The 120,746-nt window shown below is 36.5% G+C and overlaps 4 protein-coding genes and 1 long non-coding RNA gene across 5 annotated transcripts; all 5 read left to right on the forward strand.

Annotated features, from left to right (window-relative positions):
• Window positions 1-7,671: 7,671 nt before the first annotated feature.
• Window positions 7,672-16,978, forward strand: LOC129267630 (solute carrier organic anion transporter family member 5A1-like). Its single transcript, XM_054905279.2, has 6 exons — window positions 7,672-7,886; window positions 9,582-9,726; window positions 11,474-11,676; window positions 12,381-12,445; window positions 13,126-13,334; window positions 14,140-16,978. Exons 1-6 carry the CDS (start codon window positions 7,804-7,806, stop codon window positions 14,257-14,259), a joined length of 825 nt encoding a protein of 274 aa, XP_054761254.2. The 5' UTR covers window positions 7,672-7,803; the 3' UTR covers window positions 14,260-16,978.
• Window positions 16,979-20,141: 3,163 nt separating this feature from the next.
• Window positions 20,142-36,900, forward strand: LOC129267619 (dipeptidyl peptidase 1-like). Its single transcript, XM_054905270.2, has 6 exons — window positions 20,142-20,908; window positions 23,016-23,115; window positions 25,682-25,981; window positions 26,838-26,987; window positions 35,180-35,422; window positions 36,330-36,900. Exons 1-6 carry the CDS (start codon window positions 20,744-20,746, stop codon window positions 36,800-36,802), a joined length of 1,431 nt encoding a protein of 476 aa, XP_054761245.2. The 5' UTR covers window positions 20,142-20,743; the 3' UTR covers window positions 36,803-36,900.
• A 17,787-nt stretch (window positions 36,901-54,687) lies between these two features.
• On the forward strand, window positions 54,688-59,318 carry LOC135155057 (uncharacterized). Its single transcript, XR_010294410.1, has 3 exons — window positions 54,688-54,769; window positions 58,019-58,088; window positions 59,164-59,318. It is a non-coding gene; the product is annotated as an uncharacterized LOC135155057 (long non-coding RNA).
• Window positions 59,319-59,377: 59 nt separating this feature from the next.
• Window positions 59,378-71,330, forward strand: LOC129283671 (uncharacterized). The gene is made up of 9 exons (XM_064103571.1): window positions 59,378-59,491; window positions 64,773-64,862; window positions 66,158-66,256; window positions 67,153-67,292; window positions 67,741-67,825; window positions 68,508-68,688; window positions 69,585-69,772; window positions 70,354-70,495; window positions 71,127-71,330. The coding sequence occupies exons 2-9, from the start codon at window positions 64,785-64,787 to the stop codon at window positions 71,327-71,329; spliced, it is 1,116 nt and encodes a 371-aa protein (XP_063959641.1). The 5' UTR covers window positions 59,378-59,491; window positions 64,773-64,784; the 3' UTR covers window position 71,330.
• A 6,218-nt stretch (window positions 71,331-77,548) lies between these two features.
• Window positions 77,549-85,897, forward strand: LOC135155060 (uncharacterized). Its single transcript, XM_064103585.1, has 2 exons — window positions 77,549-77,661; window positions 79,239-85,897. Exon 2 carries the CDS (start codon window positions 80,168-80,170, stop codon window positions 82,166-82,168), a length of 2,001 nt encoding a protein of 666 aa, XP_063959655.1. The 5' UTR covers window positions 77,549-77,661; window positions 79,239-80,167; the 3' UTR covers window positions 82,169-85,897.
• The last annotated feature ends 34,849 nt before the right edge of the window (window positions 85,898-120,746 follow it).

The following is a 120,746-nucleotide window of genomic DNA, read 5'->3' on the forward strand; positions in this document are numbered from 1 at the left end:
TTGGCTGATCAATGATTTGAACTGAGATAATATCGATAGTATCATTTAAAATAATGATAATATATTATAGATTTGGTATACATGATCAAGGCGGCAAATAAAATAATAAATAATGATGATGAGCTTATAATTATGAGCTAATTTCTTGAAGGCATTCAGTAGAAATTGATGTAGTCGATTGACATGGGCCTGTGTTGCATGGGCCTGTGTTGGAAAGTGTCTGAAATCTTGTACCATACTGTAATTTCCCCTTTGTTGCTTCGGGGGACACAATATACGGATGCCTTAATAATGCAATAAGCCATATAGGTATACTGGCCAATCAAACGAAATTTACCGATTGCTCAATCAGAAACCAGGTTCCAAAAAGTATATCTTCTTCTTGGAATTGGACAGCGTGTGAAATATTCGTGCTGGTGGCCCGTTGATTATGAAAATGTATCTAATGGGCTGGATGCAGTAATTTGGCTTGATTATTTCTGCAGTGGTGTAGAGGTAAAACCGAATACTGAAATAAGAATAATAAATAATAAAAACGATAAGAGAAGTTATAGTCTAAAATGGAACAGATTATTTGAAGCTTATTGAATCTGGTTTTTAAATATTGTCGAAGTTGCAACACGCACATATATGCAGATGATATTGCATCGCTGGTTGGGGTTATACTGTAAGGAATTTGAAAATAGCAGTTATAAATGAAACATAAGGAGCAGGACTAATGATTACTCTGTGAAGGCGGTTTCAGATGTTTCGGGAAGCTGCTCGTTTCGTATAAAGCTAAAAATTTAAGTACGCGTATATTGTAAGCTATGATAAAGAGGGCGAAGGATATACATGTATATATTTTATTTGTTATTTCTGAATAAATGGTACAACTCCATAGGCATTTAGGGGGTTCAATTGAGCCCCCCCCCCCAATACTGGTGAGGATTGTAATCTTCCAAATTGTTTAATATGCTTTTCACTAGTGCTTGTGTGTTTGCAGTAGATGAAGAAATGTTCATAACCTCTGTTATATACGTCCTTCGGTTTTCGGGCCTACAAGAGTGATAAATCGAAAAGGATAGCAGAGGGACAGACCCGTTTTGGTACTAGATATAGAATTTGGTGTTCTGCCCAGGCTTTTTTCTTCTTTTCTTTTGCAGTGCCGGATCTTTGGATGAAAGGGATTCAAGTGGGCTACTGCGAGGCAAGGTAGGCTGGCAGGAAAGTCTGATGACAATTAGACGGTAGACCTACTATAGTATGATCTAGAACGCTCCAAGTCTGGCTGCCAAAGAGTTCCCCTTTGGTTGGATCTATTTCCTGACCAGTTAGCTTAGAGTCCATAGTAAAGGATGTCATTTTGGGGCGTTAATATGCTCTTATAATAAATAGAACTGAACTGGGTATTGTTGCCAGCAATGACTCTAATTGGAGCAGTGGTCAACGTCTTCATCTTCATAGAACTAATTTACCGACAAGGTGGTTTTGATACGTATTCCAAGGAATAGAGGTTTTTCTTCAGTCAAAAAACTGGTGAACAAACATTTTAGCCTTCAAGCAACAGGGAAAGATCATATTTGAAACATCATGATACAGTGGGCTGTCTTGAAGGATATAATATGAGGATGAATTCGTCATGATTTCAGTTTCAGACTTTTTATGAGGTCCCCCATATTGTTCAACTTGAACATGTTGAACATATGAAGAAAGCCCTTTGTACGTATGCTTTTGCCAACAAGAATGGAACATATTGTTCAGGATAAGCATATATGAATGTATCAATGTATAAGCCACTTCAAATTTTATTCATTATCGTTTGAAGGACTTCTTGTTCGGATGTTATTTAATTTTTGAAATAAATAATTATTTCATGGATGTGGTGAGGATGATAAAACAATAAAAAGGCAGTCATGCTTTACGTTGATATGTGAAAACATTATCGAAATGATTCATCCCGGGTAAAGTTCCAGTTTATGTTAACTGGTTCTTAGTTTAACAGCATATTTAATTGAGGAGTGTTGCTCTAACCGAGTAGTCCTGATCGGGAAGGTTTCATATTCAAATTAGTTTTAGTGCCTTCAATTATCATGATTATACTCCATGTTTTATATGGGGTTATTCTGTGGATGTTACGCAAGCTTTCAGTTTTTATTTTATCTCATTTCAACAGAACAATTTACAAAATCCATTATAACTCAGGAATGGTATAATTATGTATTTGTTGGAATTAAGTGTGAGGTGACTAACTAAATGCTGTGGTTGGATTTTAATTGATCGATTGTCTACAATTGAATTATATTTGTGCATAGGGTTAAATCATGCACTGTTATAAATGGCAAATGGGGCAACAAGAAAATGGCAGTACCTCAGTGCGGCATGCATTGCCGGTTTAGCAATGTTGGGATGCTTCTATGTGTTAACTATATGGTCAAACTGATGGCGGTCGGCCATCAAATTAGTTTTAGTGCCTTCAGTTATCATGGTTATACCCCATTATTCAATGGGGTTATTTTGTGGATGTTACTCAAGTTTTCAGTTTTAGATTTTATTTTATCTCATTTCCAACAGAACAGTATACAAAATCCATAAAAATACAATTATAACTCAGGAATGGTATGATATGTATTTGTTGGAATTAAGTGTGAGGTGACTACGATAGCTAAATGCTACCTAAATGCTAAATGCTAAATGTTGGATTTTATTGATCGATTGTCCACAATTGAATTATTTGTGTGCATAGGGTTAAATCATGCACTGTTATAAATGTATGGCAAATTGGGCAACAAGAAAGAGGCAGTACCTCAGTGCGGCATGCATTGCTAGTTTAGCAATGTTGGGATGCTAGTATTTGTTAATTATATTAAGGTCAAACCGATGGCGTTCAGCCACCATTGATAACTTATCAAAATTAGTGATGCAATGAATTTCAATTTTGAAGCTTGCAATATGTTTGTATCAAAACCATGATACTTAAAATTGCATATTATCTTGTCTTCCTTCATATGTTTTGTTTAGTTTTGTGCATGGTAATCAGATCTTAATTGTGAAGGAAGTTCTGACACGGTTTATGTTTAATGTATTTCTATTGGGAGATTGTTTCCAACAATTGAATACATAGAAGTGTTTTCCATGCTCTCATTAAACTTGAGATGGATATTTGTTCATATACTTGTATTGAATATTTCTATCTGGTTTTTAAATGTCATTTCATGCTGGTTTAAAAGGGGGCTGGTATGTTGGTCAAGGATAGAAAGCAGGTATTCTTAAAAAAAAAAAAAATAATAATAATAATAATAATAATAATATCTAGAGGCAAAGAATGCAAGCCTTCAGGTAATTGTGTCATGAAAGACAGCGACGTCAAAGGTTGTACAAAGATGTATATTTTTGATTCATTTAAATTTATTGATGGAGGGCTTGGAGGCCTTCTTGATTATGCATGATAACTGATTTAGCTTGGCCAGCTAACACAAAACTGGAGTAAATTATGAACGAAGGCTTAAAAATGAATGAAGTGTTTTGGCGGCCGATCATATATATAAAATATATTCTCGTTTGGCGGTAATTTGTCAAATTATGCCGCCTAAACACTGTTGTCATAAGATATATTGGCATGGAATATGTTCTTTAATCCACAATGGTCACTTTTGCAAGGTGTGTAAAGCAGTGAATGATATTTTAGCCTCTAGTTATTAGATTTTCCACTTTGATGCCATGTACGTTGATTAATATTTCATATTGAATCGGGTCCTCATTCGGTACCTAGACGAAGGGGATTTATTTATAACTTTACATAGTACTTTAGGAACGCAATTGTAATTTGAATGTAAGGGTGTCACGCTCGAACTTTCAGTTTAGGCCTCACCTGATCTCATAGGCGGGGAGGCTGGTATTCTGTATACATTTATATTTTTCGTGAAATTTTGGCCTCACCCAAGTTCTCATGCGGGAAGGCTGGTATATATATGTATATTATATGATATAAGTATGCCATCTGTAATCCACCGATTTGCCGATAGCTCATACATGTAGTTAATAGCTGTGCTGGTATTCCTGTCCGGCTAGCAGAGAACCAGTGGGAAAGCAGCCGTGAAATTTAACGTTGAATTTTCTGGGAGGGGGGCCTTCTAGCCGGGGGTTTAACCCCCCTTCGGGGAGCTAAACAAAGGCTATCGGTTGGTTCCAGACATACATGAATGTAAGTCTATAATCAGATTCAGAGGTATTCATATCCATGTTTTATACTTATGTGATTGTGACACCAGATTCGGAAAAGTGTTCATCTCTATTGAATAAAGCCACGACATAATCGCATATTATTTTGTTTTGTCATTTTGTTTGCCGAGTATAATGTATTTTAAAGACGACTCGGCGATTTAAAATGATTTATAGGTCGGCGAACAAAGCCAGGTCATGAAGGTGTTTGTAATTTGGAATGGCGCGGTTGACGAGGTGATACGTCACAATGGTGCGCCAGACGGTATTGTTTATGCGCACAATGACAATAATTTATACTGGGCGCAAGGAGCGCTCATATTTTGGCGCGCGCGCCTAGGCGAAGGCGCGAAAAATCCTTCATTTTAGTCTTGGCTTTCAACGGAGATGAACGTCCAAAATATTCGCTTGTAATTTTCCCACCTCCTCCCCAACAACCATCCATGTAAATGTTACGTTTGGGTCAAACAATGTTGGAATGTTTAAACACATGCAATGGGGAAGGTCGAGAATAAAGATACTCTAGGTATCATTCAGAGTTGATTTGTGTTTTATTGGAGTGTATAGCTCGTTATGAATGGAATAACGGATGTAGAATTGTTATATAATAATTTGGACATTTGAATTATTTTACTTACATGAATTTAATGTTGATTTATATAACGAAACACGAAGTCAAATCCGGGGGCAGTTTGCCTGGTCGCACATCAAAACAATATAAAGATCGTCGTGTATTTAGAAATGTGGGCCGTAAGGGAATTTTATCCTTCTGATCTATTTTGGTCTGTGGTCAGGTGGGTTTTCGCCCTTACCCGTTTTTGGGACTGGGTGTTCGTTATATGTTGGTAATTCACTTAAATAGAGTTCTCATATTATTGGCATGGAATATGTTCTTTAATCCACAATGGTCACTTTTGCAAGGTGTGTAAAGCAGTGAATGATATTTTAGCCTCTAGTTATTAGATTTTCCACTTTGATGCCATGTACGTTGATTAATATTTCATATTGAATCGGGTCCTCATTCGGTACCTAGACGAAGGGGATTTATTTATAACTTTACATAGTACTTTAGGAACGCAATTGTAATTTGAATGTAAGGGTGTCACGCTCGAACTTTCAGTTTAGGCCTCACCTGATCTCATAGGCGGGGAGGCTGGTATTCTGTATACATTTATATTTTTCGTGAAATTTTGGCCTCACCCAAGTTCTCATGCGGGAAGGCTGGTATATATATGTATATTATATGATATAAGTATGCCATCTGTAATCCACCGATTTGCCGATAGCTCATACATGTAGTTAATAGCTGTGCTGGTATTCCTGTCCGGCTAGCAGAGAACCAGTGGGAAAGCAGCCGTGAAATTTAACGTTGAATTTTCTGGGAGGGGGGCCTTCTAGCCGGGGGTTTAACCCCCCTTCGGGGAGCTAAACAAAGGCTATCGGTTGGTTCCAGACATACATGAATGTAAGTCTATAATCAGATTCAGAGGTATTCATATCCATGTTTTATACTTATGTGATTGTGACACCAGATTCGGAAAAGTGTTCATCTCTATTGAATAAAGCCACGACATAATCGCATATTATTTTGTTTTGTCATTTTGTTTGCCGAGTATAAACATTAATAAATGTACATGATACAAAAGTACAAGGACCGAACTGAACATGTATACGATAAGTACAACTTAAAAAGAAAAACTGAACATAAAAAAAAGAAAGATATAAATGCATTCAACGAGAAAACTACTATCAACTTATTACTAACGAAAACCAGTGTAAGAGCAGCAGAATTATCATTATAGAAGTTATCAAATCAAATATCGATAGGGGTGTGTTGATGAATTTTGATATTGTTTTGTCAAAGTTCAAATGTGTACTAAAAGACCCTCTTGATTAAATGTTTACCACATAAAAAAAAAACGCTTTGCGCGGGGGGGGGGGGGGGGCGGGGGTGATTGTTTGGACCAGAATAGGGGTGATTCGACCCCTTTTATGGCTGGGGCGGGGCAAAAAAAGCCATCCGTAACCATCGTAGCCAGCTTTCCGGAAATGGGAGGGGGGCACACTTATGTCACATTAAATTTATATGAGTATGCATATTTACAGTTGTGGATCGAGCTTTCGCCAATAAGGTTGAGGGGGATTTCATTCATATTTTCCCCGATTGGCTGCTAAGAGCTAACTTTTCTTTCTTTGAAGGGGTAGTCCGATCAGTGACCTCTTGGCTTTATTCTTATAAACAAGATAATTGTATCTCATAATCCCTGATTGAATTTGAATAATGCTAACGCGAGCTAAATTTTATAGATATTTTAGGAATTTTGTCTTAAAAATTGAACATTCTGAGCAATGTTTGTACTTATGAACAAGACGCGTATGGAACTAATTTCTTCGAGCGCAAAGTGCGAGCTGATTTTTTTTTTAAGTTTATAAACTGTCATAAAGAGGAATTTTAAGTAGTTTGTTAAAAAAAATATAGAAGTGAGCTTATACATACTAATGAAAATGCGAGCACGCAGAGCCAGCTGATAAATTTTGACGATAAGACCTGAAAAGTAATATTTTGAGAACTTCATGGAATACATGAATGGAATCAGTACTTCAAACTAACCTTATTTCATTTTCGGATTAACGAACCTCATTTCGTTTTTCGACTAACAAACCTTCGGAATTACGAACCTTATTTCGTTTTCAGACTGACGACCCTTCGGTTAAACGAACCTCATTTCGTTTTTGGACTAACAAACCTTCGGTTAAACGAACCTATATAGTTTCGTCTTCGGACTTACAACCTTCGGAATTACGAACCTCATTTCGTTTTCGAATTAACGAGCCTTCGAAATTACGAACCTTCGCAATTACGAACCTTCGGAATAACGAAGCGTCGGAATTACGAATGTATGCGGATTTCCTGGGGGAAAGGGACATGCAACCGAATTCTCAAAAAAGCGAGCGAGCAACAAAAAAGGACATCTTTTTTCATGAAAAAAATCTCAGAATGACACAGGCCTACAATGAAATAAAAAATCAAATTTTGTCTTTCTCTAATAGTTTACTTTTTCGAGATTATTTTAGTAACGGTCTGACGAATATCACCAAGTGACAACAGTGGGCATGTGGTTTAGACAAAGTACAATCGAAGTAATAGTACATATTCAAAATATTACAGACAGAACAATGACATTTGAAAACAAATATAGAAGATAAATTAACTGAACGGAGGGACCTACCAGAAAAGCAATGATTGTATAAATGCAAGTCCCTTTGTTCTGAAGAATATCGATCACGACTATGTGCGACACAAAGAGTAACGAATTTAAGAAATCCTCTCGAATGTTTTATTCGGATCCTGCATTGCCCGTTATTATCCATTGTTTTTGTTGTTGTTGTCATGTTAACATGTTTTTTTTGTCAAACGTAATAGCTCCTTATTTTTCGTACCTTGGCTGTATTCCACGGGAATACCTAGGTCTTGCAATCACACCCGCCGGCGTCGTTGGGAACTTCTTCGGTGGTCTCTTTTTCAGACGACTCAAACTCTCTCTGAAAGGTATTGCGGGGGCCATCATTATCTCTGCCGGTATCTCCCTCGTCATATTAGCCATGATGTTCGTCGTAAGCTGCGATACCTCATCGATCGCTGGCCTCAATGTCCCTTACCCCGATGGCACCGAAACGCTTGCAAGGTTTGTAATTCAATCTAGGCAAGATCTTAAGATACAATGAAAGTCGACATGTTCGAGATGCAAACCTCCTAGCCGCCTGTTCGCCCTGTTTCGCCCCATTTTCCCCATTTTGAGTCGCATGAATGTACGCAGTGGCAGCTGTCTATAGGCGGGGGGGGGGGGGGTATGGGAGAGAGTCGTCTCACCCCATCCCCTCCATGATGGACCGCAAATCTGACAAAAATACTGCTTATATCCGAATAAAAACATGTATTATTTATAAGTTTGATTCATTATACCCACCAGTGGCGTACCGTTGGTCACGGCATGGGGGGCACCAACAAAATTTTGAGTCACGTAGTGAGCGCGCGAAGGGCGCTGTTGCCAGGTATACTGACCTATTAGAAACGTTTTAAGGACAGTGCCATTAAACAAATATGTATCTCACTGATCAAATAATGCGAGCGCTGAAAATTTTTGATATACAGACCTAAAAAGGGACATTATAAGCAAATTTTTGTAATCATGATACGTACCTGTCTCACTTAACAAACAATGGGAGCGCGAAGCGCGAGCTGATTTTTTTTTTATATATTGACCCCAACAGGGTTATTTTAAGGACTATATTTTAGGAATCCATTAAGAGTATACATATCTCACCATAGTTATCTAATGCAAGTGCCAAGTGCTTGCTGATTTTGTTAGAATTACATCTAAACACATGAAGCATTTGTAGTCATTGAAATCATGATTAACATACGCATCTCACTAATCAAATATTGCGAGCTCGAAGCGCGAGCTGAAAATTTAGGAAATTCTGACCTGAAGAGGAGCATTTTAAGGCTTGTTTGTAGGAATTCACATAGACCATAGGTATTTCACTAACCAAATGATGAGAGCGCGAAGCGCTAGCTGAAATTTTTTATATTCAGAAAAAGGGACATTTTAAGGACTGATTGTAGGAATTCATGAAGAGCAGACATATCTCACCAATCCACTAATGCGAACGTAAGCACGGACAGGAAATGTTCTATATTAAGACCTTAATATGGGGCACTCACTTTAAGTAGTCATGAAAAAGAAGCATAAAACAATAACTCAAAGTGCGAGGAAATATATTTGGTGTATATTGACTTGAAAACGGGAGGTTTGATAGTACAACAGGATTATATACACGTATCTCGTTAAAAAGACAATGCGAGCACCAGGAACAATAAAGACGTAGGCGCTGAGCAAATAATGTTTCATAAAGTTATAAAAAATGGTTCTTATGTGATATAATATAACATAATTATACTATAATATAACATTATAATGAAATTTTTTTATTTCTTTCCAACTACGTTTCTCTTCCTTTCTCCCTCTTTTTCTCCTTTCCCCGTTTTTTTTTGCCCGCCGATGGCGGGGGGGGGGGGGGGGGGTGGGGGGGGGGGGCACGTGCCCTTCATGCCCCCCGTAGTTACGCCACTGATACCCACCATTGTTTTCCAGCATGGAACAATTCTCTTTGATTTATTATCCTGAAAGCGATCCTTACAATTAAATTCGTCTTGATTTGATTTTAATGTTTATTCTTCCTTTTTATTTTCTCCTGATCTTTCTTTCTTCTTCCGTGTTATTTATTTTCACTCGCTTGCTCTAACTAATATTACACTAGATGGGGGATCCATAACATCACCAACCTTTTTTTTTCTTCTCCTGCTCTTATATCTTCAGCAATGTGGCAACTGCCACTTGTATGAGCAATTGCTCTTGCCAAGTTGGTGTGTATACTCCCGTGTGTGGGTCGAACGGGCTATCGTACGTTACACCATGTCACGCTGGCTGCACCAATCAGAGGCTTGATGAGGATAGCGGCAAGGTTCGTATCCAGATGAATGATGTTTTTCGAGCCTCACTTTGGCATGATTTGCAGTATTCAAAGCTCATAAATAAATAAATAAATCTATAAGTATAAAAACGTAGAAACCTATAATAATGAAAATACATACCTATTAATTTTTCATTGTTTTCCTGTCAATTTCCAATACTGCTTCCTTTTTCAAGAACTCAAATCATTTTTTTCTTTTCGTATTGCAGTGTAACAATGTCGACTTTTAATGTGTTGTATAAAATGTGTTCTTTTGATTGTTTTATGTATTGTGCAGGGCCCTGGTTGACAACAGTGTCTAAACCACTGAACAGGCTACCCTGGGTAAAGAAGACAAATAAAATAAATAAAATAATGTCTGCAACGTTTAAACCCCCTCACACCTGACCGAATGTAGGCGGACGAAGGGAGACGAATGGGAAAAATGCACGCGAATTCAACGAATTCAAATAAAATTCCGTCAAATCATGGACCTATGGAAAGATGGAAAATTAACGCGAGCATTTCTTTGATCAAATGATAGTCACCGTCACCTGGTTATGCGCATCATAATGAGAACATATACATGTAGGTGTTATACCAATAGCAATTACCATGACTACCAAGGGTATCTGATCACTCAAAGACGGAACAGTTTCCCGGTCTTGATTTTTGTTGGCTGATACCATTGATAGATACACGATCTATACATGTTATGTGTCACTTATATTTGGAATTTTATGGAGAAACTTGGGAAAATTGAATTTTAAATGGTAAACAATAAATCACAAAATTGTCTCAATATTAAAATATGCGGACATTTCCCCAAATAAAACACACGGAACTAAGATACACAAAGGTAAACAAAAATTGCATATCGATTTTCCAATATTTCATTGATTTGTTATCAACTGCGAATATAATAATTTGTGAAATATAAATGTCCAATCACGAACTGCTTGATTCCCTTCTTACGGTGACGATCATAGGACCAAAGAAGACTTGTATGAAGAGAATGTTATTCAGATGACAATTACAGTCACCTGTTAGTGAATTCATTATCTAAGCGATGAATGTCCATCTCTTCATAGGTCCATGGTCAAATCATGCGATCAGTAACTATTGTCAAATTTTATCAACAACCGATAAGCGAAGGATAATATATCATGCGAAGGATATCGATTTTTCGGTTCACCTCTTTGAGTAAATTGCAGCCGAAGGCGAGAGAAGGTTTGATATAACCCAATAAGACGAACGAACAGTGAGCAGTGGTTTGATATGGCGTTCGATTAGATACGAAGACGAGGGAATAGATCGGGCGTTCTTGTACGTTTGTGTCATCGTGTTGCTTCGTTAAGGATTCTTTCGAGATCGGTCCACTTTGAAAAAAGCGCGATGAGGGACTATGCGCGACAATAACACACGAACAATAAACGAACGGGAAAAATCGTGCAATACTGAGTTTCCAGTTGAAATGCCATGCATCCCCCTTCATTAACAACATATGAAATAAGACTCCAACCATCTCCCCCTATTGACTTACAAGTAATATGATACAGAGATATTGTTTTGATAAAGTAAAACAAACTTTTGAGGAAGTGGACCATCTAGGCTATACATGTACTTCGGAATACGAAATAATGTGTTAAAGCTTTGCTGCATGAAATTCAACTGAAAGGTGTCAGTCTTATGGAATTGAATTTAACTGTATTAAAAGTCAAATATTGTAACCCTTTCCATTTGTGTTCATTTACTCCAGATGATTTTCTCAAACTGTTCATGCATTGGTTCAAATGTGTCTCCCACCACGTATGCATACGATGATAACCATGGTAATACGGCTGTACTTGAAAAATGTTCGGCAGACTGCGATTCTAAAAAATACGCCTTCATCGTCTTACTTGCTGTCCTGTTCCTCTCTATGACTTTCTTAAATGTTCCTGAATTCTTTCTGTTCATGAGGTTAGTAAAAAATGAGGAACTTTTCTTTGGCTTCGCTTGTGTCGGTTAATTAATTCTACCCAAATCTAAACTTTTGATGAATAACTCACTGTTGCTTGTATCATTTGATTTACATGATATAAAATCAATATGTCTTGTACGTTCAGGTTTTTAGTTGAGCCGTTCAGGTTTTGATTAAGCCCACTTGAAGAGAACCATCTTAAAGACAGCACTTAGGCGTACAACCTATAGTACCGATAGTACTGGTAGTACCGTGACTTTTGCGAAATATAAAATAAAGAGGTCGCTTATATTGGCCGTCTGTCTAGTAAAGTGTGAGAACAATTGTAATGATACAACTTGTCGAATCACCATAGGACCACATAGGTATACTCTGATCAGGGAACAATCCCGTTGATAACTCCGAACCAACAATATTAGGCACCCGTCATCCACTTGCAGACCAGACTGATCCAATAATAATAATAATGATAATAATAATTATTCAAATAGTTGTTGTAATAATTGTAATTTCATAGCGCCATGTCTTGATAAGACCCAAAGCCGTTTAACTGGAGGAAAAATCAAAAAGATTTGTCAAGGAGCCGTGCTCCTCCAATGCAAAGTCTCGAACGTTTTGGGGAGAAAAAAATTCGCAATTATTTGTTTTTATATTATGTGCTCGTATTTAAATATATTCATCCTTATCCATATCTCTTTTACAGAGTAGTAGAAAATAAGGACAGAGCGGTTGGTATAGCTTTCTCTAGCTTACTTCAGAGAGTCTTAGGTAATTACTAGAGTATTTTTCTCATCATATTTTATAATCACTGTGTGCTGCGTATTGTTATTACTTAGAAATAGGGACAGTAGACCTCACACATAGGCCTATTGGTAAGCTTGTTTCGCTTACTGAGCAAAGCAAATACTTATCTCTACAAGATTTAGAGAATATTTTCTTTCATGAATACGAACACTTCGGTGTTCATTTTATTGAATTGTGTTCATAATCTATGATCTTTAATAAAATGAATTGCGTTTAAATTACCTGATGTCATCTCGTCAAATTTAAGATTGGAATTTTGTAAATAACCAGGGGAGCGTTTCATCAACATTTGTATCTCTGACAAGTTGTAAGATCTGACAAGTGTCCTTGATGTTGATTAACTGACAAGCCTTATTATATAATGGTAGCTGTCGGATAAAATGGGACAGGTCGGATAAAACAAGTCCTTTCATGAAAAGCTACCCTGGTGCTATTGATGATGCATGTGATGATGCACACGCGTTTCAATTAGCGCGGCCGACGACCGTGAACTCGAGAGAGAGTGGACGTAGAATCCATCCATCTCAAGTTTAGAGCATACTTACCTAAAAACGCACTTCTCAAGTAGATATGAATTTGGCGCTACTTTCCAGATCATCTAATGTCGCCAACCTGTAATATGTTTGTTTTCTTTCTCCACATAGCATTCATACCTGCTCCGATATTTTTCGGGGCAGCTATTCAGACAACCTGCATCATGTTCCAGGAATCGTGTGGCATCACAGGGAACTGCCTCGTCTATGACAACATTCGCCTATCACGCGTTATTATCGGACTGGTGTGCATCTTCAAAGTGCTATCTCTGGTCATGTCCACCCTCTGTTACTTTACGATACGACGGAATGAAGCAGGGGTATGTTTTTTTTTATTAAAGAAAATGAGATAGGCAATGGCGTATCATTAGTGACGTCGTAGGGATGAACCAGGTAAAACTAAATATTTTTTTCCTGTCCAGCACCAGTTTAAAGATGTTTGTTTTTATTCATCATGAATGGCAATTTCAAAAGAAAATGACAAGCGAAGGATTTTGACATTTCTTAACCTCTCCCAATACCTAACTTAATTGCTTGAAAGTGTATAAGAAATATCAAACTTTGCACTCTGAAAAGAATTCACTTAGCAAACTTCCGATTTAGTTTCAATAAAAAATTCACCCAAATTTTTGACCAATGTTTTGAAAATAAAATCGCTGTCAAATTTTACCTTTTGTTGGAAGAATAAAGAAAACTTAGGTATTGATTTCAATTCAATTCAATTCAATTTATTCAAATTCCATTCAATAAAAATACAAGATACAATATCAGAGAAATACATAGTAACAAAACAATTAAACATACATAAATATAAAATGAAATTTGGGAGACTGCAAAAGACCGAAAGGTCTTGACGAGGCAGACCCCGAGTGCCATCATGGCAATACATATATTGGCATAGGTTAAAATGATGACATGAACAGGATGAAAAAAATATAAATACAAATGTCCTAACCCCCCCCCCATCCCCCATCGGGAACTGGAAGCCAGTGTAACAATATATAAATTATCAAAATACACTTTAAGAATATTTATGAGTCATATGATGATATAATGTGTTTTTTTAGCTTACGTTTAAAAGAATTTCCTTTCCTTAGCAAAGTAATTTATTTTGTATTTCACCAGGAGTACCAATACCTACAAATATGCAAGCAAGAAAGTCTGGAGGACAGTGAGTCGAAGTTAGACGCCCTCACCCTGGAGGAAGTCAATGTTCCGTTTTATCCATATGAGACCAGAGTTTAGCTGTTAAGCAAAGCCGCTGCTCACGTTACCAAGACGTAAGAGAACAATAAATCATTAGGAAATAAACCCGGAAACAGTATTTAAGTGCTGATGACAAGTTCATTTTTACATCATCGTTTTACTTACAGTTCAACACAGTGTTTTCAAAGGGGTACTCCAGACTGGAATTAATACGATTCGAACAGATGAAAAAGATCAGATGAATAAAACACTGAAAATGTGATCAAAATCGGACAAGAATAACAAAATTAAGGCATTTTAAAGAATTGCGTTATTCCGGTGAAACATTTCAACATATGTATTCATGAATATTCAATAAGCAAACTGATGATGTCATGTTCTCACTTGTTCTATTGTATTTCATTTTATGAAATAAGGTTTATTATTTTTTTTTCCTTTAAGAACCCCCCCCCCCAAAAAAAAAAATGGAATGACAACTGATTTAGTTAATTAGATATCCACCGCTGTAACTTCTTTCATTAAAAGGGAGATCATTCACACATGTATACAGAACAAATTAAACAATAATGATTTCATGTAATAACATAAGAAACAGGAAAGTGGGAATTTGACATCATCAGCCCACCTTATGACTATTCATGACGACGTGCATATATCTGTTTTCGCAATATATTGCTAAAAATAAAATGCAATAACTTTGCTATATGTTCTCAGATTTTGATAAAATGTTCATCATTTTGCTCTGTGAATTTTACACTATTTATTTAGACATAAATACTTTCATCCCGGAATACCCCTTTAAGGTCTATTTGCGGCCATGATAAAAATTCAATATTGAGAATTATATTGGATTATCACCAATCATTCCAATTTTACAAAGTGTATACACCGTTATTTTGTTTATTCGTAGAATCCCTGTGAAATTTCAACATGACATTTGATATTAAACTCCCAAATGATTTGACTGGTATAAAAACGACAATTTTAACGCTTATCTTACGCAATTATATCAAGAAACTACAAATATGTTCTGGAATTATCAGCCCATTCGACATCTCATTCATGTAAAATTGCTAAATACACCCCAAAGAAAAAACCCGTTTCATTTCATATCACCAATCATTTTCATCAACTCATTTGTTTTAATTTTATATTAGTTATTATTAGTAGGGGTGGGCAAATTACAATTTTATTTCAAAAACGGGTGGATTCTATGGCAATTTTTGCTGCTGAGAACAAGTCTGACAACCATTTTGACCTACGAAGTAGTTTTATATTGGTTCCAAGCGATTTTTCAGAATGGCTGCCGAATTCCTTCCACATCAGTGTTTTAACAGGTAAATCCTTAAATATTTATACAAAAAAAGGCTTGCAATATGTCTAAATATATGTTTTCATGGTCACTGAGCACAAAATATATGAATCAGATAAGTTGAGTCATTAAAAATGACGATTTTTAGTGAAAAACGATATTTTGGGGTCATTTTTGGTAAAAATTGCCTCCAAATCACAATTTATGTACATAAAACCTCAATTATTTATTCATCTGTAGTTTGTTATATGTCTAAATATTTTTTTCATGGCCACTGAGTCCAACAATAGATAAAACAGACAGGTTTGGTCTTTTGTTCTGTCCTTTTTAATAAATAAAATCTCATTTTCTGTAATTGTTGGTAAAAATTACTGAATACAGACTGCAAATATGCAACTACAGCTTGTAATCTGTCTATAACCTTGTTTTTCTTGCTATTTGTTAGAGGTGTGCAATTCATAATTTTCAAATATTTTCTAGAGTGCTGAGTTCAAATATTAGCATACTAAGAGATTAGAAGCATCATCATGGTGACAAAAAAAAAACAAGAAAAACAAGAATTTAAAAAAATGTACAGAATACATACTTTGAGCCTATAGCATCCGGGGGAACGTTTTATTAACATTTTCCATCCGACAATTTGTCAAGTCTGATAACTTTCCTTGACAATAATTGACTGAGACTCACTGTTACCATGGTAACTATGGGATAAAACAGCACTTGTCTGATAAACTTCTGACAAGTTCTTTCATGAAACCCTGGGTTGCAGAAGATATAATTCAGTACCAACGTTTAAAGGATTCATAGCCAATAGATTCAGTACTTGCTTGGGATTGTCTGTTATGGCATGATATTTAATCAAAATATTTCATCAATTTAGTTTATATCAACAAATTCACAGTCTTTATAATCATTCAGAATGAATGTTTCACATGCTTCTTTATACGTATCTACATAATAATGGGTTATCTTGTTATAGTCCCCATGATAATGATGATGATGGAACTGGTGGGCATCAATAAAAATGGGTGATAAGGATACTGTAGACAAAACATGAATAAGAGTGAAAATTTCCCTTTATCCTTCATATAAGTTGAGTTTAAGAAGATATAGATATAATGTATGCAGGCTAATTATATGTAAGACATAGACTTGCTAAGAGTCAGATTAACAAGTCTGACTACTTGTGAAAATCAGGCAATAATCATGATAATGGCAACAATGCCGGTCTGTGTATTATAACTTGGGGTACGATTTGTAACTTTTTAAAAGCTGGACTAACATAGTTATTGATGGAACTCTTTCCAGGAAGAATATACTTATAAGTGGTGAATTTAAAAAGCAAGGATATAAGGGATCTACATGAATAAATGCTTGGCTCACTGTTCTGTCGAGGACAATACAGTCGAATCACTCTTTCTTGCAACTGTATTGTTAGCACTGTACAAGAAGAAGGAAAATCTAACTATGGTCCACTGAAAAAAATATTAGCAATTTTTACAAAAAATCTGTATATCGCTGATGACATCAGCACTCTGCTACCACATGTAGTGTAAATAATGCACTTTAAATTATGAGTAAGGCTACATGTAGATTGCATGGCAAAACATAAATTTTATGAAAACCCTAATTTCTAAAGCAATTTGACAATTTTTGTGAAAATGTAAATTGTTTTCCCTTATGTTTGACAACATAAAGTATGTACATAAGTCTGGTATTTGATATTATTTTTTAATTTTGTTATAAATAATGTGGAGATATTCTCAGTAAGACTGAAAATATTCATATATATATATATATATATATATATATATATATATATATATATATATATATTCCATAAAATGATAAACCTTTTGGTTCGTCCGACCCCATTTTTCTCAAGCCTTACTTCACTTCATAAATTGACCAAGTTATGGTCCTTTGAGAACATTACAGCCTGTAAAAAGAACAAGAAATCAGAGACAACAAAATTAATGAAGGTTCCACATATAGGGGTTGGACGTACATATTTTACGAAATTGCCCATATATATATATATACACACACACAGACACACTGCAATAGTTGCATGACTTGTATGTATCTGAAATCCTGCATTGAAGCTATTTTTTTTTAGGGGGGGGGGGCGGGTAATATTTGATAAAAATCCACTAATTAAAAATAGAGATTGTTTTAATTCATACAATACAATTGATATTTGTAACTGTCTACCAAATCACAATAAAAAACGAGGTGATAAACAAATTACGAGTTGTAGTTACATGAATATTTGCAATCTATATTCAGTCATTTTTACCCCAAAAATACAGAAAATGTGATTTTTGACTGAAAATAATTGTACAAAAGATCAAAACATGTATGTTCTATCTACTGTTGGACTCAGTGGCCATGAAAACATGTATTCAGACATATAACAAACTACAGATGAATATATAATCAAGGTTCTATATACAAACATTGTCATTAGGGAGCAAATTTTACCAAAAATGACCCCCAAAACGCTGTTTTTCACCAAAAATCATCATTTTAAATGGCTCAACTTATCTGATTCATGTATTTTTGTGCTCAGTGACCAAAGAACATATAGTTGGATACATTGCAAGCCTTATTTGTATATATATTTAAGGATTTGCCTGTTAAATCACTGATGTGGAAGGAATTTGGCGGCCATTTTGAAAAATCGCTTGGAACCAATATAAAACTACTTCGTAGGTCAAAATGGTTGTCGGATTTGTGCTCAGCAGCATAAATTGCCATAGAATCCACCCGTTTGAAATTGAATTTCCCCCAAAAAAGTTTTTATTTGCCCACACCCCTATTATTACTTCTTGTGTTATTATTTCTTTTTACTGTTTTAAGGCACGAACACTGAAAAACTTAGTTGGCAGCCGCATCAATTTCTTGAGGGATTTACCAAAATTTTTATTTTACTGTTTTTTACTGCGCAATGTGTAAAAAATTCGGTGTTTGGTCTCGAATCATAATCAGTCGTAAGATATTACATTCTTACGACTGATGTTAGTTTCATGATCGAAATATGATTATTGAGATATCTTACTCTAAAGCCAGGTTTCCTTTTTGTGGGCGCACTGTACATATGTATCAACTTCGCTTGCATGTGGGCATAATTTCATACACATCCTACAATTTGTTGTAGTGCACAAGTCTAAGGTTAGATTCTTCACCACATGTATGCTTGTTTTAATTGAATCGACACTGTTAAAAAAAAAAATGATTTTACAGAAAAAAAGAAGATTTTGCAGAAAGCAATTACAGAATCATTCTGTAAATTCATAAAACATGAATTTTTCTGCAATTTAACAGAACAGGTCTGTTTAAAAAGGGGAAAAGGGTGTTTTATTTAAGGAAATTTGTAAGGTTACATACACCACATACCGATTTCCTGTAATTTTACGCAATCTGGTAAGATTACAGGTGTTCTCGAGACTTTGCTGCAGGAACTTCTTTTATTTTAAGGATAAATTTTCTAACTCTGTAAACGAAAGTATATGCCGGTTTTTTTTTGTTGGAAATACAAGTATATGATACTAGACATCTGAATAAGAAAACTGCCAAAAAATTTACTGCATACACTAACCATGCTAACTAAATATGATATATTTAATGTTATAGAAAAAGCCAAGAATAGTAATTTCTCCCCTGCTCCTTCTTTTGCAATGAAATTACAATGCTATAGTCTTTCAAACGCTTTATCTCACTTAAATGAGGATAATGGTAATCATGATGAGGAGGATGATTATAATAATAATTTTGATATAGTTGTATTTGCTAACTTTTATATTCTTGCAATACCAATATGTTAATGCAATCAGTAGTGCAATTATGTTGAAAATGTGAACAAATTAAGTTAAACAACGAGGTAGCATATCTCCTCCTTCACCTTCTCATTACTTTTCTATAAATGATGTTATGAATCAGTTCGACTCGTTTGATATGTGTATATCTCTTGCTTTTTTTTTAGTATATATGTAAACAACCTTACTCTATTCATTTTATATTGCCCTGTATCATGTTCGTTTACAACAGGTAACAAGAGCGTATTCGTATTGTTATATTTTTCTATTTTTTTATCAATAACAGGGGATTTATAACAAAAAAGTTATGATGGTGATGATGATCATGATGATAATAATGAAGATAATTACAGTGGGTTCAAACTGCTTTAGAGTCCACCTGCAGAAGGAACACATGTCTATAAAGAACACAAGTTTGGTTTCTCTTGAATTATTTCCCCCCTTAAAACGTGCAAGACAGACATGATAACAGCAATGACAAAAGCATCAATAAAATACTGACAATAATGACAATGCGATTTATTTAATGCTGGTAACCATGCAGAGTGTTTAGGCGTTTTTTTTTATTGTATTATTATTAATTTCATTTTGGCTTTAGTCTTGCAACCATCGTGGTGCATAAGTATTCAAAGGAATCAGTGGCGTAGATATGTCTTCATACTGGTTGGTGAGAGGGGGTAATTCCATATCGGCCAACTATAAACATGATACAAAAAAAAAGATACATGATGAATTCATGTATACGTTATGTGGGTGTGTGTGAGGGTGTCTGTATGTATTTATACATGTAAAGATGAGCGAGCGAGAAAAAAAAAACACTTTTCTAAATTAATTTTATTGTATATTGTGCACATAATGGGGATACATCCCCTCATTCCCTACGTTTACGTGCCTTAAATGAAATTATAGGGTCAATTATAGGGTACACAGTTATTATTTCTGGGTCAATTAACGCCAGGGTAGGAGTTTGAACCAACGACCCTCTGAATGCCGACAGTCGAAACGAACAACTAGATTACGACGCGACGCTCTCCCGTAACACCGCTTTGTCTTGTCCTTTCCAACCTTACCTACATGTATATTGTGATATAATGAACAATTATGAGAGAAATGTATAGGGGGACATCACGTGGAGATGATTATGAGTGTTACGCATGCGCAAATCTTCATTGAGGAATAAAACTGCATCAGACGATCATAATGTAGCTCATTTCCCTCCCTGCCAGTCCAGTTCAGCAACGTTGACGGCGACCGAAGTCACATTACCATATGGTTGATTCCTGGTCCATCGTCGAAACATTGGCTAAAAGAAACTTTCTTGAAGATTAATTCTTTTCATCAAAGTTCCCACTTTTAACAACCATCTCGGAAATATTTTGCGGTTCTGCCAAAGATGGAGGCAATCTCGTTTCGAATCTATCTTTGGGCTTTTCAACTCCTATTTACTTTTCTGATATGGGAAGAAGGACCAAGAGGAGTGGCCCTGGTGGGAGCAGATACTCCTGCAAACTGCTCATTCGAGGAAATTGAAGGAACGTGGAAATTTCTCATGGGCCCGGTAAGCATCACCCTAATTCATTCTTCGAATGCACTAAATGTATTTGTACACTTACCTCAAAATGCAAGTACACTTATGATATAAACAAAGAATGAACATACAGTAGTGCTAAAAAGTGAACCCCACCAGAAAAGGAACATTGTTCAAAGTGTTCAAGTTCTGCCATGTTTTTGATATTTAATGGTGAAGTCAGATGATAAAATATTACATTCAATGAAGTTAGTTTCTCTGGGCTCACCGAACATTGTTATCTACATTCAGCACGAAGGATTGCATTTTGCGGTGGGGTCCACTAAATGTTAAGCGCAACTGTACTTGTGCAATTTAACCGACGATAACGTAGTAACGAACGAAGGACTTCAACGTGTTAGAGGTTCGATTATAAAACATACACTCTAAAAAGAAAGAAAAATGTTTACCCAATATTGGGTAAGATGGGAACATGCATGTTGGTTGGGTAAAAAAATAATATTTTGTAAATTTTACGCATCGTTGCGTTGAAATAGCCCAATTTGGGGTAAAAAAATATCAGTTAAACATGCACGTTTCCTTTCTACTCAATATTGGGTAAAATTCTACTCACTGTTTTTAGAGTGTATCAAAAGATCCATTATTGAGTAATGTATTTTATAAAGAAGAAAGAAACAAAGGAATAACAGAACTAAATACATAAATAAATAAATATATAAATAAATGAATAAATAAATCAGCAATCCGTATTAAGGTGAGACACAAACATTTCCTTGCAATTGTTTCGAATAAAATGGATTCCCCATATTATAATAAATGGTTTTAAACCAGATTTAAAGGAGTGCTCACTGAAGCCGTCCATTCATTTGACACTTTCGTGGTTCTATTCTCGTTTTAAAATTAAGTTTTGACTTGAAGTAGATATTCACTACACTCTAAAAACACTGAGTAAAATTTTACTCAATATTGCGTAGAAAGGATACATGCATGTTTGCTGGGTATTTGTTTTGTGTGCCCCATATTGGGAAAATGCATGTTTAAAGGGTAAATTTCAACGCAACATTGTGTAAAATTTACAAAATATTTGGTATATTTTCACCCAACCAACATACATGTTCCCATTTTACCCAATATTGGGTTAACCATTTTAAGAGTGTAACGCAATGTGCCCCAAAAATACCATACGTGTGTATTCCTTTATTCATGTTTCCCCCCGAAATATTCCCACCCCCTACATTTTATGATATTTATGGGCTTTCATCATGGATGTCTACAATAGTTTCAATCAATCCTTTGACCATGTTGGGAATATATGTTGAATTACCATAACTCTGAAAGTGTATTGTTCTAGTTCCCAAAACATGGACATAAGAGTAATGAAGTATCACCGAACATCCTGTGCGAGAGTCAGGTCACATGGCCAAAGTCAAAGGTCATTAATAAGGACAATGACCTTTGGCCATGTTGGAGGAAATTGTTGTCATAACTTTCAACGTTTATGAATAAAGTTTATGAAATGTGGACATAGGGGTAATCAAGTATCACTGACAAGTCTTAGGTCACGTGATCAAGGTCAAATATCATTTAGGGCCAATGAACGTAGTATTGTATCATTATATGAATTTGTGTTTTTTTGTGAATAATTATTCTACAGTAGTTTTCAAAGTCAGCACTGCTGCTATATTGAATCGCGTAATGCTGGTGAGACTGCCAGAGGCGCTACACTTGTTATACTATATTTTGGTAGAGCATGATGAAAAAAACCCAGAACCAAAATTTGGTGAGACTCGGTCCATGGGGCCCCAAGATATGAACTCATGAATACATAATTAGCCCCATCGAAGTCAATATATTATTGGTCTGGTTATAAAAGTTAGGAACCAGACCAATAATACTTTGACTTCAATCATGTCAATGGGGCTAATTATGTATTCATGAGGTCATATCTCAGGCCCCCATGGACCGATTCTTAACAAATTTCGATAGTGGGGGGTTTCATCATGCGCTACCAAAATATGGTATCAAAAGCGCTGAAATGCAAAAAAAAATGTGACATCATCATTTCGGTACTCTATTCTCCATATCGGAAAATGATAAGAGAACCTCCTTCTTTAAACTGTGTTTGATTGTTTGACAGACTACCCAAAACAACAGAGTCAACTGTTCGAAGCCGTGGAACCCCGTTAGGACGTGGATTGTGAGTCTTCGATTCCCTGACCTTGCTATTGATGAAAACGGTTAGTTCTGATAGTTTGAAAACAATTTATCATCTATTTTTCATCATGGTTTTATCATATTCTATTTCAAAATAAACATCCATACCAATACATTAAATATAGGAAGGGATGAAACCTCTTATAATCATAATGAGTTATGAACATTTTAATGTTAAGAGCACTAATGCTATGGAGACTTCCATTGGCAGTGCAGACAAGTTCTGTGATGTCAAAGTATTTATTACTCTCCCCTTTGGACACTGAAGTGAAAACATATCCCGGAACATGTTATTTTGTTTATAACTCAATCATGATATAATCTTTCAAGACCTATATTACACATACTGTAATAAAAAAGAACACCTGATCCTGCGTTAGACTAATTAAGATAAAAGAAAAAGAACTGATTATACAATAAAGTGATTGTGGAAGTTGGCCATGTGTGACTTTGCAGATCTTGGCTGCATTGCCAATGGGATTGATGTCAACATTCAAAGCTCACAGCTTTCTTACTTTTTGTTCCATATTATTCTTTAATTCATCTGGTTTCACGAGTTCATTTTCCTTTAACCCTTTTACTACCGGAACCAGGTGATCCCTTTACAAAGAGTATTCGACGAACATATTTCAATAATCAACGGGTTAAAAACCTGTCTTTGAAATCACCTCATGCACAAATAACAGCAAATATTGGTTATATGTAATTACATGGCATTTAGAGGGGAATCATGAAAGTTTTGAACACTTATCTGACAAATTGAGTGATTGTATTTTTAAAATCTACAATGAAATATAAAATCCTGATTTCTCGCACTTCTCGTCAACCATTATGAATGTGCAAGTATATACCAAGAATTTACAAAATTCTTAATTGTTATATCACACCCTCCATTCAATTCCGTCCCACCCCTCCCACACCTCCAATATTCTATTCTGTTCCCACCTTGTAACTCTTATAATCATCTTTTGTAATATTCGCCACATCTCCGTGACGACCAGAGTAGTGGCAGGCAGAGCGTTAAGTTGGGTGGAGGTCGCTTGGAACCGTTCGTCTACAGAGAACGCCATATGCTACGCAAAAAAGCATTACTTACAGTGTCGCTGTATACTGATTCGTCTAATGCCCATACACGATAATCATTTCATGACCCAAATTCACGACAATTTTTTGTATTATTATTAACACTATAAAAAGTTACGAGTTACTTGTTACCAATTCTACTACTACAAACATTTCAAAAATGTAATAATCTATAAAAATTGTGCAACAAAAACTTTTTACGAAAACGTACACCCCTTTCAGGAATATATAACAGATATGGAAAATGTCGGTAGCGACCAGTAAACCTTGCAGCTCATGACGCCAATGGCAGGGGGTAGACGCAGCATTGCGAATTAATTGCCAGGTAGTCTTATCATGCGTAAAATGACAAGTCAATCTCAATTACTTTGTACCAGGTCCTTCCAAGACAGCCTTGCATCTTGACAGGTTTTAAGGAGGTATAAAGATGTCAAAACCGTCTGCGAAATATATGAAATTTGATTTATCTCGACTGCTTTAAAATGTTCGTAATCATTCCACATTCATGCACTAATTTCAAAGTATATTCATTACAATAATTAATATATCCTTCTTTTCCTCCTGCGAAGAAGACAGTGCTCCATAGTGTGTGTGTCACAGTGTATTCAACAGTGTGCAACACAATGTGAAATCACCTTCACACTGTTTAATTTAAGCATTTCAACAGTGGGAATCACATATTCGCATACTAGTAGTCGACTGTGTGAACAAGCTATGAAGAGTCGCTCTGTGGAGGTGTCCATGGTGTGAAAATATCTTCACATTGTTGAATTCTAGCATTTTAACAGTGGGAATAATATTTTCTAATAGTCCACTATGTGAAAACTGTGTGACACTGTGCTGTCTCTAGCAGGTTCATTTCCTTGGTGATTGCATAGTTAGTTAGCTTCATAATGATTTTTGTTTTCAGGAGAGAAATTGCGACATTGCTCCTCGCCTAAAAATATAAACCCTTTCGACATTTTTTGGCTATACTTGTCAAAATAGTGACATATTTTCAGTTAGAAATAGGCATAGAATCTATTGTTGCGTTGGATATGAAATTAGTGAAAAAAGGTTATCAAATTGATTTGAAAAAGAGGGCAACGAAATGTTCACAAATTAAATTAAATGAGATGCTATTGTGACTTGAAATGATTGCGTATTTCATTTTAATCTAAATTATCAAATTCAAACGATCACAAAGGATCAAATTATTAATAAGAGTTTATAAAATACCCCAACGTCACTAGGTGTGTTCTTTATATCACAATAAATATTCTAATTTGAAAAAAAAAATAATCCATTCATATTCAAATATAATACGCTTACCACACGCACTTGCTTTGAGTAAATGTTTAAAATCGTTAGATTTATGTGCGAGGTTGGCAAATTAAAATGAAAAAAAAAAATAACTATATATTTATATATTTCCTTAAAAAACAAACTAACCTTGATGAGATTTTTTAACAAACATATCCGGTTCTTCTTTTATATTTACAATTCATAATCTTGCTGCGAGTATAGGAAGAATTGGATTCTGGACGCTCATATACAATCAGGGCTACGAGGCGGTGATTCGTAACCGAAAATTCTTTGGCTTCTCTGATTTCGAAAAGATCTCGAAGAAGAAAGTTATTAGTTACTGCAACGTCTCCATCGGTTGGTCTCATAATGACGATCAAACAGACTGGGCCTGTTACAGGGGTGAACAGATAAAACGCTTCCGTGACACCGGGTCTCCAGTCAAGGTTACCAACCTGGACGAGTCTTCAACGCAGTTTGATGAACACGCCATTCACAGAAGGAACGACAAGTTCATCGAAGGTAATGACAATTAATGATCAGGGGCATGTGCCATAAAAACTTACAATTAATTATTGTAGTAATTTTGCCGTCAATGTAACTACATGGATATGTTTATTTTGATTGGCATTGGAGCCTTGTTACCATCGTGGTTGCCATCATGAAAAAGTTTCAATAGTTGCAACTCTTAATGAAACGGGCTCCAGAAAGGGAAATAAGTATTCTTGCAAACATTCTTGTCAAGTTTTCACATTTTAAAGAACATTTGGTCGTAAACATTATGAAAGCCATTACCATATTTACAGGATGTTTGAAATGAACTATCGCCATTGATTTATATTGCTCTATACCATAATTTATATACCGTCTACTGATAAATATAGTTTGAAATTTCATATAAATGCTTACTCTCCAATCAGATCTGTTGAAAAAATTGAATGAAAAGCTTTTTTTTATATAATTATCTAAATTGTTTTATGTTATTAAATTATAACGAATGTATTTTGAATCAACTATTTATATGATTTATGTTTTATTTCCTTGACAAGAAATGTGATTATTATAGAACAAATGGCCCAGATTTCAATATAAGAAATAAACCCTTGGTTTACTGCATTTTCGGGTGATATTTCTAGAATTAATCTGTCAAAGCAGTCTGTGCATTTGGCGAATTTTGATATTAATTTTCATTAATTCTAGAATTCTTATGTATTTTAAGAGAAAAATACAAGAAAATCATGCGAGCTGCTGGCTTAAATGCTTTCCTAATGGCCCTTTCCTAGTTCGAAAAGGAGTCTTACAACACATTACTAGGCATAAAAGGTTATTTGCTGCATACAATTACTGAAGTACTTTATGCATTATTTCAATTATCAAGCCATCAATAAACACCAAGATTCTTGGACCGCCACCTACTACGACCGTTACAAAAACTTGACTCTCGGTGATCTCAGACGAAGGGCAGGTGGCAAGCTTTGGAAGCGTATATGGCCTGATGTTGCTCCAACAGATGAACGCACCCGACAAGGTATGTCAAGGCAGGGGAAGTGGCAGGCGAAATTATTTTTCCAACAGTAGTTACGGACCCCAATATGAATATTCATGACTTGTGTCTTCGAAATAAGAGTACGCATGCGCGTGGACGAAATTGTGTTCGTTCGCGTTGCATGCCATGAATAAATCAGCACCCTCAAATTGCCGTTACCCTTAGGCCTTAAGGCCCCCTCACACTTAACCGAATTGCCTGAAATATGCCTTGCGATGGCTGGCGAAAGGCATTTTTTAAGAAATCTCTTTCAATGGTATCTGATATTAAAATCATATTTACCCTTCGTGTTTGGGTTCGTACACCTTCTGAACTAACAGCTGCAATTATTCAAATTCGCGCGGAAATTTTGAACATGTTTAAAATTTCCCGACGAATTGAGAAATCGTTTGAATTCGCATCTCCTATTTAGTCTGCGGTAATTGTTTATCGTTCGTGTTTTATTGTCGCGCATAGTCCCTCAACGTGCTTTTGCCAAAGTGGACCGATCTCGAAAGAACCCGTAACGAAGCAACACGATGACACAACGAATAAGATTGCCCGATCTATTCCCTCGTCTTCGTTTCTAATAGCACGCCATATCAAACCATTGCTCACTGTTCGTTCGTCTTATTGGGTTATATCAACCCTTCGCTCGCCTTCGGCCGCAATTTTCTCAAAGAGGTGAACCGAACAATCGATATCCTTCGCATGTCATAGTTGTCCTTCGCTTACCGTTCGTTGATACAATTTGACAATAGTTACTGATCGCATGATCTGACTGAAATTTTTATTTGAATTCGTTGAATTCGCGTGCATTTCGTTCATTTTTCTCATTCGTCACCATTCGGTCATGTGTGAGGGGGCTTTAAGGCTTAGATCTAATTCTTAAACACTTATCAAATTGTCATTAGTGACAAGACAAAATGCTAGGTTATGACTTGCCGAGGCTAGGGCATTTACTTTATCTGAAATCTTGGTTTGTCTGGCGATGCCTGCAGCCTAAGCCCACGGTAAATTAGAACTGGTTGGTAAAAGACAGTAGAAGGTTCTAGATCTAGTTGCAGCAAACAATTAGACTTTCTATTTCATGAGAAAGTCTTTTAAATCAAGGCTAATTGTCAAAATATTATCCTCAATCTAGATCTGGTACATTAATGTAAGCTTATCTTTGTAGAGTCATGAAATCTGATAAAAATCAATATTTCTGATGATGACTAACACAGAAAAGCATATGTGACACAGTGTATTAATGATTAAATGCGAATGTGTTTGATCATCATCTTACAATGATAACTAGAACATTAGTTCTCAAGGGATAAACCTTGAATTCATCCATCTAGCCATTGTCTGGAAATGTAATCTCTACCATTTCTTCCATTGGCGATTACAAGTGACAGTTCCCCACCTCTGTTTAATACTACAGGGTCACAAATATTGGAAAGATCAATAACTCGTATTCCTCCATATTGTGACATAACCGTTGATTACTTCAGTTGTAAAGGCCTCATCACGAGTCAGCATGGGAAGTTTTGGCAGATCACTTTGCTGTATTATTAGCATTGTTAGATTGGTATGTTTCGATGCACTTGTAACCTATATTTCAAAAGACATTTCATGATTATTTTCTTTAACTTAATTCGGTATAGAACGGCGTGTGGTAATATGAAGCACCAGCCATGCCAGCCACGTTGTCTTTACAAAATGTGTGTAAATTTTTTTTGTCAGATCAGTTCTGTCACATAGGCGGATCCAGGGGGGCCCGAGGGGCCCGGCCCCCCCCCCCCCCTATTGGCGGAGCAAAAAAAAGGAAAAAAGAAGGGGAAGAAAGGAGGGAAAAAAAGAAGAGCAAAATAGGAGGAGGGAGACGAGTGAAATAAATTAGGTCAGGGGAAGACTTGGAAAATGATTTTAAGAAATATATATATTTCATGTCACTTTATTAGATTTTCGCTCGCGCTACGCACATATCATGTTCGATGACATACATAATCTTGCTCAATAGGCTGATATGTAGCTTAAAATATCAAGTTTCGAAGTCAATATACAAAACATATTTCAACTCGGACATCGAGCTCTTATTATTTTGTTTGATTTACAAATTGATTTTTTTTGTGCTCTGTAAAATGTCCGTGTTATGGTGTGAATACCATTTGCAGCTTTTTGCGCTGTGCGCTCGCATTATTTGATTTGCCAAGTAGGCCTACATATTGTCTTTGTTTTATTCCATAAGATTCTTTATACATTAATTATATAACTACTTAAAACCCCCTTTTATGACAGTTTATCAATAATTTCGTCTCGCGATTTGCGCTCGCATTTATAGTTAAAAATATATCAACTCATAAATCCTATTCATGATTACAAAATTGCTTAAAATATGGAGGTTTTAGGCATTAAATGTCAACAACTTTCACTCACTCATTAGGCTTATTACATTAAATATGATGATAAAATTTCCATGAATTCTTATTAACTATCTTATCCCTTTTTCAGAAAGGTATATCGACAAGTTTTATATCGCGCTTAGGAATAGGAATATGAAGATAGTCATCATTTTCATATGATGACAAAATTTAATTAAGCCTAGACTGTCTAGGTCCTAGGTCAAAATAATAATAAAAATATCAGTTCGCGCTTCGCACTTGTATCATGTATTAAGTGCTATCCACATACACTTCACAATTTCCCTACACAGTCCTTTGGATAGTGCTTAAATTCACCCTTTTCATACCGGAATATCAAATATTTCTCGCTCGCGCTTCGCGCTCATATTGATTTTCATGAAAAAAAAAATGTATTCAGAATGCCCAGATTCTGTCTAACTCTAAAATACGCGCAAACATGTTTATTGAGATACGCAGCTTGATCTTTATTCAAAACGTGCTTAAAGTACCAAGTCTGCGCTCTCATTATTAATAAAGGAACTTCCTTTTTCATGATTTACAAAACATAAATAGGTCGATCTGAAATCTCAAATTTTTTCCTTGCTCGCATAAGTTGTTTAGTTTTATACCTATACCGTATATTTCAAAAAGTGCTTAGAATGTCATTTTTAAGGTCGGAATGTCAAAAAAGTTTTCAGCACGCGCTTCGCGCTCGCATTATCTAAAAGTTGAAATATGTATTGTCTTAAAATGGCTAACTGCAAATCGTCCTTAACAGGTACCTTTTTCGATCAAGCCAGAACCCATATTACAAATTTCTGCTCGCGCTTCGCGCTTTTACATATGCATCTTGTTCAGGTTCACAAACATTGCCCAGAATATTCAATTTTCAGGACAAAATACATGAAATTCCAAATAAATTCAGCTCGCGCTTCGCGCTCGCACTATTCTAATAGGGCTTATATGAGATTAATACGTTTTTTATATTGTTTTATTATAATGAAGCTGAGAATTGACTGATAGGACATCGGCGTTCCCCCCCCCCCCCCAATATTTCACGACCAAGAAAATGGGAGAAAAGTAAAGGGATAAGTGTAAAATAGGCCTATAATTTTTCAAATATTATGTGAAAATCTATCACAAACTTTGATTTTTCTAATTAAAATGTCACCATTTTTGCTCGCTCGCTTCACTCGCAACTTCTTATTAACTTTACGCGATATGCCGTATCAAGCCCCCTCAAATTGTTGGCTCATTACCCCACTGAGACAACCCCTTCAAAGAAACAAACAAAAATCAACTTTGAGCGGCCGATCGGGGAAAATATGGGTGAAATTATTCGCCCCCCCCCCTATTGGCGGGAGCTGGATCCGCCCCTGCTGTCATATGATACAAGTTCAGCTTTACTGCACAAAAGTTTGTATCTGCACATGATTACCCTTGATCCATGAAGTAACATAACTTAGAAGAAAATAAGAGGACAATGGCGGTTGCTGGAGGTTTTAGTACACCCTGGCTGAAGTACGTTTAATAGGTAAAAGTGTCATAATCAACTCTTATAAAAATCGCAATAACGGAAGTGTTTCATAACCTTTTAAGGCGCATTGGCGAGACATTAAAGTTGAGTCTTAATTTCCAACGCCTAGTGCACTGGCAACCATGGGCGGTAGGGCGTGATGGGGAATTACAATTCGTATTAATCGCCACCCATCAAATTCCCCACAAGATGGGTTTACCAGATAGAGGTATAATGATTTTGATAGGCGTGACTTCATATCTACTAGAGATTTCCAAGGTTACTAAAACACAGATAACTGAATCTTTCATTTGAAAAGCCAAAGTACGAAACAATTAAGACTGAACTTCGGGCAGTTCATGATCCCGCGTCACGACAGCTTAAAACCAGTATAACATTTGAAATAACAATACTCATTTCTAGGAGCATATATGCGATCTTTAAAACAAAATTCACAAGCATGGGACAGTGATTTAGATTAGCTATTGTATCATTTTTCGGAATAAGTATTATATAACCATTTACACGAGTAGATAGTAACTTGGCATATAAACAATGTTATTAATGGCTAACGACCCCTCTCAATTTCGAAATAATTCAGGGACAAATATATATATATTATGCGTATATATAAAAAAATGTACATGTTACAGCGAAAGAAGCGAATGAATTTCAAATACTTTTCGGTTGGGAGTCGGTAAAACGTTTCCTGAACTCAGTGGTTTGATAAACAACTGATGCGCATAGGAACATAAGAATATATAAATCAGTACTTAATAAACAATGCAACTTTGGCAGAAAAACTTTGAGAAAATGTTTCTATGTTGAGTAAAAGTCTCGGTTATGATATCACCCCATGTAAATGCTCACACATAACATACTATAAATAGTTTCGAATATGTATCGTCATTAATAATATGTGTGTTATGTATATTATACAGTCCGTAGCAATAAAAAGGTTTGCACTTTGGGAAAAGGCTGGTTTTTAGTTGATAAATTTACAACATGGGGAAAATTTCTTCCAAATATAGTCTTTTGCTTTGGTCTTTTCCATGAGATGGTAGCATCATTTTTTTTTACATTATTCAAAATAACATTTGGGAGAGCACTGTCCACGTTCGTAAAGCACATAGAAAGGGGAGCTGGGTATATAGTATAAAATAAATGTAAAAAAAAACTTTATTTCAGCAATATTCTGATTAAGGTTTGTTCTTTGAAAGGGGGTTTGCATTTTTGCACTTCATTTAATTCTTGTTTCTCTCCCCACCAAGTGAATGTGTATTCATATCATAAAAATAGTAATCTACCCGTATTTACTTCAATTATATGGTTAACTTGGGTATCAAACGAATGATTCATGTAATATTATAAGTCTCGATATGGGTGAGGCAAGACGTTTCATTCCTGAAAAGGCCTGGTTATTTGACTTTTAGTTGGCTTGATAGGCATCTAAACTTATGTTCATTGAGATGGCAAGAAAGATAATGTAGTTGTTTTCTCTCTCACCTTGCAATCTTTGTGTTCGAATCTTACCGCGGCCTAGCGCCCTTTGGCAAGGGGTTAATCAACACTTTGAAACTGGTATGGACGATTTTAATACTACAGCATTGGATCTGAATTATCATTCATGTATGGCAATCAGCACAATAAACACTGAAACGTAACTGTATCGGAAGAAGTGAAATCAGAAAAAGGGTGAACCTTTGCAGTCTGTCTGACTGACTGGGGCGGAAGGGGCAGTGGACATGTCACGGTTGGGCTATCATTTTCATTGGTGTGCCCCTGATGCATGGCGAAGGAGCGTACGTTTTAATATTGGAACCTGCGATGCGCGGCAAAAGGGGAATTATGGGCTCATAGAGGAGAAAGGTTCAGGTGACAGCTTTGCGAGGGTATTCGCTCTAATCATGCCCGGATCCCGACATGGTTCATGTTGTCTCTCCTTCTCTCTCACTTGACAAGAGACAATTGCTTCAAACATCTTGTCCTTTTCTCACCGACAGGCCTATTTTTTGTTCAGTTGATCCTGAACTATTGCAATTCTCTTTCTTACAATACCTAAGCATTCGCTTGAAATATCCTTTTTTTAACTTGGGTCATGTTTGCGCTAGTGAGTGATGATCTGATTAGATTTGGGGTCATAACATCTAAGAGGTCATTGTTGATTCTCTGCTTAATCTGCCTTCATCTCCACAACGCAGTTGACGATTCCCTTCCTCTCTGACACAGTTACCTATTGGATCAAACTCACAAGGCAAAGTGTCAATTCGAAAAGCACTGACATCTTCATAACAACATTACAAAGGCCCTTCCAATCATACCCCAAACTCAATAATTATACCACCATTCTCGTCAGCACTGAGGATTAAATACTTCCGAGGGACGGCAGTTACTTTGAGAAAATGTTTCTATGTTGAGTAAAAGTCTCGGTTATGATATCACCCTATGTAAAATGCTTATACATAACATATTCATAACATACTTTATTTAAGTCACTTGCCGGCTAGGCTTGAAACGAAACAAAAATTTCAATTTCATTTTATTTTCCCAGAGTGTCCCATTGAAGACACCTGAAAAAATCGCAAAAAATCGTATCCGAAATCCACAACCCGAGTGATTACGAACGCGCACGCGACCCGAGTTAATAGTAACTGCCCGACGGACAGGGCCCTGGGAACGATTTTTTTTTCGGTGGGGGTGCAGACATGGGCTGAAATCTCTCCTTGAAGGTGGAAGATGGGGGACACAATTAAGGTTTCCATTGTTCTTGTATATATATACACACACACACACACACACAAACACGCTAGGGCACCCCACAAACACCCCCCCAAAAAAAACATACTCCTATATATAAATTTATATATGACAGTGACTTCTTACCTTTATTCTTATAAAAGAACATAGATATATAATCAAAAAGTGCGAACGCGAAGCGCGAGCTATTTTTTTTATATTTTCATGTATTTTGTCCTGAAAATTGAACATTTTGAGCAATGTTTGTGATCCTGAACAAGATGCGTATCTAACAAATTATTACGGCGAGCGCAATCAGCACGAGCAGATATTTTTAAATATACGTTCTGGCTTGATAGAAAAGGGCTTGTTATAAGCTTGACTGTTGGCAATTATCCATGAAGACGATACATATTTCATCAAATAATTCGAGCGCGAAGCGCGAGCTAAAAGTTATGACATTCCGACCTAAAACGGGACATTTTAAGCACTTTTAAAATCATGAACAGGATAGGTATATAACTACAATTGATGCGAGCGCAAAGTGCGAGCGGAAACAAATTTAGATTTTTGTAAATCAGAAAAAGGGTGGGTAACTGGATGTCTTTCTACATCAATAATGTGAACGCGAAGCACGAGCTGAAAAAATATTTGATATTCCAATCTGAAAAAGGGTTAAATTAAGCACTATTTCAAGCAATGCGTAGGAAAATTCTGAAGGGGGGGGGGGGGGGGAGGGGGCAGTCCTAAAAACGTTGTTTATTTTCAGTAATAATAATAGGTATTTGTAGAGCGCTATCTATCTAGAAACAATCTATTCCGAGTCGCATTTTTATTATTATTATTATTATTACCCCGGCTTTAGCTCGAGCTGCCTTTCAGCGCTCGTGCATTCAAGGAATTAATCCTGCCGGGTACCCATTCACCTCACCTGGGTCGAGTTCAGCACAGGATAAATTTATTGCTGAAGGAAAACACGCAATGGCTAGGATTGGAACCCACGACCCTCTGTTTGAAAGGCAAGAGTCAGAACCACTAGACCACGGCGCGCCCACATTACAGCTCTGTCATCTATCATATACCTACCAGATTTCCAGTGGGTACTGCCTTTGGAAAATAACACACGCAGCATCCCCCCCCAAAGAAAAAAATTGGGGGTGCTTCAGCACCGCCAGCACCCTCGCTTCCCAGGGCCATTTCGACACAACGTATTGGAAAATTGTAGAAGTTGCGCAACTTCTACAGTCTTTCCATCTTCTTTGTCCCTGGGGGCCGTTTCATAAAGTTGTTCGTAAGTTAAGAACAACTTTAAGAACGACTGGTGAACCTTTCTTACGCGCTTAACCATTGCCAATGAACATTTTTGTGTATACCATTTACCACAAGAAAGGATCACCAGTCGTTCTTAAAGTCGCTCTTAACTTACGAACAGCTTTATGAAACACTCATCAGGTATGTTTGATTTTTTTTTTAGTCTGGCAATGGCGAAGAAATAATTTTTGACTATGCGCAGTCCAATCCACCTAGATAAACATAGTTTTATTCTCGTTTTTCAGTGGCATCCAATCTCCCAGACAAGTTCGATTGGCGTGACGTGGGCGGCATCGACTACGTGTCTCCTGTCCGTGATCAAGGAATTTGTGGAAGCTGCTATGCCTTTGCTTCGACAGCAACACAGGAGTCCAGGCTGAGGGTGATGACCAACAATACCGTGAAGGTGGTGATGTCTCCGCAGGAAGTGGTCAGTTGCTCGGAGTACGCCCAAGGGTGCGAAGGCGGGTTTCCATATCTCATCGCAGGTGAGATACATGTCGTGGTTGTTGTATAGAGGTAGTGCATTATAGACAGAATGCGACTGAGAAGTAAGCTAGCTGACTGAAATAATATAATGTTGAGTAGCCTGGGTGTACACTGTTAGAAAATTTATCCTTAAAATAAAAGAAATTCTTGCAGCAGAGTCTCGAGAACACCTGTCATCTTACCAGATTGCGTTATCTTACAGGAAATTGGTATTTGGTGTAAGGAACCTTACAGATGTTCTTTGATAAAACACCCTTTTCCCCTTATTAAACTGACCTGTTCTGTTAAATTGCAGAAAAATTCCTGTTTTATGAATTTACAGAATGATTCTGTTATTGCTTTCTGCAAAATCTTTTTTTTTACTGTAAAATCAGGGTTTTTTAAGCAGTGTATACTAATGTATCGTATGGTTGCGAGGTCGGTGACCTCTCTTACCATTCCCCTGTTTGAATGGCTTGACACCCGCGGGAAAAATTGGTGTGCGAATGAAAATTTAACCTACATTCCCAATCGCGTAACAAGTCATTCATGATATAAATATCACTAACAGTTCCGGGGGGAGTGTCCAAATTTATACTTATCAATATTCATTACTCGTTAAATTTGAGCATGTTGGCACTCAAACATGATTTCCTTCAGACTTTATCGCCACTTCCGATAAATATCACTCTCATCTTGCAGTGGTGAAAGATCACACGTCTTTATCGCAAGTGGTGATCTATCATAACTCGCGATGGGCGGTTAGAGTAAGTTATCGATGAATGATGTTAAAGATCACCGTTGGTTAAAGTTGCTAAAAAGGCATGATCACCATGGGCAATGTACATAGTGACACGTACTCCTCCAATATGGGCTAGACACGTGGTAAACCCGTTTAATGAATTCTAATAATTGTATAACTCACAGGGAAGTACGGTCAGGACTTTGGCCTTGTGGACGAAACTTGCTATCCGTACCGGGAAAGAGACGCACCTTGCAGGCGGGTATCCTGCAGAAGATTCCGTACCAGTGAATACCACTACATCGGGGGCTTTTACGGCGCTTGCAATGAAGATCTAATGCGCCTGGAGCTCCTCCGCAGCGGTCCATTGGCAATCAGTTTTGAGGTGTACGATGATTTCCTTTTCTATCGTGGAGGCATCTACCATCACGTCCCGATGTATGACCGATTCAATCCTTGGGAGACTACGAACCATGTTGTAACCATCGTAGGATATGGTCACAAGGGAAACAATCCGAAGAAAGGGGAAAAGTACTGGATTGTCCAAAATACATGGGGGTCGGAGTGGGGAGAGAGGGGCTACTTTAGAATCAGGAGGGGTGATAACGAGTGTAATATCGAAACCCTGGCAGTTGCCACTACACCCCTCACAAATTAGACCAAAATAGGCGTTGCACGTTCCCGAAGATAAAGGGCAAGTTTGGATGACTATGTAAATCTATATCTGGGGGTGTTTTGAAGAAAAAATATTCGTGACATTGGTAAATTTATTAGGAGGGTGACTCCCCTTCCTGAAACCTTAGTGTACTAACCATCTAATATTACAGCAATGTTTGGGAATAAAGTATTTATATTGATGTAATGTGGAGATGGATTTCTTATTTGAATGTTTGGGTTCAATGAATTTGGATTAACATTTTATATTACGTTTTCTATATATATATATATATATATATGTATATATATATGTATATATATATATATATAAAGAAAACTCTTATGGAAGATAGTTGTTAGATAATTCACACTTTGATTGAAGCTCATTTTTAAATTCAAATATACTATAGTATCACTGAAGGTGAATTAGTAAATTGATATGAAAGAACCTACATGTAGTGTAGTAGTCTCGATTTATTTGAAATGTTTAATTCGTGGGTATGGTTTAAACAAAGAACAAAATGTAGCTTTCGAAAGAAGGTGAAGGTGTGTGACAACACTTCAGTGATGGTTGAATGTGTATTTTGTGTGATAAAGAGTTATTCTTTGTAAATAATAGTCAAATATATTATTTGTAATACTGGCATGAAAATTCGTAAACTTTTGTTGACTTACTGTACCTGTAACTGTAATACTGCGCGATTTATAATATTTTCTTTAAAAATTAACTGGTGACGTACACACTATGACATGAAAACATACATGTATTTCTACATCACGTTTTCACTTTTGAGCTGGGACTATATGAAACACAATTTATGCTAAACCCTTGTCTGCTTTATATTAAATGTGATATGCAATACATTATTAGATCTCCGTTTTTGATCGGTTTAATTTTTTGTAATAACCTGTTGTACCAGTCGCATTTCCAGTTATGTTCTATAAAGCAACAATTCACACGTCTTCCTGATTTATGTCATGTTTTATTTTTATTACATAGCTTTATATTCTCTACATTTAATTTGACCTTAGTATTTGGTTCAAACTATGTAGAATGATGTTACCAGCATTAGATGAATCAATCTAGATCTTGGAATCTGTTGCACAATAACCTTCAAACATGTTTATGTAAATTCGTAGTCAGTCATTATTCATTGTATGTAAATACTCCATGCTGTCGTTTTCTTTAATAATGGATACTGAATTTGCTGGAATCACCACGGGAACACAATATAAACATTGCTATAATTATTTTATGTATTATTGAGTTATGATTGTATTTTGAACGCATGAAATCACTTTGGTCAAAAGTGCGAAAATGGTATGTTTAAAGAACCGCTCTCACGTTCATCAGCATCAACTAGCTACGTTACAAAGTTTCGAATCAAATGTCCTCTCCGTAGACAGACAATTAATTTCTGTCTCGAGAGTTCATCATTTTTAAATGACCGACCAAGCGATTGATGCTTAATCCCGTTGTGACGTCATGTAACGTTTGAAGAAGCACAGCATATTAATTTTGTGCTCAAGACACGCATGCCAACGTTTTATACTGGGCACATCAAAATTACAAAGATTCTCAACAGATTAGCATGTCCATTTTCATATTGTACATTACGAGTTCGTTTGTAAAACAAAAAATCGTAAAAATATTTATCAAATTATATTCACAGTATAAAGGGAATTGTATATTGTATAAGATATTCGTATTTTGATAATGAATCTGTTCAATTTAATGCATTTACTCTATATTGTAAACATTGATAGCTATATTCCATGTAATTTGCAATTTCACTCTAAGACACGATTATGGTGTGGAAAAAAGTGTATATAAAGTAATGTTATCTTTGGTAAAGAGATTTATACTGGTTTTCCTCTCCTTTCCTGGATCGACAATTCTCTATTTTGGTTTTTGGTTGGATTAGTAATCTAATTTTATCAACATACATGTATTAGTATTTTGCACGAAAAGGGAAAAAGAAGGGGAGAAAAGTAGTCTAAAGTAATACAATGTGAAATGTCTATTGATCTTTCTCACCGTTTTATGTAAGTTTTATTATTTGTATTTGTTTAAAAAAAGATAGGTCTGGATATCGATTTAATAAACTCCTTTTCTTTACTGTTGAGAACATGTGAACATGCATTATTTATTTATCCATGTCTGAAAACTATTGGTTCAGTACACTCACACAAATCAACGTGAGTACAAACGTACAAGCACACAATCACCCACAAACACGCCCACACTCGAACACGCTAACGTGCTCATCCATCTTCATGTAGATATATTTATTGTGAAATTAAACGAACCGTAAGATGTCATTACTATCTTATCGTACATACTGTACGATTTGGATGAAATTTTTAGTGTAATGCTCATTTGATTTGTCTCTTTTTGTTCAAATCAACTTTGTTTTGGGATGGACTTGCCCTTTCAACTTGATCCGGGCAGATATGGCGTAGGGGTATTTTGATAACTGGGGATATTTCGATAGGTGACATTCCTATATTCTTTTCTGAATTGAAATTTAGGGGTATTACATGGACCAAACTTGTCAATTTCATGAGTTGTCTACCTCCTTTCCTACCTCTTTCCCCTTTGTCCTCCTACTCCTACACCCGACACCCTTTGTTCCCCTACCCCGGCTCCTTTTAGTTCACGACTTCAAAAATAAATAGGGAACTAGGGGAAAGACAGACGGACAGACGAGAGGAGGAATTGATAGAGAGGGAGCAGGAGGGGGGATGTGTCCGTTTCCGACTCCTCGAAAAAGGAAATACACACACACTTTCACACGCATCCACGATCAGCCTGTCTCAGAAGCATTGTTATGCATCTGCTTTGTATGTAACTCATTATATAAAGGCATCGAACCTTGTGTACTCCTTTGATGAATAATACACTTTAAGGAAAAGTTGTTTTAGAATTATTACATTTCCTTGTTTTATACACCCATCCTAGACGGGACGTATATTATAGTCCAGGATAGAAGAGGCATAACCTTGTTTTTTCATATATACAATATTTTTTTATGGTTTCTTGTCAATTCGATGGTGCTGATTACGAATCTGAATGATGCCACTTATGTAACCTTGCCGAGCGTTTTCCGCAAATTGGCAAAATCGAATATGGCCGCCAAAATATGCATATTACCCATGAAAATCATAAAATTGCCAGCAAATTGGCTATAAAATGTATGCATTTGTGTTGCAGGGGTGAAATACTCTCTGAAATAAACAATTTTTTGACAAAATATTTATTTCTTGATATTCAAAATGGCCACCACAGATCTCTGTAGGCCTATACCCTATTATGTACAATATGAATAGGGAAAATTAATTTTTCACAAAAATTATCACTAAACTGCAAGTAATTGTGATCTATGGACGAAGTAAAATATGAAAATCATCAATACTAACAACATATATCATATATTATGTCATGTATGGGGAAATTGTTGTATTTGATATTCAAAATAGCAGCCACTGGCCAAAAACGTATTATTTTCTACAGCAAAGGGGCCAACAAAAATGGCAAGAGTGAGCAATAAAATGCATATTAATATTATTAAGAGAAACGAGTGGAATACTGACTAAAATCACAATTGCTAACGAAATATATTATTTAATATGCCATGTATGTGATAAATGCTGTATTTTGATATTTAAAATGGCCGCCAAAGGCCATAACAGTATTATGTACAATGATAAAGAGGACCAAAGAAATCACGAGAGTGAGCACTGACATGCATTTATTTGTGATGAATAAATGGGATACTGTCTTAAAACAAGTGGAACGCCTCTGGCAGTCTTGCCTGCATTACGCGATTTAATATAGCAGCAGTCCTAACTTTGAAAACTACTATAAAATAATCATTCACAAAAACACCATTCATATAATGACATAATACCACGTTCATTGACCATAAATGACATTTGAACGGTGACTTAAGAGTTGTCAACTACACCCATGTCCACATTTCATTCACTCTATCCATAAACTTTCAAAGTTATGATGGCAATTCAACAATTACCCCAACATGGCCTAATTTTATTGACCTTAACTGACCTTTGACCTTGGTTTTGTGACCTGAAACTCACAGAGGATGTTTAGTGATACTTGATTATTCTTATATCCCAAGTTTTAGGAACTAGATCCATAAACTTTCAGAGTTAAGATGTTAATTCAACAAATACCCCCAACATGGACAAAGTTCATTGACCTTAAATGACCTTTGACTATGGTCATGTGACCTGACACTCGTACAGGATGTTCAGTGATACTTGATTACTCTTATGTCCCAATTTTTATGAACTAGATCCATAAACTTTCAGAGTTAGGAGAGTAATTTTACAAAACCCCCATCACGGCCAAAGTTCATTGACCTTAAATGACCATTGACCATGGTCATGTGACCTAAAACTCGCACAGGATATTCAGTGGTACTTGATTAACCTTATGTCCAAGTTTCATGAACTAGATCCATGCATTTTGAAAGTTATGACAGTAATTCAACAAATACCCCCAACTTGGCCAAAGTTCATTGACCCTAAATGACCTTTGACCTTGGTCATGTGACCTGAAACTCAGGCAGGATGTTCACTAACACTTGATTAACCTTATGTCCAAGTTTCATGAACTAGATCCATGCATTTTCAAAGTTATGACAGTAATTCAACAAATACCCCCAACTTGACCAAAGTTCATTGACCCTAAATGACCTTTGACCTTAGTCATGTGACCTGAAACTTGAGCAGAATGTTCACTTATACTTGATTAACCTTATGCTTAAGTTTCATGAACTAGGTCCATATACTTTCTAAGTTATGATGTCATTTCAAAAACTTAACCTTCGGTTAGAAATCATGTTTAAGACAATATTTTTAGTCATACATTACAGTTACATGCATATTTTATGATTCCCACTGAAAATAAGTTTCCCTAAACGCATGTAACATAATTTAGTTAGGGCTTGAAGCGGCTATTTTGAATGTCAAAATACAGTATTTATCACTTACATGGCAGAAGAAATGCTATATTTCATAAAAATCATGTTTTCAAATAATGTCTTATCATACAACAGGATCTTATGGATTTCATAGTCAAGTAAATCCAAATTCTTACAAAATTACATGTCTCCGATTACATTGTAGATAATACTGTAAGGGCCTACAGGGGCCATTTTGAATTTCACAATACAGCATTTATCTCATGCATGACAAAATAAATGATATGTTTCGCTAGAAAACATGTCTTCAGGCATTATTTTACTCGGTGATCACAAATACATGCATTTTATAGTTCTTACTCTTGTGAAAATTAATTTCTCCAATCGCATTGTACATTTATAATGGGCCTATGGCGGCCATTTTGAATTTTAAATACAGCAATTATCACATAAATTGCATTTACATTTCGTTAAAAATGATGTTTTTGGCCAGTATTCCACTCGCTTATCTTAATACTAGTAATATGCATTTTAGTACTCACTCTTGTGATTTTCTTTTGTCCCCATTAACATTGTACATAATACTGTCAGGACATTTGGTGGCTTTTTGAATATTAAAATGCTTCATTTATTAAATACATGACATAACAAATGATACATTTTGTTAGCAATCATGTTTTCATCCATCATTTAACTAAAAATCACAATTACTTGAATTTAGTGCTCATTTTTGTGAAGTTTGGTTTTCCCCATTCATATTGTACATAATATAGAATACAGAGGTCTATTTTTTCGTCAAAAAACTTTTTTTTTTCAGAGAGTATTTCACTCCTGCAACACAAATACATACATTTTATAACCAATTTGCGGGCATTTTTATGATTTTCATGGGTAATTTGCACATTTTGGCGGCCATTTTGGATATTGCCAATTTGCAGAAAATGCTCAAGGTTACACGAGTGGCATCATTCAGATTCGTAATCAGCACCCTCGAATTGACAAGAAACCATCAAAAAATATTGTATATATGAAAAAACAAGGTTTGGTCATTTTTTATGGGGCCTACCCTGGACTATTATGGTATCACGCTCGGTGTCCGTCTGTCCGTCCGTCCGTTAACTTTTCCTTGTAAACGCGATAACTTCAGTTTAACTTAGCCTAGCCTCATATAATTTGTTGTGTATGATACTAGCATGAATCCCAGGAAGCCTATCGATTTTGAGGTCAATAGGTCAAATATCAAGGTCACAGTGACATGTTTCATCTTACCCTTCTTTAGTCCTTGTAAACACGATAACTTCAGTTTAACTTAACCTAGGCTCACATAATTTGGTGTGTATGTAACTAGTATGGATCCCAGGAAACCTATTGATTTTAAGGTCAAAGGTCAAGGTCACAGTGACATGTTTTCATCTTACCCTTCTGAAGTCTTTGTAAACACGATAATTTCAGTTTAACCGAACCTCGGCTCATACAATTTGGTGTATATTATAATAGCATGGATCCCAGGAAGCCTATTGATTTTGAGGTCAAAAGGTCAAAGTCACAGTGCCATGTTTTCATCTTACCCTTCTGAAGTTCTTGTTAACGAGATTTTCTAAGCTCATATAATTTGGTGTGTATGATACTAGCATGGATCCCAGGAATTCTATTGATTTTGCAGTCAGAAGGTCAAAGGTGAATTCGCCATATTCCAATTTTCTTGCTTGACCAATAACTCCGTTTTCCGCGTTACAGGCGGGCATATTACGTGCTCGCCTTAGCGACACTCTCGTTCGTCATTATTTCAAGTTTTCTTCAAACTTTGTTATTTAAGATGTTGTTCCTATATTGTATATTATTGCTATCATTGCCCTTATATGTTCCTACTATTATTATCAGCATTAATATAGCATCAATCATCGTTATTGATACCATCCATTTAACCCTATGTTAACTGGGCCTTTTCAGACCAGGATATACTGGGGGTGTCAATTTGACCCAAATTTTTTTTTTGTTTTTTTTTTGTCAATTATGCAAATTAGCTTATGAAATTTGGGTTTTTGTGTATATTTTTGCCTTTAACTCAATTTATATAGCTAGTAGAATGCTTATATTCGGTGAAAGTATACATTTTTAGATTTCGGACAAATATCCACAAACAAATTGCAAACATATAATAAATTTCTTTTCTTCCTTTATTTTATTGATTTTTTTAATTCTTATGTATTTCCTTCTTTTTTTAACAATTGTTATCAGTCACCGTTTGCGGTTATAAAAAGGCTTAGAATGTCCAGTTTTTAGGCTGGAATATATTTTTAGCTTACGCTTCGCATTCGCATTATTCGATGTATCTTAATCATGAGTCACTAAACGCAGTCCTTAACAGGTTCCTTTTCTTGTCAGTATATTTCAGCTCGCACTTCGCACTCGTGTTAATTTTTCAGTTATTTGCACATCTTTTTAATGGTTGCAAAAACTGCTCAAAATGTTTAATTGTCATTTCTTATTGAAATGTCAAAAAGTTTGAGCTTGCGGTTCATGCTCGCAACACCTTCCAAGGATGCCATATTGACAGTTGACAAAAAAAAACGAAACTAGTTTTAAAACATCAGCTTTGACAATTGTTCCAAACCGCTCGCTCGTTACACTCTCTCGTGAAAAATAAAGCCTATATATATATCTTACCATAATCATAAATCACTTAAAAAAGGCTTTGCTTTACTCAATTACTCTACTTTGCTCCGCCGCTCTTCTTTTTGCCCCCCTTCCTCATAACAACTGAACAGCAACGGTATCCCCCCCTCCACCACGATGACCCTTCCGGTTTTCCCGGCTTCGCCACCGATTATTTCATTTTTCGGATTAACGAACCATCGGAATAAAGAACCTTATTTTGTTTTCGGATTATCGAACCTTCGGAACAACGAACCCTATTTCGTTTTCGGATTAACGAACCTTATTTCGTATGCGGATTATCGAACCTTCGGAACAACAAATCCTATTTCGTTTTTGGATTATCGAACCTTCGGAATAACGAACCTTATTTCGTTTTCGGACTAACGAACCTTAGGAATAACGAATCTTCGGAATAACGCCACAAATGTTCGGTGTAACGAACCCTTTTTCGTTTTCAGATTAACGAACATCGAGGTATAGGCAATTTACGTGTTTCGGAATTACGAACCTTCGGAATAACGAACCTTCGGTATAACGAATCTTCGGAATTACGAAGTGTAACCCTAGATAGAACTATAAGCAGATAATTGTAAGGAATAGAGTAACAAAACATAGAATTGATGTGGAAGGTTCATGCTTTTAATCGTGTATTTTTTCTATTCTTCTCTATCTCCTCCCGAATATTTCACCTTCCCTCTCCCTAGCATACACCCGCTTTGCTCTATCCACATACACACTCTAAAAATATTGGGTGAAAATGCTCCATGGGGGTAATTATGAGTCCAACCAACATATAGGGCATATCTTATGGGCATTTTTATGTATCCAATGTGATGAAAGTTTTGCCCATTCTAAAGTTAATTGCTGCTTTTTTTTAACCTTACAGGACAATATGCTTCCGCTTTGGGTAAAACACTGCCCCAAATTGGTTGGACACATAATTACCTTCGTGCTGGTAACAATTTTACCTATTTTATTTTTTGTACAGTGCACTCTCCCTTCGAAGCATAGATGTTCGTACACAAACATCCCAATCTCACCACTCTCTGTTTATCTATCTCGATACAAATACACACACACACCCACACATACAGAGCAAAAAATACCCATGACAAACTTCCGGTAATTGGAACAAAAATTACAATTTTACCACAAAAAATGGAAATCACATGACACATTTTCCCTTCAAAATGGCATTTTATTTTTATAGCATTCATAGTATATATCATCGTAATTTCAAACTCCCTTTCCCACTCTCGAAATACATAATGTACATATTGAATATGGTACGCAAGCACAGACCCTGATTTAGAGTGAAAGTGGGTCTTGACTCTACGAATGTCAATACCCGTGTTTTGGTTTGAAGATCTACAATGCTCGAGCTTCAGTCTATAAAGGCAAAAACTGTGGGTGGTTTTATTATAGCCCTGGTTTAATTGCGCACATGGAACACGTCGAACGGAATCCCTGCACCAAGTAAAGTTTAAATGTCATGAATCTTTCAGCGAAAAATTGTCCAAAACGTGTGTCATGAAGTGGCATGAATGTGAATATGTGATGACACGAATATATAATCATTTTTATTACAAATTGGTATTTATTTTACTCATGAATATGGAGAATAACATGTTATGAGAATAACATTTCGTTTTAATTATCAGAATACCACCCGATGAGTTTCATCGGTACAATTGGTATAATTCACATTAAAAGCCTTGTTTGCAGATGCAAACAGTGATTTTTGGACAGGCTCAAGAGGTCTAATATCACTGCTGGCATTTCACAATATTACAATTGACATTAATGCAAAATTACCAAGCACCAAATATACAAATGACAAGGTAATATTTACAGAGAACATGATTCTAATTGTAATAAACTAAAAATGAATACTCATACTAGTTAAAAATATGAAAAAGAATAATGGCACTGTAATGAATATATTATTAGATGAAATAGTGGATTCTAATGATATTAAGGAGTTTCCACAACCACTATGCAGACACTTTCTGGAGCATAGAGAATCTATTATCAAAAGCACTTCATGACAAGCAGTCTTTGTCGAAAATTTGTTAATCTAAACATCACTATTGTCCGTGACTCTGGACAAACGACATTCCATTTTCTCATCAGCTGCGATACTTTGGACAAGCTGTCGGTTCACCAATTTTCGACAAAGTCCTCTCACATGTTAATTGTGATTTGACAGACATTTTCAATAAATTTACTGTTGTAGAATCCGTCCCTGTTTCAATTGCAAAAACTCGCTATTAGTGCTTGCAAAAGCACACATGACCAGTCATTCATTTGCCCTGATGCGAAGATTGCAATCAGGAGAAATAAGGACCAGTAGTGGTTTTGAAATCTTGATAGATTGTTGAATAACAATGATCCATATAACTGTCTTGTGAAACATCTTATAATGCACCTCATTTTCCTAAAACAATTACTACCCCCACTTGTTGCATTTGAAACTGTCCAAAACGCCCTCGGTTATGCATCGGGTGTGTTAGAACTGTTCCAAATGCACTGTGTATATGGCCTGCATGGTGTGGATTATAATTATGTATAATAGCATCGCTTATATTATGAATTTAACAATAGTATCCCAATTTGAAAGGGATAAAACGTCTGATCCATATAGATATAGACATACATTCTACATGTACAGTTTGAAACGACTATTCATTCCCCCCCCCCTTTTTTTTGTGAACAATAACTCACATATATGATATTACACATATAGAGTAACTACCCAGATGTTGAACATTACATTTCTCTGACAGAGTATACTTCAATAGATTACAATTTGCCCGAAGCGCAAAGCGCGGGAGGGGGGGGGGGACATTGTCAACAAGCTCCGGGGGAGGGGTGTTATCAACACAAAAGACCCAGGGCATGTTGTTTAATTTTTTTGCCAAGAAAAAACACTGACAAATTAACAAACACTTGGAAACAAATTATGACAGTCTGGTAAAAAAAATGACAAGGTTTTTCTATATGCAACAAGCCCCTGGTGGGTGTTTCAGAAAGCTGTTCATAAGTTACGAGCGACTGGTATCCTATCTTGTGGTTATTAAGTGCACCAAATTTCCATTGGTGTTGAATACGTTAGTAAGAAAAGATCTTAATTTGTTCGTATAGTCTCCCGTAACTTACGAATAATCTCTATTTAACACCCACAATATATCTGTATCTGTAAATGTATAGTATATGCAGATTCGCCATCAGAGTTGGTCTAGATTGTACGTTGAAAGAGGGAAGCGTTTTTTCCCAAAGCCACCGTAGAGGGATAAGGATAACCTGGGGGATTGGCAATTGGTTAGGGAAATCGGGAGTCAGTTCATCTACGCTAGCTTTGAGAAAAAGAGGGATTCCCTCTTTCAATGTTGGATCCTGACTTCATCATAATTCAGAGTGTGCACTGGCTTTATGATGAACTCGCAGTGCTTGCTACAGCTCTGGTGGGTGTTTCATGAAGCTCTTCGTAAGTTAAGAACGATTGGTGAACCTTTCTTATGCGCTAAAGTAATCACCAATGAACATATAGTGAACATCATTTACCACAAGAAAGGATCACCAGTCGTTCGTAAATTACGAGCAGCTTTGTGAAAGGGGTTTGTTTATGTCACAATATAAATACAAAGCTAGCATCACCCCTATGAATAAAATGCAATTAGTCGCTGAAGTGACGTCAGAACTTTTTTTTACCTACCACTGATCCGAATCTACACAATTTATGTGATATATGAATATACAAATATTTGAAAATGCAGCTTATATATATCTGATTTTCTCGATTCTCTCAAATCAATTAGTTGTTGGAGTGGACATGACTTTTAAAAGTACACTTTCAAAGAACAAAAATATATATAGTTTGTCTTTTACATTGAAATTGCTAGGCCCTACAGGCAAACATGTAATCTACATAGACGGAATAAAGCAAGTGAATAATTTACTAGTATATATTTGCTTTTAATATATGTGTTATGAGCCGCTCTCTTGGGATCACAGTCATACATACACGCACACACACACACACACCTTAATACACACATACCACCTATAAAGGTTTGATGGATCAAAAATATAAAATTTCTGCATTATATTTTTTACATGGAGAATTGTTTTAGAGTTTCCCATGTATGAAATGAGGATTGTATCTTGCACTTCATCTGATATTGGCTTCAGAAATAGTTGATTCCTCCTTTTTTGGTGAGCAGATCCACCAATTTCAGAAGAAAGAGCTGCTGAAATGTGCAGGCGGTTGCAGCACAACGTTGAACCGCAGAAAACTGTTCAGGAATGCATGGCTGCCACTTCCCAGATACAACTGAACATAATCCATTCCGAGAACACTTTACTTGGGACCCTCTTGCAGACATGCCCACGACTGCTTGACAGTCCTGGAATGGTATGTATTTTGTCTGAATGTTGCAATAATTGAAATGAGCAGCGCTATTCCCTCTAAAATGAAATAAGATTATGTATTTTTGTCGAGATCACTGGAGGTAAGGGGAGACGTATGGATCATCTGCGGCAGCTGTAGATCCACCCGTCTGTCCATAACGCTACAAAAACTTGGGTTTTATAACTTTGTACTTGGGGCTTCAATTTCAAAACAAACTTGGAGGGGAGAGTGTTTATGCAAAATTTCACATTTTACCAAACATGGAGGTCGCTTAAAGGTCAAAGCTCACAGGCAGGGTTCAAAGCTTTTTTACAGTATGTTTCTTTTATTGCCCATAACTTTTGATTTATATGTCTGATTGTGTCCAAACTGGGATGGATAATGCCGCTATTGGACTTGAGGTCACCACCAGGTCAAAGGTCACAGGCAAGGGTCAACCAACTTTTAGGGGCAAACTAACTTAGGGGCCAATGTCAAGTTTTTAGGGCGCATTTTGATTATGGCTCAAAACTTTTGATCCATATGTATGCTTGTGATCAAACTTGGATGGTAATGTCCCTTGGGGAGTTGAAGGTCACCACAGGGTCAAATGTCATAGGCATTGTCAAGGAACTTTTGAGAATTTAAAAAAATATTTGTCCTGCGCTAATGGGCGAGACACATATTGGCAATTACCTTGTCTTACAATAGAACAAGCAAACATACAGAAGGAATTCTTTTCTAGAGGTAAGGTAGGTTTCCCCACAGTGGCGCAGTTAGCAAAATATTTGGAAATGCCTGGTGGGAGAATGGATCGATTGATTGGTAAGGTTTCGGTTTTACAACTTTTACTGCTTTATATATTATCAAGGCTAGGGTGAAGCAATGAACTGTCATTCGCCAAGACAAATTTGGGGCCACTTTTATGCCCATGCAACAAGGCAAGGCGAGGCAACTGAAGGTAGCGGACCCATGCAAAAGGTGGCCATGGCAATGATAGTTTGTCCCCAATAATTATTATAAGCTGTCTTCCAATTTGACAAGACTAAGAGCAATAAAATTTGATATCTCACTGAGCTTGCTTTCCAATGAATCAGTCAATCGCTTATTAAAGTGATGTAGTTCAGTGCTACATGTCAAACTACTGCTCCATGCATGAATATGTTGGTGTCAGTAGAATACTGTCATTAATGAAGGAAGAAGTGTTGTTCAAAAAGCAGTATCTCTAAGCTCCACCAACCTGAATTGAAAATCTATCTTTGTCCTATACTAGAATTTAGTATGTGGGCTATCTGTACATCTTATGATTTTATTTCTCTGCATTCAATGTTTGGTTTTTCATCAACGACTTGCTAATCTTGTATTCCACCAGATATTTTGCTTTATTAGGAATATTCGCTAATACTGCTTTCCCTTTATTGTATGTATAGATTGATGCGGATTTTCGGAGAATGTATGGAGAGGAAAGTGCAGAGGCACTGACAAAAAAATGGACCCCAGAATTATCACTGATGATAATGGAGTATGTTAAGATGCAAAGACGTAATGCCCAACAGGAGGAGCTTTGCAGCAGCCTTCAAAAAGGGAAAAAAGCGCATATACAGTCTTACCTCAGTCTCTTGTCCGGAAACGTTAGGACTGCGGCTTATCCGAACAAAGGATTTGGCCGGATATGAGAAACCAAGTATAGTAGCTCAAGACCCAATGGTAGCTGCATGTGCAGGAAGCATGCAAAACAAGTGCAACATGTGCATACATGTGCAAAAAATCATGTCTGGGTAATAGAGAGATCTGGATAAAGGGAGGTCGGATAAGAGAGGTCAGACTGTATAAACGTATTCTTGCACTTTGAAATGTAGTCAATGAGAAAATGAATGAAAACCCGACAGGGTTAGGCGTCCCCCTGAAGTGACTAGATATCAGCCATTTGAAGGCCAAGGAAACACAATTCTCATGCTTAGATTAATTTATTGAAGGCTGCAAAAATCTTTATGTTTGTATAATTTTTTTTTTCATCCAAATGGTCAGATGACATGAGCAGTTAATTGCATATAAGTTTACAATGTTGCTCATTTTTTATGTGTGTGGCTACACCTACGTATTTTTCTACCATGACACTTGCGTTATCAGTGTTATAACCTATACCCCTTTCATATTGCGCTTTTCACCGGCGAACTTCGCCAGCGAAGGGGAAAGTGTCCAGTATGAAAGGTACACAGGAGAACGGTTACACTTCGTAATTCCGAAGGTTCGTATATAATTCGTAATTCCGAAACACGTAAATTGCCTATACATGTACCTCGATGTTCGTTAATCCGAAAACGTTAAAGGGTTCGTTCATCCGAACATTTGTGGCGTTATTCCGAAGGTTCGATATTCCGAAGGATCGATAATCCGAAAACGAAATAAGGTTCGTTATTCCGAAGGTTCGTTAGTCCAAAAATGAAATAAGGTTCGTTAATCATTTCGTTTTCGGACTAACGAACGTTCGGAATTTCGAACCTCATTTCGTTTTCGGATAAACGAACCTTCGGAATTACGAACCTCACTTCGTTTTCGGACTAACGAACCTTCGGAAATACGAACCTTCGGAATAACGAACCTTCGGAATATCCAAAGCTTCGGAATAACGAAGCTTCGGAATTACGAATGTATGCGAGGAGAACTTCACCGGTGAAGTTCGCCGGCGAACTTGTCCACCTCTACACTCTAAAAAAGGATTGGTCAAAAAACGACCAATCCTGTTGGTCAACACCATATTGGTTATTTTCAACCAATATGTTTTGGTCAAATTGTACCAATATCATTGGTTATCTATTAACAATTTGAAATGGTCAAGAAATATTGGTTATTAACAACCAATGTATTGGTCAGACCACGTGTAGCTTCAACATGAGTGAGAGTCACGTGACATCATAGGCTAGCTACGTTCAGATCGGGTTCGGTTTGCAATGGACGACTTCGTCGAAGAAAAACTCTTGGAATGGGGACTTGAAAATTATCTTGAAACTTTTAAAGGTAAGATTATACTAGTATTAATTGGATCTGGTGAACTGTGAATGATGACTAACTACAACAATTAGGCCTACAGTAAACTAACAAAAAACAGTAACACTACAGCTAGGCTAGCGTGAGACTGTTTCTGAGTGATTGAGACCTGACGAGTTAACTGTACCGTACGCGGTATGTAGGCACAGCCAGCTAGCGCTGTCACAAGATTGACGTTACTAAGTTAGACCGTAAGCTGATTGATTTTATTCGCCAAGCCTCAAACATGCAACAAAAAGAATTAGGTGTCTAGACTCTAGGCCTAGATCTATATCTATCCCGGAGTTAGACCTGGCCCTAGGCATACTGTCCTTGAATTAGATCTAACGTTAGAGACTAGATCTAGAATAAGTTAGATTCTACTGCACTGTGCAAGGATACATGCAAGTCTACAGAACAGTAACTACACTGTAAAAAATAGCTGTAAAACTACAGGTTTTTTGGCCCTTAAAATTACAACTTATTGCCGTTATTTAAAGTTTACTGTCCTTTTCCTGTAAAACAACAGCAAGTTTGTTGATTTACAGGAAATCAGCATATATTTACAATCGCCCTACATAAAATACTGTTAAAAAAACATTTTCGCATTTTTAACACGTTATCCTGTTAATGACAAATTGTTTACATTGTTCCGTTTTAATTTACATAGATTTTCCTGTAATAAATTGAATTTTCTTCTATTTAACAAAATTATTTCGGTAAGTTAACAGTTTCCTTCTTTTTACTACCCAAGTCTGTAAGAATACACAATATCTGTTAAACTACCACAGTTTCTCGGAGTTAACAAATGCAATTATGCCGTTAAAATACTGCAAGTTTAGTAATTTGAGAAAAGTTCCTGTAAGATGACAATTTTGGAACTGGTTTTTCGTTTTTACATCCCAGGTCTGTGAAAAAGTCACAACGTATGTTAAAATACGGCAGATTCTTGTAATTCAACAAAAACAGTATAGGCCGTAAAAATACACCCTTTTAGTCATTTCAGAAAATTTCCTGTAAGATGACAATTTTTTAACCGGTTTTTCATTTTTACATCCCAAGTCTGTTAAAAAGTCACAATGTCTGTTAAAATAGGACAGATTCTTGTAATTCAACAAAAACAGTATAGGCCGTAAAAATACACCCTTTTAGTCATTTCAGAAAATTTCCTGTAAGATGACAAGTTTTAAACTGGTTTTTCGTTTTTACAACCCGGGTCTGTTTAAAAGTCATAATGTATGTTAAAATACATGTACGACCGTATTCTTGTAATTTAACAAAAACAGTAGGCTTACAGGCCGTAAAAATACATCCTTTCAGTTATTTGAAAAAAGTTCCTGTGAGATGACAAGTTTTGAACTGGTTTTTCGTTTTTACAACCCAAGTCTGTGAAAAAACACAAAATCTGTTAAAATACGACATATCATTGAAATTCAACAAAAGCAGTATATGCCGTTAAAATACACCCCTTCAGTAATTTGAGAAAAATTCCTGTAAAGATGACAAGTTTTGAACTGGTTTTTCGTTTTTACATCCCAGGTCTGTGAAAAAGTCACAACGTATGTTAAAATACGGCAGATTCTTGTAATTCAACAAAAACAGTATAGGCCGTAAAAATACACCCTTTTAGTCATTTCAGAAAATTTCCTGTAAGATGACAATTTTTTAACCGGTTTTTCATTTTTACATCCCAAGTCTGTTAAAAAGTCACAATGTCTGTTAAAATAGGACAGATTCTTGTAATTCAACAAAAACAGTATAGGCCGTAAAAATACACCCTTTTAGTCATTTCAGAAAATTTCCTGTAAGATGACAAGTTTTAAACTGGTTTTTCGTTTTTACAACCCGGGTCTGTTTAAAAGTCATAATGTATGTTAAAATACATGTACGACCGTATTCTTGTAATTTAACAAAAACAGTAGGCTTACAGGCCGTAAAAATACATCCTTTCAGTTATTTGAAAAAAGTTCCTGTGAGATGACAAGTTTTGAACTGGTTTTTCGTTTTTACAACCCAAGTCTGTGAAAAAACACAAAATCTGTTAAAATACGACATATCATTGAAATTCAACAAAAGCAGTATATGCCGTTAAAATACACCCCTTCAGTAATTTGAGAAAAATTCCTGTAAAGATGACAAGTTTTGAACTGGTTTTTCGTTTTTACAACCCAAGTCTGTGAAAAAAATCACAATGTCTGTTAAAATACGACATATTGAAATTTAACAAAAGCAGTATATGCCGTTATAATGATAATAATGATGATAAATCCATAATTTATTGTTCGAAATAGACATGAAATGAAATACTCCGAAAATTTGCTTTGCCCAATTGATCGTGGGCCCGGCAGCCGCTGTGCAGCGCCAGATCGACGAGGCTCTATCCCTTTAATCGTTGAACGCCAAACAGGGTAGCAGCAACTCCCATCTTTTAACGTCTTTTGGTCTGACGCGGCCGGGGTTTGAACCCCCGACCTCCCGGTTGTGAGACGGACGCTCTACCAACTGAGCCAACACACCCTTTCAGTTATTTGAGAAAAGTTCCTGTAAGATGACAAGTTTTGAACTGGTTTTTCGTTTTTACAAACCAAGTCTGTGAAAAAGTCACAACGTCTGTTAAAAATACGAAAGATTCTTGTAATTAACAAAAAACAATAGTCCTACACTCTCATGACAGCCGATTCATTTTTATGAATAGAACAGCTATTCAATATTTTCTTAATCCGAAACTCGTCATTTTTAATAGATTACAAGTCATCTTAAAGAGATTATATTCACGCTGACATACAAAGTTCCAAGGATTTTGAATAGATCGGGGAATCAAATGACGTCACAAATTATCGTCAGTTTCATTGGTGGAAAGTAGTGGTGACGTACGAAGCTAGCGGCGTCTCTCAAATTCTGGACTAAGATACGCGGCCGGCCGGGCGGAGGTCAACATTTTCTGGTAAGAAATCGAATTTAATCTTCTTTGTTTTTTAAGATCCGTTTACAGTTTTCAACAAAATTGGATGCTTAACTAATTTAGCATTTGTGCAGTGTAAATACCCCTCTAATTTCACCGCAATTGTATGCCCCAAAATCAAATCAATTAGATGTACCCGATCACAGTGTCAGTGAGTCCAAACTTCGCGTGTGTCCATACTTCGCGGACGGTCATTATCTAAAAAACTAGCCAATATTCTTAAAATCTGACATCATAAACGTGAAAAGCGACCTAAAATTACCCTTTGGTGTAAGTTTCTTTAGGATGAGTTCAGTATTCGTGAAAATATTGACAAAAGATCGGCAAAATTGTCACCGTTAGCGCCCGTTTTGATTTGAAAAAAAAATCTGATATTCTCAACAAGCATCACGATATTATCACCATTTTGCAAGCAGAATTCATCAAGAATGTGAGTTAAATGTGGTACTAACATATTCTATAACATTTTGCCGTCAATCTGATACAAATATTTCACCTTTTGAGCTTGAGTTTTTATTTAAATCTCCAAAACAACTTTGGTCCGCGAAGTTAGGTCACACTTATTCAGAACGGTTTTCCAGCACAGCGCGCATTCGCCATAGCCGGGCCTAGCTTATAATATTATACAAATAATGCATGCAGCCGAGTGCGTTAGTGGAAATGCAGAGCACGCGAGGTTTCTTTAGATAGGAGTCGCACTGTGCACGAGCCGCTTGCGGCGAGTGCCCAGTGTGCTCCATCTGAAGAAACCGAGCTTTCTCTGCATTTACTTTTACGCACGACAGATCAAGTGCATTATTTGTTTTATAAAATAGCAACACAGAAACAATTTTTTAAAAAGTTACAGTACAGTTTTGTTGGACTTCTACCGCACTGGTTTGCTCGAGCGTGCAATGTCAATTTTCGTTGCACACCTTTTGCACTACCGTGCAGTGCACAAAAAAAGTTGGATGTCATGTGACGCGTATTGACCAATCGCGATGCTTGAAATAATACAGCTATTTTATAAAGCTAGCTAGCCTAGGTCCTAGGATTTTGAGATCGCGATACCGGCGAAACCCCTAAGTTGACCTAGGCCTACTTTACATTTTCGTCCATGATTTTATAGTTTACGATCTTGCCGTCAATTTGGTAACTATTTATTGAATTGGTTTTGTATGAATTGTGAATATTTTGTGAACAAATTTAAGCCTGATGAATATTTTTGAAAAGTCCGCGAAGTTTGGACACCCCATCATGTCTTGTTAGGCCTACCCTAGCTAGGCCTAGCCTAACTTACTTAGCCTAGGCTAGGCCTAACTTAGTCGACTAGTCTTAGGCAGAATCCGGGGGCAGAATATGCATTATTGTACTCATTGCGTGGCTATCGTGGCTGATGACAATTGACATGACGTGGTCGTGGAGACTTACAGTTACAACTACAAGTGATTTTGAGGTAGATCTAAGACTAAGATAGGCCTAACGTTAGATGTGAAATTATTAGCTCTGAGCCTCTGAGCTAGTGAGTCTGACTCTGAGTGGTCCTTGTAATCGTGCTAAGCAGTTTCGTGACTTCAGTCCCACCTGTGGTAATTGGTGTAATGTTGATCATGGTGGAGCATCGACAAGCAAAACTCGGCGCTAGTGCGGTTTCGCACCGCATGTGAGCTAACTAAATAAGCCGCGCTGCTATATGCTGCTAGTGCTAATCTAGGCCTAGGGTGGTGGTGTGCGTGTGTGACTGTGAGGTTTATTCTGTCAGGCCCGGTGCAAAACCGCACTAGCGCCCAAAACTCGTCAAAAAATCAAACTAAACGGTGAATTTATTGTTCCAACTACATTTCTTTGTATCATTGTAATATAAGGGTTTTAGGGGTCTAAATTATTTAATGTTTCTAACTTCAGCTGTTCATTCTGCGGCATCAACGACTAACGTAACATTCTGTGTTACGGAAGAACTGCGCACTGAAGTTAGCAAAATAGCAACTAAAGTCTTGGGTTGAGTAATGTGCCTCACTCGAACACGGTTTTCTGAAAAACTGAGGAAAATTTGAGAGTAAGTAGTTATAAGATATCATACAGGCACGAACATTTTATCTTCTATGATCCAAGAATTACACTTTACAGGAAGAGTGCTCTTTTTAATTTGACCATATCGTTTTTTCTCGTAGTTGCAATGCACTAGTGCAGAGTACATTGCAACTCAAGAAAAATTTCAAGAATGAGCGATATGGTCGCATAAAATGAGCTTTCTTCAGCTTCCCGTAACTCTTGGATCATAGAAGATAAAATACTTTTGTGCCTGGTGAGGTACAAAATCTTTTAACTACATGTACTTGCTTAATTTTACTGTCAAATTTTCCTAAGTTTTTCAGAAAACTCTGTTCGGGTGAGGCACATTATTCGACCCAAGAGTAGACTATTTACTGCGCCGAGTCTCCACAGCCCGAACACGTAGCGTTCGGGCTGGCGCAGTTAGATAACAACCTATAATTTAGAACATGAGCTGGGATTATTGAGGTGAGGAGGAGGGGTTTATTAATTTTTTTTAGTTATGCGATTTTCTACGATTTGATCATTTGTACACCCTATAGATCTAGTTGTGTCTGTGAGTGTAAGACATCAAAAACAAACATTGGTATATAGTGAATAGTGATACCGGTATTTGAAGTTTATAAATTAAAATGATCTGAAATTTTTTTGATTGTATAGTACACTTAAAAAAAACCCTAGCACAGGGGTCTGCCAGGACAGGCTTACAATAAACCCCACCGGCCGCCCTGAAGACTTGCATGGCAGTTTGTTGTGTACAACATGTAGGAAAGTGCGATGGCTGCTGAATTGCCTAGCAAGAAAATGTCATTTTTTGCTCTTTGATTCTGAAATCTGGAAACTGATTTATCCGTGAAAAATTGTAAGCATATCTCATCTACTACCACCATGACCACAGCATCTTTTTTTTTTTTTGGGGGGGGGGGGTGTGTCTAGAGACCTTCCGAATAAAGACTTATTTCAACTTCGTCCATTTGCTAATGCTACGCGTTCGGGCCAGTGCGGTTAGGTTTACGCCAGAAATATTATGTAGAATTTCTGTGAGAAACTAGCCTACCTTCTGTACAGTTTTTTTTCTTTTAACTTTGTCATGATCTCAGACTACTGTACTGTACTCAGAATGTCTGTAAATCCTAGATTGTTGTACTTTTTTTTTTATAGTAAATCTAGATTAATTTTTTCTTTCTTATTCTATTGCAGATCATGGACGATTTTGTAACAGAAAAACTGAAAGAATGGGACCTTGAAAGGTTCAGTCAGAACTTTGAAGGTAACTATACGTCTTTTGTAGCATATGTAAAATCCATACATGTGTATGAATCAAGGACCCAAGGCTTGTTATGAATACTATTGCGTGTGCCACATCTTCAGGTCATATGACATAGGTACATGTACATGGGCATTTCCACAGTAAAAGGGTACTTTTCAGGAATCAGGTAAGGTTATTAATTCATGTTTCCAATGTGCAATACCCCCCCCCCCCCCAATACAATACAATCTTTAAGAACACTTCAATGAGAGATAACTTGGCTCAAAAAATACTTCAAACAGGCAATCAATTATAATTTTTGACAAGATGATATTTTTTTTTTTTTTGGGGGGGGGCGTATGTAGTAACGCTGGACAAAAGTCTGTGTACAAACATATGGAGGTCAAATTATAAATGTTCAATAAAAACTTGCCTTTTTTCAACTGAATGGCCTGATATTGATTAGAAGAGATAACATTAGCCCTAAATTCTATTGAATATTGTGTTTTATGCCATTTATAGACATAGTGGTGAACGTACGTAACGTGGACAGAAAATGCAACATTTGTGGATCGAATCATCCAACTACTTCCTCAGTTTTTGACCAGTGTGCATGAGAATTGGCACACACATTGATCTTTGGGTGAAGATGTACAAGACACATTTTTTTAATGTGTTCGAAACTCGCTGTCGGCATATCATTGCAATAAATTGGGTAAAAATCTTGCGGATTGAACTATACTTCCTCAGGTTTTCACCATATTCTCATGAGATTTGGCACACTTATTGGTCTTGGGGTGAAGATATATAGGCAAAACAGAGTTTTCGAATGGGTCGGAAACTGTGTTGCCATGGTTATGGCATATTATGACAATAAGTAAGGGACGTGACGGGCAGGGGTATTAATCACATTCAGTGATGTCTAGTTTATTATGTTGTAACAGCTCTTGCATTGGAAAATCAAAAAGTGGAAATTACCTATGAAACAGTTATTAGATAAGCCTTCTCTGCAAAACGATTGATAATTAGAGCTGTACTGTGTCATTTTCTAAAGATTGTGTCATACAAATGTGTATTTCCACCACTTAATTTGCAGATAATGAAATAGACCAACTTGGTCTATGTCTTGTGAATGAAACAACTGCTAAAGAGCTCATCCCCCCGTCATTGGAAAATCAAAAAGTGGAAATTACCTATGAAACAGTTATTAGATAAGCCTTCTCTGCAAAACAATTGATAATTAGAGCTGTACTGTGTCATTTTCTAAAGATTGTGTCATACAAATGTGTATTTCCACCCCTTAATTTGCAGATAATGAAATAGACCAACTTGGTCTATGTCTTGTGAATGAAACAACTGCTAAAGAGCTCATCCCCCCGGTGGGACCAAGGCTCAAGTTCTTATTGAAATTGAAAGAGCTTCAGGTATGTATGGGTATATAATTTTAGATAAATTAGATGATCAGTCATTCAGCTGGCTTTGGTACAGTTACATTCTGAAGGAAGGCTTGTTATAAATGATATAGTCTTGTGCTCATTGTGTTTGCATTAGAACATATTGGGCAGATTTTTCCAGAACCAACCCTACAATGGCTTTCAGAAAATAATCTTGAACAGCTGTTTGCTTGCTATCAGTTTATGTCCAACATTCTACAAAGTAAGACTTGCAATATGATTTCAAGATGGTAAAAAATATTTCCACATCAGTTGAGGTGACCTACATCTAAAAAAATTGTGACATTTTCAGCATAGAATTTACGAAAATAACAAACTGACAATTTCATGGGCCCAGCCGACGCTGCTTGTACCGGAGAGCAGGTAAACGTCTTATGTTGCGGCTGAGAGCCTCTACCATTTCCCTCTTTCCCTGTGCATCTTTTGCTTGTTGTCGGCTCTTAAGACCCCCTAAAATTACATTTCAAGGCTTTTGTAGCACCAAAGACCTTATATTTTGTGCTTGTATTCAGCTCTAAAGACCCCATTTCAGGGCGCCGTTAGGCACACCACCCATCAAAATATAATTTGAGTGCCCCCCCCCCCCTGGATTACTATAGCCACAATACTCAACAACCACACATTTTTAGCAGAGATCTGTCATTTGCAGCAGACAACAGAGCTATTTCTTAATAATTCAATGAAAAAAATAGGACAGACTTAGGATCAATCGTAAGTTGATCTTGAAAGGTAAAAAGCCCAGAGTCCAAAGATAAACTTCAAGAGGAAAATTATGTACTCATAAATTCTTGAACATACATCTTGCTTTAGGTTGAAATTAAATCAGGATAAAGATTTACATTAATACTTAACTCGGTTTGAGGAAACAATTTTGGATGATTTGTGGAATTATATAAGAAATGGGAGTTTCACCCTGGAGTTGAAATATAGGTACTACATGTAGATCTGTGTGTGTAGCACTAAATATTTAAAGGGAAATGAAACCCAGACATCTTTGTGCATTAAATAAATGCGGAAATTAAATTAGAGAAGGAAAATGGTGAAAGTTTGAGCAAAATCGGATGGTCGGTTCAAGAGTTATGAATATTCAAAGTTTTACTAAATTTGCGTTATGGCCGTCTATGGGGATCCTTGACGTTGGCAACTCGGCCAGTATCTGTGATGTCATAATGGAGAACTCCCCATTGGTTTTGTACACAGATTTTCACTATTTTTCATTTTTCATCAAAAGGACATTTTCCCGTTGCTCGTTATTCAAGTATGATGTGGCTGAAATGATTATGCATGCTTTTATGAAAGAAGTAGGTCAAACGATTAACTGACCTCTGAGAAAAATGAAATAGCAAGGACCCCCATAGGCGGCCATTACGAGGATTTATCAAAACTTTGAATTTGAAAATCCATAACTCTTTAACGGATTATCCGATTTTGCTCAAACTTTCACCATTTTCTTTCTCTAATTTTTCTGCATTAATTGAGTGCAAATAGATGTATGGGTTTTGTTCCCCTTAGTTTTAGAAGACCTAATCCAATTTTATTGCATCAGACCACATTTTAATGTGGTCTAGTCATTTTAATGTGGTCTAGTGCTGAATGGGTTAAGGTCTAATTTCGTTAGTAGTTGGTGTCTTGGTAGTCACTACTGGAATACACTCTTGGCTTTCTTTTTTGAAAAAAAATGATCTGATTTCCCACTTTCCTCTTTTTTTCCCCCCTTTTGTGTTTAACTCAGGGAAAATTTTCCAGGGACTTGGTGGCACTTTCCTTGGCCTGTGGTTCTATATGACATTATGGAATACATTTGCCCAAAGTGTGGAGTGTTAATATCCAGAGACTCAAAAGTACTTCTGTGGCACTTGGAAAACATTCACAATGTAATCAAAGGTCGAGTTTTTACTGAAATTGTAAGATGCACTCAAGAAGGCTGTCAAAGAACATTTTCAGGCAGGACAGAGCAGTTTAAACGCCATTTGAGTTCACATTTGGGTACTAATGATCCATATGCTCAAGCAGTTGCTCAGCATTCCGATGATGACTTAGATGATGACCTACCTGAAAACATTGAGAATAATGTTGCAGAAGAAAATACTGTTATGTGGGACAATTTTGATGAGGCAGAACTTAAAGAGCAAGTTGTTATGCTCGTTGCAGGTTTATTGGGCTCTAGCAGTGTTGTACATTCAACTGTGAACCATGTCATAGAAAAGTCAGCATCTTTAATGGAAGATGTTTGTGACTATGTAAAACATAAATGTAGACAATTTGCCAATGCTGTTGGCATCCCAGAAGAAGAAAACACCTTTCAAAAACTCCTTGGAGATATAGATGCAATACCACAACCTTTCAAGAGTATGGATACTGAGCACAAGCGAAAGAAATTCTTTGAAAACTGTTCTTCTTTTATTCAGCCAGAGCAACTGCCACTTGGAATTAGATACATTCAATGCAATGACCGTGCTACAGGAAATGTGCAACAGATAATGAAAACTGTATCATACCAATATATACCAATACAAAAGCTAATCAAGCTGTTAATTGAAGAAACAGATCTTCTTAAACTGTCTCAGCAATATGAACCAAGCAAAGACGGCTTGATGCGGGACTTCCATGATGGCACATATTGTAAGCAAAGTGAGTTTTTCTCAAGCCAACATACATTTAAGTTAATATTGTACATAGATGACTTTGAGGTGACTAATCCGCTCAGTCCAAAGTCTGGAACCCATAAGCTTGGAGGAGTATACTTCAAAATTGCAAATGTGCCTCCCAGGTATAGATCGCGTCTGTCAAATATCTACCTTGTGATGTTGTATAATGCAAGTGATGCAAAACTCTTTGGATTTCACAGAATATTTGCACAATTTGTCGAGGATATGAAGCTTTTGGAAACAGATGGTATTGACATTCAACATGACAACTTCTATGGAAATGTCAAAGTTAGCATTGCTCAAGTTGTTGGAGACAATTTAGGGATCCATTCCCTTCTGGGGTTTGCAGAGGGATTTACTGCAAACTTTCCCTGTAGACATTGTAAAATGCACCGTAATGAGACAAAACGTGCGTTAATTGAAGAAAAGGAAGCATTGCGAACACCAGAGAATTACCAGCATGACCTTAATCGAGAAAATCTGCAAGAAACTGGTATCAAGTCTTCCTGTGTCCTTGATGACTTAACTCACTTTCATACAACTTCAAACAGAGCCCCAGATATCATGCATGACATACTTGAAGGTGTATGCCCCCTTGAAGTAAAACTAGTGCTTCATGAACTAATTCAGAAGGGATATTTCACTGTAGACCAATTGAATGCTAGAATTACAAGTTACAACTATGGGTATGGAGATGCAAGCAACAAACCTTGTACGTACTCAGTGAATCAGCTGCGTTCACCTGATGGATCAGGAGGACAAAACGCAGGCCAGATGTGGTGTTTGATTCGTCACATTGGAGTTATGCTTGGTGATCTCATTCCAGAAGATGATCCTCACTGGGAATTATTATTGGCATTACAAGACTGCATGGACATTGTGTTTGCACCAGTGATTAGTAGAGGAGATGTCTTGTTTCTTGAGCAACTGATTAAAGATCATCATATGATATATCTCGAGTTGTTTCCTGAGCGACACTTAAAACCAAAACACCATTTCATGTTGCATTACCCATCAGCTATGCATTTGCTAGGTCCACTCATAACATATTGGGTGATGAGGTTTGAGGCGAAGCACAATTTTGCAAAACGCCTTGCACACATTGTCTGCAATTTTACCAACATAACAAAAACACAAGCCTATCGTAACCAAATGCAGCTCTGCTATTTGGTAATGAGTAGACAGACAACAGTAGAAAGGGAATTTGAAGTAGGACCAGGCACATCAGTAATTTTGGCATCCTTAGAAGATGCTGATGTGATTGCTCAGAGTGTTGAAATTCCACTGTATGATGAAGTTTACAGAGCACATTGGTGTAAAGTCCATGGTATAGTGTATCAAGAAAATATGATGGTAGTGGTTGATAAAACTGGAGATGGAGATCCCCTGTTTGGCAAAATTGGAGTGGTGCTTTCTGTTGGTACCAGTGTCTTCCTGGTGTGTGACCTGTGGGAGACTGTTGGGTTTCGCCAACATTTCCATGCATATGTTGTACAGCCAGCTCCAGCAAAGAATGTTTGTGTTGTTAAACCTGAGGATCTGGATGTTTTCTACTCCTTGCATGCTAATCAGTCGTATGCAGAAGAGGATAGAAATTATTACATAAGCATGAGACATAAATAAGCTGAGCATATGCTTCCTCTGCATACAGTATGCTGTTCTACATACTACACACTTTCAACCACAACTCACTAGTTCCTGACCCTATGCATACTGGTTGATACTACTCAATCCAAATCATGTACATCAGCTTGGCTGTACCACTTGGATAGCACTGCTTGTACGGAAAGGAGGAGACATAAATAGGTAATCATCATTGCTGGTATTTTGTGGTCATCAAAATAGTGCAGGATTTTTATTCATTGTTGTGTACATGTACCAAAGAAGAATTCTGTTACACGGATCTACAGTTGGGCCCAAAGTTTACATACACCTGTAATAAAAGTACTGTACCATCAAAACTGGTGCTTTGCCCGTTGGAGACTAAGTACGAGATATGTCATGTTGCAGTCTATGGAAAGTGCGTGTTATAGTGAAATAAAATCGTCTCCAACTGGTTAAAAGTTAAGCAACCTTTGGCACAAATTGTCAATTCAGTTAATGTCATTTTAGGTTTGAAAAAGTTGATTGCATCATTTATTAATTTGTCACAGTTTTACTGTGATAATTAAAGTTTTTTATGCAAAAGCCCTATCAATTAAAAATGATCATTTCAGCTTTCATGAAGTTATGTGTATAGTTGTCAAACAGCTTCACGCTTGAGTGAGTATACATAATGCTAGCAGTTAATTGTCAAAAAAAGGAAAAGGATTATACTCATTATTATTAGTACTCATTTAAACCGATTTTTAAATCAAATTTTCACTTAATATATCCACTATAGCAAGGTCTTTATGATGGCACACCACTCTCAACTAAAAAACAAACATGAACAAGTAATTAACAACCCATCATTTTACAAATTCATTTATCATTAATTTCATGTATTTCTGTAGTTATTTCATTTGATTATATCATTTATTTTTTGTTCTAACAGATAGGAATCTAATATATTGAACTTTCACAGCTAAAATACACTATGCAATTTTCTTTTGATTGTACAGACATCAAGCACCATGCATGAATCTGATGATGACATTGATGAGCAGCCAAGCACGAGTACTATAGGACCCAAGATGCCAAAGTCCAACAATGTAAGCTTATTTCACATGCTACATAATGAAAAAAAAGTGAAAAAAGCAGACTTTCTTACTTTTTATTTCAGTTGTCTATATCCGGATGTCTGTCCGTCCTGATGATGGTCCAGAAATCTGTCCGCATTTTTTAAATGCAAAAATGTAACCCGTTTCTTATGAGATTCTTAATGCTGTAACTCATGAAATATTTGACAGAATTTCATCAAACTTGCTACACAGGAAAAGTATAACAGGGCATATTAGAATGATTGATTTTTCGACTTGATATGAAAAAGGTCAAAGGTCAAGTCACACTCCAAAATTACGTTTTTAAAGCTCTAACTTAAGAAATATTTGACAGAATGTCATCAAATTTGATATGATCATAATATTAGGAATTATGACAATACTTGAGTGTGCAGGAGGGTGACATACCAGTTGACTGGCACTATCAAATTACTCTAGTTCTTTTTGTCTTGCCCACCGGAGGTGAAGGCGAGACTAAGGGATCCAAATAGCGTATGTTACAAATGTTATAATTCACCTGCAGTGCAATTAAGACTCTCTTATGACACATAATTTGGCAACTGTTGGTCCTATGGCAACCAAACTTCGGTGAAAGATGCACCAGGAGCCCGTTGCATAAAACTTTTTACCTGAGAAAACTCAGGTTGTTTTTACCTGAGTTTTTGCCCTGTGTTAAAGTCAATGGCAAAAATCAGACTAACCTTAGTTTTTAGTTTTTTACCAGAGTTTTCTCAGGTAAAATATTTTATGCAACAGGCCCCAGGGGTACCATCATGCTGTGGTGCTGTCAGAGGTCACATGGTGAGGTCAAAGGTCATTTGAGGTCATATTGTTAAAGAGTACCTGCAAGACTCTTTTTCTTATGTTAAAGTTTACCTGCAAGACTCTTATGACACATAACTTGGCAACTGTTGGACCAAGGGGCAACCAAACTCGGGTTGTAGATGCACTTGGGGTACCATCATGTTGTGGTGCCATTGGAAGTCACATGGTGATGTCAATGGTCATTTGAGGTCATACTATTTTTGCGGGTGGGTGGGACACATTATGGCAATTGCCTTGTTTCTTCCATAAGGTCAATTCTGTGCACAAAATACATGTTTGACTCGATACCTTTCCCAATTTGCACAAACTTCATATACAATGTTTTCTTTAGAAAACAATGTGCTGTAAGTTTAAGTAGACATAAAACAGTATTTTGGTAATATTAAAATGGAAATACAAGCAGTAAAACTTGAAACTGAAGCTAATGAAATGTCTTGTATCTTTCTGTTGATTTTTTGCAGGCACCAAGCCATGACAAGAAACGTGAAGTGCCCATGAGTGCCTCTGGTACTCAGTCCAGCTTAAACAACATTGGAGCCAAGAGGCCAAAGTGTGACTTTGTAAGTTTATTCAATACATAGAAATTAACATCTATAGAACTTTGAAATGATTTTAATGCAGAAGTTAAAGAAAAGTTAAAAAGGATTTTTATCTCAGAAATAAACTAAAGTCATTGCTCAACAATGTTTCCATTTAAAAAAAATCTTAACTGCATGGCCCACATGAATTCAGAATATCTGCTGGCTGGGGTGTTATTATGGACATTTGGAAAAGTTGTCCTTCAAGATTATAAAGGACTTCAAAAAATGAAAATATTATGATATTCCCTCCATTGACTAGTGTGCTAGAATTATTGTGATATACATGCACGTACCACCATAAATTCAAAATCCATAGATATCTCCATATATAGTGAATGTATGATTTTGACTATTTTGGTATTCTTGGCTGTTAATTTATTCATTCACCTGAACATAATTTTACAAGGCAGGTCAGCCAGCACAGTTCTAAAATTTTTGAAATCCATAGATCTACATCACAAAGACGCAATGATTTTTGCATAAAAAGTTTCATAGGACAAATTTTCAGAGGTCCAAGGTCAAGAAAGACAGAATTGTACATGCCATGACTGATCATGAAGAGGTACATGTATTTGCACAGGAGGTCAGAGACATACCCATCGACTGTGCATGTGCAGTCAAATTTCTCTATTTTTTAAAGATAATGTGTTTTCACTGTTTAGTAATTCATGGGGGTGAGTATCACACTGAGGAAATTGTAGTTACTGTTTGTAGTCACTTTTAATGTGTAAACAATATTAGTGGGGTTTCACAGTAAAGTTGAAGGGGAGATTTCTAGACATCATAGTCTTGATTGTTGACACAGATCTGATTCATGTAATAGCCCAATTAAGTCAATAGTCCTTGTGGTATTTTTATTTCTTTGCTCAACACAGGACATGGCAGATATTTTATTGAAGCGGCAGAATGGAGAGAAGCTGGTGAAGGAATTAGAAGAAGGATGCCTTAGTTACATGTCTCGTAAAGATATTGTCAAGACGTTGGTATCCCACCTCATGACCCAGTATGGAGACAGGTTAGAAAAATATTTATTGGTGTGAAATTGATTGTTGTCCAAACAGGCCGCTTCTGATATAGTGAGCTCAGGTATAAACAAAATTGTGTTAAAGCAATTTCAAGCAAATATTCCAGTCCAGTACGTCCTAAAACATGCATTTCTATGTAAAGAAAAAACATCACAAGGAACAATGATATAACTAAATTTCAAATAACAATAAACAATAAATTAAAATAAGAACACAAATGTCACCAAATGCAAATAAAGGGAGATTGAGCTTAATGCAAAGTAAACACTGAGAACATGACTTGTGTTGTGCACACTGTTTGCCTGCACAAGTCATTCGCATTGAAGAGTGAATGCATGGTCATTCAGTAATGTGACACAAGTGTGTAGTTCAACACGCAGCTACACTCCCTGATGTACTGGTTCAGAAGATGAAATTTTCTTTGTATTTTTTTTACAGACCATCAAAGGATGTAAAAGTGGCAATGGCAAAAGCTATTGTAAGTCAGTTCCCAATGATGAACAACAAGGAAGGTGATGCACATGTAAGTTGTAGAGGAGTTCTATTATACTCTTCCCCCACCCCCCCCCCCAAAAAAAAAAGATACACACACACATACACAACCCCTAAGGAGGTATCAGGATGAAAAAAATCTAAAATACAAATATGTTAATTCCTTGAGCTTGATCATGATGTCGTCCCATTTCATTGGTATTTTACAGTATTTATTCTTCTTCCTTTACAGAGTATTGTCCTGATTTCTTTTGTGGAATATATAAATCTTTTTTTCTTTTTTTTTTACCCTAAAATTTGGCTTTCTAGTTTCCCATATGCAGTTACATATGACGTGTGAGAGTTAAAGATAGCTCTTGTATTTAATATCCAAGAAAAATTATATTTTGGACTATTATGTAAAAAAAAGTAATTTTCAAATTTTTCATCGGCTTAATGAGTGTTAACACCACTGCCTTTATACAATAAACCATTAATACATCAGTTTAATCATCAATGTTCAATGAATTGCAACCGAGAATGAAGTTGAAGTTTTGGTCATATATTTGTGAAAATTAAAAAAAAAAAAGATGCTGAGATTTCACATATACAACATCATAGATCTCAATAAATGTTTGGTGTAATGTGTATAATCTTGATCTCATGTAATCTCAACCATGATCATGTATTTTGTAATTTTTTGCTTCCTTTCTCCTTAAAATTACATAATACAGCTGACCTGGTTTTCTCCTTCACAAGTGATGGAAAATGGGAAAAAAAAGGATTCCTCAGGTTACCTTGAAGTCCGACTGCGTAATGTGAGAAACAGGTCAACAGTGAAAATTGGACCAATGTCTAGTTCAACGAAGCCACATCGAGTCCTTACCAGCACAGCAAAGTTGAATCTATCAAAAGGTATAACTTTGTTACTGGTTTTGATTTGGTTGTTGCATGTACACTGTTTGAGTAGGGTAAAATAAAATTAATCTTTTAGATATTTTCTCTTCAGTTTATGTAAGGTCAATATAGTGTTCAGCTATTTGGCATTTTTCCTGTCTTCAAATTGTTTAACTGGTATTTGCTGAGAGTCAGTATATGTGACAGTACTAGTAATTAATGTTTGAAGTATGATTAAAAAATAATACATTTGCTTCTTGATCAAGGAAGGTAAAGTGGTGCCAAGTAAAAATGCCATGCAGAGGTAAAATGCTTAGTTCTCTGGCCAGGAAATTTACCTTATGTTTGTTTTCCACTGTTCACAAAACTTGCAGATAATAATGTAATTGTCTTGCAAGAGCAAACATCATTGCTATTTATTGCAGTTAAAAAAAGTATTTTATGAAATACATAGTACAGTAGAAGTAGTAGTAGTACTACTAGTAGTAGTTGTAGGTGTAGTAGTAATAGTACAAGTAGCAGCAGTAGAAGTATTAGTAGTAGTGATGATGGTAGTAGTAATTTCATTAGAATAAGTAGTAGCAGTAGTACCACTATTAGTAGTATTAGTAAGTGGAAGATGAACAGTGGAAAGCATACATAAGCTAAATTTTCTGGTCAGAGACATAAGCATTCTACCTTTGGCATTTTAACCTCTTGCATTTTTACCTCTGACATTTTAACCTGTGATATTTTAACCTCTGACATTTTTACACTGAGCCACATTTCTAATAAAAAAGAAGATTTTCAGTGGGCAGGGGCAGGAAGGTAAATATTCACTTTTGATCTAGATAGCTTATTGAAATCATGACATATGTTATCCTATTTGACATGATTGCAGTAATTGAAACAAAAATCATTATTGAAATTAACAGGTGGTGATGTAGAAGATATTGATGGGAAAATAAAGTGGCTGAAACACCACACAGAGCCAAAACAGCAAGTGAAAACTTGGATGCAAGAAACATGCACAGCACGGGCCTCATTTATCCGGGAAAACAAAGTCCTTCCTGCAAAGGATCTTCTTGAAAGATTTCCACGTCTTATTGACAGTGATGGCATGGTATGTTGTTAGGAAATATTGTAGAGGCTCTTTCAGGGATTTTATGGGATATCATCTGTAAAACTGCTGTAGAACATTTGGTTTTAAAATTAAAGTTTATGTGCTCTAAACCTGCTGTCAATTAATTAATTCACCCAGAAGCAAATGGGAATCTTAGTTGTGTTCTTAGGATATTCATTTGTCTGGTAGGCAGTATAAGAGCTGATTGGTTGGTTTGCTCCTGAGGAAGTTGAGACAGGTAATAACACAGTATGAGGAGTGTTTCGAGGTGATAATCACAATCAACCGCATTATTAAAGCAATGGCAAAAGTCACAACCCCCCCCAAAAAAAAAAGCTCTTTAGATTTATTTTCCCTAGAATGTGTGTTTGTGTGTGTGTTGAGGGGGGAGGGTAGCAAAATTAATCAGGATCGACAAAACTGCATTCCTTCCATGGCTTTATAAACATACTGACAAACTCTTTTTGTCACATTATGAAAATTATTAAGATATATAGACAGCATTACAGGGTTTCATAAATTCTTATAAGGTTTTAAGATGTATAGACTTTGAATATGATATTTATAACTTTTATCTTCAGGTGGATCAGGACTTCCGAATCCTGTTCCCGAAGTCAGCTGATGCCTTGTTCGTGAAATGGCCAAAGTACATTGACCTCATCTTGAAATATGCTGAAAAGCAGAACTTTGAGCAGCACTTGCGATGCGAGGAAGCCAAAACTGGTATGTCTTTAGTTTAATAATTAAAATTTAGGGGGAAGATAAATGTTTGGAATTTGGTGCTTTGGTGAGGATACTTTGGATTCAGCAGCGTTACGCCGCCGCTGTGTCACATTCTTGTGTGCGCTCTAACTGCTGCATTTGTGGACAGATTTCTTTCAATTTTTTTTATGGTGCCGTATCTTGGTATAATCTACACGCCTTTTGTTTTTTGTGGTGCTGCCCCCAGTGTTCTGTCTTTTATAGGGTCAAAGGTCATATTTTGGTTGACATACTTGTGTGCTTCTTACACTTGCATTTCTTGAAGCATGCAGCAAAAACTGCTTCTAGGGCCGGGGGATACATTTGCGTTGCGTGCAGTGCACATTTCTAGTTTATTTCATTTTTATTAATTTTTTTAGAATATTGGTGTACACACAAATACTATGAAATCAGATTATGATAGTTGTGAACATGATAGACTTTTAGGTTTAATGAATTTATTTTTGTATTGGAATTTAGTGCCTAATATATATTTTTTTTTAATGCTGGTGCACACAAAAATACTATGAAATCAGATTATGATAGTAATGAACATGATAGACATTTAGGTTTGATGAATGAATTATTTGTATTTTTCCTCATCTAATTTCAGATGCAGAGAAATGTAACCTGTCCTTTTTGGTTCTTCCCTTTCTATTTCCACCCGGCCAAATCAGAGGAAGTAAGTCTTCCAAAAGCAGATATGTTCGTGCAACTGTTCAGGAAGCAAGTGCTTCATTCATACAACGAAGAGAAGTGAGTATTGCTTTCTATACTGTACAAGGTGGCCCGGAAAAAGTGGCAGTCTATTTTTGATATCTTGGCATGTTAGAAATTCCTTTTTATTGGACTTATTAGTTCGTGTATTTCATGCTAAAGAAATGACACCTGCTTGTAGCTTCCCTGATATGCTATACATTAAACAAGTGGAATGCCTCTGGCCGTCTCACCTGCATCACGCGATTCAATATAGCAGCAGTGCTGATTTTGAAAACTACTATAACTCGCACAAGATGTTCAGTGATACTTGGTTACTCTTATATGATGGCAATTCAACAAATACCCCCAACGTGGCCAAAGTTCTTTGACCTTACATGACCTTTGACCTTGATCATGTGACCTGAAACTCGCACAGGATGTTCAGTGATACTTGATTACTATTATGTCCAAGTTTTATGAACTAGACCAACACACTTTCAAATTTATGGCTGTAATTCAACAAATACCCCAATTTGGCCAAAGTTCATTGACCCTAAATGACCTTTGACCTTGATCATGTGACCTGAAACTTGCACAGGATGTTCAGTAATACTTGATTACTATTATGCCCAAGTTTCATGAATCAGATCCATAAACTTTCAAAGTTATGATGGTAATTCAACAGATACCCCCAATTCGGCCAAAGTTCATTGACCCTAAATGACCTTTGACCTTGGTCATGTGACGTGAAACTCATGCAGGATGTTCAGTGATACTTGATTAACCTTATGTATAAGTTTCATGAACTAGGTCCATATATTTTCTAAGTTATGATGACATTTCAAAAACTTAACCTTAGGTTAAGATTTTGATGTTGATTCCCCCAACATGGTCTAAGTTCATTGACCCTAAATTACCTTTGACCTTGGTCATGTGACATGAAACTCAGGCAGGATGTTCAGTAATACTTGATTAACCTTATGGCCAAGTTTCATGAACTAGGTCCATATACTTTCTAAGTTATGCTGTCATTTCAAAAACTTAACCTCAGGTTAAGATTTGGTGTTGACGCCGCCGCCGTCGCCGTCGGAAAAGCGGCGCCTATAGTCTCACTCTGCTATGCAGGTGAGACAAAAAATGACATTGTTTCCCTAAATAATAAAATTATGTATTGATAGAAATTACCTTATGAAATCTAAACGTTTTGATTGAGTTTTCATCTTATTGGCAGTAAATCTTGAATGCAAATGTTTTAGCCATTAAACTTTTAAAGTCTTATTTCTGTCAGTGTACAATTGTAATTTACTCTTGTTTTTTTTTTTTTTTTGGTGTGCTTTTGTTATTGCAGATTGGAACAAACATCCCACAATTCCTGGAGGAAAACAGGCATGCACAACCGTTTGTCCTAGCCCTAGGCAATAGGATGCTGCTTCCAGAACAAGTGTTTGTCATCGTGGAACAATGTACCATCCCTTGTTCTGATCTCCTTCAGGGAGTAGACAGATGCTTCAAGCTCATCTACATACTTGATGTTGAGTTCCCTTGGGAATGTCAACATGTCTGGGATTTTCTTCAGAAGTGTATGTTTAAGCTTGGGGAGGGGAAGGGAAGGGATTCATCAGTTCCAGCAGTAACCCTCCTTCGAAACTTCCTTGAAAACCAAATGTAATTAATCATATGGCATAAATCTAAGTACTGCATGAGTCCTTGTACAGCCCACAAATGTAGCAACTCACACAATGTAGTAAAACATCTCCCACAGACGTAGTAAAAGTGTCTCCCACAAACCTAGATAGCTAATTCTTTGACTCTTAAAACTAAATTTCCAACTCTTTACCCAGTGTACACTGTGATGAAATCATCTAGAGGTAAGTGGTACTTCTTTAGGCATCTTAACATGTACAGTTTTTTTTTGTTACACCGTTTTAACAATTCAGAAACGTACGAGTCCCATTTCAGGTTTGATTGGGTAATCACACCTAAGATTTTAGCCTTATCCACTGAATTTCGCTAATACCAATTGACAGGAACGAGATCAACCTGTGTTTTTTTGCGAAGGATACAGATATAATGGTACAATTGTTTTAGGTTATCCATGATATTGAATCTGAATTGTTCCATTGAGAATGCATCATATTGAATTATCTCAAAGTATAAGTGTTTGAGAAAAGTGCTGTTCATGCCCTATCAGTTGTGGTTTTCAACAGCAAAAGTGTATATGTGTTGAAATAATGTAGCAACAATTTGTTTTTATGTACACCAACTATGTACCGGTATGTTAGACATGTTATGGACATTTAAAGGCCAAATCCATTTCAGGTTCACGCTCATTTTAATAGGGTAAAAATTTTCAAGCACAGCAGTAAAAAATGATGTAAATTAGATTAAAATTAAGGAAGTTATTACATTTTGAAGTTCTTGAAACTTCTTCAACGATTGTATATGAATATGCAAATAAGTGACTTGATGACATCATCGCCTGACAATTTTCCATTCATTTTTTACAAATAAATGACAAAAATTTCACATTTCAGCTTTGAGAATATTAAACTCACCTTAATTCCTCTCTAAATAGTTGCAGAATATTGTTAACTAATATATTTTGTTATGAGGGAGACTTTCACATGATATAGCTAAAAAGGTTAATTTTTCAGATTTTGTTTGTACAAAATATATGGCGAGTTATGAGGCTATGACATCAACTCACTCATTTGCATATTCATATTGATGTTTCAAGAAATGTTTCATCGAAATTTGCAAAATTTAATAACTTCCTGATTTCTAATCCGATTTTAATCAAATTTTCACTGATCTATTTGAAAATAGTTACTCTTTCTCCTGAAATTAACTTAATCTGGACCGGATTCAGCCTTTTAATACTTCAGAGCAGAAATGTATATATGTTTGAATGAATGTAGGAAATCACAATTTTTTAAAGTTGATGTGTGTCACAATTTTGATGAATATGTGATGCACTTTAAAGGGATAGTTGAGTAGTGGATGACTAGTCTAAAATCATCTTCGAAGTGTCTGTAGTTGTTGTGTCAAACTTCTAAAGACCTTAACTCCTGAATTGTTCATCTGATTTTGCTCAAACTTTTACTAATTTATGTATATATAAGTACTCTTCTGATAGTCACATGTAGATTTCTGGGTTTAATTCCCCATTATGAATTATTTACTCCTCTGTATGTGGCATTAAAATAGCAGTCTGAAGACTTAAAACTGCATCAATTGGCAACAAAATTACTAGGGGGTAACCATAGTGACACAATTGGTAAGCATTTTCTCTTCGAAAATTATCAGGTATAAAAATAATACTGATTCAAATGTATAGTGAACACTGGGTTCCGATCTACGCCCAATCCTGTCGAACACAGTTGAAGTGTGTGACGTCACAGAAAGGAGCAAATTTCCCCAAGCAGACGACGTCCTACTATAACGTACACAATTTCAAAGCAACGTTTTATCCTGTATAATTAGTTTGTCATAGGTGTAAGGGAAACAAATGCAAAGAGAAACTTAGACAGACCCCTGATATTTCACTTTTGTGTTGAACAGGCCGATGAACAGGGATAATTGACGGCATTCGCTGACTTTGCTCTCGACATAGGTAACTAGGTGAAAACTGCATGTGACCATTATAGTATACAACCGTATTGTATTGTGGGACTTTTAAATGCGAAAGTGGAATTTGTACCTTTTCAGAAAGGTAATTTATCCTTGCAGTGAACGTTTTTGAGCAGTACATTTTACTTTCCACGGTCTGTGAAACTTCTTTCTAATGGCATAGGCAAAAACCCAAGTTTGCAATAATGTATCCATAAGCTATAGACATCGTCTGCTTGGGTTGGTATACTCCCTTCTGTGGCATCATTAGAACATTGCCGTATTTCTTCCGATGTTCTGGTACTTAATAAAAATTTCGATTTCATTTAAATTGTTTTAGCACCTGGTATGACATTTACCAAAATCTTCAGGCTATCTACAAGATATTAGGGTACTTTTAGACATGAATTATCCGTAGCTATAATTTTCTTTCATTGTCTACTTTAACATTTGAATTTGGCATCACCAGAACGAGAGTGCTGCTCTTTATACAGTGCGTATAAAAAACGGACACACTAGAAAAGTCTAAAATTTTCATTTGTTTCAAATTGTGATGTCTATGTTTTGGTGTTAATATGTGCTCTGAAGTCTTATCTTTCAAATGCCATTTAAAAAATTAGTTTTGTTCATGCTTTACCGAACACGGAATGTTTTTGTCTGGGTTTTTAAAAGGAGGCTTGCGCAAAAATGGCATAAAATGAAAATATGATGATCGGACTTCTTGCTAATCAGCAGACCTCCTCTCAACTTTTTCATTATCTCTGCCATAATTTTCTAATTATGCGGTCAAAATTCATTTTCAAATCTTTACTTGCTTTAATTTTTTTAATTTTTTTTTAAATATGTTCTCTTTTAGCTTTGAATATTCCTTCTTTAAGCAAAAACATTTTTTTTTTTCAAACGAAGTATGGGAAAGCGTGTTTTTTTTCAAATCCTTTCATTGTGTGCTACAAACGTTATGGTGCCTTTAAACAGTGCCATACAGATGGGCAGGGGCTCGGGGATGTCCCCCCCAAAAAAAACAAAAAAAATAATAATAATAATAATGACCAAGAAAAAAGTGGAAAGGAAATAAAAGGAAAGATAGAAAGTGAAATATGATATTATTTTCTGAATATTATTTCAGAATCTGTCTCAAAATTGGATAGTTTAATAAAAAGGTGGAAATTTTTGCTTGCACACCCCGCTCGCTTACAATTTTTTAATACATTTTACCCAATCTGCCATACCTAGCTCCTTCAAAATTGACTCAATACACCATTGCCATTGAAAGATATGTATCCTTTCCTAGTTATCCTGTCAAGCACATAATTAAACTTGGTCAAGAAATCAATAACCCCTTGAAAAATGGATTCATGTCTTTTAAGGGTACCATAACATAATTTGTTTCTTTGATTTGAATAAGTAAAGGTTTTCGCAATTAATAATGCAAATCTTCTTGTATGGGTTGACAAAAGGTCTTCTTTTCTTACTTATGAAGGAAAATTCAAAGGTAAAAGAAGTTTAAATGAAAAAAAATAACTCGAGTAAATAAATAAATTTGTAAATAAAGTTTGACCGCATAATCGAAAGTTATGGCACAGATAATGAAAAAGTTAAGAGGAAGTCTGCTGATTAGCAAGAAATCTGATCATCATACTACTCATATTCTGCCATTTTGGCGCTAAAAACGTCCCGTGTTTGCTCAAGCATGAACAAAAATTATTTCTTTAAATGGCATTTCAAAGATAATATTTCAGAGCATATTTTAACATCAAAATATAAATATCATAATTTGAAAAAAAAAAAATTAAAGAATTTTCAAAACTGTCCCGTTTTTTTTAATACGCACTGTATATATATATATATATATTATGTCTTATTATTTCATTATTGATATTATAATTGATTAATATTATCCTTTTTGATATGTGCTGCATATGTTTTGGCTATATGCCAATAGATTTTGTTTGTGTGTGAGCTGATGAACTTCATAACATTTACATTATGATTGTATTGATGATGTTGATTAATGGCATTAAAAATTGAAGTTTAAAACATAGCAAGCATTGTAATGGACTCTTTACTGGGTTTGTCCACCGTATGAGGTAAATAGTTTTCAACAAAATGAATCAAAAATCTATTCATTAAATGAATCTATAACTTGTCAAAACAAAGAGTTTTTCTATTCAAAATGAATAGGTTAACTATTCAGTCGATTGATTCGATGAACTATTCATTAATTAACAGTATACTAGTCAAAAACTGATGAGTTTTCGATTCAAATTTTGACTAGATTTCGGTCTAATTTTTTTGACAAGATTTTTCTATTCATTTTGAATAGAATCTGGTAAGTGTCCCTCGGATGAGTTTTTCGATTCAAATTTGAATAGATTCTATTCACATTTGAATAGTTTGTTATGAGAGTGTACATTAGGCTAGCTATGCCTTTAAAATACACCATTTTGGTCACTTGTCGGATCAGAAAAGTTCCTGTAATTAGGATGACAATTAAGTTTTGAACTGGTTTCTCATTTTTACATCCCAGATCTGTGACAAAGTTACAGTGTCTGTTAAAGTTTATACGACATATTATTGGAATTTAACAAAAGCATTAATTATAAGCCTATGCCGTTAAAATACACCCTTTCAGTAATTTGAGAAAAGTTAGGCTGTAATAGCTTGGCCATTCCCGCCAAAACGCGTGCCCTAACTACCAGTAACTGCTCGATATTCAGTGCACGCAGACTAGACGTGCTAGCGCTATAGTGCAGTGCATTGCGCAATGCATATGCATGCAGCGCAAGCCATGCATAGCTCTCGAGTACCAGTCGGACATCATCAAGGGCTACAAAAGTTAGGTAAGAAATATCAAGTTTATTGTGCAGACTTTCTGTTTATGGCTGATGTAGTGTGTTGAACTCTGATAAAGTTGAAGGTGTAGATTATTTTAGATAGACATTCATCAAGTACCGGTATGTTACTGAGTGTTAAAACGAGTCTATAACTAAGAGTAAGAGTAAGAGTACTGCCTGGATCGAACTTAGTTAGACTTAGAACTTAGACTTGGAAGTTCAGGCGCTTGTTGTGACCATACTTTCTCCCGCGTGACTCCGGCGTGGAGATACCCTACTATAACATACCAAAAATCAACTAAATCTTTAAAAATTGTTGCAGTAATGGTCATGATTTTTTTTTTTTTTTTTTTTGGGGGGGGGGGTGATTTTTCCTAAAACAAAGAAATTAGTAGATCTAGACCCCTAGATATTGCTAGAACTTAGAAGTCTATAGAGTCTACACTTTCACACAAGTTTCACAGCAAACCGCTGCACATTATAAGGACTGCAGTAGCGGATCCGGGGGGGCTATCACAGCCGCGGCCCCCCTATTGGTACGCGCAGGCGCCAACAAAACAAAAGAGAAGGAAAATAAGAGGAAGAGAAGAAAAGGAGAAGAGAAAAGAATGAAGAGAAAGAGAAAAGAATTAGAAGAGAGAAGCAGGGTGAGAAAGGGAGAACGACAAGGAAATGGCACTAAGTAGTAAGTGACAGTAACCACGAATAAGGGAAAAACTGAAATGGGGGGGGGGGGGGTGACAGACCGTATTCTAATTTTGAGGTTGTGCAAAACTGAGTGGGAATTCAGCTTATTTTCAAAAATTCTAAGCATGCTTGTTCATAATGTTACGCCGTAGTGCCTGAAATGGTTAGTGTCAAACCACTTCTGAAAAGGCCTGCCCGCCCCCTCCAAAGAGCGGCAGAATGGTAATCAGGAAATTTTGGGGTCGATCCCAAAGGCTTGGGAGCTGTTATTGAAGAGGGTGCCGGCTTCAGCCCCACCCCCCCCCCCCCTGATGAAAATATCAAAATATTTTGCGAGCATAACTTAATAACGGAGAAAATCGTCTGCGCCATTTTTCAAATTTCAAACCTGTCAGAAAGTGTATACTAATGTCTTTGATTTTCCTAATGCATCAAATATCAGATCAGTAGATAACTAATTTTCTAATCAGTTCGCATCATGTTGTGTGATGCATTTATTTAAAAAAAAAATTATTTGTTTTTGCTTTTTCAGAATAAGGTATCAAAAGTAAATGGTGACAATGTTTTATTCATGTCTAGAGTCCTTTCTAGTGCTAAATTCATGGCAACCATTTGTATTGTAAACATTTGTGTCTTTTATAAACACCCCATAGTGCAAACTAATTATCAATCCGGTATGAGAGATTTGTCTTTTAGCCAGGGTAAACTCATACCCAAGATTGCAGTCTTAAATGCAGAATTGTCAAATGAGAGTGGTTTAGGATAGCTACCAGGAACGTATCTGAACAACTAGCCCCAGGACAGCCACCCCCAGACGATTAACATGTGGAAAGAACATGACTTGTTCCTTTTTATCAACAAGTTCGTCTCCCCCTTTTTTTTCTTCTTCTTTGCAGCATTTGGTGTCTCTCTGTACGTTGTTAACAGCGGGCCTGGCAGATTCCTACATCAATTCATCTTTAAACCCAAAGTGATTAGAAAGGTATGTCATGTATGTGATCAATGAAAGTCACTGGGGTAGAATTATTCTCATTAATTAGCTTATCAGACCAGGCTTTAATAAGTTCTAGTCTATCATGGCAGAAGAAACTAACAGTAACATACATGTACATGTACATGTAAGTAGCAATCTAGATAGTCAACGTAGTCATAGAAGGCAACAAGGAAGGTGCAAAATTTGTGGTTCACCTTGTGCAAATATAAAAGCATACAGTACATAAAACACTGCCTAATTTACAAAAATGAGCATAATGTGCGTTTTCCATGTGCACAGCCCGGATGCCTAAAAACGTGCGCTACATACAAAGGACTACTTACACATATGTCAAGAAAGCATGAGTGTAATCATTCAAAGCCTGGTCAAAGCCACAAACCATACATAGATGCTAGTATTTCTGTCAAATTTAGCTTGCAATTTTGTCAGAGTGAATGTGCTGATATTCAGGAGTTACTTGCACATTTGAGGAATCATATTGTCGATGGGATGTCTGTTCTTTGCCCATTTTCAAACTGTGAAAAGAAATTCAACAATAAGAAATAATTTTCTTCACACTTGTCAAGGTACCACAGAGATTACACTGCTTATTCTGTTAAGCCTGCATAAATTGTACAGGGAGATCAGCTTACTCCCAATGTTCATGTTGATTTCAGCGAAGTTGATAGTGATCCAACTGAAGAAAGTCACAATGATGGTGAGGATTTTCAAGACGATACTGATAGTGGTGATAACATAGCTGAATACACAAGGAACATTGCATTATTTTTGTTGAAGCTACTTGCCAAGTATCTTGTTCCTGAATCAACTATCCAAACTATTGTAGAAGAGATGTATGGCTTATACAAGCTAAGCCGAGAATGTGCTGCAAATCATGTTAAGAAAACCCTACAAGATGCAAATATTTTGAATGAAGAACTGACAAAAGATATTTTGGATGGTGTTGCAGAACTAGGCTGTAGTTTAGCTCCTCTTGATGACTCAAACAAGTTTGTATCTCCACAGTGTTGTGTTCTGAGATCAACTTTTTTACGCAAAAATTACTTCAAAAGGAAGTTCTCGTATGTACATCCCATTGAAATCAATCTGGGAAGAGATTCATCTGGCAAATCATACTTCTTTCACTATGTGCCTATTCTTGAGACGTTGAAAGTAATCTGTCAGGACAAATCTGTGCAGAAACATTTTGTTTCCACTAGGTTAGAAAAAGGTTTTGGTGACATTTGTGATGGACAGATATATCAGCAAAGTGCATTTTTCAAAGAAAACCAAGAAGCTTTCCAAATAATTTTGTATCAGGATAGCTTTGAGATTGTAAATTCTCTTGGCTCAGCTAGAACTAAGCACAAAATACTTGCAGTGTACTATACACTTGGGAACATTGATGCCCGGTGTAGATCACAAGTAGATCAAATGCAGTTGGTTCTGTTGTGTAAAGAAAAGACGATCAAACAATTTGGACAAGAAGTATTATTTTCCAAGCTAGTTGGAGACCTAAAAAAGTTAGAACAGGAAGGCATATCAGTCAATGGAAACCTTTTCAGGGGTTCATTATTGGCTATCTTAGGGGATAACCTAGGTGCTCATTTCATAGGAGGCTTTTGTGAAAGCTTTAATGCTGAGAACTATTGCAGATTCTGCCTTCGCACAAAGACACAAATTCGAGAAGAGCCTCCCTATGTAGAAGGAGAGTATAGATCACCAGAATCATATGATCACTCTGTGCGTATCGCACAGGAAACTCAGACCAATTCACATGCAGGGGTCAAATTTGATTCAAGCTTCAATTCTCTGTCTTATTTTCATGTTGCAAGTCCTGGTTTACCTCCATGCCTTGCTCATGACATTTTTGAAGATGTACTGGACTATGATTTGGCAATGTTTATTCAGTATTTTGTTGACTCCAGATGGTTCACATTTGACTTGTTGAATGACGAATTGAAAAGGTTCCCATTCTCTACAAGTGATTCAAAGGATGTGATGCATTCAGTTAGGAAAGGCGAGAAAGTTGGTGGACAGGCAGTTGAGAACTGGTACTTTCTCCGTTTTTTCCCAATGATTGTCTTTTCATTTGTCAGTGATCCTGAAGACCCAGTTTGGGAGCTGATGCTGAAGTTGAAGAGCATAGTAGAGATTGTTGTGTCACCCATGATTGATCATTCTGAGCTAGCCTATCTCAAGGTACTTGTAGAGGAATATCTTGAAGACAGGCAAATGTTATTCCCAGATAAGAGGCTTAGGCCTAAGCACCATTTCTTAAGCCATTATCCTTGGCTCATATTGAAGTTTGGCCCTCTGACAAGAGTATGGACCCTTCGCTTTGAGAGTAAACATGTTTTTTTCAAAAGATGTGTACGTTACTCTTCAAACTTCAAAAATGTTACAGCAACATTAACAGAAAGACATCAGTTAATGCAGGCATATTTCTGTGATGGGCAGTTGTTCCCAGAGAGTGTTAAGGCTGATAGAGGGACACAGTTTGACCCTTCTCTCTATGCCAGCAATATTCAAAATGCTGTGCATTCTAGGCCCATTCTTCAGCGAAATTGTGAGGCATCAGATGAGGTGACTGTTTTTGGTACACGATACAGGAAAGGCATGTATGTTGTTGTGAAGCATGCAAAATCATGGACATTTGCATGCATACTCCTGGTTCTAGTATCTGGAGAAACTGTCAATTTTGTTGCAAGGCAGTGCCAGTCTACATACCATTACAAATATGGCCTATATGAAGTATACAGTGACAGCAACTCAAATGTAGTATGCATTGAATTCACAGATCTCGCAGATTATTTTCCTCTCACCGCATACAGAATCAGGGATCTGAAATGATCACCCTAAAAACAAGCCAATGTGTCAACAGTAATGTGCTAATAGGGCGCCCTTGATGTCTAGCTAAGTAGCATATTTTTTATGGAGCTCCGTTTTAAACTTTGAATTTTCGGCCAAAATTCTATTTTCTGCATCCTGAGACATAAATAACTGAAGATGGGTAAAAGTGACAGACTTAAGAGACAACGCCAAGCAACTTCTGAGGAAAAAAGTGACGTCGAATCAGGAAAACGAACAATTCTGACAAGACTGCCACGCCCCGGGAAAAGGTACGTACTGCAAGTACGAACGATACAGATACGATGTTACGTAACATTTTATCGAGAAGGTGTCTGTTCTTGATGAGATTAAAACTGATATAAATACCATATCAGAGAGAATGAGCAGAATTGAAACTAAGTTTGAGAGGATGGATACAAGGATTCAAGATGTGGAAAATGCGACAGAGTTTATGGAAAATGAAATGAGGGAAATGAAGGAAGAAATTCAAAACATTCAAGCAACAAAAGCGAGCTATGAATATGTTAATAAGCTGAGAAGAGATGTAGTAGATCTAGTCAACCGTAGGAAGCAAAACAACGTGATCCTACATGGGATTCATGAAGGGGTAGAAGGCGCACCGAGCAATTGCATAACATTTGCACGTCATGCGTGACTTCTTCAGGCAGTATTTGCATATCAATGATGTTGAGATTGAACGTGCCCATCGAACCCCCGCCAGCGCCAGAGATCAGCGAAGCGAGAGACCGAGTCGACCACGCCCAATGCACGTTAAATTGCTCCGATACACAGATAGAGTGGCAATCTTGAAAGAAAGCGGCAAACTCAAAGCAGTTGAAATTCAGGGGTCACGTGTTGGAATAAGCGATGATGTTCACATGGATACAAGAAACGAACACAAGAGGCTAATGATGAAAGTGAAAGATCTTCGATCACAAAATAAATTTGCATTCATCCCAAACTCAGTACCACGTGTTATAAAGTATAAAGATGGCCCCAAAGATCTACCCGGCCCCCTTAAAACATTGAGGTTGGCCGATCTTGATAACGGCAATGTTAAAACGGTCTGATAAAGTGTTTAGAGAAATAAACAATACGACTACGTCTCTCTTTTTATGTCATACGAATGTCTGTGCCGACAACTAATCTTTTACTGCCAGGAGCTCCCCTCCCTGCACTCCTTTTTGTTTTTTCCATCATGATAGGTAGACTTAAAGCGGTCGACCCTCTGACTTTTTTTTTACCCTTATTTTTTATGTGTCTGGTACGGGTAGTCCGGTTTTTAGGTTTTTGTTTTTTTGCCTATAAATCTAGGCCTGAAAGTAATTCACATTATATTTTACTTTTCATGTTTGTATTTGTGAAGATATCTCAATACTTAATTATACGGTTGTTATCAACACATAATAACCTATCAACGTTATGAACGATTTTATAGATATAAAAATTTGCTCCCTGAATGTAAAGGGATTGAGAAACGATTTTAAGAGAAGGTGCATTTTCAACTGGATCAGGACTCTTGACTTTCATCTAATACTATTACAAGAAACCCACTCGACAACGAGATCAGAGCGAAGATGGAAACACGAATGGGGATATAAAATATTATTTAATCACGGAACATCAGAAAGTGCCGGAGTGTGCATTCTCTTCAAACCATCTGCTTCATTTGACGTTGTAAACACTGTTAAAGACGACCACGGAAGAATACTACTTACGATATTAAAAATAAATGAAATGATGTTAACAGTTGGAAATATTTACGGTCCAAACAACGACGACAGTTCTTTTTTCGAAGACTTACATTCTCTTATATTTGAACATTGTGAAGAACCCTATGTGTAAGCAGGAGATTTTAACACGGTTTTGGAACCCACAAAAGATAAATTCCCCAAAGCTTTCCAAAACCATCCAAGATGTAAAAAGGTAATAATAGAAATAATTGATGATTTTGATTTACTGGACGTTTGGCGCCATACTCATCTACCAGACAAAAAATATACATGGATGTCAAAAGATATGAGATTCAGAAGTAGAATTGATTATTTCCTCATTTCTCAAACCTTATCGTCTTCTGTTGTAACAAGTGACATTACCTATGGTTATAAATCAGATCATTCGTTGGTATCACTAGTTCTAATAAAATCAATTACCAAAAGGGGGCCAGGTTTCTGGAAATTGAATACCTCTCTTTTAGCTGATAATGATACTGTCAAGAAAATTAAAAAAGAAATTGTTTCAATTTTGAATGGAAATGATAATCTTCACTCCTTCAACGCTGGGAATATTTTAAGTATAAAATAAAACAGAAGATAATACAAATCTCAAAACAAAAGAAAATGGAAGATCAGGAGAAAATGAAAAGTTTAGAAAAAGAAATCAATTATTTAAATGATATTATTCAAAGTTGTGTGGATAATGAATTAGCAAGCAAATTAGAAGAGAAAAAAAGAGAATTTGAAATATTACATGAAAGTGTTGTACATGGGGCAATCGTGCGATCGAAAGTGAGATGGATCGCAGAGGGAGAGAAAAATACCAAATACTTTGCAAACTTAGAAAAAAGAAATTACCAACAGAAATGTATATTTCGGCTCCAAACAGATACAGGTATTATTTTTAATTCAAAAAATATTCTTGAAGAAGAAAGGACCTTTTATGCTAATTTGTATTCATCTCAAGAGAACATTCTGAATAGGAATATATCAATGAAAAACTTAAATATACCAACTGTAAATGAGAGTGACATAAATATGTTGGGATCAATGATAACAGAGAAGGAGTGTTATGATTCGATTATGTCTTTTGCAAATGACAAGTCACCAGGGAGTGACGGGTTGCCAATTGAGTTCTACAAGACTTTTTGGAATGAAATAAATCCTTTACTATGTTTAGTTTTTAATGAAAGTTTTGAAAAAAATGTATTACCTCATTCAATGAGGAAAAGTATTATTACACTGTTGCCTAAAAAAGGGAACCATTTACTTTTACTGAAAAATTGGCGTCCAATCTCTTTATTAAATAGTGATTATAAGATTCTCGCAAAAATAATTTCTTTCCGAATAAAAAAAGTAATATCACATAAATCTCATAAATCATGATCAATGTGGTTTTCTCAAAGGACGTTATATTGGCGAAAATATAAGACTTTTTATTGATATTCAAAATTATTGCAAAAAGCACAATGTTGGCGGTCTTGCACTCTGTATTGACTTTGAAAAAGCGTTCGATACAGTTGAGTGGTCTTTTATATACAAAACTATAAGGAGGTTCGGTTTCAGTGAAAAATTTGTTCGTTGGGTTCAACTTCTTTATGTTGATATTAAAGGTTGTGTAATAAATAATGGCTATTCCTCAAATATTTTTGAAATACACCGCGGAGTAAGACAAGGTTGTCCGCTCTCGCCATGTCTCTTTATTTTAGTTGTTGAAATTTTAGGTTGTTTAGTTCGAAAAAATCAAGAAATTCGTGGTTTAAAAATATATGATAATACTGAAATAAAAATAAGTCAATACGCAGACGACACAACCATTTACCTTGAACCCAACGAACAAAACTTAAGAAAATGCATATCTGTATTAAATACTTTTAAAGAAATGTCTGGATTGAAAGTCAATGTTGAAAAGTGTAATGTTATTCAACTTGGGAATTGTACGATGTATTTATGCCAAGACATTTCTTTTCAATGGCCCGTAGATTATTTTTCTTATTTAGGCATAAAAATCCCATTAAGCGATAAACATAATTTTTTTGATTTAAACTTTATACCAAAACTGGATGAGATCAAATCTCTGTTAAACATTTGGAATGGTAGATCTCTTACATTGTATGGAAAGATAGTAGTAATAAAAACATTGGTCATTCCAAAACTAATATATCTTTTAAGCATTATTTCAGACCCACCACCGACCTTCTTTATCGAAATGCAACAGCAATTATTTAATTTTTTATGGAGTAAAAAAGGTGATAAAATTAAGCGTTCTCTTTTATACAATGACTACAAAGATGGTGGTCTAAAAATGTTACATTTGTCATGTTTTAATCAAGCACTTTAAGTATCATGGGTCAAAAGATTTTTAGATGATGATAACAATGGGAAATGGAAGTGTTTTTTTAAAGAATCTGTTCGTTTCATTGGTGAGAGCAAATTTACGATTTGGAATATTAGCAAAAATCATATATTATTCAATCCATGTACCGAAACTTTTTGGAATGATGTATTGAGTTCATGGTCATATTACAGATACTATAATCCTGTTAAGTTTAAGGAAATACTGTCGCAACCTCTGTGGTTCAATTCACACATTTTAGTTGATGGAAAACCTCTTTATATTCAAAGATGGTCAGAATCTTCTGTAAACACTATTTACGATTTTCTGACAGAAGATGGACTTTTTAAGTCTTTTGAAGTTATAGTTGAAAACTACGGTTACACATCCATTATGATGTATAATTCATTATTATCTGCCATACCAAATGAATGGAAAAGAGTTATTAGAAAAAAATACATAAAACTACGGAAGCTTAAACGTGCAGCGCAAAGGCGAGTTGTTCAACTCGCCAAGGCGCCTTGTTTCGGCAAAAAAGGCGAGAAGGCGACTTGTACAAACTCGCCAAGGCGCCTTGTTTAAGACGAGAAGACGAGAAGGCGACTTGTACAAACTCGCCTAAGCGCCTTGTCTAAGACGAGAAGGCGAGAAGGCGACTTGTACAAACTCGCGAAGACGCCTTGTTTAAGACGAGAAGACGAGAAGGCGACTTGTACAAACTCGCCTAGGCGCTTTGTCTGATAAGAGAAGGCGAGAAGGTGACTTGTACAAACTCGCCTAGGCGCTTTGTCTTTGATGAAAAGGCGTCTAGGCGACTTGTGCAAACTCGCCAAGGCGCCTTGTTTTAGACGAGAAGGCGAGAAGGCGACTTGTACAAACTCGCCTAGGCGCTTTGTCTTTGATGAGAAGGCGTCTATAGGCGACTTGTACAAACTCGCCAAGACGCCTTGTCTTAGACGAGAAGGTAATAAGGCGACTTGTACAAACTCGCCTAGGCGCTTTGTCTTTGATGAGAAGGCGTCTAGGCGACTTGTACAAACTCGCCAAGGCGCCTTGTTTAAGACGAGAAGGCGAGAAGGCGACTTGTACAAACTCGCCAAAACGCCTTGTTTGAGACGAGAAGGCGAGAAGGCGACTTGTACAAATTCGCCAAGGCGCCTTGTTTAGGACGAGAAGGCGAGAAGGCGACTTGTACAAACTCGCCAAGGCGCCTTGTTTAAGTCGAGAAGGCGAGAAACCGACTTGTGAAAGTCGCCAAGGCGCCTTGTTTAAGACGAGATGGCGAGAAGGCGACCGTGTACAAACTCGCCAAAGCGCCTTGTTTAAGACGAGAAGGCGACTTGTACAAACTCGCCAAGGCGCCTTGTTTAAGGCGAGAAGGCGAGAAAGCGACTTGTACAAACTTACCAAGGCGCTTTGTTTAAGAAGAGAAGGCGAGAAGGCGACTTGCGCATATGGCCATGGCCGGCCGAGATCTAGACTTGCGCACGCGCGCTCGATCTCATCTGTAGGTACTGTACGTACATGGTCTAGAGATATAGGTAGTCTACATGTATATAGATCTAGATCTATAGGCCTACTACAAGTTAACGATCATGGCAGACCAAACAGACGAGAACAAGAACAACGGAGACAGTACTAGCAGTGATGAGAACGGCGAGGAGAAGAAGCAGCATAATGTGAAGATTCTCTTTAGGATGGTACCGGACAGAGCTCGAGAGGTGGAGGCAGTGCGGGGGGCAAATAGAGCCGATTTAATCGAACTTTCACAACAAGTAAGTATACTGTATAGGCCTAACTAGGTCTAGATCTAGGTAGACTATAACAAGTTAGGCAATCACGTCGAATAAGGGACCGGCAAAAATAACACGAGAAGGGATAGGGTTTTAGCGTTAGGCCGCCGACTAGATCTAACGTTAGGCCTAAATCTCTAACTTAGGGTGGAGTGTAGGGTATGTTTGCCGGCTGGTCCCCTATTCGACGTGATTACCACAAGTTACTTAGGCCATTTTCAGGGTCCCGTTTCATATTTAACCTGTTATCAATAACAAGTTGCAATAACTGTTAGACTATAAGCTACTGGAATCCTTGCATCTGATTGGCTGAGAGCAAATTTGTCAGAAATATCAGTTGTTACTGATAGTGATATTGTCGATATAAAAGTGATATAGGGCCTAGATCTAACGTTAGAGGCTAGATCTAGAGAATCTAACTTAGATCTAGACTAGTCTAGAGTACCGAATTGTGACCCCAGGACCAAAATCCAGTTGAAACCAATTGGAGCAAAACCAATTGAAACCAGTTGCCAACTAAGTTTCAATTGGATCCAATAGAAACCAATTGAAACCAGTTGAAACCAATTGAAACCAGTTGAAACCAATTGAAACCAATTGAAGCCAACTGGTTTCAATAGGGAAATTGGAACAACTGGTTCCAGTTGAACCAATTAGGCAACTGGAACCAGTTGGCAATTGGTTTCAACTGGTTTCAATTGGAACCAGTTGGCAATTGGTTTCAACTGGTTTCAATTGAAACCAGTTGCCAACTGGTTTCAATAGGGAAATTGGAACAACTGGTTCCAATTGAAACCAGTTGAAACCAATTGCCAACTGGTTCCAATTGAAACCAGTTGAAACCAATTGCCAACTGGTTCCAGTTGCCTAATTGGTTTCAACTGGAACCAGTTGTTCCAATTTCCCTATTGAAACCAGTTGGCTTCAATTGGTTTCAATTGGTTTCAACTGGTTTCAATTGGTTTCAACTGGTTTCAATTGGTTTCTATTGGATCCAATTGAAACTTACAGTTGGCATAAACTTAATTAGTTATAAGTTAATTAGCTCTGGCACTAATTATCGCTCATGTCAACACAGAAGCATTGTTATATGTGTCTACATTAAGTACAATGTAAAGGGCATTATAATATGCAGACCATATAATATATTTAACAAGGTGTGTGTGTATTGGGTTTTTACAGACGTGTATCAATCAGATATGATTATTTACGTCTGGGGACCGACCTTTAACGTCACCATCCGAAAGACGCGATTCAGTTTCGAACCTGCGTCCTCGGCTGAATCAGTTTGTAACTTCCACTGTTAGCTGGATTACAGGCGCACGCCACAACGCCTAGTTGGAAGGAAGGAAGGAAGGCATTGCCATTATATATGTTTCTATTTTAATGTATTTTGTACATGGTTAGTGTTTTACTAATCAACTTTTAATCTGTGTAATTAAAAAAATATGTTACTAATGAACATGCTTATCATTGCTAATTAATCTTTATATTTATCTAAAACAAATGCATTACTTGCAAATGAAAATTAATTAATAAGTACATTGTAAATCAAAATAAATTACATAAAACATTGATCTGCACACAAGCAGATAATATGCAAATTAACTGGTTTCAATTGGATCCAGTTGGGTAACTGGAAATATTTCCAATTGGAACCAATTGTGTAACTGGAAATGAATTCTAACTGGAACCAGTTGGGTAACTGGAAAAAACTTCTAACTGGAAATGAATGCTAACTGGAACCAATTGGGTAACTGGAAATGAATTCTAACTGGAACCAGTTGGGTAACTGGAAATGAATGCTAACTGGAAATGAATGCTAACTGGAACCAGTTGGGTAACTGGAAATAAATTCTAACTGGAACCAGTTGGGTAACTGGAAATGACTTCTAACTGGAACCAGTTGGGTAACTGGAAATGACTTCTAACTGGAAATGAATTCTAACTGGAACCAGTTGGGTAACTGGAAATGACTTCTAACTGGAAATGAATGCTAACTGGAACCAGTTGGGTAACTGGAAATGACTTCTAACTGGAACCAATTGGGTAATTGGAAATGAATTCTAACTGGAACCAGTTGGGTAACTGGAAATGACTTCTAACTGGAAATGAATGCTAACTGGATCCAGTTGGGTAACTGGAAATGACTTCTAACTGGAACCAATTGAGTAACTGGAAAAATTACCTAGCTTACTGCATGGTTCCAGTTGCACTTTTTATTGGTTTGAACTGGAAATGAGTACCCATAACAATATTTTCCAGTTCGGCAATTGGTTTCAACTGGAAATTTTATATTCCAATTGAAACCTATTGAAACCAATTGAAACCAGTTGAAACCAATTGAAACCAGTTGGAGATTTCAACTGGTTTCAATTGGATTTTGGTCCTGGGTATCTCGGAGGAGCATGATGAAAAACATCCACAGCCAAAATTTGGTAGGAATCGGGTCAACGGAGCCCGAGATATGACCACATTATTCATGAATACTTGTTGAAGTCAATGTATTGGCCTGGTTCTAAACTTTTAGAACCAGGCCAATAACACATTGACTTCAATGGGACTAGACTCTATTCTAGGTATAATTCATGTGGTCATATCTCGGACTCGGGCCCCGGCGGCCCGTTGAACTGATTCGTACCAAATTTGGGCTGTAAATGTTTTTCATCATGCTCCTCAGAGATATGAAAGAAAAAACAATGAAATCCAAAAAAAAATATTTTGTGACGTCATCACTTCGGTACTCTATTGATAACAAGTGTTATGAAACGGAGCTCAGGACAGGACTCTAGATCTCTATCTAACTGTTATTATTTCACTATCCTGGTCAATTCATGTCAGTTTACATTAGCCATAGACCCCTATAAAAAAAGTTAGAGCTATAGAGGTCTAGCCTTGACTTGAGACGAGGCGCGCTACCGATGATCCGTCGTACGATGAGCACAAAATAGCCTCACCCAGATCATACAAGATACAATAAGTCTTTATTGGTCCATGCACAAAATACATGGAAATTTAGCTTCCAAAGGCTTTTCAACATGTTATTGACCTAAAACTATACCAAAAGGTCTATACAGTAACAATATAAACACGATATTAAGAAAACAATTACAACATCAATCCAGAAAGGGTGAACATGTACGCATACGAGAGTAATACAGTACAAAAGATGATTTACAAACTCATCAAAAGACGGATTTAACTTAGCCCCCCCCCCCCCTAGCCACACCCCAGAAACCACAGAAGTAGCCACACCCCAGAAACCACAGAAGCTTAAAGCTCAACTTGAGTTGTTGAAGCCAAAAGTAAATTGGAAAGAATCGGTTAGATATATGTCCTTATATTGTTCCATTTACATATAAATATACCTACACCAGATATGGTTATAGTAAATAGTGTAAGTAAAATACGCGCTGTGATTGGTTGGATTAGTATCACGTGGCATTAAAGAATTACGGTATGTTTCACGATCGTGAAACATTTCTTTGATTCATGCACGGGGAATCCCGTGTTCAAATGAATGGGGATGAGTCACTCTTGTCCGATTCTGCTTGCGCGTTATACTAAAAGGGTACGCACACAAGCTTATAACAATGGGTACGCGCAGTAACAATATACGTCATAATGGCTTAGCACAATAAATAAAGTTGAAGACAATTCATTATTCCTAGGGCTAGGCCCTAGATCTAGGGGTCTATTTACTATAATAGATATTGCATGTTCTATCTATGCACCATTACTGTACTATGTGAACTCCAACTACTAAATTATCCCTCGTGCAGGTCTATTTCACCTCGGCCTTTGGCCTCGGTGAAACAAACCTGCACTTGGGATAATTTAGTAGTTTGTCGTGCCATAATCTAGTATAGTGCATGATAGACCATGCAATATCTATATAATAGTAAATAGTGTAAGTAAAATACGCGCTGTGATTGGTTGGATTAGTACCACGTGCCATTAAAGAATTACGGTATGTCACACGATCGTTAAACATTTCTTTGATTCATGCATGGGGAATCCCGTGTTAAACTGAATGGGGATGAATCTTGCCTGATTCCGCTAGCGCGTAAAAGCAACTTTTATGCGCAACAACAATATACGTCACAATCGATTAGCACAATTAATTAAGGCTAAGACAATGGATACGCGCCAGAAAAATACGCATAAAAATTAATACCAGAAAACGCGCAGGAACGATCTACGTCATAATGGCTTAGCAAAATAAATAAAGGCGAAGAAACTGCAGCAGGCCTCGGGTTAGGCCTTAGATCTAGGGGTCTATTTACTATAACAGATATTACATGTTCTATTGATGCGCCATTACTGGACTATATGAACTCCAAATACTAAATTATCTCTCGTGCAATTATATGTCACCAAGGCCGTATGATGCACATATTACGGTATATTCAACACCCTAGCATGCACTATATGTATAATATCAGATCTGGCAAAGGTTGAACTTGAGTATTGATTCTTACTGTGCGCAGTTGAGAATCCATCTAGTTATTTCTTGCCATAATATTGTGACAACTGACTTAATCTTGCTCCTCAGATTTTTGCAGATCAGCCTTTTGGTTCACAAGTCAGGCTGCAGTATTTCTCTCAGTCGTGGAATGACTGGGTCGATGTAACGGAGTCGTTCAGGCTAGAGACCAGTGTACAAATAACGATGTTAGTGGATGATGGTAAGAAAATTAAATTCAGCATGATCAGTAGTAGCCAGATTTTGTTGAAGGATGCCAATGATAATTTGAATGTAAAACTTTAGCCAATGTAGGAAAACTGGGAGGTGCCAATCACAGTTCCCAAAACAATTGAATTTACTTGTCTTTTGCTATTGACTTGGCTATACCCAGATTAGAGGCTTGTTTGGTAGTGGGTGAAAATCTCTCTTTGGTCTCGCCCATCAAAGGTGTAGGCGAGACTAGGGGATTCGAGTTCAAATTTTTACATTTTCTGCTGGGGTTTGTAATTTTGAACCTTTGTTTAACTTTGATGGTAGATGCCATACAGTGACCTAAATATTATTTAGGGGTCAAAGGTCACGTATATAGGTAAAAGGTCAAACAAGGTCAGATATTAACATTTACCTGCAAGTTTCTAAGTAGGGGGTTAATGATAACTTCCGAACCATAAGCCCATTTGTGGGTACAACCCATGAGACCGACACCCACGAGTCCGACGGCCCACGAGACCGACAATAAGTAAAATAGGCCAACGAGATCGACTTTAAATGAAATAGGCCCACAAGACCGACAGCCCACTAGATAGACAATAGCTAATAAAGGTACACGAGACCAACATCACAAAAATATGACCCACGAGACAGAAAATACGCAATTTAGGTCCATGACACCGACGGTAGACCAAAACAGCCCACGAGACCGACAGTACAGAAAGTGAGCTTATAAGGCAGACGTTATCCAAAACAAACCCACGAGGACGACAGGATAAACAGCGCCAGCTTGTGACCATATATAGAAAAGTATTTGTACAGGATGTCTCAAAATTGTTAGGTAGCGCCTTTGTGAAGGAGACAATAGATTCGAAAGAGCAGGGCTTAAATTAACCCAAGGCCATGAGGCCATTGCCTTGGATGCCCCCTTAAGTGGCCTTAATGCCCCTTCCAAAAGTCCCTGTTTGTCATTGGAGATTTTGGGTGCCCTTTCTAGACATTTACATTCGTACTGTAATGAAAAAAAAGGGCCCTATGGAAAAAGTGGCCTTGCCCTAAATCTAACGAAATTTAAGGCTTGAAAGAGTGATATTCAGGGGACTGCCCTCCCATAACGGATCTACGGGGGGGGGGGGGGGGGGGGTTGTGGGCTGCAAAAAAAAATGGCGTGCATTGTGATATACATGTACCCATGACTTACCACGTACATGTAGCATGTGAAAAACACGCACGTGGTGACGTCCCGACAAGCGGTCAAAATTGATGCTTATTTTGCTCTTTTGTCAGCAATTACGCAATTTTCTGCAAAATCCTTTGGTGTGTAGTATTTATTCACTATGCTTGATATTTTAGAAGGAAAACTTGTGTTTTAATTTTTTCATCATGACCACTACTCAAGATTATCTTTAACGTGCAATATATTGCAAATTTTGCTAGGGGCAGAGGCGTTTTTAAAGTAAATTTTGACTGCGTGCAGTCGAGAATCCTTTTTGCATTGACGCCCAATGGCGACAATGTATTGTTCTTGTTCCGTATTCCTATTCCGTCGTCTTCTTCTTCTTCTTCTTCCACCAAATCCCATTCGTTTAACACATGGTTTTTGTTAGCTCTACCTTGGCTCCGTCCCTCATCCAAATTCATTCAAACTTTGTAGACATGTTGTCCAGCATCCCTAGTTGTGCACCTCGTCTTCCATTTTCCAAAATCACTCATGCATGACCATCAAGGCGCCATTTTGTAAATTTCAAGTCCGTTTGCATACCATTCCTAATCTCGTCCTAACTCCCGCATCCTGCATGCTACAGACTTCTAACAAATTGCTATAGATAGCCAAAGAGTTGCCCCATCATTTGCGACGCATAACCTGACCTTCAAAATGCCATCTTCATGCCCTAAATTCAAATCCGAAATAGCCTTCCTTCAAAAACGTCATATTTATTGAAATGTAAAGTCAAAAAATCGTAAAATGGCCATAACTTTCTTGTTTTTATTCATTTCGAGCTCATATTTTCAGGAATTGATACTGGTACCATATCATACATAGGAATTAGTTTTCACGCATCATTGATCTTCCGGTATTGAAATAGCGCCCTCTAAAGTTTCAAAAACGCTTACCTTTGAATGCTCCTCATTGCGTCATGCATGGCAAAACCCGTACCCTTTTTTAGATTTAGGGTGTTCAAGGTATGCCCTTTCATGCCATTTAGAAAAAAATATACCTTACCACTGACGAAATATCTGAAAAATGCTCCCGAAAATCAGCACAATACGCAAAAATGCACTATAATGCCAGCACAACTTCAACTTGCTCTTATTTCCTTATTATGGAAGCTTATCCTTTCTAACTTGGCAGATATGAGTATTGATCTATACTTTAACCGTTCGTCAACCTTTTGTGACAGAAACTGACATAGAGCTGACGTCAGCTTAAAATTATTGTGAAAAACTGTCATTTTTAATGTCGTTCTTTATATGGCATTTACTTCCGGTCTATTGCTTGCGCACAAATAAAAGTGGTATCAATGTCACCGCATTGAAATGCTCTTTCCAGTGATACCAAATACGACATAGGTTACAACAGAAAATTTCAAGATAAGCCAATCTGAACACATGGTATACTTCTCACAATGCACACATTATCAACAACAGAATTGTACACAATGTCTATGGCATAACGTATTATGCATGCACATCGTTCTGCTATGTACTTTACACTGAGTTACGTTAATGAACTGTCAGGGAAATTTGTATGCTTATTCATATCACTCTCTGTGTCTTTTTCTCCCTTCTCTCTCTTTGTTGAGCAGCCATATGGTCTAAAAATGGACGAAATCTGTTTGACTCGAGAATGTAACTTCCTATGGAGGGCAAAATGTACCAAAATCCACTTTGATTAACATGTAATTTTTGTAAGTCCTCCCCTGCCTCCGCTCCTCATCCAAATTCATTACGATTTGGTAGACATGTTGTCCATGAGTATTTATTGTACCTCTTATTTCATTTTCTAAAATCATTCATGCATGACAGTGCATGCACCATTTTCAGTGAGTGACATCATCATCTCTCTCATTTGGATGTAACTGGCTCGTTCTTATAACTCTTTTGTTAAAAATAAGCGAAACTTTGAAATGTCATAACTTTCTTATTTTACATCCGATTTTGATGAAATTTTCAGCATTGTGCTTGTCTGATTTTTTTTTATTGATTCAAATCAACATTTTTCTGAGGTGGACTTGACCTTTCAATCAGACGCGTCAATGCATGCACATCGTAATGAAACGATTGCAGTTCTAGTTTCTTCTTCTTCTTCTTCTTCTTTTTCGTTTCAACCTGAAAAAAGTCAATAAATTATCTTTTTCTGTATTTCTTTTTTTTTTAGGAAGCACTAAAAGGGCAGATGATGATTCAAGAAAGAGAAAACTATTAGATGTTTTCAAGAATGTGGCACAAACAAAAATGAAGAAGACATCTATGAAATCTCGGGGAGAGGTATGATTGTTTTTGTTTTTTTCATTATATTTATGCCTCTGCCTGATAAGGGATTGAGGGATTCATAAAATTTGGTAAAAATCTTCCTTGGAGAATGTAATGTAATATATGATAGAATGGGCTACCTAGTCCCCAAAAGTGTCCATGGACAGAGGACCCTGATGATATAAGGGAATCTTTTTTTTTTTGGGGGGGGGGGTATGTTGCACCCACAAATGTAATAACGCCCACAAATGTAATAACGCCCACAAATGTAATAACACTTTACCCACAAATGTAATAACACTTTACCCACAAATGTAATAACGCCCACAAATGTAATAACACTTTACCCACAAATGTAATAATTTCACCCACAAATGTAATAATGCACTTTACCCACAAATGTAATAATTTTTGATCGCCCACAAATGTAATAATGACTTTACCCACAAATGTAATAAATTTGAAGGGATTTTTGGCGAATCCGTTCTAAACTAAAATCCTATAGTAATGCCTTCATAAAGCACAAATGTGCAAAGTCTTTTTTCCAGACCCGGTTAATAAAACATTATAGTACAAGTCCAAAGTCTTTTTCCAGACCCGGTTGTTTCAAAATTATAATATACGTCCAAAGTCTTTTTTCCAGACCCGGTTAATTCAAAAATTATAATGCAAGTCCAAAGTCTTTTTTCAGACCTGGTTTTTTAAAAAATTGTAATATAAATCCAAAGTCTTTTTTCCAGACCCACTTGTTACAAAAATTATAATATAAGTCCAAAGTTTTTTTTTCAGACCCGGTTGTTTCAATAATTATAATATAAGTCCAAAGTGTTTTTCCAGACCCGGTTGTTTCAAAAATTATAATATATGTCCAAAGTCTTTTTTTCCAGACCCGGTTGTTTCAAAAATAATAATATAAGTCCAAAGTCTTTTTTTCAGACCCGCTTGTTTAAAAAATTATAATATAAGTCCAAAGTGTTTTCCCAGACCCCGTTGTTTCAAAAATTATAATATATGTCCAAAGTCTTTTTTTCCAGACCCGGTTGTTTCAAAAATAATAATATAAGGCCAAAGTCTTTTTCCAGACCCGCTTGTTTAAAAAATTATAATATATGTCCAAAGTCTTTTTTTTCAGACCCGGTTGTTTCAAAAATTATAATATAAGTCCAAAGTCTTTTTTTTTCAGACCCGGTTGTTTAAAAAATCTTAATATAAGTCCAAACTAAGATACAATAATGATATTCCAGTGGAAAAAAAAATGAGAATCGAGCTTAGTCTTTTCTCCAGACCCAGTTAATTAAAACTAGTGGAATTAATGTCTTTGTTGTTGTTTTAACTTATACCGCATATATTGTGAATATATGCGCTAAGGGTAAATTGAGAATCAAGCGTACTCTTTCCTCCAGACCCGGCTATTCAAAAAATGAATTAAAAAACTTCAAATCTAAGACCAATTTTCAAAAGTTTTACCCAGTAAAAAAATATGTCTTTACCCCACACCCATTTTTTTTAAATAATACTACGACCAGGGGCGGAAATCTCTCCCAAAAGGTAGGGGGACAAGGGTCTGGAAAATTTGACAAGCAAAATAAAAAAAGGTTATCACCCGAAAGTAAGGTCATCTCGTCCTAAAATACATGTTTTATTTCGATTTTGAATGATGAATTTCTTACCATCATAGAAGACCAGAAATAGTAGGGGGAACATTTGATAGTGTGTCCCCCTACTATTTTGAGTAGGGAGGACACGTCCCCCTGTCCCCCTGGGATTTCCGCCCATGACTACGACCCCTACAAAACATTGTAATAATGCATGGGTTAAGCAAACATCCTTTCTCCAGACTTGGTTATTATTTAAAAAAAAATAAAATAGTTTTTACAAACATTTTAAAACGAATACCCAATAATAAAATTACTGTGGAATAGCATAAAGACCGACTGTCGAAGATCGGCTTTCCTCTAGACACAATTATTTCAAGAATAAAAAATCAATAAAACCCAACCCCCAACAACAAATCTGAGAATAAACAATCCTCCAAATTAAGACCATTCATGTAGAAAAGCACATGTTAAGAGCGTTGTCTTTATTCCAGACCCAGTAATTTAAAAATGATTTTAACAATCTTAAAAACAAAAGACTTTGTCATATTCTTATTCTTGTGGAATAACACGAGTATTATGCTTAGTCTTTCGTCTAGACTCGGTTATTTAAAAGATAAACAAATATTGAAAAAAAATCACAGCTAAGACCAATGTTCAAAATTAAACCCACTTAAAATACTTGGACTTAGAGTGTTGTCTTTAACCATCACGCAATTCTCTTAAAAATACAAATTAAGCGAAACATTAATCTTAAAACTTAGACCCCAGCATCTTCCAAACTATAAAACCCTTGTGATAACACATACTTAATTTGACCAGACCAGTTTATTAAAAAAAGAACAACAAAAAATTATCCCTCTTCCAGCCTAACATCCTGTAATAAATGATGTAATTAAACATTCACTTTTTCTTCCAGGCAAAGAAATTTATAATAAAAAACAACATCAAAACTTAGAGCCCGGGGAGCATTTCATGAAAGGAGTTGTCTGACGTTTTATCCGACACTTACCAATTAACATCAAGGACAGTTGTCAGATCTGACAACTTGTCGGACATAAATGTTGATGAAATACTCCCCCAATCATCTTATTCATGTTGAACAGGCACAAGAATATGATTGTGTCTTAGTTATGAGGATTTCATTTATCTTATTTTTTTAAAATGACAAGGTCTGGAATAAAGAAAACTCTCTAAACTTTTATTTATTGAAGGTTCTTAGTTTGAAGGATAGTTGGTCCATAGATTCTGTTATTCTTTTTTAATGATTTTGGTTATTTTGAAATAATTGGGTCTGGAGGAAAGACTACGCTATATTTCCATGTTTTTCAACATAAAGAGGATCGTGGGTCTTTGTTTGCTTTTTTATTATTACTAATTTATTATTATTATTCATTTATATTTGAAAGATCTGGGTCTGGATGAAAGACTACACTATATTTCTATGTTATTTATCATTAATAAGAGAGTTGGGGTCTTTGTTACTTTTCCACCAGTTTTAATTAAGTGGGTCTGGAGAAAAGACTAAGCTTGATTCTCATTTTTATTCCACTCGAATATCATTATCGTATCTTAGTTTGGACTTTTTTAATTTTTCAAACAACCTGGTCTGGAAAAAAGACTTTGGACGTATATTATAATTTTTTTAACAACCGGGTCTGGAAGAAAGACTTTGGACTTGCATTATAATTTTTTAGTTAACTGGGTCTGGAATAAAGACTTTGGACGTATATTATAATTTTTTAATTAAACGGGTCTGGAAAAAAAGACTTTGGACTTGCATTATAATTTTTGAATTAACCGAGTCTGGAGAAAAGACTTTGGACGTATATTATAATTTTGAAACAACCGGGTCTGAAAAAAGACTTTGGACTTGTACTATAATGTTTTATTAACCGGGTCTGGAAAAAAGACTTTGCACATTTGTGCTATATGAACGCATTACTATAGGATTTTAGTTTAGAACGGATTCGCCAAAAATCCCTTCAAATTTATTACATTTGTGGGTAAAGTCATTATTACATTTGTGGGCGATCAAAAATTATTACATTTGTGGGTAAAGTGCATTATTACATTTGTGGGTGAAATTATTACATTTGTGGGTAAAGTGTTATTACATTTGTGGGTAAAGTGTTATTACATTTGTGGGCGTTATTACATTTGTGGGCGATTATTACATTTGTGGGTGTAACAGGGTAGGTGAGAAATAAGATCCTGCTTGAAAATTCATATTTTAAACTTTGCCTTGAAAATTGCTTGTGTCTCGCCTGCGTATAGTGGAAGCGAGATCTATTATAGGCATCACTATTTTCAGTGGCATTGGCAGTACTTGTCGTCAACATCGAAGTCGTCAACAATGGTGTATTCTTGATAACTTTCCAAAGTATTGAGGTCAATCCTCCAAATTCACACCATATGTACATTACTCAAAAGGGCAGGTCAAAATTTGAGTATGGCCTGAATCTGACTCAAAGGTGAAAGATCCATGAACCTGGCCTGAAAATCACTGTACTTTCTACTACTTTCTATAGCTTTAAGGTAGGATGATCAAATTTGCACCCTAGGATCATTACCCAAAGGCGCAGTTTAAGTAAGAATATGGGCTAAATATGGGTCATACTAGTATTCCATGAATGATTTTTTTTTTCAAAGGCCCACAAAGTCCTACTGAAGAAATGAAGGAGGCAATAAATGATGAGCCTTTCTCATACATTTTGCAGGTGCGAATAAACATTGGATGGAGACACTTTCAGACTGGCAGCAAAGATTATGTGCAGGTTAAGTCAAACCAAGGCGGAGGGACTGTCATCCAACAAGTACCAAGAGACTCATCGTATAAAAATCTACTAGAAATCTCCGCCAAAGCTTTTTTTCCAGGTGGAAAAAGCTCCAAAGGAAATTTGAAAGAAATGGAGAAGGAACTCAGAAACTTCCAAGGACAGCTGCTTGATACAGATTTCAGCTTGGAACAGCTGTATGCAAAATATGGGAGCCGCACCAGAATCTATTTGTTCACAAAACAGAAGGTACATGCATGTATAGTTATCCTCAGAAAGTGAATGCTTTTGGTGTCAATTCTTTCCACAACAATTAGTGAAATTGAGTTATCCAGATTTGGATAATCCAGATAATCCCATGGGGGGGGGGGGGCTTTTAAAGCCCCCCCCCCCTCGACTTTTTCCGCGACCATTCCGCCGCGCAAAATTATTTGACCGCGCCGCTCAGTGACTCTTTACTTTAAAGTCTCGCGCATCTTTTAAAACAATTTTGGCGAAAATCGGGCATACCGTTACGGCGCTGCATGATATACACGTCCGTCAGACCAAAAGTGGCTCAAAAACATGATTTTGTGTACAAAGTCAATGCAAATGGAGTTTTCTCCTCTTATTCATAAATATATGATTATTTTCACTTTCATTGGCTGAAATTAATTTATTACAGCATTATTATGCTTCAAAAGGTTCTATGATAAATTTTGCGAAAAAACAACAAAAACAAAAGGTAAAAAAACAAAGAAATACATAAGAAATTCGTAAAACAATAAAAAACAAAAGAAATAAATTTGATACCGAATTTTTTTTCAAGTACAATTGTTAGGAATGCTACAAAGAGTATTTTCGCAAAAGATGAGCATTTTAGAAGCTTTATTTAGTGATTTAGAGCAAAAAGTATGATTTCATGCATAAATTAGCATAATTAAATAATATAAAATAAAGCAACATACTTTTGGGAAAACAAACAATACAGCCTTGTAGATTACATCACACACTACCAGCGTGCAAAATTTTGCGGCGATCGCGTGACCGGCGGCCAAGATCTTAGGGGGGGGGTTATCATGGCCCCCCCTAGTCTTCACAGCTACAGTTTTGATCCGATCTGTTATTTTTGTCGAGCGACCCAAGGTGAAGCGAGACTAAGGGATCCTCGGTGGCATCCGTCCGTCGTTCGTCCGTCCGTAATGCTTATGAAACTTGAATAACTTTGCGACTTGGATGTAGATGCTCCATAGGGACCTTAATGTTATTTGGAGGTCAAATGTCGTGTATGTAGGTCAAAGGTCAAATGAGTTCATATGTTTACACTTTCTACTGGGGTAAATAACTTTTGAACCACTAGCCCCTTTGTTACCAAACTTGGATGGTAGATGCCATATACAGTGACCTTAATGTTATTTAGGGGTCAAAGGTCACGTATGCAGGTCGAAAGCCAAATGAGGTCAAATATTAAAATTTATCTGCAAGTTTCTACTGGGGTTGATAACTTTTGAACTAGAAGCCCATTTGTAAGGTGATTGTAAATGGCTTACAGGGACCTCGATGTTGGTTCGGTCAAAGGTCATGTTTGTACGTCTAAGGTGAAATGCGGTCAAATTGCAATTTACCTTCAAGAATGTTTGCACACGGATGTGGCGAGACACATTATGTCTATACCTTCATTGTTTAGTTATCACTGGACTATTCTGAAATACTACTACAGGTTTACAATAATAACACAGATCATAGTGTCAAATTTGCTGCAAAAAATGTACATAAATTCTAAGAGTAAGATTTATAATAATATTTTCATGTTCTGGAACATTTGATGGACAGGCCGTAGAAGTGCTCGAAGTGCTGGACAGTGACACCAGTCCGTCAAGTGATCTACCAGATCCTGAACTCGATGCTGTCAATGCTTCAGTGTCAAGTAAGTTGTACATTAAAGGGGAATTAACCCTTCAGAGAAATATGGCTTTGATGAGTGGAGAAAAATAAGAGAAACATATTGGTAAAGTTTCAGAAAAATCAGGTAACGAATAAGAGAGATATGATTTTTTTAAAGTTGAGATCACTAATGGTATAGAGATCCTCCAATTGGCAATGCGACCATGATGTGTGATGTAATGCAGGGAGAACTTTCCCATTTCTTTAGTACACATTCTACTAAAATCATCGATCTATTTTCTCAATTCTAATGGTAGAACAGAGATTCTTTTTATGGATGACATGTGAATATATGTAACAGTTAAGACATAATATATCATGGACAAAAAGTCTGTTCTAATATTAGAATTTAAAACAAAGACATTTTGAATAGTTTTTGTACACACCGTATGGGGGAGTTCTCCCTGCATGACATCACACACAATGACTGTGTTGCCATTGGGAGATTTCCTATATCATCAGAGATCTCAACTTTCAAATACTCATAACTTTCTTATTATTCATCCGATTTTTACCAACCCTTCACTGATGTACTTATTTGATTTTTCTGCATCCAGAGTAAGACAACTCTCTGTAAAGGGTTAATTCTCCTTTAAATTAAAACCATGTAGACATTAATGTTTGTATGATGTGGAGATGTTCTGACTTCTGTCTCCAATTTTGGTGCAGTTTGTATTTATCTGCATTAATTGTTGAATACCATTTCATTGCTCTATGTCTTTTTACATTGTTTATTTTATCATTATTGGCAACATGTGAATTTATATGTGCTATTTATTAAATATCTCTAAAAGTATTTGAAATTGAAATTGAGATTGAAATGGTATTTATTAAAAACCACATGGCAGCCCAAGGGCTGAAATGTGTAGAATGTACAAGTATCACTCCAAACCAAAGAGGAACCTTCCAAAACACAATCATTCTTATTTTTGTCACCTACATGAAATTATGTCAATGATTTCTTGTTTATTCTCTTCCATTCATCTCAAGCCCATGTGCATGCTTGTTAAAGAATATACACATCTTGAATTGTACATGGAATTCCAAAATTTTCCTATTATTAAAAGATAAATGGGAAACATAGAATCTATGAAAAACAATGTTAAAAGCATTTTAGTCCCATCTTTATGATTATTACAACTCTAGGTTAAAAAAAAGTTTTAAAAACTTGCCAAAATGACACGCTTGAACTTGTTAAGTAAACCTCTGCATGAAATACGTCAAATTTGACATACAATATTAATGAAAGGTCTCCTTGAGCTCTATCTTACGAACATAAAATTGAAACTGTCAATCATGCCCCAAATTATATTGACTGGTACATGGTTTGTACACTTTTCTCAGGAATCAGCCATATTAAAACTCACACACACGCTCACGTTTGTTGTGGCAGTCAAGGACCTTTTACAGCGATACATATCTTTACAACATAGCAGAGGACTTCTGTGTCAGTAGGAATCTAGTGAACCAAGAATTGATCTGAAGTTTTTTCTGCATGTCCAAAGACGCAATATAAATAGAGCACTTTCGACCACACCCCTATAAGAACAGACATGTGATTTGATTTGTAACCATTAACAATAGTTTTCAGATGCAGATCGAGGACATCCTCCCTTTAAATGTACAGTTCACTTGTAGGCCCTCGTTTGCCACCATATGTCTCTCTCTCTATCACACACACACATATATTCATTTCATTTTATTGTAGCATGGCACCTGCTTCAGCCACTATCTGTTCTTCAGCAGCACTGTATATCTGAGCTATCTGAGAATGATAAAGATGGATAACTTGTTTATCTACTGTAAAAGAAATTTGGTAATTTTCAAGTGATTATTTTTGGCCATCACTTAAAGTTGGCTGGGTGGGTAGATAGCGCTTCACGCAATGCTTGTAGAAATTCATCTTTGCAGTGCCATAACTCTTTCCCAGCTTCCGTGAAGGGTTTTGATGGGGGGGGGGGGGGGGGCAAGGAGTACATAGCACTTCGGTTCACTCCCACTCACTCTTGTGTGTGATGCGACGTGATGCAGCGACGCATATAGAGATGAAGAAGCCACATACACTCAAAGCAATTGGAAATTTGCTGTCGCAGTGCTTAGTGTAGGGTTGGTGTATAATGAGGCTGGGTCAGTGTTTGATTCATTGGTTTGGTCGGTGCATGCAGTAGTTTTTCGTAGTTGGCATAATGTTTCTTCCATTCCCAACTAGAATGTTTCGTGGCATGGTACTGTCCTCTGGGATTTTTGCAAGCCTTGCGTGAAGCACCATCTATACACCAAGTCAACTTTAATTGCGATTTTCCAATTATTCAGATTCCGCCATTGCATTTCTTTTAGACTTGTATACAGCCTTCCAGTCATTCTGTGTGTGCATTTTTTTTTGTTCATCTGTTAGTGTTATTACACTTTTTCATATATTTGTGCAGATCTCGCTGGCACAAGCTCGACGGACATTAGTTTGACAGCCACAAGCTCAATAGGCAGGAGCACGACGGGCACAAGTTCAACAGACGCAGGGCAGATGTTTGTCAACGGGGGAACCCCAACGGTATTAAACCATATTATACAATACCCATGAAGATTTTAGAAATGTGATCGGTGAATTCCGATTACAGGACATTCAACGTAAACTTCATTTTGCAACTATGCATTGTCATTCTAATGCATGGTTCACTGACATTATAGATGGTAGAGGCACAACTTGTAGGTTACTAGGTTCCACTGTACTTTCGTGGAGACCAAGAATTGACAGTTGTTTTGGGGTTGATAAGTGGATACTTAACAAATTCAGCCAGCTCTGATGTCTTTCTTGATAATAAGTTCAACCATATTTCCTAGGGACTGAAATTGGGTCATTGCCTGCTTAATTGGGGGAGGGGTCATGTCAAGAACTATATTTTATCCAATTTTCTTCAAAATATTACCAAATGATTTGTCTAGTCACAACGATTTCAAAATGTAGTTGCCCAATCACCAAGCCAATGTTTCTTCAGAATGACAACTAATGACCAAAGGACATTTCACTCCGGGGGCTGGGAGAGCCATGGCTTAGAAGACCCCTATACAAAGTGTCATGGAATACGCCTCTCTGTGATGGAGGAATGCTTCAGCCACACTTCCGACTTCTTGTTTGAATCCAGGACAAAGACCTATATATCATTGATATGGATGAAGTAGAGGCATGCAACAAACTGAACCCTTGTAGACTATTCTTCATTATATCCCTTTTATGAATATTGATGAGTGTTCCAAAAATGTGATTGATCAATTGGTTTTCGCAGGATAGAAAATATTTTTATTGGAAATCTAACATCTCCGCCAAAGTTTTGACTAGTTGTACCCCCTCTAAAGTTTGAAGGGGATAAACCTCATCCTAAGTCTTGCTGTATAATTGTGGTCAAAAGATACATCATGTCATAAAACACAATTTTCCCCATCTAGTGATATATATGCGATCAATAACTGTATACATACTCGACTTCCTTGGAACACAGGTGATATCAAGATGAGATCAACATCTCATCTCACTTCATACATCTCATCCCATACATACATCTAATTCATACATGTATACATTATTTTCAGTGCAGTGACTTTGTTCTTTTTTATATTTTTATCATTGCAGGTCGCAATGAAGGTACCTACCACTGCTGCCTGCACGATATGCCTGGACAGGCAGAAGACCTCTTTTTTAATTCCCTGTGGCCATGCTATTTGTGCGCCATGTGGGAATCATTTCTTTGCCAATGATATGGAATGTCCCTTCTGCAAGGCAAAAGTTAATGGCGTAGGTAACATCTACTCATAATGGGGCAGATGCCATTTAAGGCAGTAATTGCCTTAACCTCTAGGAGCACTTCTCAGTGAGCATAATGCATGATATTATTTTGCTTCAGGAAGGGGGATGGGGGAGGTCTCATCATATGGCTACTCCTGCCTGTTTCAAATATGCATGGATTGTAAGATTAAAATGAACACGGCTAATGATTATAATTATCGTAATTTTGATTCATAGGAATACTCTAAAAGAATATCTGGTGAATATAATTTTGGAGATTGGAGTTGCATTTTAGGGGTGATCGAACCATTTGAGTATCGAAAACAGGAAAATTATAGATTAAATGGGCACATTTAATAAGAGGGAGCTAGGGTGACTTGCTATTACTTATAATTGTGATTAATGGAAACGGGCATTTGGAAGTGACGGCTGTGCTTACAATGCATGTACAGAAATGTTTCATGGATTAATTTGGTAAATTTCAATAATTTCTGTGATTTGCAAAGATTCGGTTTTTGACACAGTTTGTTGACACTTTTAATAAGGGGGTGGGGGTGGGTGCCCCCTCCATTCTAATAACATGGTCATGTAAATAGCACACTCTTCTTTCGCTTTGCCTTGAAAACATTAACCAAGTCATGATGAGTTTCCATAATCTGTTAAAAGTACATGTAGGCATGTTGATTTGCTCCAAAAATATCATTTCCAATGACTTTGTTAACCTGACTTTAGCCTAGTTCAAGACTCCAACAGGGATTAATTTTATTTTGTTATCAGTGATCTTTTTATTAGGAACAACAGGAAAATCATATAGTATCAAGAAGGTTATGACCACATACCCTAAAACAAGAATACATAAGTAAAGATTGAAAAATAGCATCTCTTCCTAATTCAGATCTTGAAATATAAGTAAAAGAGTCTGGAATGACAGCTATTTTGCTTTTATGCAAATTAAACATTGTTCCAATGCTCCCATTTCGGTAAACTTTTGATATGTTATTTACAAGACTTTCTCAATCATGTACAAGTAAAATGGTTTCTGTTCTAATTTGTTTTGGGTTATTTCACATTTTGACTGGACTACTAGGAAAGAGCAAAGAAAGAAACTATAGATTTTGCATCACTTTTATGTAAAGCGCACTAAGGAAAAAAGATAACCCAATGTACATGACTTCAACCATTTTTAAGGCTTTTTCAATCTTAGATTTTGACAAAAAGAAAGAGTCTTAGAGAATCTATTTCTTCTCTGAAAGAAAGAAAAAAAAACTTTAATAGAGCTCCAGAAATCTAAAATAATGTAAGGCAGATCATATGGAAACAAAATTTGACAACATTTTGAAAGCTACTTACCAGTATTCAAACTCAAATGATGAATCATTTGTGAATGATTCTGTTTCTTATTCTGTTTTACTTGCTAGTTGGTTTATTTTCAAGTTTTCTGTTGTACAGGTCTTTATTATGAAGGATAAATAATCATTCCTTTATTTGTGCAAGTAATCGTGAAACGATTTTTGTGTCGCCTAAACTGAAGGTTTGGATACACCTACTAGTCATATATTCATAGACGATGGTGACCGCTACATTAGGCGACACGAGTGATCCGCGGATCACCTTGTTAAATGATGTTCTTATGTAGTGTTACAGTTTGTAACTCTTATCATAGTGCCAATTGGAAACCATTCTCTTTTTCATTCTGTTTTACGAGTTTTGTAAGTATAAGCAAGGCAATGTTGTTGTTTTACCATGTTCAAGGCTTTATTAAGAATAGATAATCATTCATGTTAGTCCATGGTCCAGATAAGACACCCACCCCATCCCCAGGAGGGGGGGGGGGGGTGGACTATTTATTATTGGGTAGTAATATCAAGTTCATCTGGTAGCAAGGGGCAAAAGTGATAATTCATGAAAAAGCAAATCACATCTGCCATTTACATAGTGACACACTGATATTTGATTAGTGACAATAGGAGTTCTTGCTCCATATTTTCCATGGAAGTGGGGTATAATGAGAACAGTCTAAACGCATTATTAATTCAGATTCAAGTGATTTGTCACTTGCTCCTTTTTGCGAAAGTGAGCCAGACCTCGGTTTATATCATTAACATGTCATTCAAGGGCACATGATATTCATGTAGCGTCATTGTATGTGTGGTTTGGGAAGTACCCCAATGGAACAATGCTTATTTAAAAGATCAGCTATTTGAAAACAACTAGTCTTCTTGTTTCTAGCCGTGATATTTACTGTCAATCCCTTTGGCACATTTCTGTTTGTAAATTCCTTCAAAGATATTGTATGTTTAAAACAATAAATCAATGAAGGTATCTGGAAAATGAAATAAATCTTCATGCCCAAGTTGACATTTTGGTCTAGAAGGATTATGGACCATTAAGCTTCCAGGTAGTGATTGACATGGACCAGTGGCTCTCTATATTTACAGACTATCATGATTGATTATTTTCACTCAGCAGTGCATATTTTTCATCATTTCATTTATTTTGTTCAGTTGTTGAACATAATTCCTGTGTAATTCGGCCATGCAGTGTCGCAGACTCTCTTGAACTGCACTCCTGCATCAAGCAGTAGAAATTATTGTTGATGCATGCTATGATTTCATCCATCTGTAGATTACTTGAGTCATGTAATTTATAGCTGCCCATTTTCTGGATTTGGTATCGCACCAAACTGTGGTACAAGCGTTCCACCACTGACATATCACAAAACAATCTGAAGAAGGTAAAAGGCTTGATGTTAAAAAAAAGTTGATTGTGTTTTACAAGTTTGGTCATCAGTATGATGTTATTGTTGTTTTACCCTGTTGAAGACTTTGCTAAAAAAAAATAATAAAGAATATATAATTCCTCTATTTGTTGAAATATTGCGTATTCGAATTTCATTTAAAATTATTGTTTTCATGTAGGGAAGAGTGGGTTTTTAATAGTTGAGCTACTATTTGCATATGGTCATGCCCATGCATAGTTATCGTTGAATCTAGTTTTGAGTGAAGCTCAAATAGCAATACTGTATGTAGTGCATGTTACAACCGGTAATGTAGCAGCGGCGCATAATGTCACACCTACACATATTATTGAATGGGTCGAAACATGCGTTGGTAAATTTTGTCTTGCGTCGGTAAATTATGGCTTGCGTCAGTAAATTTTGCCATGCATGGGTATAAAAAAATGGATTTGGAGCAAAAATTTGACCCCCATTCTATAAAACGGATTTTGTCTGTCGATATGAATAGTGTGCATTTGGTAACTATAGAAACTAAGTCTAAACCCACTCGGTTGCACCTCGTGTGTTAAACCATTCCTTTCCTACCGAAACATTCAGAAATGAGCATCATTTGTATATTGGTGTGACATGCGTCGCTGCGACATTACCGGTTGTAACAGTGCATACTATCTGCTTGTTATAGGAAATACACACATACAGTTAGAATGGCACAACCTTCTAGACTGGATATAATATGACATACCTCAACTAACCCCTTACTTCTGTCGCTCAACCACCCTGTCAACTATGCCTTCATATTGAATGATGATAATCATAAGATAAATTTTCAAAAGATGAAAGACTTTGGAATAAGACTAAAGTTATACAAATGTATGCTTTTTCAATGAATTATCACTTGAATATACGAGATGTATATAGGTTGGAGCACATGACTCGACTAACCCTTCATCGACTTGCTCAACTAACGCCACACCAAGGGTGCTGGAAGTTGAGGGAGGGATGGTTGTGGTGGTGGATTTGATAGTGAATGTGGCGATGATGATAGTGATGATGATGATGATGGTGGTGATTTTAGTGATGCTGCTGATGATAGTGATGATGAAACTGATACTGTCACTGATGATAGTTGCGATGATGATGATGATGGTGGTGATGCTGCTGATGATGATGATGGAAATGATAGTGATGATGCGATCATTATCGTTAAGACGATCATCATGACTATGATGGCAATAATTAATTTGTAATTGCAATAGTTGCAAGAAAATCTGTATGGTAAACATGCCTACTACAAGTATGTAGTCATGATAAAAATCCCAAATTATATTATCTGCCAGCAGTAAAATAAGTTAGTGGAGATGTGTTGTTACAGCTCAATTGATTTGTGGGTGTGACAGAGGGGGAGGGGGGGGGAGTGATAGGGTAAAGATACGAAGTGGAGAATTGAGATTGATTTGTGGGTGTGACAGAAGGGGGGGGGGAGAGAGAGGGTGAAGATACGAAGTGGAGAATTGAGATTGATTTGTGGGTGTGACAGAGGGGGGGGGGGGAGAGAGAGAGGGTGAAGATACGAAGTGGAGAATTGAGATTGATTTGTGGGTGTGACAGAGGGGGGGGGGGTAGAGGGTGAAGATACGAAGTGGAGAATTGAGATTGATTTGTGGGTGTGACTGAGGGGAGAGAGAGGGGGGGGGTACGGGAAAGGGGATAAACGATGATAGGGAATGGGAGAAAGAGATGGAGGAAGTGAATTCAAATGAGGGGGAGAGGAGAGAAGTGGAATATGGAGATACAATTCGAGAGGAGGAGAGATGAGACAGAGAGAGAGGAAATGGGTAAGAATAAGTTATGAAAAAACAGAGGAGAGAGACAGAAAGGATCACACAATTTATTCAGCACTTAAATGTTTTAATCAGGTACAAACTTAGATCTATTACTAGTACTCAACATCATGTTAATGTGCAATTCAATATCTACCAGAGCACAAATGAAATCATAGATTTATTAATTAGCATGGCTTTGAGCAAGGTTCAAGGAGAATCATGAATATAATATTTTTTTAAATCCAACATAGATACAGAGCTGTAACACATCTCCACTAATTTATTTTACTGCTAGCAGATAATATAATTTGGGATTTTTATCATGACTACATGCATGTTTACCATACAGATTTTCTTGCAACTATTGCAATTACAAATGAATTATTGCCACCATAGTCATGATATTCGTCTTAACGATAATGATCACATCATCATTTCCATCATCAAAGGGCGTGGGCTGATTTGGGCATGGGGAGGTGCACATCTTGAGGAGGCGGAACTAAAGTTGAGGGGCCGCAGAGCGTTTTTGAAAATGGGGGTGAGGGCATGCAGGTCTTAACAAGTGGGGAGGGGTGAATCACTCAGCAAGGACGTACATTTGTCTCCACTCGGGGGATCACACCAGGAAGGCGGAAAATGTATTTTTTGCTGCATATACGCTGAGTTTTATATTTCTTCTGCAAATAACTACAGAGATAATAAGATGATGCAAGCGCGAAGCGCGAGCGAAAAATGTTGAGGTCTTGAATAAAGCAAATATTACATCCTAAATATGAAAAAAAGAAAAGAAAAAAGAATCATAAATAAGGTATAGACATAGGCCTACATGCTGGATTGAGAGGGGTAAGCTGCAATGCCCAAAATATATTAAGAGCTGCATGCACTGAATTTTATTTGGCGGTATTGGAACTCACGAATTTTTTTTTTCCGTTTTCTTCTTGTTGATGTTGTTCTGCAAATAATTTAAAATAGGAAAATGCGAGCGCGCAGCTCGAGTGGAAAATGTTGAGCTCCAAAAATGAAGCAAATCTCGCATTGTAAGGAACCTATATGTAAATACCGTGTTCATCGTAAATGGCATATATAAAGCATCAATACATTTGTTTTTTTGGTAATATTTTTCATAAAATGATTTTCGGTATGAAATGCTGGAATTTCGAGGTCACTCAAGGGGGCCCCATTTCAGAGATGTAGCAACCCTTACTTCCATAATCGCACATATACCCCAATCTAAACTTTTATTTCATCAGTTTACAAATTGGCTTCTAAAACCGAATTCATTCATTGCTTCTTGAGTGCAGGCCTTATGCCGTGGTCACAACTGGTCGTACGTGCAACGTGCACCTCTCTACGGCGGATTCCGTAGAAAAATTCTACGTCGCACGCACGTTTTTTTCAGACACGCACGGAGCAGGCACGGCACGCAGGAGGTTTTTGCAGTACCTTTTCTACAGCCATATCAAAACCGTAGGAATCGCAGAAATGTTCTACGGGCGACGCAAGCTACGGGGCACGCACGTGCCCCGTAGCTTACGATCGGTTGCAGGGGCGGATCCAGCATTTTCCAATAGGGGGGCCGGAAAAAAGTTCCATCCGTATTTTCCTCGATCGGCTGCTCGAAGAGCTAAAAAGCCGCGTAGGGGGGGGGGGTAGTCCTAAAGACAGTGTATTTTAAGCACTTTTGAGCTTTATTTTTAACTTCACGAACATGATTATGTATATCTCATTAAACAGATAATGCGAGCGCGAAGCGCGAGCATTTTTGTTGTTGATATATTGACCTGAAGCGGGGCATTTTAAGCGCTTTTTATAATTCTCATGAACAGGATACGTATCTAATTAAACAAATAATGCAAGCGCGAAGCGCGAGCTGAATTTTGTTGATATATTGACGTGAAACGGGACATTTTAAGCGTTTTTTGTAATCCTCATGAACAGGATACATAGATATATATCCTTAAAGAAATAGGCTTAATGCGAGCGCGATGCGCGAGCTGGAATTTTTTTATATATAGTGACCTGAAAACGGGGCACTTCTTAAAGCGTGTTTTGTAATCCTCATGAACAGGATATGTTTCTCCTGAAACAAATAATGCGAGCGCGAAGCGCGAGCTGAAAATTGTTGATATAGTGACCTGAAAACGGGGCATTTTAAACGCTTTTTGGAATCCTCATGAACAGGATACATAGATGTATATCCTTAAAGAAATAGGCCTAAAGCGAGCGCGAAGCGCGAGCTGGAATTTGTTGATATAGTGACCTGAGAACGGGGCACTTTTTAAGGCGTGTTTTGTAATCCTCGTGAACAGGATATGTTTCTCCTGAAACGAATAATGCGAGCGCGAAGCGCGAGCTGAAAATTTTTGATATAGTGACCTGAAAACGGGGCATTTTATGCGCTTTTTGTAATCCTCATGAACAAGATATGTATCTACTTAACTCTTTGTGTGCCAAGTTCGCATTTTTGCACAATTGTACTTATTAACTGTACAATCGTAATAATTAATTTCTCCTTAATGCTGGGGCTAGAGGATCTGAAAAACAACAATACTGCTTGTATCATGTCTGAAGACTAATATCCATCATTCACGCCACTCAAAACTTTTTCATATTATTTTAAAAATTGAAAGAGAAAGATCTACTTTATGTGCTTCAAATTAATGTGGCATTCAAAGAGTTAAACAAATAATGCGAGCGCGAAGCGCGAGCTGAATTTTTGGGGATATTTTAAGCGCTTCTTGTAATCCCCATGAACCGGATACGTATCTCAATAAACAAGTAATGCGAGCGCAAAGCGCGAGCTGAAATTTTTCGATTTATTGACCTGAAAGTGTCGCCATTTGCATTTTTTAAGTTCCCCTCCCTTTATTTTCTTCTTCTTCTTTTCTTCCTCCTCTCCTTACTTTTCTTCTTCTTTTCTTTCTCCTCTCCTTCCTTTTTTTTTTCTTCTCTCCTTCCTTTTCTTCTTTTTCTTCTTCTCCTTCTTTTTCTCTTCTTTTCCCCCTTTTTTCTCTTTTCTTGCGCCGCCAATAGGGGGGGCCGCGGCCCCTTCGGCCCCCCCTGGATCCGCCTATGGTATTGAGAAAAATAATTTCCTGTTTTCAGATAACTATAGCATAGAAATTTTCCGCCCTTTATAGTGAAGAAACGATAAACAAAATTGAAACCCCAAAGTGCAGTGCTTAAAGTACACATTCATAGGTAATAAAAATGGTCGAATTTGATGTCAATGCGAAGGTAATGACATGAGGATCATTATTACACTATCCCCCAAATAAAAAAAAAATCTGGAACGCAGAAATCGCCAATCAAAAACTGCTAAGACGCCCCTCCCGAAACGCCCCCAAACACGTCCCTGAAATACACGTAGATGCGTTGACGTCAATCCATGGGCAAACACTCTGCTATGGCTTTCGCGAGCTAGGCCATTTGTGTGTATAACGCATAGGCAGTATTACCCGTGTACATACCAGTCCTGCCCGTGTAGGCCTACACTAAAACAAAAAACCTGACTAGTACTAGAGTCAACAATGGCAGAGTTAGAGATGAGTCTAGAATTAGATTTTGAAATCGAAGATTTTGAAGAAGAAAATGAACAGGCTGAAATAGATTCATCAACACTAAAATTACGCAATAATTATACAGTCTGTATCAATAAAAATGGTACAACTTAGCGGAAAACTTTTTTTTTTTTAGTATGATGATCAATCAAAACCTGTCAGTGTTTGGTATTTTCTTAAAGCAAGAAAAACAGACTTTCTTCTGCATATTCTTATATATATCTCATTGGGTGTTGTAGATCTTGGGTTTTTGATTATTCTTCTACAATCAAGAAAAATCAATTTTGCGCATGTACGTGTCTATGGCATTGTGTAGGCCGGTTTCGGACATAATAGGCACTATGATACACGGAGAGCTGATGACCGGAGCGCATACAGCAGTGCATAATTCGCTTACGAACACAGGGCTTATATACTTTCCTCATCGCACAAAATGTAGTTAATTTTTTGTTTTACAAAAGCAAATTATACGAAATAAAGTGTATCAGCAAGAAAAATCTTTCGGCTTTAACTTGATACCACATACACATATCGTTTGAGAAGATTTGATACCTAAATTATTTTTTCCCCCGCTTGTACCATTTTTTTTTAATACTGCTTCTCTGCTCCTGAGTAGCGTATCCTGCGCTCAATGCCTGGATATATATGAATATATAAGCAAACCTCTCGAAATCGTCAAGAGATCGAGAAAAAAAGAAAAAATATGTATTGGTAGAAATCGTTCTGCTTGTTTATGTCTAGATATCTTTATTTTCAGCATTTACATCTAAATTATTTGGGTTTTCTTACGATCTGTAAACTGATATTACGTTCGAACTTTGAGCTAGATACGCGATGATATTCTCTGGTCTCTGTCTATAATGTTATGACTTTTCGTACATCGAAAATAGTCGGGAGACTAGATCCTCAGAAATCATCCCCTCAAAGTCAAAGGGGGTTACTATTCTATAGCTGAACCTTATTTTTATTTATTTTTTTGGTGCTTACAATCATGTAAATAGGACTAAAACCAAGCCCATGAAACATCGGATATCACAGTCCGGCCGTGTATAAGTATGAACATTAGCTCGGGTCACTTGCAACGTTGGTATGTTTGCCCATAAATTGACGCCATCAAGAAATCGCTCGTTTCGCTACCGGCAATCGGTGTGTCCGGAGCCATATGAGAGGCCTTTCTAAAAATGCGTTTTAATAAATTCTTATTAATTTATATGAGTAATAATGGATTTCATTGTCTTCTACATGCTTTCCGCTTTAAATTGATATATAGATCGCTATTTTTAGTGATTGGCTTTGAATGTGTACTTTAACTTCCATGCCTTCTGGTCACTCTAAAGAGGTTATTACATTATGAGGAGTTATGACCCCCTTAAAATGCATAAAGCGTCCTATTCCAGATCACTCGTATTGAGAAAATTTCCACTTTCCTATTTTTTCTTGTAACCAGATTATCATGATTATACACCACATTTATATATGATGATTATTGCAAAACAGCAATTTACATTGGCTTGCTTTCAAATCACTATAAATTGATGGACAAATTTCAACTCGCTCTCACATGATTTTATATTAATTAGGAGGTGCGATGTTTCCAGTTAAATATTAAGAAAAGAAAAGAAAACAAATCATTTAACTTTCAAGAAGGGCTTCATATACATGATATAAATGCTTTAATAAATAATTTTAACATGAATTTTAGCCGTATGCCTATGTTTGCCTGGAGGGGGCGCCATCTTTTGAAAAGTACACAGGGGCGCCAAAATCAGGTCGGGCCCCCCGGGGTGTGAAATCCTGGATACACCCATGTAATGTTCACCACGATGGTTCTTTTGTTTTGTTTTGTTTTCTTGTTTATATTATTCTAATTTTCATAACACATACATGGTTTATGTTCACCAAGATGGTTCAATTCTCTTTTTTTCTTTTTGCATATTCCTTTTTTTTTTAATCTTCTTCATATGATCTTTTTATTTCATTGTCACATACATGGTTTATGTTCACCAGGATGGTTCATCTTTTCTCTCTTTTTTTGGTGATAATCTATTCGTTTTATACCAGTTTATTTTCATTGTGACGCATGTCATCTTTTAAATCTTGACATTTGCATATATTTATTTTTCATCTTGGGGGGGGGGGGGGTGTTGTAGTACTTTCTTTACATTCATCCCTGGATCTCTTTAAGTGCCAGACATTTTGGCATATATCGAGCAAAATAAGCTATCACTATCGTCATCACCGCAACTATCATCAGTGGCAGCAGTTTCATCATCATCATCATCATCATCATCACCATCATCATCATCACTATCATCATCATCATCATCATCATCATTATCACCATCATCACTATCATCATCATCACTATCATCATCATCATCATCACCATCATCATCATCACTATCATCATCATCATCATCACTATCATCATCATCAGCAGCATCACCATCATCACTATCATCATCATCATCATCATCACTATCATCATCATCATCACCACCATCACTATCAAATCCACCACCACAATCATCATGATGATCATCTCTATTCTCGTCATTTTAACTGGAAGTAATACACATGCCCAGTCAGTGTTTCCACTCCTAAGAAATTTATTTCCTGGAATGGGATCCTAAATTTCCTGGAATTAGTCCCCCCCCCAAAAAAAAAAAAAATAAATAAAAAATAAAAAATAAATAAAAAATAAATAAAAGACATAATCTTGTTTTTCTCTTGTGAATATGTGACATGTACAGTATAATTTTGCTTGAGGTTATTCACGCGAAATTAGGAATGGAATAAATTTAATTCTGCGAGTGAGCGACAGTTTTGAGCAGTGGCAAGTTCCACTTCGTCGTTAGAATTTACTAGTTTCAGTGAAAACTGATTAAAAACATCTTGCTATATTATTTCTAATATTTCCTGGAATTGTTTCCTGACAATTACCTGGAGATTGCCTGGATTTTCGGAATTTGGGTAAATTTCTTGAACTTGGAAACACTGGTTGGAGGCATTTTACGGGCGGGCTGTCTGGGGCCCTGTAAGGGATGAAATAGTTGTCTTTGGTGTTCTCGTTATCTCTGTAATGTAATAATTCTATTGCAAAGAAAATTAGCCATGACTCTTTTCAGCTACACTCAACAGAAAACAAAAGTGGACACTTATTTTACTCGTATTATATCATGTACTAACCAAATAGATAGTCAGTGTCATACATCAAATTAAATAGGATAAGAATAAGGATATTTATACATTATGCATGCAAGACTGAACACATAAAGACAAGGTAAATCTAACAAATCAAAAATGGCAAAATTGCACAAACACATAATGGAAAAAACTCGTTTAATGCAAGACTGAACACATAAAGACAAGGTAAATCTAACAAATCAAAAATGGCAAAATTGCACAAACACATAATGGAAAAACTCGTTTAATGATGCCACCTTCATAATGAAGGGGTTAGCATTGCTGTTTAAAGTTTTTGTGATTTTCACCACATTCACAGTCTAGTCCATCTTTACCTCCTTATTCCTGAAATTAACATAAACCTATAGGACTCTTCACAACATCCGATAAGCAATAAGGCCAGGAATAAGCCACAAATTCTTAATTTCCCCGAGAATAGGGGGTCATTTTTTCCAATCTAACTTGAGTACCCTAATAGAAGATACCCAATTTCAGACAAAAGAAGGCGATTTTGAACTTCGAGACTATGACAAGTACATCCCACTTGAATGCACTACAATGGCCCAGCCCCCACCCCCGTTGATTTGAGGAACTAAAAAAAAAAATCTTTTTGATGCGCACATTTTCAAAGATCGTTGTCCCACACCATTTCCCACTCGGTCGCCTCGCTCCCTCGCTTTGGTCCCCTGTTTAAAAAATCCTGGCTATGCCAGCTAGTGATCATAATTATTGTTTTATGTTTGCTATTTACATTTCCCGGTATCCTACGTCAGGAACACAAATTTCCATGAATATGTATTTTGTATTAATTCCCCCCCCAAAAAAAATCCACCCAAAATGCGAAAGGTCCCTCCATCTGCGTACGGCATTGATTGCATTGTTTCAACTTTATTTTTCGGCAGTAAATTCAACAAAATATATTTTCATACGTCATATTTCAATTTACTTTCATTTTCCTTCACATTATTCTCAAATATTTTCTTTTGTAATTTTTCAATAAAACTTACCATTCTAAAGTGTCCTACTATGCGTGTGCGAAAAGAGTAAAGAGACGACTGAAAGTATAACAGTTAAAGTTTAAGAATCCCTCTTATATACATGATTTGACATTAACAAAAATATGTATATTAATAAGTTTTTACACAACTAGTTGAGCAATTTCGATTAAATTATTGGACAACGATTGCCCGACAGAATTATCCTTCAACCAATACTCAACTCAAATTGACCAACTGTATGATAGAGTTTGCCCAATCTTAACATGCCCAAACTTTAGGCTAAAACGTGATTAACAGTTAGAAAACTGCAAAATTGCATGGTTGATTCAAAATGACTCGGTTTGGGCAAAATTTACACACATTTGCAATGATGTTTCACAAACCATCGGTTGCCCAAAGACATAACAAAGACATAACAAAATTAAAAATGGGTTAGGAACACAAACTTAAGAGAAGGAAATTAGCACCCATAAAACTATGTTGATATTTTTGTCGAAATTTGGCTTGAAAGATCAATCTGTAGTTTTTCACAATAACTCATTCAACTCCGTCTTGAAGTTCTGACCTGACAAGTAACATGGACTGGGGGACAGTAGGTCTGCGGATCAGTAGATGCTTTTCTTGTAACAACACAGATCTTAAAATATACAGAGTGAGTCAGAAACAATGCAACACTTTTTAAATTGACTATTGTTATAAAAATGTGGGATTAACAGATTGTGTTTAGCATGTATGGATAGAGTATTATATTCATTTGTTGTTTGGAAACATTTGTTTTGCTTTTGTGTTACGATTGCGCGCACAACAGCCATTGTTTAACAAAGAGTCAAAACCCATTTGCGCCAAGACTTATAGAATTTATGTGCTGACAAAAGCAATGCATTGTTGATGATGACACAATGGGTTTTTCCCCAGACTCACTTATTGGCTCATATCCAATAAATTTAATTCCCCACAAATTTGGTATCAAATCAAAGGGAAATAATTACTCTATCACAGTCAGTTGCAATAAATGTGATATCTTTTCTCATATTTGTGAGATGAACACTTTAAGAAGTGTAAAAAGATTTTCTGACTTGGCGCAAATGGGTTTTGCTTTTATGTCAAACAATAGCTGTTGTGCGCTCAACCGTAGCAGCAAAATTGAAGAAAATTTTACCAAACGACGAAGGGATACATCATCTATCCATACATGGTAACAAACCCTATGTCAATCCCATATTTGTAAAGCAATGCTCAATTAAGAAAGTGTTGCATCATTTATGACTCACTCTGTACATTTTATTTACCATAGGCTTTACGCCTGCAAATAGTAAAGATTAGAAAGACTTCTTTGAACCCCAACACAGATTCGTATATCAATGATGCAATGTGCAAAATAACAATAGGCCTAACATTCATTAACATCGGAATTATTTAGTCAGAATACGACTCATTTGTACAACAAAAAAAAAAAATCAATCAATCAAAAAATCAATGTTTCATCTAGAACTCAAAAGGCACCTATCATGTATAGGTGCATTTTTAAGGTTTCTTAGTTTCACCCGTAGTACTGCGCGTGATTATGAAGGCTTTTTGTTTATTTGTTTGATTGTGACAAGCTCCTTACGAGAAGCCTTTTCTCCTCGGCAAGAGGAAGTCTGCTTCAATTACACGAGGCTACGGTTTTGGATTTTCAGTCACAATCAAATATTCACAAGAGTGACTGCATGTTTTATTTTTTATTTTTTTTAATTAGGTGAATCTACATGCCGTTATTGATGGTCCCTATTACTCGCGTATTACCTAAAAAAAGAACATTGAACTTAATTCCCTTGATGTGTTTTTTTTCTCCATCTCTCACACTTCCAGATGAAATATCATTAATATTATTTGAGTCACAAGAGATTTACAAGATATTCGTAGAGTTCAGTTGCTTCTTCAACAGATTCAGGAAGCTAGAAATTGTGAACATCACCGACATACTGATTTACTACCTCAACAAACTCTTGGCTACATCCGTATGGTGGAAAATCAAGCGATATATTATTTGCAGTTTCCTGTACTTCGTCGAGTGAATAAGCAAGTGGCATCTTGTTATCTTCGGCTCCGTATATTTCAGGAACATAATACATTAAATCCGGTATCCCATATGGTGATTCTTCATTGGCCTGACTCCTGATTCGGTGTTGGTTCCACTCTTGAACAACAAGATCCAAGTCACGCT

The sequence above is a fragment of the Lytechinus pictus genome, chromosome 1, assembly GCF_037042905.1.
Source record: "Lytechinus pictus isolate F3 Inbred chromosome 1, Lp3.0, whole genome shotgun sequence".
NCBI classification, from domain to species: domain Eukaryota; kingdom Metazoa; phylum Echinodermata; class Echinoidea; order Temnopleuroida; family Toxopneustidae; genus Lytechinus; species Lytechinus pictus.

Excerpts from the sequence above, each read along its gene's own strand:
- LOC129267630 (XM_054905279.2), top strand. The coding sequence starts at position 7,804 with ATGATGTTCGTCGTAAGCTGCGATACCTCATCGATCGCTGGCCTCAAT. Across the intron at positions 11,677-12,380 it reads GAATTCTTTCTGTTCATGAG|AGTAGTAGAAAATAAGGACA; the intron begins GTTAGTAAAAAA and ends TCTCTTTTACAG. Across the intron at positions 12,446-13,125 it reads CTTACTTCAGAGAGTCTTAG|CATTCATACCTGCTCCGATA; the intron begins GTAATTACTAGA and ends TTCTCCACATAG.
- LOC129267619 (XM_054905270.2), top strand. The coding sequence starts at position 20,744 with ATGGAGGCAATCTCGTTTCGAATCTATCTTTGGGCTTTTCAACTCCTA. Across the intron at positions 25,982-26,837 it reads GAACGACAAGTTCATCGAAG|CCATCAATAAACACCAAGAT; the intron begins GTAATGACAATT and ends TCAATTATCAAG. Across the intron at positions 26,988-35,179 it reads AGATGAACGCACCCGACAAG|TGGCATCCAATCTCCCAGAC; the intron begins GTATGTCAAGGC and ends CTCGTTTTTCAG.
- LOC129283671 (XM_064103571.1), top strand. The coding sequence starts at position 64,785 with ATGCATGAATCTGATGATGACATTGATGAGCAGCCAAGCACGAGTACT. Across the intron at positions 64,863-66,157 it reads AGATGCCAAAGTCCAACAAT|GCACCAAGCCATGACAAGAA; the intron begins GTAAGCTTATTT and ends GATTTTTTGCAG. Across the intron at positions 68,689-69,584 it reads AAAGTTGAATCTATCAAAAG|GTGGTGATGTAGAAGATATT; the intron begins GTATAACTTTGT and ends TGAAATTAACAG.
- LOC135155060 (XM_064103585.1), top strand. The coding sequence starts at position 80,168 with ATGTATGGCTTATACAAGCTAAGCCGAGAATGTGCTGCAAATCATGTT.